General features: G+C 44.9%; 1 protein-coding gene across 1 annotated transcript; it reads right to left on the bottom strand.

Moving 5' to 3' along the window:
- Positions 1-362: 362 nt before the first annotated feature.
- On the bottom strand, positions 363-100,416 carry ATP11C (ATPase phospholipid transporting 11C). The gene is made up of 29 exons (XM_056859255.1): positions 100,382-100,416; positions 54,462-54,581; positions 52,065-52,154; positions 49,277-49,357; positions 49,015-49,122; positions 47,071-47,199; positions 41,748-41,851; positions 40,435-40,485; positions 37,812-37,876; positions 37,065-37,146; positions 36,009-36,159; positions 35,204-35,401; positions 31,835-31,975; positions 30,097-30,254; positions 25,225-25,296; positions 24,491-24,564; positions 24,266-24,369; positions 22,502-22,683; positions 20,524-20,770; positions 20,241-20,450; positions 19,876-19,978; positions 18,698-18,843; positions 17,765-17,824; positions 16,385-16,512; positions 12,634-12,769; positions 11,421-11,486; positions 11,121-11,224; positions 10,123-10,276; positions 363-591 (listed from the first exon to the last, which is right to left on the bottom strand). The coding sequence occupies exons 1-29, from the start codon at positions 100,406-100,408 to the stop codon at positions 526-528; spliced, it is 3,357 nt and encodes a 1,118-aa protein (XP_056715233.1). The 5' UTR covers positions 100,409-100,416; the 3' UTR covers positions 363-525.
- Between the last annotated feature and the right edge of the window lie 21,480 nt (positions 100,417-121,896).

Genomic DNA, 121,896 nt, shown 5'->3' with positions numbered 1-121,896 from the left:
CTGCACTAGCGTTGTCCATGGAAAATTGGAACGCGGCCCTCAGAACATAAACTTGTGCTATTTCTTTGGTCAGGATGGGAAAGAAACGAAAGAGAAAATTTTAGCAGCACGTCACCTTTCTTGGATGAATCTGAATCGCAGAAGAGCGGGACACACGTCTTCCAAGTGCCACAGCCTCTCGTAGTTTTCTCCAACATTTTCTTTGCAGAATAGCAAGAGTTAGTTTCTTAAAGAAGGGGATTAAAGAAGGGAAACAAGAGATGCCTTTCCCTACTTTCCCCCATTATTTTAAAAATGCAAAGCAAAAAAAAAGTCCTTATTAAAAAAAAAAAACACAAAAAGGAACAACTCTCTTGGCTTCCTTTTTGATTGCTTCTGATACTCAGTTTGTAACGAAGAGAGCAAGACAGAGCGAGAGAGAGCACTGTTAATTTAAGCCCACATGCTGGGGTTATATCTTTGCATCCGAAGAATCCTGAGAGGGCATCATTCTGTAAAAGGAGTCATGGTGTTTCTGGCCTTCGCTTAGAGGGTGTAGCCGTTCTCCCTGTGTTTGTAGGACACCAATATCGGCAGCTCCAAAGTAGCAGGCTGTAAAAATCACAAGGGGGAAAGAAAGAAGACAATTTAAGTTAACACTGACAGCTGTCACAAGATGGAGGGAGGAGTGTGGGAAGAAACACTCGCCATTCCTGGTAGTGTATCAGAAACAGAGAATTAGAATATGCTAGGCAAAGAGAAAAAAGACCAACGATGAAACTGAAGGGAGAATAAATGCCAAACCACACAACAAAACAGCCCTGTTGGCTTCCCCTCCCCCAGATGGGGAACTCCTTCCCACTGGAAGATAGATTTGGGTATACCTTTATAGGCCTTCAGGAAAAATGTGAAGATGTAACTATTCTGGAAGGTCTTTGATAGCATTTAAAAGTGTTTTCTCTCCACCTGGGGTTTTAAATCAGATTTCGTTTTACTGTGCTTTGACAGGTGCTCTTACATTACTGTTTTATTTTGTTGTTTACTTCTCATAGCAGCATTCGAACATAAAATCCAGAAGGCTAAGCAGAGAAAGACAAGGCAATTTGAGTTTCTGCAGTCTTACAAAAGGGCTGATTTAATGCATTTTAAAACTCGCTCCCCTAAGGAGACCCCTTTCCACATGCACTTCTTTGCTAAGGAATCACATGCCTGCCATGGAAACAACATGCAAAGGATTCTTGGGGGTGTTGTAAGGCACACATACCTCTTTCATATTGGACGACAATCAGGCCTGCTGGCGTCCCATGGAGAGCTGAATCTACACGCCAAATGCTCCCTTGGGGCTGTGTGTTGCAGGCAAAGACCAAATGAAGAGGGCAAGATGGTGTTTGTCCATTAGGACCAATATTCTCGTAACACACACACACGCGGTTAGCTTCTGAGGAGCCTCTCACCATGCTTTCAGGAACACCTCAGTGGGAGTCATGGCAAATTTTTACCTCACAGAAAGGTTTATTTTTTTTAAAAAAAAAGTGTCATGTGAAAAACCTTGTTTTTGCATGCTAAAGTGATCCCCTTCTTTTGTCCGTTGAATAAGGAGCTGGGAAAAGAAGGAGCAGGCAACAGGCTGTAAAATGGAAGCTGTCGGGAAAGTTAAAGAGCCATTAAGCTTCTGTTTGATGGAAGGAGTTGGAAATGGGGAGGATTTTGGGGGGTGGACGGATGGGGGAGCGGTGTTAGCAATGATCTGTGGAAGACTTTGTAGGGCTTTCTGCACCAAAGCTGGCAGCTCGAAACAAGTCCAATGCACAGCTTTCTGCACTAACTTGGCGCCAAACATAATACAGAAATACAGGCTCAAGCAATGTGTTGTCAGGGCGGCCTCTGAAAAACCCTCCTTCGCCAAGGTCAGCTCCCTTGCATCTCCCTGGTAACCCATCTGTCTCTTCTATCCATTCCGTCATGTAGGAAGGTGACAATTCCTTTTGCCCAGGCACAGATGGACCTGCACTGGGCCCCCAGTGTGGAATAAACTTCTTGAGGCAGTGAGGAACGCACCCAGCATCAGCTTTCAGGAATCTATGCAAAGTAGAAATATTCAAAGTCTGTGTGTAAATGTTTTTTTTTTTTTTTGCAGCTTTGTCTTTGCTGTGGGTTGTGTTTACTGTTATTACTTTAGTCTTGCGTTTGTGTTTTGTTAGAAGCAGCCTTAGCTCCCATTCAGGTACACCTATCATGTTGTCCCTTTCCACACTGCAATGCCACCCTCCCTGGCACTGGAAAGACGATCCCATGCAGACAGAAGCTCAAAGTTTAATGAGGTAACGTGGGAAACTTCTCCCCCCCCCAACATCTGAACTTGAAAAAACAGAGTATATGCCACTGTTCCATCTTAAAAGGCATTCATGGTTCCCAATAAAAAGCAAATTATAAAAATCGATATCCATCAACCAAAAAAACGGGGACAATCTTCTCACCTTGAATATTTGCATTGTCTGAGGTTCAATTTTAGCATCTTCCCAGCTCTGGGCAAGATATGTGAGCTCCCAATGCAGGGAGAATTCAAGTGTCTGACAGACAGGGAAGATGTGAAGGGGGAAAAATAAAGATGTAGGAAGAATACGTAGTGGAGTCATGTGCACTTCCTCCCCACCCTCACACACACCAATACACAGTAATGTAATAGCTGAAATGTTCAAAATCAACCTATCTGATCAATGGGTCTCTTCACATACATGGGGCAAGATTTGAACTGAGAATGGGGATGTGACTGGTTTGGCATTGTTCTCTTTTCAGCACATTTAGTAATTATCACACATGCAGAATCAAACATGTAGAAAAGTATGCATAATATGAAAAACGTACAACGTAAATTCACCTGTGTGCGCCCAGATATGCACACGCATGCGCTAGGTTGTACAATAGTAACAGGTAAATTCAGATTCTCTCATATTCATCCTAAATTTACACGTTTAATTCAGACAAAAGAGCATGTGATTATGAGAAAACACAAAATTGCTAACACCTCTCAGGTGCAATGCCAGAATACTTGGGAGTAAATTGGAGCCAATTTCTGAACACCTCCACTTCTGTAGTCCAATTCAGCTCAGATTTATTAATGGAAACCCCTGTCTCTTACGCAGCTGGAGATACCCAGCACAAAGTAACTCACCTTGAGTATTGTATGAAATGTGTTGGATTCAACAAACAAAACTCACACAAAAAAACATCGTTTTTTGGGGGGAAATTGCAGTATTTTTTTTAAAATGGACTACTTTAGAAAGAACCTGGTTTTCCTGCATCTTGGGGAGAGAGAAGCTGTAAACTTGGAGGAGCAGGAAAATCTGTGTGGCAGGAAGCAAAGAGAGAATTTCTGCTGGCGAGGAACTATGCATGGAAAAGAAAGCCCTCTTCGCTTCCAAACCTTCAGCAGAAGACTCCAAACTCATTTTTTAAACCTCTAGCAAGATGGCGATAAAGTTTTTATTACAAATAAAAACTTTGATTCTCTACACAACCAAACCTGGCCAAAAGTGCAGATGAAGGGGGGGGCACATTTCTGGACATATCAGCTTGGACCTTATGGTGCCATCCCACTGGTGCAGCAGTAACTCCTCCAGTGGAAGAGCTGTAGATTTCCAGCTCCCCACAACTGTCTTCCTTCCAGTAACAGAGGAAGATGCCTTCTCTTCTCATACTGCTTGGAATCCAAGCCAGTGCTCTTATCAAACAGCTCCAATTTAGAAGTATGGCAGGCATTGTACCTGTTTTAATTTGGATACCAACAGCTGAGATTACAAGACCCTGATTTTAATCGATTTCAAGAATCACTTGGTTAATCCGTGACTTCCAAGGCCCTGCTTCTTGACATCAGGATACCTGTTACAGTTTATTAGATTCGTCTGAGAACGTTCGTAAAAGAAGAGGTCTGACCGATGGTCTGGCCGGCACTGAATTGGATGCAATCCTACTGCTCACTCTTTTCTGGAAACAGTCACAAATATACTATGAAGCATGTAAAAATGCATTTATCTATGCTGTGATGTAACAATGCAACAAATCAACCTCAACATAAAAAACAGCATTTAAAAAACAACAACACTATAGCAGCAGACAAATATTTGAAGTGGTTTAAAACTGCCAACCTGTCAGCTAAGTCAAACCGGATATGTTTATCATCTATTTGCATAGCTTCATCTACCTCTGGCTTTAGTTTGCATTCGGTGCTACAGTTGTGGAGTCAGATAGATGGAGCTTGAAATGAGAAACAGCCAACTAAGAATCAGTGCCCTTTCTCAGGAACACCCTTGGTAGCATATCGCAAAACACTGAAAATCAGATTGAATGCAACAACCTGTGTAAGGCAACGGAGAAGGATCCAAGATATTTACCGTGGAGAAAAGATAGCTTGCATCAAAGTCAAATGATTGGGAAAAAGTAGAGGTCTTCTGAGAAACCTGCACTGGAAGATGGCTAACTGTTCCCCTCTCAGTCGATATTAATATATACCAACCTGACTTCCTCCTCTCTCACCAGGCACCTTGCGGTCTGAGTCTGGAGCCTAACGCAGTCACTACCTGTGTTTGAACCTTAGAGCCCTCTACAAGCACAAAAAAGGAGCAGTGGAGTACAATACTGATGCATGCAGTTGATAGGCAGTATGTTGCCTCTGGATTGGCTGGAAATTTTAGAAGCAGGACTTCTCACACAGTGGAGAGAGCTGTCAGTCCTTCTGCTTACCGTGTAACCAACCTCAAGAGCCTGGAGTTGCAGAACGTACTTGCCAACTCTGGATTTGGGGACATCCCCCAGCCGTGCCCTAACAGACACCTTGGTATTTGATGGAAAAACTTGCTGGCTGGCAGATGGCTGGCATTATGCTTTCTATTGGCCAGCATCCAGAGTGATGTACCACTTATCCTGTAGATTGGCTGGTCATGACAGGGAAAGCAAATTCTGTCTGAAATTTCTTATTTGGGTGTTATAGAAGCAGCACAGGAGTAATAAACTCAGTAACCTGTGCTGTTTTCTGAATTTACTTTGTGCTTGCTTTTAAATTAATTATTATATCTATATTATTATATGTGCAAAAGCAATACTGCTGATATAGGCATTCTCTCTCAGACATATTTAATCCTTAATTTCCAAAAGGTTTGCAGCTGATAACACCTACATGATACTCTGTAATTGCATAATAAAGGATCATCTTCATGTCAAGTTGCTTGGTTCATAAGTTAAAGAAGATAAGGCCTGCATGGAACCATAAGGGGGAACAATTGGGAAATCTTTAACCCTGCAAAAAATCCTAAACCTCCCCTTTTCTCATTGAACTCTCAGTTGCCCTCACCATTCTGTTTCTTCCGCAGTACATTCAGTGCTCACCAGGGTCATTTTTTAAAGGGTCTCTTTTTCTTTTGGCTGATTTACGAAGTCCTGTCTTTCTGCATATTTGGGGAGTCCCCCAAGTACATAAAAACTCCTACTTTTGTCTGTGGGCGGACCTTGTTTTGCTGGCAAGAGCATTTGTTTTTCAATGTGATACATTTCTTGAATAGTACGGAAGTTGCAGCTATAATATTCATTGATAGGCTTCAATACGAAGGTTACTACAAACACTATGGAAACAATTGGCCCAATAGAAGAGCCTGGCTGATTTTTGAATTGTAATTTCAATTGCACTGCTTGTTGGGATCCATTTTCGGAGACTTTTCTTTGGGGGGGGAGGTGATGAACAAGTATTAAAAATAAGCAAACACTACAGAAGACAATTTTATTCTAAGCTCTGTGGTTGATCATTACTCAAGATAGACGTGGGTTTTTCTGTTGTTTTTTGGTGTTGTGAAGAACTGCACTGAAAAGTATAATAAGAGAACACTGATGTTTCAGATCAGTTCAGAGCAACATTCTCTGATCCACAGGGTATGAGGAAATGTGAGTGAGACCAATACGGCGCATGATTCACAATGGCTCAACACTGGGTGCTGCAGTCATTGAGCAGCATCAGAGGAGCATATGTGACTGAGCCTCACAGCATGGCTGGTTAGAAAGGAGCTGGCGACACAGAGCAAATTGGACCGCCTTCAACAACGGAGTGGAGCACAACGGAAAGGAAAAGCAATTAAAGGTCCTTTGAAATATTGTGAATTTATCAGCAGGCTTTTTTGTGTGTGTGTGTGACAGAGACAGACACACATCATCAGACACACACATCATCAAAGGTTATGCCCATCAAAAGAAAGGAAAAGCAGCTCAGCCACGAACAGTTTTATTTTTAAAGAGAAGAAATCACCTTATTGTTCATTCAGAGAAGCTGTGATTGCTGGAGGTTTGAGAGAGCATGAAGACAGTGGAGGTTCCTGAGGATGGGAGGCGCCTCGTTACCTGGTTCACAATAACACAAAAGAAAAAGGGAGATTGCACATGCAGAAAAAGGAAGGCAGAAAAGCAGAGAGAAAAAAATACCGCTGAGCTTTCCCCAGTGCAAAATGTCCTTCAAACCGAAACACTGATAAGGAAAAGCGTAGAGCACCGGAGGCGGTATGAGAGGATGCCGGGGGCACAGAGAAACAGGAGCAGAATCATAGAGATAGGAAAGTGTTGATGAAGCAGGACCAATTCTGGCTCTTTTTACCCTGAAGTTAAGAAACCTCACAATGAGTTTATCCCAAGTGTGTGTGTGGGGGGGGGGGGAGGGATAAAGGATATTTCATAAAAATTCCAGGAGGACCGAGTATTTCCCTGCAATTAAATAAAACCTCTGGCATCCTTCCAGAGAAAAAAAAAAAGCACTAAAACTGCTCTGCTGGGTCAGACTAAGGACCCCTGAGTCGGGCATCCTGCTTCCAGTAATTGCCAGATAGATGCCTTCAGGGCCCCACAAACTTGGAATTAAGGCCACAGCTGTCCTTATGTGCTGGCATGGAGGCTCCATTTGGCTGATTTAGCTAATAGCTCTTGATTCCTCCAATCCCCTTCCCTTTTTAAAATCAGATAAGCTAGTGGCCTTCACCACATTTTGTGGCAGTACATTCCACAAGCCAGTGTATGGTGTACAAAGGTAGTTTGTGCCTGTCCAGCTACCACACCCAAATGCAGCCACACTGCAGATTGATATATAATGCCAGCCACTTTGTTTTCAGACTTTTCCCTCATTGAGATTTTATAGTCAAACTTTCACCACTGCCCCCAAATGTACCAGCCATCTCTCTTGAAAAGGCTGTGTACCAATCAGCTTCCATTTTTAAGTGATTCAAGATCCCCCAGAGGGTGTGCCTATCACACCAAATGCTGATTGCCAACGTTTGGGTTTAGGTGAACAGGAAGCTGCTTATCTAGCCCTAAGCATCTTGCCTACAGTGTATTTCCCTTGTGCTGCGTGGGGAAAATGCCTGCCTCACATCCTGTATGATACTCTGAGATATTACGAGCCTCAGAAGTGAGGCAGATGGCTAAGTGTGTGCAAAGCGCCGTCAAGTCACAGCCGACTTATGGCGACCTCGTAGGGTTTTCAAGGCAAGAGATGTTCGGAGGTGGTTTGCCATTGCCTGCCTCCGTGTCATGACCCTGGTATTCCTTGGAGATCTCCCATCCAAATGCTAGCAAGGGTTGTGGTCCTAGTTTGCTGTCCTGACAGATACTCTCCTATCATTGTTTGCCTCCTAGACAACAGGCTTACCTCCTGGAGTGGTGAGAGTAATTCCTCAGTTTCTACCAGGGTTGCCAATAGCCTAGGGGGGGGGGGAGAAAGCTCTGTCCCTTTAATAGAGTCTTCATGTGTGGAAATGGGCAGGTGAAGCTTTCCATGGCATGTGGAGGTAAATATCACCTGGCAAATAACATCCCATTAAGCCGCTATTAAAGGGTCCAGATCTTTTTTCCCCTCTAAGTTTTTGGCAATCCTAGTTCTCACAAGGATTTTGGCTTTCCATCCTCAAATGAGATACACAATTTCCTTCCTTCCATCTCTCCCAGAATGTATTTTCGTATTTATTTCTAGAGGGTAAAATCTCTACAATTACTCTTATTTGTCCTTTTTCCCGTCATCAATTTTTGCTTAACAAGGTGGGGGTCCGTGAAGAATAAGGGTAGTAATGGGGAACAACCTAGAAATCCTCCACATCCTAAACCATAGCTGCCTCCAAGATTGTTTAAGTTCTCAGGGGGGCTTTAGGTGGCTGATCTTTTCTCAGCTGCTCTCAATAGGCTGTGTCAACCAGAAGACAATCAGTGTTCATTATGCAATTTTACTCCCCACCCCACACTTGTCAGTTAGCTAACAAAGACATTGTTTTCTGCATACCTGGGGGATCCTTTGAATAGGCAGAGACCCCTATTTTTCCGCCAGTGTCCCTGAGCTGTTGTTATCCATGCAGGGGGCCAGCCACTATCTGGTATTAGCAGATTATCAAGAATATCAGTTGGGGAAATGTTTTATTTTTTTTAATTAGATGAGGGAAGAGATCCTCAGAACGACACAGCTAGTTCTTAACAGCTTTGCCTCACATCCCTTAACAAGCAGTCTCTTTTGCCACATGACAAATAATTTGGGAACAGGAAGCAGTTTGTGATGCAAGGTGGAGGGGAGAACCTTTTAAAAAGGTTCAGGAATCCCTCAAAGTGTATAGTCGTTTTGGGGGCCTCTCTAAAGCAACCCTAAAGTAGCTCTGTCATAACTTTGGGAAGGATGAAGTGTCTATATTTTCCACAATATATTCACTGTGCTATATCTATCATTCTACTGTAGCAAAGAGAACTCTTCAACATATAAATTGTGCACAGAGTTTACTGTAAAGCCACATAAGGTACAGACAAGGTACACTTGCATTTTTAATGTTCAGGTATTTTTAAAAAATCCCTTAAATAATTCACTTAAGCCTATCTAGTCCCTGTTAGCACCGTGAACACCAAAATACAAATGAAGCAGATTCATGTTCACAGAATGGCTTGTGACTCAGATCTTAGTGTTAACTAGCACACAAACACTGCATGTAGGACTGAAGCAGACATAATGTTGAACTGTGGCTGAGAGACCAGCTGGCAGGTTGTGCATTCCCTGCTACCTCCTCTTCCCAGTGTGAACTCCCCACTCTCTTCCCAGCCTAATCATTGTCTGTGGTTACCCATGCACTGGAACGAACCACGGTTAATGCTAACCATGACTGCCTCCAGATTTGCAATCAGCTTTTTAACCCTGGTTACGATGGGAACTGAGGTTGGCATCAGTAGATACACACTGTCCTAAACCATAAGGCAGGAAAGGGCAGTTTGTGCTGGAGAGGAGAGGGAAAGGGGCACACACTAGCCCATGTCCTGCAACTGATTTTGTAACCACACAATAGACCTTGAATGGCACATTTCCACCAGCCTGTCATTTCTGGACCATTCATTGAAAACAGATTTTTTAAAAGAGAAGCAAACAACAATCTGATCAGCTGTAGAAAATATCGACAGAACAGACTAGCAGACTCTTTTGGTTCTGGTACACCCTTCAATCAGGATGAGGGCACAGTACTACATCTCTCTCCTGACCCATGCCTACGCAGCTGGCACGTAATGTGCATAGTTCTTTGGAAAATCTTCCCCTGCAATCCAGCCATAGCATGAACCCAGCCTTCTCTTCAAGTCCATGCTCCATGTACCTATTTTAAAAACTAATAACCCTAATTACCCTAATCGACTGGCTAAATTTTTCGGAATATTTCAGTTGTAGATGTCAAGTTGAGGCTTTAGAAACTCCTTTGTGAACTCTCAATGATCTTGATCCAGAGTCCATTCCCCGCAGGCTCATGACTTGACAGGCAAGATGGATGCAGCCATTCCGAGCTCTGCCACATACATTCAGCAGCCATTCTATGTTCCTGTGGCAAAAAATTATTCTTGCTGCCTGTCTCTACAAGGAGAAGCTGGTGTCCGCTGCTCAAGACTCATCAATGCTGACTACACTGAACTGCTAGCTGTTCTGCAGCTTGGCTGATCTGAATAGGACTTCTCAAATTCTTTGCACAGCAAAGGAACAGCACGATGAAACTGCAGAGATGCCTGTTGCATCAATTCCACTTCAAAAAGGTGTCAGTTAAAAGCTTAGAAGAGAGGGACCCATTCCTCCACAAATGAAGTCACAGAACCACTATTATTTTTCCTTACCTGGCGGCTTTTGCTTTTCGTATTTTTAAAGATTATCAGAATGATTTCTGGGAAAAGGCTGACGAAGATGAACAAAAATATTGCCAGCCAGGTGGACACTGAAGATAGGAGTTGGGCAAATACAAAATACATTCTTTGGTGCTTCAAGAAAGGCCTGGATAGAAAGATACAGAAGATATATTATGTTGGGACAAAAATATATCTGCCTTGACTTCATTTACGTACAACACACCAATATTTAATAAGATAGCAATAACACACCCTGTGGCACACAGTGGTAAGCTGCAGAACTGCAGTCAAAGCTCTGCTCATGACCTGAGTTCGATCCCGACGGAAGTCAGTCTTAGGTAGCCGGTTCAAGGATGACTCAGCCTTCCATCCTTCTAAGGTCAGTAAAATGAGTACCCAGCTTGCTAGGGGTAAAGTGTAGATGACTGGGGAAGGCAATGGCAAACCACCCCGTAAACAAATCTGCCTAGTAAATGTTGTGATGTGATGTCACCCCATGGGTCAGTAATGACCTGGTGCTTGCACAGGGGGACTACCTTTAATAACATGCCCCAGATAGTTAATTACACAAGGGGCTCAAACTGGTTTACATGCTGCCCCTCCCCATCTTATCTTCAAAACAACCCTACGAGGCAATTTAGGCCGAGAGACTGGCCCACAGTCACCCGCTGAGTTCCGTGCATAAGCAGGGATTTCAGCCCAGTCAATCCACTATACTACACCAGCTCCGTAAAGTTTTAATCCTGATTCTAGCATGCGGCTTCAAAAGGAGATGTTAAAATTAAAAAAAGAGATGGCCTTTCTAACGTAACAGTGATGTGGTAGTTTTTGAAACCCAAAACGCAAGCTCTCGTTCTTTATTTACTATCTTCAATAAAGTTATCTAAACAGAAGTTTTGATAACATGCAAGTGTATATGAATTTAGGGTGTGATGCACACAATGCCCTGCACATAGCCAGATGCATTAAATTAAAAAAAAAAAACTCACCAAAGGATTCCTCCCCAGAAGAATGAGAAAAACACATAGAAGGCCAACGAACCCCAAATGACGAAGTGGTTTAGCCATGTCCAAAAACGAGTGTCTAATGCCAGCTAGAATAATTGTAAAACAATCACAGATTGTAAAAAAAAAAAAAAAAAAGGAGAATTACAACATAGTGTAAACAGGCTGTTGCATTATAGTGGTCTAGTAACTCTGGCCGCATCTCAAACAAACGTTGCCAAGATCAAGAAATGAAACAGTTGAATCAAAGATGGCTTCATTTAGAACAAAAGAAAGAGCTCTAACCTTCAGGGTGACAGTGAACACGAGTACTGTAAAAATCAGGGTTCCAAAAGCCCAGTTTCCAGACATCTGAAAAACAGTCAGTTGAAACATTTGTCTCAGCAAGGTTTTTACTGGGGCAGGAGAGGATGGCAAATAAAGAAATCATAGCGTCAGAATGGGGTAATATTCAGCACTTGTTACAGTTACAAATAAATCTGTACTAGTGAGAACCCGCAGGGGCTTGTGGGATACATCTCATTTGCCCCCTCCTACTATTTCCTTTCTCTTCCTCGGAAGCCCCCATCGCCTCTCCCCTTCTCCTGCTTTCTTCTCTGCTTCCCACCCAACAGCAAATCTACATTTATCTACCCCTTTGTCTTCAGCTTTCCTTCTCCCCCACAGCATACTCTACTTATGAAAACTATGGCCCAGTTGTGTGGTGCTGGGCCAGGCCCTCTTCCATGGTAGGAAACCTTCAAGTACTTGTGGGGGGGGGGGACGACAACCTCACTTTCCCCTGTATCCCTTTCCCTGAACTTTTTCCTCTTTCCCTCCTCCTGGCAACTCCCAGTGCTGTCAGCTTATTGTTTCTAATGCAGCTCCTATGTTCACAAACTAGCATCTTGACTGGTCTTGTAGACATATCAACGTGCATAGACATTACATATATTATACCAATGGAATGACAATTGGCAATGTCTCAACAGACAATTTTTCTTTTTTAAAGAAAAGAGAAACATTTTGGATTTGGGCTGTAAAAATTGCTTCATCTGTTGATTTATGTGTATGTGTGCATAATATGTTTTTACTAGACCACTGATGAAGGCCGGGGGACCTGAAATATGTTTGGCATGTGGTTTTAGATTATCAACCTAATCTGCTTGGCTGAAAAACTGAAACCCTTTGTGGCAGTGTACCAAACAGCACAAAAGCAATCCATAGGCAATTCTCAATCAAACATTGTACCCAAGTGAGTGGCTGTACTGGTATGGTGATCCAGAAGCCCATTTAGACCCACCGAAAAGGTTCGACGTGTCCACACCTTTTTCCTCTTTCAAGCAGCAGACTTTCTTTTCAAACTCTGCTTGAAAAGTGGTCCTGGCAGGTGGTACTGGGGAGGGGAGGGCCGCTCTTCAAGAAACGGGGATCTCAAGAGCCATCCTGCATCCAAACTAGCTGCAAATTTCTGTGGCTCCTGGACTGGGTTTGGTTTAGGAGCTAATTTTCCTCTTACCTTTCCATTGTCCTCTAAAGAAGCATCCCAGAAAAGCAAATAACCCCCAAAGAAAAACACAAGGCCATCAAAAAGGCCCAGGAAGGTCCAGTACAAGAAGGGCTTCAACTGCAGCATTGCATTGCCGGAAACATTCCTGCCAAGAGAACAAAAGGAGAAAAGTTTTAAAACTTGGGTATGGGAGAAGGAATGGGAGATGAAGAAGAAGAGTTGGTTTTTATACCCCACTTTTCTCTACCTTTAAGGAGTCTCAAAGTGGCTTATAATTGACTTCCCTTCCTCTCCCCCCAACAGGCACCCTGTGAGGTAGGTGGGGCTGAGAGAGTTCAGAGAGAACTGTGACTAGCCCAAGGTCACCCAGCAGGCTTCATGTGGAGGAGCGGGGAAACCAACCCGGTTCACCAGATTAGAGTCCACCACTCATGTGGAGGAGTGGGGAATCAAACCCGGTTCTCCAGATCAGAGTCCACCGCTCTTAACCACCACACCAGGCTGGCGGAGAGGCCAAAAATGCAGTTTTGCTGGCTCTTAAAGACCACTGAGACCAACTAGAATCTGCCTGCGCATTTGCAGGAGCCGCCAAACCAGCAACACAAGCCACCTGGGCGCCTGCCTCCATTTCTGGCAAGCACCATCACAGATCTCCGTGCAGAAGACAGCTATGAACTCCACCCCCCGTGATATGATGCAATCGGAAAAAGAAACAGCAATGTGACATTTGGGACATCCCCAACGGAGAGAAGGGAGCAGTGCTAGTTTTCAAACACAGAAATCATAACGCCCACACACAGTTTCATAGACACCCATTGTTCTTTCGTCAAACACTCTGTTTCAGTGATTCCTCTCTGCCCAGTAGTACTGCTGCCACGGCTTCCATCGGCCCTGTCCTTAGGACAGCCATATGTTCCCAACAATGCCAGAACTCAACTGTACAATAGGAGGATAGTCAAGCTATTCTGGCTATGTTACTTAGCAGCGATACTTGACACTCGGGTGTCCCTGTTTTATAAAGCAGATGCTCTCTGTTGGCTCCAGGGTGTTTTCTGCAGAAGCCAGGCTGGCCAAGTGTGGAATGTTAGACCCGAGCTCCCTCTGCTGGGCTTGAAACGGGATTCCTTGCAAATATAGCCTCTCTTTGAGAACAGGTTTCAAGAAAACGAACTGAAGTCCAGAGAAGAGCGACAGGGCTTTGTCTGCTATTAAGATGCAGGTCACAGGAATCTATGGGAACCTGGCGACCCAGAACGCAGAAGGCCGTTCTGTCCGAAAGCTGGTCCTGCCGAATTTTGAAGAGGGGCATGCAAGGGAGGAGCCGCCCATTCAGTGGGTCCCATCAGAGCTGCCACAATTAGTTGGCTACTTGCCTCCTCTGGCCTCATTCTGTTTCTGAAGCAAGGCATTGAGGCTCCTTCTTACTGAGTAACCTGGCTCACAATAGTTCAACTTGCTATTTAGGCCCCTGCGCTCCTCGGAGCTTACTCAGAACTCTTGAGGTGGTTTACAGGACGTTAACAAAGCAAAACAGTTTATGGTCAACAAAGCACATCAGCAGAAACATGACACTTGCAATCCAGCTGGCCTTGAAATTTAAACATTTGTGATTTTGGGCAATCATTGCAACGGTTTGCAGGAGCAGCAAGAAGCACAGAGGGACTGCAATGGCCGTGCCTCCAGCAGGAGGGAGACAATTGTTTCAGGAGAAGTTAAGAAGAGCTATTGTTTTTTGGTGTTTTTTTAAAGTGTTAGCAAGTTCAAAAAGACTGGGTTTTATTCCACAAATGACATTCCAGGTATATTCTAGCACCAGCTGCATACTTATACTCCCTGGAAAGGAACACACATAGGAGGGCCTATACACTGGCCAGATGTGCAGCCCTACCATCTGCCATATTAGAAGGGAGATTTAAGAAGATCCCCAGGGTGGAGAGACTTTGCCCGTGTAACACGGGGGAGCTGGAAACCATTGAACATGTATTTTTTAGATGTCCCCTCTACGAGTCAGCCCGCTTCAATATTATTGACCCTTTGATTAGGGAAATGGGCTCTGTTGATGAGGGTGAATGGGCCAAAAGGTTTCTGCTGGGAGACAGCTCATCAATCACCACCCAGGTTGCAAAATATTGTGCCGTAGCAATGAAGCTACGTTGCCACAATGTTCCCTAATTGGTGGAAGTGTAAAATTGGGTGATTCCTAATTTTGTTGGCCTTGGTTGTAAACATCTACGCTGTATGGACATTTTCTGTTTTCTCTGGCATATTAGCTGCAAATAAAATGTATTTATTTATTCCACAAATGGGACTAATTATTCTTTTTGGGGAAGGGGACAGTTCGAGATCACTCCTCAAGATGAATGCCAGAAGGACTAAAATCATCCTTAAAAGAGGGGCATTTCAGGACAGGCAAAGCCATTGCAGGACTAACTATGTTTGTTACGAAAACATATGGAACTCCCTGCGTATCACCTATTGTTTAAGCCCTTGCCTACTGCTGCTTTAACAGAAGTTTAAACTGAACCACTGCAGTGCGGCAAGCGGGGCAGGTGAAACAGCAGATATGTGTTAACTTGTGAATATTAAAAACAGAATATTGCACAAAGTGCCCCATTTCTCTTATTCTGTTCACATAACAAACTTTATCCAGGCAAGTAAGTGGAGCACACTAACTTACCAGAGTCACAAATATAATCAATAGGTATGCCACCATATCTGGCAGAGAGAGGGAGGAGGAGAGGGAGGGGAGAGGGAGGGAGAGAACTAAGAAAGAGATGGCAGAGAAGCAGCAATGGGCAGCCTGATACTATAACAGCCCCATTTCCTTTTGCTACAAGCATAAATCCTTCTTGATGCAGACGGGAGGATGTTTACACCACAGTAAGTGTGTGATACAGACAACAGCAGCTGGCTTGCTGGAACAGGGCCAGAGGAACATTTTCATCACTGGAGCAAGTTCCTGGCTCACGGAACAGATGCTTGGCTAAGCCTCTTCTTGATATAGTCAATGGAGATGTGGTGAATGTCACCACAATGGGGCTTTGGACAGTGCCAACCTACACTAGTTTCCATCAGCCAAGAACTGCCACACAGATTAACACAGACTGAAAGAAGCCAAAGGTTCAGACTGCTGAAATTGCATGTTCTAATTGTGTGGATGGAAGTGCCACCTGGAAACACGCGATGTAGGGGCGCTCAAAAATCAGAAGCTAAAGCATTTTGAGATTCCCAAGTTCACAGTGTGTGGTTCAGCAGTGGCACAAGCAATGATTTGTGAAACTACAGAAATAAAGCAATAGTAGGGGTAAGAGCAATAAAAGATAACCAGAGCAATCAGGCACCAAAAACAGCTGATACTCTGCAGGTGGCTCTGGATTTATTCCTGGGACCTCCAACTGCTGATCACTAATACAGTGCTTTAGACTATTCAAAGCACGAATGCATTTGAGCCTGGCTTTGGCCGGGGAGGGCTACAAATCGCAAAATAAAAATAAATAAAATTTCCCAGTAACTCTTATGAACAATCCTGTAAGGTAGGCTAGGATCATTATTGGGGGTGGGGGGGAGATGAGGCCAAGAAAAGGTAGATTGCCTAATGGCAACTAATGATTTCACTGCAGGAAAGGTGCAAGCCAGGGGTTTCTTGAATTGTGGCTTAGGCCCTCGGCCAACATAATACATCCAGCTTGCCTTCCAAGCCCTGAATTACTGTCATCAGCACTGAAGACAAAGAAAAGGGCAAACACATTTTATCACTTACATATATAGCTTTGGAACGGACATCAAGGTGTCAATGGGGATATGTTGCTCCAGCAGACTGTAGGCCACAATAGGCAGGGATGTAAAACAGATGTTGAACATGGTAAGGTAAGCTGCATCGTAGAGAGGCTTAAAAACAAAAGGAGGGTGGGGACAGAGAACAAATGTCATCTAAAATCATGCAAGCAGGGGCTCACTCACACCCCAGCCAAAATGCTCATTACACTGTCTGCCATCCCCTCCTAAGCACAATCAAATAAATAGTCCCTAGACCCAGAAACAACAATCAGTTCTAATGAGCTGGATCCGATGGATCCATTCAGCTGACAGCATTGTTTTTCTCACCCACCAGCAGAATGCTCCTTGAATTAGAGCAAAGTGTTATTAGAAGACTGGATCTGCAGGATCCAACCCATAGTTTCCAAAACACAACTGTCAAAAGAGGGCAGAACTTTATGGCCAATACAGCTGGGAGAAAAAAGCCCAAACATTCCTGCAGTTGGTGTACAATGCCAAGCTCAATGATAAGATTCAGCTTCTTAAAATCAGACAAACAAACCATAGCTTTGCTCTAAAGCTTTTGTAGGGGGATACAGAACCAGACCATAAAAGGAACTGTACATTTCAGAACCCCCTGAAGGGAAATTAGCTTGCAAGGGGAAAAACCCCCACTGCATCCTAGCCAGGAAAAATCCAGGTAATTAGCACAACTCGACGCAAACCACCAATGAACGGAATGGGAATACTTGGAACCGCACATCATGTTCACCCAATTAAGAGCCCACAAATCGGGTTTCATGGAACACTGGAAAGTTTGTGAGCCACTGCTGATAAACTGGGTCACTTGAGGCTCTGCCATATGAAGGTGATTCAGGGCAGAGGAGGAAAGTAGGTTTAAGTGCAATGCGAAGCACCACTTTTGGATGGAAAGAAAAGTGACCGGGTGGCTTACAGACAGTTCGCATGGCTGCAACAGCCCAGAGTCAGCTTTCCTCGGCATTTATTTTTAAACGCTGCAGCCACGCACCCCACCCGGCCGGGTCAAGAGCTGCCTGTGCAGATCGTGACTCACCGTTCACATCTGCCCTCCTGCAATAGTCCCTGCAGGTGATTCTGGCTGAAGGATGATTTTAATGCGACTTGCTTGTGAGCCCATGTGGCTGGCAAGGACAACATTAAAAGGCGCCCTGTCCTTTGTGTTATAGGCCAGTGACGCCATTGTTTAGGTTAAGGGAAGGATGCACCAAAGCATCCCAGCAAGATTATATTCCAGAGTTACACTGCACTGCTCTTTAAAGACAGCAAGACTAGAACATCAGCCCAAAGTGAAACTGAGATCTCCAACCTTCCTCTAGAGGCACAATAAAGAGTAATCACATACCTGTTGTGAGAAGCCACAGAAGAACTGGTATAAAAATTGTGGGAAAATGAAGCAAAGGTTCTGAAGAGGCAAACACATAAAGAAGAGTGTGTTATTGGGGAAAACCATCACTGCTGTTTTTCTCTGTTGTCACAACTAAAAGCAATGAGGCCACCCATATAAAAGGAGTGCATCTCCCCCTATGATCCTTTCTGAGTTCGGCTTGAAAAGCTCTGCTTTGAATTCTCACTTCAAAACATGACCACTTTTATTTCTCATATTGTCATTTGTGAGAGTTCAAGGTGACATACAGTTTTGGGAGGTGGGGGAAAGAGAACAGACAACAACTCTGGGTGGCAGATTAGAGCTGGGGAGTATGAATGTACCAAGCTCATTTTTGTGGCTAAACTAGAACAAAAACCCCAGATATTCCCAGTCTAAATCCAACCCTGTAAGTACTAGACTACACTGTCTTTCCCCACATGCACACAACATGCAGGTCCAGCGTATGCATGCAACAGAATCAAAGCTTTTACTGAACTGCAACAGTTCAAGTTGTAGGGGAGAAGTTGCATGTCAAATGCTGTTCCATGGGGGGGGGATCCTTGCATGTAGAAAAATAGCAGGGAGAAGTTGAGGCTGACTCTCCATGATATACGTGTTCTCTACATGCATGGGGAGTTTTTTTTGGGGGGGGGCATTAAAACGCATAACGGCTTGTCTTCTGCCTGAAGCGATATATTTCTGGAGAGCAGACACTGCAGGCAGGACGGGAGCTGGCAGAGACAGGCAAGGGAGAGAAAAAACACTGGGCCAGTGGCAGAACACAAGGGGCCACTCATTTGATATTCGGGATGTCTGATTTCCCACTTTTGCCAGCCCCATAAACATTCTGCTTGAGATTAACAGTTCTTAGCCAGCCAGACGGCCAGCTGACCATCCAAAACCCATTACCTTGTAGAAGAAATACTGCACAAGGTGCGATATTCTAACATAGTACAAATGCCCGTGCGCCAACAGCAATCTTTTCAAGTCTTTAAACTTGGGGATGGCATAGTCACTGTTCCTTGCTGCCTGGCGGCCCTCTTTGCCTTTAATACCTAGGCGAAAAACAGCAAAGGAGTTTGATTCTCTTGGATCTGGCGCTTGTTGATACAGCAGAAAAATCTCATTGGTGAGGAAATATACAGATGTGTGAGGTGATGGTTTGCTATGGTCTTGCCAGAGAGCTACACCGCACCAGCAGGAACGCAGTCCATGGGAAGCCAGCCATCTTTTTCAAACTCATATTATCACCGTGAACATATTGGGAAAGCTTGAGGCTGCCTAATACAGAGTCAAGCCATCTAGTTCAGAACCATCTACCATGACTGGCTGGGTTTCCAGCAGGAACAAGGTCTTTCCCCAATACCTTCTACCTGAAAGCCTTTAACTGGAGATGGTGGGAATTGATTTTGGGACCTGAACACATGAAGCTGCCTTATACTGAATCAGACCCCTGGTCCATCAAAGTCAATATTGTTTACTTAGACCGGCAGCGGCTCTCCAGGGTCTCAGGCAGGGGTCTTTCACATCACCTACTTGCCCAGTCCCTTTAACTGGAGATGCCAGGGATTGAACCTGGGACCTTCTGCATGCCAAGCAGATGCTCTGCCACTGAGGCACAGCAAATCATTTGTTCTAGTGCTCAGCCACAGCTCCTCCCCAGGGCTGTGCATATGCCACACAGGAAAAGTGTGGAGTGCAGCACCGGAAGCAGAATTTAGCTTCCCGGTAATCTAAGGTCTCATACAGCCCTCCAGCACAATTAACACATGCAGAAATCTGCTTGGCCTTTGCCTGATGAAATCTCAGGTGCTAGAAGGATGGCAGAATAAGATTTCTGGTTGCTGGAAGGGTACAGTGGCCTTCATTGGCCTATGAGGGTCCTAAGTGAAGCTGAATTGGTTATGTCAATATAGCTAGAGACTACTAAACAAATAATCACTGTGCAAATTCTGCAGAAGTTGCATAACCAATCGTTCCTTTAGTGCAGACCTTGGCTCACCGTGGCCAACTGATGGGCACCGCAAAGCAGCAACTGGAAGTATTTATTGTACAGCCTATTAACAGTGGCACATCACATTTATTACCTATGCCAACGTGAGCCTCCAAGATCATGCTTACATCATTGGCACCATCTCCTACCGCAAGAGTTATCGGTTTGCCTTTTGAATTCTTCACCATTCGAACAATCTACACGAGAGAAAACAGAAAAGCCGGACAGTGCAGAAAACACAGGATATGGGCGTCTCTCCTCCCCCTCCCACATCACTCATGCTTACTGGGGCCAATTTCCATCTTTGGTAGCAGGGAAGGGGGAACTCAGGATGTGAACATGACTAACTCATTAGGCAAAAAAAAATGTGACAAATGCTACCTGGGAGTCACTATGCCATGACACATTCGATCAGCACACTGGGAACGACACGCTCCTAAATTGGCATGCGCCACGCACCTGTGCTTTCTGCAGAGGGGCCATTCGGCAACACAGTACTGCAGTGCATTTGAGGCAAATCTGTTCGAAGATGTTTTTGTAGTGGCCGGAACATGAGTCTTGAGAAGGGTTCAAGATCAGGGACAGGGTTGCGCCGTCGATCACCAGCCCGTATTCCTGACTGAGTGTCCAGCTCCTTAAAACAGAAGATGTGGTTTTAAAAACAAAACACTGCCAATCTAACCAAGAGCCTCAGCCGATCAGGGCTATGGCAAAAACGCACATCTCAGCCGCACCTTTTCACATTCTCGGGCATCTCATTCACCAGCTTTTTGTGATATTCCATCAACAGCGTGTACAGCTGCTCTTCTTTGTGGCGGTCCTCTCCCACGGTTTTTGTTGTCAGCAGCAGCAGCTCGGTGTTGGCCTGGAAGAGCCTGCAGGCGTAGCAGGTTGCCTTGGCAGTTTCCATCTTGTCCCCCGTCAGCACCCAGATCTTCATGCCGGCAGAATGCAGGGCCTCAATGGTTTCAGCGGCATTCTCCTGGAGTCTACCGCGAGACAGATATTAAATTTATCTAAAAAGTTCCCATCCATTCCCTCTATTAGAGGGACAGCCTGATCAGTTAGCCAGCATGATGTAGTGGTTAAGTGTGGTGGTTTGGAGCGGCGGAGTCTGATCTGGAGAACTGGGTTTGATTCCCCACTCCTCCACAGGAGCAGCGGAGGCTAATCTGGTGAACTGGATTTGTTTCCCCCACTCCTGCACACGAAGCCAGCTGGGTGACCTTGGGCTAGTCACACTCTCTCAGCTTCACCTACCTCACAGGGTGTCTGTTGTGGGGAGGGAAGATGATTTTAAGCCGATTTGAATCCCCCTTAAATGGTAGAGGAAGTCGGCATATAAAAACCAACTCTTCTTTTCTTCTTAGCCCCCTGCAGAGTGAAGCAACAGGAACAAGACCTCCTAGATGCCGAAGCTATAAACAGATTCATGGAGGATGGGTCCATTGATGGCTGCTTAAGCCATGGTGACTAAAAAGCTGAGTATCAGTTCTATGAGGCAGCACCAGAGGAATGCACTGTTCTCTATGCCTGGTTTGTTGGCCCTCTAGTGCAACTGGCTGGCCACTGTGTGAAGCAGGATGCTGGGTGAGATGGTCTGATCCAACAGGGCTCTTTTAACATTCTTGCTAAAAAAAACTGGACTCAGAAACCCAGTGCAAGCGTTACAAGATCACCAGATTCACCCTGCTGAAAAGGAGCTTTCTTGCCAGTGTAGCTAGTCCTCCTGAAATACTCTCCCTTGGGCAGAGCTAGGTGGTGACAGGTAGACTGGATCCCTGATATATCCCATTCAAGACCCGCTGCCAGATTGAGTTCTGACAGGTTCCTGCCTGGAAAAGGTGGCATTGTTTTTTTGTCGGGTAGTGCCATCGGCTGGCACAAAGCAGTGCATTTCTTTGTGTCAGTGCTCCAAAGAAATCAATAAAACACTGCACTTAAATATAGCTTTTAAAAAAAAGAAAGAAAACACCACCATAGACACAGATCTTTGGCAACAAAGTTCAATTCAAAGATTTTTTTAAAACTCTGCCTTCCTGCTGCAGACCTTTCAATGCAGCTTACAAACTTCATCACACAGAACACAACAAATGAGTAACAGAAAAAATATTTAGCACCTTGGTCTGCCCTCAAAGGGGTATCTCCTTTTAGAGTTACCCCTTTGGGAGTGACCGGTTTACCTAAGACCGGCACGGAGTAAATATCCTGCAAAACCAGCAACCGAGTTTACATTCAGCAGCTGGATAATGCCATCTCTCTATGGGGCTTCTTTCCCCTGTGCTGCTGTCAATCTGTAGCAGAAACCTGGCATTCCTTTTCTCCGTACTAATGCAGTCGAAAGAGGGGGAGGCAGAAATCGTTTCAAACCTCGAAAAAGGCTCGCTAGCACTGCTCCTCCTCCTGTGCGCTGCAGCAACCATGGAATAATCCCCTGCACTCCCCATGAACAGGCTGCCAAGTTTACACTCGCAGACGTTTGGAAGCTGAATTAACAGGGCATCAGCTATGCACAAGAGATGTTGGAGAAAGACTACCCTTCCCCTTCTACAAGGAGGCCCCCTCAAGGTGAATCTGGATGTTTGCCCAGCTTGTATCATCTGCATCCCCTCCCCAAACAATTAGGGGGAACAATTCCACAAGTGGGGCCTATTTTTGAAAGGAGTTTAGCACAGACCGATAGCGTTGAAGCTGAATTCATTTTCCTCCCATTGCTTTACCTGTCTTCCACAGCAGTGGACCCCATCAAATGCATGTCTCTCTCGATCTCATCGAAAACCGCTTCCATCTTTGCTTCTCTGTCCTGCAGTGCCATTGCAGCTTCATTAATGCTGACATCTATGTTCAGGTAGTCGCTTTCAGATATTTCTTTGAAGGCTACACAAAGGGTCCGATACCCATCCTGGAAGGAAAGAGGCACATGCATTCTTTAAAGCCTATTTTTGGTCTTTCCATTTCAGGTGGTGTCATTTTTGGGTACACGGCCGTGCTCCAGAAGTGTATCCAAGAGGTCAAATGAAAGGCTAACTTCTAGGCATTCCGAAAGTAACTGGTTGGGAACAAAGTAGTTTTCAGGCCATGATTCAGAGAAACAACCATGCCAGAGCCACAAAGGAGCTTTAAAAAAAGGCAAAGGTCCCCTGTGCAAGCACCGGGTCATTCCTGACCCTTGGGGTGATGTCACATCCTGATGTTTCCTAGGCAGACTTTGTTTGCGGGGTGGTTTGTCAGTGCCTTCCCCAGTCATCTTCCTTTTACCCCCAGCAAGCTGGGTCCTCATTTGACCGACCTCGGAAGGATGGAAGGCTGAGTCATTCTTGAGCCGGCTACTTGAAACCGACCTCCGTTGGGATCGAACTCAGGTCGTGAGCAGAGCTTAGACTGCAGTACTTCAGCTTACCACTCTGCGCCACAGGGGTCTTACACGAAGGAGCTTGTTCTATAAAACAGCTCCCTGAAGCTGCTTCAGGAACTTGGAGTGGGGGAGAAGGTGGTGAAGCAAATACAGCCTCACTGAGCACATGCATTTCCTCTCAAGCACTGAGATGGAACTTGCTAGATCACGGCCAACTGCTAAAGCCCTTGAAAAAGAGCCAACTCACAGTAGACTTTTCTGGCTGTGATAAGGACAGGACACAGAAAGCTGCTCGAGTGCCATTAGTGGACAAAGTCAAATTTAAATGACTGAAGTAAAAAAGGGCTCAAAGGTGGCTTGTGTTCAAAAGATGCTGCCAAGGCACACAATGGAACAGTTAAAAGCAAGAACAAAACCAAATATTCAGTCGATGAAACCGGGGGAGTAGGAATAAGAAATCTGGTCCCTGCATAACTCTGGGCCGAAGGACGCAGTCTTACTATGGAGAGAGGCCTTCCCAGAGTGCACAGCAACAGTGCCCCAGAGTTCAACCCCAGAGGCGGTGCTGGAAAAAAACAATAAGGGCCATCCTTAAAGACTAGGAGTTACACAGGCTCCATCACAAAGAGCCAGGCGAAAGCCTCGGTCACTGTTCACAATTTTGATTTCTGCATGGAAGGGACTCACTGAGTGGACTCCACTCTGCAGGTCCCTCAATCTTTGCTTGAGACAAAATGCAGCCCCTAGTTTACAATGTAGTTGCTGACCAGGTGAGACATCAGGTGTAGCCTACACTGCAGTGAGAGTCACTCGGTGGTTCAGGAGCCACGTGTGGCTCTTTGATATGCCCACCTGTGGCTCTTCTGTGTTCTCCAATATGACTCCAGAAACGGGGGCAGGTGAGTGGGCAAGGCCCTTCCCCAGTGGGGCTGTGGTTGTCAGGCGGTCCCCCACCCTGAAAGAACCATCGCCAGAAGAACCGGTCAACTGTGAGCCTCCCTGAGGCGCAGGCCTCATGCCAGGGTTGGAAGTACATGTGACTAGGGGTTGATGGTAACTGCAAATGTGGCTCTCCACAAACTGTTTTGAACAATCACGCTTTTGGGGCTCTCCTTAACGGCGTACTCACCATCGCGTTGCGTTCTACGTGTACTTTTGTTTTCATTATTTCAGATTCCGGCACCCTTGAAAACACAGAAGAGTCTGCTCCTTTGCAGAACAGGAATATCTTCCCTAAAAGAGCATTTTGAAAAGGGATGGGTGGATATAAGAGTCTTTTGTGAAGAAGTTAATTAAGAATCACTGGAAATGCTGGAAAAAAATATATCTTTCACGGAAAATAACTCTGACTAACCTGACGGCATCCTCACAATAACACTCATTCGGCGACGGACACAATCGAAATCCAACACGTGAAGCAGTTCATAGCTTTTAAAGACAAGAGGGAAGGAAGGTATGAGTTTGTGGAGGGCTGGGGGCAATCGCTTGCCAACCCAGCCCCAAATCTAACGCTGAATGTTAGTTTGAAGGATGTTCTTGTCGATCACTGCTCCTGGAACAAATACAAAAGCTGTATTTTCTCTTGCTAAGAAGTTCAGGGTTGCCATTTGTTTCAGTAAGGGTTCCAACATATAGATCGGCAACCTGAAGCCTGAACGCCAAGTCTAGCACAGAACCCTGACTCACCAGACAATCTAGTTGCGGACCACATGTGGGCAAGGTTGCAACCAAGTTAAAAATCTACTTGAATTAGCACTTTGGGAATTTAACAAGCAGCCAGGGACTATCTACAAGATATGCAGAGGACACATGCCCATACTTGGATTAACCCATATAAAAACAAAAATACCCCCCCAATGGCATACAAAAAAATTCAGCAACCTTGAAAGAGACCTGACTTTAACATCCAGTCTCCTGCAACAATAAAGTATACAGAGAAGGGGCAGCAGGCAAACTGGCACTGTACCCCAAAAACATGGGCAAGAAATGGCATGAAGAAGCCGACCATTTCAATCTTCCATCATTTCCAACAGTGACCTGTCCTAAAGTTTCCCTATATGCTAGATGACTAGTTAAAATTGGTCCTACCTCTCGATTTCTTTATTGCTGTTCCGTATCTTCATGAAACCATTTGCTTGTCCTAGAAAAGTGAAACCATACCTGTCAATGAACAAAAAGGACAGAAGGGCGTTGAAAAAAAACCAATTTGTTTTTAAATTTAAACTAGACCAGATTTTTGGGGGGGGGGTGTCTTTTGTTTTGTTTTTAAACGACAACAGGAAGGTTGAGTGAAAAATGTGGTACAAGCAGGGCTGGGTGTATGTTGTGATCTTGTGAAAGTGCAGAAAACCTTCAGAATTTAATATTTAGCACCAACTTAGCTTTCTAAGAATCCCAGCTTTTGTTGAAAAAAAGAAAAATAAAGTTCCTAGGCCTTATTGAAAAGACAATTCTTGAAAAAAAAAATGGGAGTCAGAACATAAGAACATAACAAAAGCCATGCTGGATCAGATCGAGGTCCATCAAGTCCAGCAGTCTGTTCCTACAGTGACCAACCAGGTGCCTCTAGGAAGCCCCCAAACAAGACGACTGCAGCAGCATAATCTTGCCTGTGTTCCATAGCATCTAATATAATAGGCATGCCCCTCTGAACCTGGAGAGAATAGGTATGCATCATAACTAGTATCCATTTCTATTAGTACCCATGGATCGGCCTGCTCTCCATGAACATGTCCACTCCCCTCTTAAAGCCTTCCCAGTTGGCAGCCACCACCACATCCTGGTGCAGGGAGTTCCACAATTTAACTAGAGCAGCTTTCCAGTAACTGGGGGTGTTGAATCTTCGGAAGCTTGCATTGCTCCAGGTCCCTCACCAGAGACACCAGAAAAAATTGGTCAAAAACTGCAGGACAAATTATGCAAGACAGAACTAAAATCTACTCAATTTGCATTATTTATGCAGGTCATGGAACTGTCCTTTTTCTAGGTGCAGAACTTTGCCTGTGCACAGAATATTTTGTTGGGGGGGAGGATTCTTAGATGCTGAAAAGTTGGTGATGGATTGGTATGTATCTTATTTAGGGGGGAAAATCTGATTCTTTAGCAATCCTACAAAGGAAAAAAATGGAGGGAGGTGTTCAATGTCTTAATACATAGTTGTATTATTATACAACTAAACTAAGAATGATATTCAAATGACTACAATCAGATAGATCTAGACCATGGTATCAACGAGAACAAGATAGAGTTCTGATGAAGGGAGCTTTGACTCTTGAAACCTTATACCCCCAAAATCATGTTGGTCTCTAAGGTGAGAATAGACTCAAATCTAGCTGTTCGGTTATAGACCAACATGGCTACCCTCTGAAAAGATGCCATACGAAACCCACTGGAGTATTTACCCTGGTACTTTACTGAGGCTATATAAACCAAGAATTTATAATTGCATGGCCTATGATACATTTCTTGTCAGTGAGACCTTAGAAGTTTGCGTAAAATTTAGAAAACATACTGATTCTAAGATAGCCTTATTAACCTCCTTCATACACAATTTCAAATTTAAGATCTCGGGTTTGCTCACTGCAAATGGAAGGGTACCACCACCATGGTGTATAGAGGTTCTATGTAAAAGGCACTGTATAACTTTGTGGAAGTTACAGTCTACAATATCAGCGATAGGATGGTTTCAGTACTCCCAATTATGTTCCTATATTTGGGATGAAATGAGAAGCCAATATATTAGTACTTCTCTCACTCAGAAGTCCTTTTCAACATTAAAGAATCTAAAAGATTACTTAAAATATTTTATTTCGGGTTAATTAATTCATTAAATAAAGAAAAATTCAATCATTGTAAAAGTAAAGGTAAAGGTCCCCTGTGCAAGCACCGGGTCATTTCTGACCCATGGGGTGACGTCACATCCCGACGTTTTCTAGGCAGACTTTGTTTATGGGGTGGTTTGCCAGTGCCTTCCCCAGTCGTCTTTCCTTTAGCCCCAGCAAGCTGGGTACTCATTTTACCGACTTCAGAAGGATGGAAGGCTGAGTCAACCTTGAGCCGGCTACCTGAAACCAACTTCTGTTGGGATCGAACTCAGGTCGTGAGCAGAGCTTGGACTGCAATACTGCAGCTTACCACTCTGTCCCACGGGGCTCTTATTGTAGGCACTGGGAAATAGTACTGGAACAAACCATTTTCAGTACAGAATGGAAGTAATTGTTCACTTCATGTCAGCAAGAGCAATCTGTACCAACATGAAAGAAACGTTGTACATGTTAACTTATCTTTGGTATTTCATTCCTTCAGGAGAGAAGCCAGCAAGGTACGGCCTGATCTCATCGGATTTCGGAAGCTAATCAGGGTCAGTACTTGGAAGGGAGACCACCAAGAAAGACTCTGCAGAGGAGGGCAATGGCAAACCGCCTCTGCATCTCACCTGCCACAAAAGCCCATTGCTCGGGTCACCATAAGTCAGCTGCGACTTGACAGCACTTTACACACCCACATTTCATTCCTCGAAGGTTGAGTAAGCTTTTCAAGTCAAATTCTCACACATTCCGGAAATGTGGTTTCAGATCAGCAGATTATTTACATATTCAAATGTTTGGGGATAAAGTTTATAGAACTAAATATTTCAAGACTTCCGATACCTAAAAATCTGTAGGCAATTCTTTTAGGCCTTTCATCTGAGTGCTGTGGTAAGCATAATTTGTCTATGATCCTTAACCTTACTTTAGCGCCAAAAATGTTAACTGCTAGAAACTGGGTACAGATTTGAATATAAGGAATTGGAATATAAAGAAACCTTCCTCCATTGTATCTTGGTAATCATCCCTGTTTTAATGGCAGCGTAGGAGCCCCATGGCGCAGAGTGTTGACTCAGCCTTCCTTCCATCCTTCCGAGGTCGGTGAAATGAGTACCCAGCTTGCTGAGGGTAAAGGGAAGATGACCAGGGAAGGCACTGGCAAACCACCCTGCAAAGTCTGCCTTGGAAACATCAGGATGTGACGTCACCCCATGGGTCAGGAATGACCCGGTGCTTGCACAGGGGACCTTTACCTTTATTAACCTTAACTTCAATATGCTTAACTGTTATGCTTTGTAGCACTGAGAAATGTGATCAGCATATACAGTACGATCTCAAGTTTTTTTCCATAAACACATATTTCTTACAGTTTCTCTGAATGCGAGTTTTTCCCATTTCTTTGATACTATAAACACCACACACCCTATAAAGAAGCTTTCTTTGCTGGTATGTGCACCAATTTGCTTACCAACAGCTTACAACACAAAACATGTGCATTTTAGGAAGAATCCATAGTTAAAAGTGATGGGAAGGGCCATCAGTGCTTACTGCTCCTGTCTAGAAGAATCTCGCTTTTCTTACAGCTGCAGCACATGGGAAAAGGTTGCTTGTATAAGCTCCAAAACAATTTAAACAAAACAATACTCTGGTGCCATAAATGACAGACCCAAACTGCTTGCTGGAATAATCACCAGGGTGTAATTGGGAGCGGACGACAGTGCCATTCTGAAAAGCTGGCCCAAGCCTCACTTATTGAGAAGCTATCCAAAATCATGCAATTGGTGGCTAATGGACTGCATGGGACCCTGGCCCGGATCATGCCCTGCCCATTCTCACCCCAGTTTGGAATCCAATTTCTCTGTTAGTCAGCATCCTTCCCAGCATTAAGTGACAATGTGCACAGGCGTTTCCGTGATTCAGAGGTCTCTGGGGTGCCCTCTTGTTTTGCACTAGGAGAACCCCTGTCAGGTTCTTTAGGTTGTGAGGCTGAAGCTAAGATATACAGGTTCCACAGTGGTGTTGGGTCAGAGGAAGAGGTCAACCCCTCATCCTGGGGAAGTATGCAATCCCCAACATTAAGGTTCCCTTCTAAAGGAAACTTTCCAGAAGCAATTACAATTGCCCCTATGGTTCCCCCCTCATAAATCCACACAAACACTTATGCTCAAATGGCTCAGCTTCCACGCCTATTTACAAATTTCGTATGCAGTCGTTTCCATAGTGGATAGCATGAGGAGGAGGAGGAGTTGGTTTTTATATGCCGTCTTTCTCTACCACTTAAGGGAGACTCAAACGGGCTTATAATCACCTTCTCTTCCCCTCCCAAATAGAAGCCAAAGAGCTTGGGTAGAAATCTTCATGCATACTTGGGAGTAGTGTTACTTGCCTGGGAATGGTGGATCCATGGCTGAAGGGAGGACAGAGTAGAGTAGGGTGCACTCAAAAAACACCCCAGAAATGGGACTGTGCATACACTATATTTAACCCAACCAAGCATGTATCTAGTGCAGGGGTCCCCAACATGGTGCCTGTAGGCACCAATGCACCTGCCAACACCTTTTTGGCATTCACCAAGTGTTTTTATGAAGTGGGTGGGGCCAGGTAGGGCTTCTGCCAAGCAGCACTTGTGATTGGCTGTGCTGATTTTTTACAATGTTGCTCTGGCAGCACAGCACAAGGATCTGCACGGTGCAACTGAAGTGAAGCTGTTGAAATCATTTTGTGGCTAGCTCCACCTCCTGTGGCAGCCATTTCGTGGGTGTGCCCACTATGCCATGTCAGGATTCCAAATGTGCTCTCAGTGCTCAAAAAGGTTGGAGACCGCTGATCTAGTGAGACTCAAGATGGTGGCACTTCCTGGGGGCAGTTGGCCACTTAAATGCTTGGGGCCCAAACACCAGTCTGATACTGGTGCAAGTCATGAGTTCAAAAAAAGATAGTAAGACAACCCTCAGTCAAAAGCTACTGAATCAATAACCATACCACCCAGCTGACATTTTTGATTTTACTAGGCAGTATTGCTATATTTTCTCTACCATCCCCACCATCCAATTCAAAGATCGTCCATTTGCCAGCACTGCAGCAACTTTTACATGCAACCAATACAACTAAGAGGAAAAACAGAAAGAGAACAACTTCTGAAAATTGTTCTTACTTGTTAGCTCCTGTCAGCAAAGCTATTTCATCCGGGGAAGAAGACACATAGCTCTGAGAGGAGGTCTCCAGATGAGATTTTCCATCAACTTTATCTCTATGCCGAATCTGAACTGTGTGGCAGAGACACAAAGCACGCAGGAACAGATCTTCTCGGCTCTGAGAAAGGAAAATTAAAACGGGAAAGGAGGCCTTTAGCAAGGAGAACCTTCCTGTTCCTGGGACTAAAATGATGACCGCAAGAAATTCAGGCCAATGAATACAAAGCGCTGCTGCTAGTGTGACAGGAAGTAAGCTTGTGGAAATGGCTGAATTTACTATTTCAATCGTTTTGGAAGCCTGTGTGATAAAGTGGATAGTGCTGAACTAGGGAGAATCGGGTTCAAATCCCCACTCAGCCCTGAAGCTCACCAAGTGATCCTAGACCAGTCACACACACTCAGCCTATCAACCACCTACTTCACATAGTTGTGAGGGGAACCTCACCATGTACACCACTCTGAGTTCCTTGGAAGAAGGATGGGATGAAAATGAGAGGGATGAATGAATGTTACCATGACATAATTAAATCACTTTTAGCCACTGTTTAGTGGGTTGGTGACTTGGCTCCCATATCTACACTAAAAAAACACCTGAATGGCCAAACACTCAAGGATTAAGAACAGGGTTAAGGCACAAGATCATTACTGGTTACTTGTGTAATCTGCTTTTCCTTCAGGAGTACCCATCTGTCTAGAACATTTTTTATCCCATCCTTCCTCCAAAGAGAAGAAGAGTTGGTTTTTATATGCCGCCTTTCTCAACCAGTTAAGGGAGACTCAAAGCAGCTTACAATCACCTTCCCTTCCCCACAACAGACACCCTGTGAGGTAGGTGGGGCTGAGAGAGCTCTAACAGAGCTGTAACTTGCCCAAGGTCACCCAGCTGGCTTCGTGTGTAGGAGTGGGGAAACAAATCCAGTTCACCAGATTAGCCTCCACCGCTCATGTGGAGGAGCGGGGAATCAAACCCGGTTCTCCAGATCAGAGTCCACCGCTCCAAACCACTGCTCTTAACCACTGCACCATGATGGCTCTCATAGTTCTATCTTCCCCATTTCATCTTCACAACTCCATGAGCCAGTTTAGGCCCAGAGTAAGCAACTGGGTCAAAATCACTCAGCAAGCTTCACGGCAGATCACCATTTGAACCCAGGTCTTCCAGGTCCTGGGAGCATCTGGCATACTAATCATTACACCAGTCTGGCTTTCTATGCCAGGAGGCATTCTTTTTCCAAGACTGCTGCAGAGTTTCAGATCCTAATGTTCTCTCATCCTTTTCATCGCCTAGAGCAAGGGTACGCAACATTTTGGGCCGAAGTGCCAAAACACATCTGTGAGTTGGTTTGCTGGCAAATCAAGAGAGGAAGGGAAAGAGGAGGACTGTACTTGGCCAGGCACACCGAGAGCAAGCCAAATCCCAATGATGCTGCCGATGCTGCAAGGGCATGCCTCGGCCCCAAGTGGTGGCCACATGGGGCTGGAAGGTAATCATGGGCATAAATCATGCCCATCCCTTTCTCCCATGTGCCTGCCTGAGTTGCTGGGGCAGAGGACCATGCCAATACACTAGGCAAAATGGTCTGGCATGCCCCCATTCAGCACTTAGGGCTTGCCTACCCCTGCCTAAGAGCTAAAGCCAATCCACGCAATCACTGATTGACTTATGGAAGCAATCAACCCAGCCAGAGCCAATTTTACCTTCTGTGCTTTCTCATAATATTCGAGCCCATCAACCTCTGACATGGAACCGTCATACTTGTATCCGTCAATGCTGCACTCAATGAACTCCATGGTGTTTTCTGTCAGTGTCCCGGTTTTATCAGAGAAAACATATTCAACCTAAAAAATGAAGGGAGCATACCAAATTGTCTAAACAGAAAGAGACTGACTTCTTATCTATTATTCCCCTTTTGTGCATGCACTGAAGATTAAAAAAACCTTTCCCCTTTACCCCCAATTTGGGAACCGGCACGTGACTTTTAAGTGGCTGGTTAACGTCAAACTCCTGAACGAATTGGATTGTTTGGACGCATTCCAATCTGGTTTAAGTCCTGGTTATGAGACTGAAATGGCCTTGGCCAATCTGGGTGGATGGACAGGGGGACTGCGACCCTGTTAATCCTTCTGGACCTCTCTCTAGCTTTTGATACATTTGATCATGGTATCCTTCTGGACCGCCTTTTAGGGTTGGGACTGGAAGGCACAGCTACAGCCCTTCCTGTGCAGTAAAGACCTTGCCGCTGTGGGGCACACCCTGGTAACACCTACATTACATTACTGTAATGTGCTGTACGTGGAGCTATCCTTGAAGACTGTCCAGAAGCTACAGTTGGTACAAAATGCTGCGGCCAGAATGCTGACTGGAGTGGTCCGTAGGGACCGTACCAGTCCAGTCTCGTGCAAGCGAAAAGTTGTTTCTGGGCTCAATTCAAGGTGGTGGAGTTGGCCATTAAAGCCCTAACTGGCTTGAGGCCAGCGTACCTTCAGGACTGCCTACTCCAACAGGAACCCACCCGTCCCGTCCACTCCAGCCATTTTTGGATGACCCGTTTCCTTTGCTGGTATAATGACTCATGAGGTTTTCAATTTAGGGGAAAATGACTGAAGAGGAAATGAAACAGAGGTTTATAAAATTATGAACAGTGAGGAGAACATGGAGACAGAGAGAGAGAGGGAGAGAACTTTTTCCCTGTACCAAAATGTTAGAATGCAGGGACCCCCGTTGAAGAGCACCGGCAAGGTACTTCTTCACACATGAGAAACTCACCGCCATTCAACATGAGAAACTCACTGCCACAGAATGCAGAGATGGATGCAAATTTAGATTTAGGAGATTAGACAAATTCATGGAGGATTGGTCTGTTAGGCCTGTTGTCTAAATTGAACCTCATGCTGTACACCTGAACACATGACACTGTCTTATACTGAATCAGACCCTTGGTCCATCAAAGTAAGTATTGTCTACTCAGACAGAGGTCTTTCACATCACCTACTTTCCTATTCCCTTGAACTGGTTATGCCTGGGATTGAACCTGGGACCTTCTGCATGCCAAGCGGATGCTCTACCACTGAGCCACTAGCACCTCAATGCTAGTTGCCAGGGATCAACAACAGAGGCAGGCACTGGAATCTCTGTTCCTTCTCGTGGACTCTCTGGAGCACATGGTTGGCTACAGCGAGCAACAAGCTACTGGATTACAAGCACCATGGATTATAACCTTGCAGGGGCTCTTAGAATCATAGAGTTGGAAGGGACCACCAGGGTCATCTAGTCCAACCCCCTGCCCAATGCAGGAATTGCACAACTACCCCACACACACCCAGTGACCCCTACTCCATGCCCAGAAGATGGCCAAGATGCCTCCCTCTCATGAACTGCCTAAGGTCATAGAATCAGCATTGATGACAGATGGCCATCTAGTCTCTGCTTAAAAACCTCCAGGGAAGGAGAGCTTACCACCTCCTGAGGAAGCCTATTCCACTGAGGAACTGCTCTGTTAGAAATTTCTTCCTAATGTCTAGATGGAAACTCTTTTGATTTAATTTCAACCTGTTCGTTCTGGTCCAACCTTCTTATTATGTTCTAAGTTGTGCCTCTCAGGTGGATGTGACCAAAGAGCCTCCCATTGCTCATTCCTATACTATATAGAGACCGGTAAATCCCAACAGCATATTAGAGAAAAATCAAATATATGTTCACAGGAGAGACAGACAGCTTTGTGCATCACTCCCTTTTCCACTGTGCTTCCTCCCCCACTCCCCAGCTAAATCCTGCAAGGCAACCTTTGCAGAAAAGAGATTTTAAAATTAAAACCACGTGACCAGAAGGATGCACACAGCATGGTTTCGAAGCCTGACATTTCCCCGCATAGTAACAAGCATGCAAAGCCTGCTTAGTGAGGGATAATTATAGCATCAGCGCTCAGGGGACCAAAGGATCAATCTTCAGCACTAATATACATTTAAATAGTTGAAGCTGTATGTTGAAAGGAACATGAGAACCGGGAAGACTCAGGTAATATAGTCGAGGCCAGAAAATCGGCTCCTATGAGGCTTGATAGCTAATTCCTCTTTTCAAGCTGCACTGCTGGCAGAAATGCAGGGATCCATTTTCAACCCCTTTTGTCTGGCAGCCAAGCGATGCTTCCTTTTATTTAGAGTTAAACGTGCATTTATAGTTGCATTGTTCTCGTTAAGGAAAGCAGAAATGAATGGGCCCACGAGAGAAAAGTATGTGATTAATCAGGTCTAATGAACTAATGAAGGTGATCTTTGTTTGGGGTTGATGAGCAGAGATTTTGAGCCTTCATTAGAGAGAAGCTGTAACACAATCCTTAACAAATGGATCTATGTTCATATGTGTACAAACTGCCACAAGGTGCAACCACAGAAATACAAGGAGGCTCATTTGTTGCTGTTCAACAGAAACATCCAAAAAGGGCAAGAGTCCAGTAGCACCTTAAAGACTAACAAAAATATTTTCTGGTAGGGTATGAGCTTTCGTGAGCCACAGCTCACTTCTTCAGAACTTCTTCAGAACTTCTTCATCTGAAGAAGTGAGCTGTGGCTCACGAAAGCTCATACCCTACCAGAAAATATTTTTGTTAGTCTTTAAGGTGCTACTGGACTCTTGCCCTTTTTGACTACTGCAAACAGACTAACACGGCTACCCACTGTGAATTAGAAACATCCAAGTCATTGAAGGGCATTCACCTGCAGAAAGGTTGTAGTTTGTAAACTGGCCCTCACGACCATCCACTTCCACAGCTGACTCAGTAGGAGATGCTAACTCACCATGTCTGGATTAGAAATTTTCTACTTACTGGCAGTTTGAGAGATAGAGGCCCTGAGCTTGTTTATGCTAGATAAATGCACGAAAATAGCATTTTTCCTTATAGCATCCAGACACTTTTCCTTATAGCATCCAGATTCTGCATCAAATGATTTGAAAGCCATACGTTAGGCACTGAAATTCTGAGATGGACTTCCACACATTTTGCCTGGAATGGCCCGCCATCCACTTAAGGAAGGACTAAGAAAAGGAGGAAAATGGGGGAAGTTTCTGACCTGGCCAAGCTCCTCATTGAGGTCAGAGGTATTCACCAAGGCCCCTTCTTTGGTTGTCTCATCATACATCTCTTTGTCCCAAGAAATGAAGAAAGAGCCCAAGAATTTCTGCATTTCTACTGTCACGTACATGGAGACCGGGATAATGAAATTGAACAAGACCATGAAGGACAGGAAATCTGTGAACATTTTTAAGAGCTGAAAAGAGAACAAAGGCGGTGAGATCCCTTATAAAGAAGCATAAAAGGATACAAATGTTAGGGGGGAAAGAATCTATGACTACAAAATAGACTGTCAGTGCTACTATCCATCTGGTATATTAGAAATTGGGAACATGGCCAAGATTGCACCTCATATATGCCAGGCAAAAGAGGACCAGAAAAAACATTCTTTTTGTTCTTTGAATTTTAAAAAATGTCTCAATTGCCAAGGAACTCAGGGCAGGTTATATGGTATTCCCAGGAGGTCTCCCAGTCAGGCATAAATAAAACCAAAATCTACTTGGCTGCTGCACCTTATGCTGACCAGCTATAACTTAGGACAACGCTAAGTATCCATTTCTAGTCTTTGGGGACACCCCGTTATAGGAACATACTTGCATTATGATTGCCATTCCTAGGTAATATTAGAACATATCTTAACCAGTACTCTCAAAGGCAAATTACCAAAAAGAGCAATTTTATTCCTATTCCAACTTCCGTCACCTAATGTATTAATTTTACATGCTGTTATTCTCATTTATACACTTTTCTTTTTTGTAAACATGCAACTCTTTTTCTTTTTTTTACGACAAAACATAAGCTACCTTGAAGGTCTCTCTTTCTCTTTGGGTCTTTTGGTTGTACCAAGGTTCATCAACTGACCGATCATTTATCCAGAAATACTTCATAGTAGTGCATACCATGGCCTTGCCCACAAGAATGCATAAATAAACAACCAAGAAAATGTTGATTGATCTGGAAAGGTGGAGCATTCAAAAGCAATCAAGAAAAAAGTTAATAAGACCAAACAGTACACAAACAGGCACAAAAAACGTTTCACTGCTAAGGAAGCACAAAAGAGGAAGCCAAGATAAGCCACTGGTCCACCCAGCTCAGTATTCTCTGCTCTGACTGTCAATGGTCCTCCAGGGTCTCTGGCCATCTTTCCCTGGAGGATGCCAGGGGCTAAGCTGGCATCTGCTGCATGCAAAGCAGGGGTGTACCGCTGAGCGCCCCCCCCCCAGGTAGCAATGAATATATGAAGCTGTCTTGTAGTGAGCCTTGTGCCGAGGCCAGGAAGGTGGTTGAAGTACACACCTTCCTCCTATCTCCTGGGACCATCAATGCATGCTAAATTATACAAGACTTTAAATTAAAAAAACAAACACATATTTGCAAAGCAAATAAGCAGCAGCATTGTGCCACTCCTGAGTGTTCAAATCGCCTTACGTTTCTCAATGATCCTTACAACAGCCTGTAAAGAAGGAGGGTGTTGTTATCTCTACATTGAAGATAACTGAAGAAGTGAGCTGTGGCTCACGAAAGCTCATACCCTGCCAGAAAATATTTTTGTTAGTCTTTAAGGTGCTACTGGACTCTTGCTCTTTTCTACTATTGCAGAGATAACATAAGAAATAACACTGAGGGGCTGAGGCTGACAGACACTGCCTGGAGACTTTCCAGTTCACAAACCTCTCTACTCACCCGCCTCACTGTTGGCTACGATGGTTTCCCCATCTTCAAATATGAGCCAACTTTGCCAAGGCCCTTGTAAGGGCACGTGAAGGAAAGCCCTTGGGAGCATTTCTCCTCAACACCAAAATAATGACCAGAACCAAAGCAATGATGCGTAACAAAAAATAAAATCCTGGCACACTTACTTTTCCACCGCAGAGCGCTTCTGAGATTTTCCTTGGTAGTTCAAAGCCATTTTTGTTTCCATCCCAGTATAGACAGCAACACCTAGAGAATAAATTCTATTTTTAAGTGCAGCATAAGACCAAGCCAAACGGTTCCTTTTTAGGAAGACAATTTAGTAAGCCAGCAGCCACACGTGGGCAATAGCCTCTGTTCAAATGCATGATGTTTGAAGATACTGGAAGAGGTGGGGAAAGCTTTGCATGTGGGTGAAAGTTATCGTAACAGCCCCCATACCTGGCAGGACCCTTCCCCTTCTTCCAACTTGGAAGGCTTTAAGAGGGGATAGGTTCATGGAGGAGAGGGCTATCCATGGCTACTAGTCAAAATGGATACTAGTCATGATGCATACCTATTCTCCAGGATCAAAGGAGCATGCCTATTATATGAGGTGCTTTGGAACACAGGCAGGGCAATGCTGCTGCAGTCATCTTGTTTGTGGGCTTCCTAGAGGCACGTGGTTGGCCACTGTGTGAACAGACTGCTGGACCTAATGGGCCTTGGTCTGATACAGCATGGTTTTTCTTATGTACTGTAGTGCAGTTCATGGTAACGGAAGTCTGGCGGTGGAACAGATTGCAATGCAGCAGGGCAAAGAAAGAAAGAGGGGACTGCATGAACTCCTAACTGATAATTATGCAGAAGAAAAAGGAATAACACACATATTTGAGATGTCAGGCTTTCATGATGATGGTAAGAAAATTGCTCACCATAGATTTTGTGGGTCGTTTTTAACGTTGCTCCCTTCAGCAAGAGGTTGTCAGGACCCAGTGCCCTACAATAAGGGTAAGAATATTAGAGCATTAAATCAGAAAAACATTCTGGATACGTTTCCTAGATATTTATTACCATATTTATGTCCTGCCCAAAATGTCCAACAATCAAAATTGCTACAGAAACCAGTGAGTCCAAACACACAGATTTTTTTAGGCTCATGGAGGTCCACCACGCACCTATGAAGCTGTTTAAACTGAAGGCCCTTTGGAATGGATAGGCCATGTGTGTGCATAAAGGAAGTGATGGAGGCCTCTGGATTACCTCCAGCAAACCATTCCATATGATTGGTTCAATGACAAAAAAGCAAAAATAAAGAAAGGAAAAAAGGCTTTGGACAGAACAGAGGAAAAGCGCATGGATATTATACAGAAGGGCACTGAAAGAAACATAACTGGGCAGAGCAGCTTAGCTGGCACATGCCCAGCCTGGTGTTGTGGTTGAGTTTTGGACTAGGATCTGGGAGACCCAGAATTGAAACCCCACTCTACCATGGAAGCCTGCTAGGGGACCTTGGGCCAGTCACAGTCTCTTAGCCTAACCTACCTCACAGGGTTGTGAGGATAAAATTGAGAAGATGTAAATGATGTAAGTTGCTGTGGGCCCCCACTGGGGAGAAACCTGAGGTGTAAGTGAAGTTAATAAATAAATACCTTCATAAAGGGAGATGTAAAAAGGTAAAGGTCCCCTGTGCAAGCACAGGGTCATTCTTGACCCATGGGGTGATGTCACATCCCGACGTTTCCAAGGCAGACTTTGTTTGCGGGTTGGTTTGCCAGTGCCTTCCCCAGTAGTCTTTCCTTTACCCCCAGCAAGCTGGGTACTCATTTTACAGACCTCAGAAGGATGGAAGGCTGAGTCAACCTTGAGCCAGCTACCTGAAACCGACTTCCAGCGGGATCGAACTTAGGTCGTGAGCAGAGCTTTTGACTGCAGTACTGCAGCTTAACACTCTGCGCCACGGGGCTCGTGCAAGGGAGATGTACTAATACCTTAAATGGAGTGTGGGACCAAATGATCAGGTGTTGAAGGCACTTCAGAACAGGGGCAGTCATGACCTGCAAGTTGGCCACTGGCGATTGGCAGTTTTACAACTTTAATGTGTTGGGTGATTTACAGAAGCCCAGTGGAGGCAGCAGTGAAGCTGTCTCTCCTTTCCCTGATGGGGTTTGCCTCTAAGGCACCAAGGGCCAATTTGTTCAACACCAGATTTGGAGGACAGGACAAGTCTTGACCCGCACGTACTTCTTGTGGGGGCTCACTCCTAGATAACTGTGCGCAGGATTTCAGAGGGGTAACTCTGTTCGTCTGACTAGCAAAATAAAACAAAAAGTCCAGTGGCACCTTAAAGCCTAACAATACTAATTTCAATATGAAAATTCATGAGACAAAGCTCACCCCCCAGTTTATTGTCTCACACACATTTAGCATAACCCCACTGGAAAATATGGCTCTGGTATGAGGGGGAAAAGTGCTCTTTGGTATGCGTAAGCAGCATCCCTCTGAAGCAGAGGTTTCTGCAAGATCAGGCAGCCACCCTGTTCTTAAGAAAATGTGTGTTGGTCTCTTTGCTGTTACTGGTTTTAATGTGGGGAAGGCAAATTGTATTGCATGCATTTGAGCAAACAATTGCACTGTTTTAGGAATAATTAGTTGGGGGGGGGGAATCCTGCACAACCCCTTTTGGTAGCTGCTTCCCCCAAATGAGAAAAGCACTTTCTTCATTAGTATTCTCTGATATGAGGGATCACGCATGGAAAATAAAAATTGTTTTCAGATTTTTCTTTGGACCAGTGTGGTTACCTGGAACTTCTATTTCTCGTTTCTTGGATCTGAGCTAATACTTGCTTGGTGATTCTTTGCTGGAAATAGTAATTTCCTGCCTAGTTAGCTGGTCTGGGGGATAGAGTGCTTTGTTGTTTGATTCAATTAGGATAAACAAGTGGGTTATCTTGAAAACTATATTTGTTGGTCTGAAATAATACTGGCTCAGCATTTCAAAAAACAAACAAACCCTTTTACCTCCAAGCATGTATAATGAACTACTTCTCCTTAACCAGTGGTATGAACTCAAAGTGCTTGGAAAGGAAAAGAAACTGCTCAAGGTAACCCACATGATGATAGCCATATTGCATTTGTTCCAGAGAAAAGTCTGGCTCCTGAAATTTTGGGATGGCTCCTCAGTTCAAATAAAATTTATCGAGGCCTGGGAGGTGGGTAAGAAATTTGAAAAATTTGAAAAATAAATAAATATGTGACCTACCCTAGTAAAAAGACAGGCTGCTCCATTCTGAACCAACTGTAACTTCCCAATTGTCTGTAAAGGCAGCCCTATTGCACATTATTATAGTCCATCTAGTTGAGTGATGGCTAAAAAAATAAAAGCTTCTTGAAATAACATGAACCAGCAGCAATAACCAATGTGTACAGAAAATTACAGTAGATCAAACATCAGGCAGACCGATGTCAACAATACCCTTTTGACCACAAGAGTCAAGCTCATTATTTACAAGCACAGATCCTGCTGATGATCAAAAACAAATGCAACGGCTGACCAACCTGGCTACAGGCTCTTGGTCTTCCTTGTAGATGTTAATTCTCCCAACAAACCTGCAACACAAGAGGACATTTGTTCTATGCTGTTTGGATTTGCACGGGAGCCCTTGCAAGTACAATGAACAGAGGAAAACAAACAAATGAGTCAGTGAATAATGAGAACAGAGATGAGAATAGCAACTTTTACATTTAACAGGTGTGATCCAGAAAGACAATTGCCAACAGGCAACTTTCACTTAAAAAGCAGCAGCATCACATGTCACATAAGTGAGAGAGGTTGATCCAGGACAGGAGTACAGAGGGCAGAACTTGTGGGAAATGAATTTATTTCACAGAATCTTAGATGGGGCTGTACTAGCCATCTAGTTTAGCCACCAGTTCAATGCATGAATTCTGAAGTTAAAGCATTCCTGACAGACTGCTTGAAGACTTCCAGTGAAGTCCCCCTAAACTGGTTGCATTGGTGAACTGCTCTTATTAGGAAACTGCTCCTAACGTGCTCCTGAAATCCACCTTCCTTTAGCTTAACCTCATTACCTCTAATCTTGGCCTCTGGAACAGTAAAGTATGTCATTGCCCTCTTCTCTATGACAGCCCTTCAAGTATCTGAAGAAAGCAGCCATGTCTCACATCCCTCAGTCTTTTCTTCCAGCTCCTTCAAACTTTCCTCATAGTACTTGTTTTTCAGACCATTCCTTTCCATCTTCACTGCCTTTATCTGAATCCATTCTAAATTGTCTCTCTTCATTAAAGTAGGAGGCCCAGAAATGGATACAGTAGTTCAAAACAGACAGACTAGTGTGGAATAGAGTGAAACTATTACTTCTAATGTCTTTGATTCTATGCTTGTCTTAATGCAGCTTAAAGATCACATGTATTTTTAATTCTACATTTACCTGTCAGCAAGCCATACATCACTAAATCAGCCAAAGGCTAATGGATCCTGGATCAATTTCAGAATGTACCAAAGCATAACTGTCTTCTGATTCAGGTTCCTGGGGCGAAGATGAGTGACTCTAGATTTATGAACAGCTAGCCCCACATCCCCTTAACGAGAAGGTAACCCTGCCAGAAAAAGGCCCAGGTATTACCTGGGTGGCTGATCTCTAGGATGGGGCATAAATCCTCTGTTTCCACTTGGTCCCTCACATCCTTCCAAGTACTCTCTTTTCATCAGATGACAAAACCACTTGAAGCTGATCCATACAGATGCAACACAGCATCCTACATCCTAACTCAAGTGTCAAACCTTTACTAGTGCCAAGGTGAGATAAGCGCCCCAAATCAGCACGAAAGAAGCTCATCCCAAGACTTACTTGTAGAGGTCTGGCTGAGGCTGTTCACATTCAATTGTGGCAATAAGGCAATCTATGGCTTGGCATGTAGAGAGTTTGGCAGTATCCTGCACAGTGTAGTGAGTCTAGATGGAGGCAACAGTACAAATCAGTAAGTAATGGCCCTTTGAGAATTTCAGACGTTTTCACACGATGTTTAGCAAGCTGTTAATTCAAAATTACAGAAGCACCAGTTGGTCAACCATAAGGTAACCATGAGAACTTTCATTTTACAGGTGATGCGTGGGAATGTTAAAAGACGTTCCACTTGCTTAGGAGGACACTAAAAGCAAAGCCTGAATGAAACCCTACAAGACTCTCTTTTCCAGCACAGACAAAACATTATAGCTGAGCCCAACAATCTTGCTAGAATCCTGGGAAGGTAAGGGCCAAATCAAGCTATGGGGACCCAGTCTGCCATCAAACATGATAAATGGTGATATAAAGGACTGGGGGGAGAGGGAGTCCAACAGAAAACCTAAATATTTTGGAGAACACTGAAAAAAAATCTAAATACTTTTTTACTCAAAATATATATTAAGAAGAAGTTTCCACAAAACAATCTACAGTATTAGATAATGGTACATTATTTTCATGGATATAGTTTTGCTAAAATGGGACTGATTTTGTCCAAAGTTAATACGCTATGTATGTAATACACTGATGAACAGTCAAATGTTTCAAATGCTATGAAGTATAATTAGATATGATGTTAGTCCTATTGTTACTGTATGAGAATGTTTCTGTCCAAATACCAACCTCTCTTTTGTTTACTACAAAATTTGTGTTATCTACTGATGTTTGTTTTTCCCCTACCTCTCAAATGGCAAAAACAAAGATACAAGTGCTGAGGCAACACAAGGCATAGCAGTTTGCTGCTCTTTCTCTAGCATGCAGTGTATTTGCTCTTTTGCTTGTAAGGCATTGATACTTTTAAATTTCATAATATATACCAAATACTATAAATTTTATCCTGACCTAGATCGCCCGCACTAGCCCAATCTCCTCAGATCTCGAAAGCAAAGCAAGGTTGGCCCGGGTCAATGTTTGGATGGGAGACCCCCCAAGAAAATCCAGAGTCACGACGCAGAGGCAGGCAACGGCAAACCACCTCTGCATGTCTTTTGCTTTGAAAACCGTTTGAGGTTGCTGATACTTGATGGCCCTTTCCACCACCACTAATTTTATATGCTAAGTTAAAAACAACATGATTTGGAATCATAGAATCAGGGAGCTGGAAGGGGCCATACGGGCCATCTAGAGCATCCCTGACAGTCTTTGTCCAGCCTCTGCTATTTATGTTGTTAAAGCACCAAGTAAGTTTAGAATTGATATGAAAATGAGTATTTCATATATTTAAACCTAATCCAAAATTTGCATGTTATCCTGGGGTATGAAGAACTCAGACATTTCCCTCATTTTGTTAATCAGGGAAAACGTGCAGCAGTTTATCTGAGGACAGGAGGTACTTAAACTTCCCCAGGCTTGTGAACTCTCCTGCCTCTCCCACATAACTTCTGGTCTGTTCCACTGCCCTTTGGCGTCTTTAAGCAAACACAGCTGGAGAGGGGGAAAAGGGTTTGAAGAGCACTTGCAGGGACTACTGACTAATGGGGGGGAAGAACCCCAACCAACTGGAGATAGTTCCCTCCGAGCGCCCTCCTTGACAAATAGGGTCTAGATAGACACACTTGCAGAGATAAAGTACAGTTTCAGTGGTGGCCCTGGTAGACAGGGGGTGGAGGTGGGGACACAGTTCGGAGATCAGAAGCAGCAGAAGGTGACTTAACCTGGCCACTACCATTTAACATTCCTCCATGTTGAGAAAAGTTCAGGCTCTGCTCAAAGTGCCTCTGTCTTCTGAAGCAATAGGATCAGCTATGGGAGACAGGCTGTCCTGGAAAGCTTGCTTCCTATTTTTCAAAACCGTTGCTGAAGACACGGCTGTTTCAAGCAGACATTTACTGCCTAGGATGTGCTGCTGATTATGCTGGAGGAAACTTGTTTGAATTAATCTATGTTCCAGCTGCCTGGGACATTTCGTTTAACAGTATTGACTGTCATTTTATTACTCAAGTCATTATATTGCTCAAGTTTTCAACTAAGCCCCCTGGTGAGGCTTTTGACTATATACCAATATTTAATGTCTCTCTTCACAAGGCATAGCAGAACCATTGTGCTTATTACTTAAATTGATTGTAGTAAGTTTTGCAGCTACAATACCAAAGTCAGTCTGACTATCAGGACACCAAGCTCTCTTGGGGTCTCGGTGCTAGGAAAGGCGTTTGTCCTCCGATTGCAAGAGTGATCTTTAAGTATCTCAAGCTGCAGTCCTACTTGGAAGTAAGCCCCATTGAACTCAGATGCCTACTTCTGAGTTGATGTTGATAAAGTTTATTGTTTGTGGCCAAAGGCCATCACAATCTGTCATACAAAACATTAAAATAACTTTAAAACAGTCAGACCCCCCAAGACGCTAGTAATTAAATATGTTAAACACCCTGATTAAAACATCTTTAGCTCGGATTTTCTTGGCTGAACTTCTGAGTGAATGTGCTTAGAATTGTGGTAGTTATCTATCATGTTCTGCAAATCACAACAACATTCCTTATGGAAACCTGAAATCTGTTGGACAAGAATGACAAAGCAGCTTGTTATTCTACCTTGTCTTTTTGGGGAGTATCATCTCTACATGAAAATGGCAAACTGGCAGACATCAAAGCTAGTGTCTCTCTTGCTGGATTCACCATGAGGGTGGCACGGTGGTAGAGAACATGCTTTGGCTGCCAAAGGTCCCAGACTCAATCCCAGTTTTTTTTTTTTTAAAGACCCTGGAGAACCGCTGCCAGTCAAAACAGACTTGTTGGACCATATTAGCAGCCTCATGCTTTCAGTTTTTCATGAAAAGCTGCAGATGTTGCAACAGGCATTTGGGTTTCTAAGCAGCTGGCTCAGGTAATCAGGTGATAGCATTAAGTACTGACGGAGAAGTCTGTGTATCTCTGGGCTACGCAGATTGGATTTTTCTTTTAATTAATTTTAAAGCTGCCAAGGAATCTAAAACCTGCCATTTTAACAGGTTCTATTTCGAGAAGCGACCTGGGGGTTGTAAATCACTTCTGTCCCCGAGATATGTTGCCGCAATCCATCTTCATAAACAATACTTGCCGGAATGCTTCCTGAGCTCATTATCTCTACATTTCCCTCATTTCAGGCCGGGTGAGAAACAGCTCTATTGGATCAACGGTGGGAGATGATTAATGGAGTTTGAATTACCAACATTTTGCAACTGGGGGGTAGGGCTCCAGGACCTGACGCAGTTAAAATAACTGCTAGGCTAATAAAAAAAGAGCTTGTGGACATTTATGCACACCTTCTCGCACACATCCTGTTCCTGTAAAACATGAAGCCTAAGGGCATGTTTGGAAGCAAGCACCAGTATAAACAAAACTTGTTTCCAAATACTGATTGCATTTTTTATTATCGCGCCCTTCCTCCAAGGAGCTCAGGAATCCTCCTTCCTGCATTCTATCTTCACATCAACCCTATGAGTTGAGTTAGGCAGACAAGGAGAGAGACACTAGCACATGGGCACCCAGTGAGCAGGTATCTGAACACGGGTCTCTTCCAGTCCTAAGAACATAAGAAAAGCCATGCTGAATCAGACGAAGGCCCATCAAGTCCAGCAGTCTGTTCACATAGTGGCCAACCAGGTGCCTCTAGGAAGCCCCCAAACAAGACAATTTGACACTCTAGGCATCACATCTCCTGAATAAAAAAAAACATACCCAAACAAATGTCTGGGTGTCAATGCTCGTTAATTTGGTCACTCTTTCCCCCAATGAATTTTCATGCAAGTATCAAGGGGTAGTAACAAACCGTCCATTATGATGAAATGTTTATAGACTACTTTTCTTCAGACCAGCCAAATGCAAGGAGGTTTACAGCATAAAAACCTACTGCAAAGCATGGCATAATCATATCACAGCAGCCCAGATACGACCTTCTTATTATGAAGTCAAGAAGCTAACAGCATCCTCCATAAGCAATCCCAGCAGATTAAATTCCAATAAAAGCTGTGCTAAATGGGCAGTGAGGGCGCCACGCTATTGGAAGCCCAATTCAAGGCCATCTGCTAAAAAAACCAACAACAAACCCATGAAGATCCTCAAAGCAGTCCTGCCCCCAAGCATATGTGTGTGGACACAGTCCCCCATGGACACCACATCCAATAGGACAACCTTCTCTGACATGAGCTTACCCAGATGCTTAGGTCACCCACCAAAGACCCTGCTGTGCATGCCATGGCAAATCACAGGTTCCTCAATCGCATATCATGGGGTCTTTTTGGTGGAAGCACCAAGCCTGTGGAGTTTCCTCCCCTATGAGGAATGCCTGGCCTCTCCCTTCACATCTTCAGGTTCAAATCTTCTTCTTTCCACAGGTCTGAGATTTAGCTGTGAATCTGGGAGGATGGTTCTATTTCTTCCCTGGTCTGATGAAGCTCTGTTTGTGGGTTATGTTGCAGCTTGTCTTTCTTCCCTGACTGCTAGGCTGTTTTTCTGAAACTAGATTTGTACTGTATTTTGTAAGGCTTTTAATAGGGCTTAAGCTCCATTGGCATTATTTAAAAATAAGAGAGAACATTTTAAGGAATAAAATGAATGCACTGAAACAAATAAGCCTGGTATGGTTTACTACACCTGGTAGAAGCTTTCCGCCAGAGGTTCTTCCCAGCCCTGCCACCTAAAATCCTTTAACTGGCGATGACAGGGATTTAACCTGGAATTTGCTGCATTGAAACGGGACCTCTACCAATGAGTTATATTACCTTCCAACTTTAGAGAGCTATCTTTTGATCTTTCATTCCTTTTCAACCTGCATATGTCAGAGGACTGACTCACACATTTTGCCTAACGAAAAATGGCTGCTTTCACACATTTTGGATAATGCACTTTAGCCATCGTTTGTAAGTGGCTTTTCTTGTTTCACCCAGGAAAATCCACTTGCAAATGAATGCTAAAGTGAATTACCCAACATGGGTGAGAGCAACTATGATGAGGGAGAAACAGAGCTGTGCAAACCTCTGAAGCTGCATACACTCTCCAATGGCACACCTCCTGTGACCCACTTGCTAACAAACATCCGCCAGATGATGCCCTGCCTTTCCACGGAGGCTCATCGGAGAGCCGTGGTGTTCTTGGCAGTGTGCCCTCATCGCTGTATTTCTTCCTCAGAAAAAATCTGACAGACCCATTTGGCTTTTATTTGTAGGAGGTCAGTTAAGATCACATAATACAGTTACCTTGAAGTTTGATTCTCCATCCAGACTAGCTGTAGTGACATAGCAGGTTCCATCTTTGCTACTTGATGCGAGAAATACAAGGTCACAGGGAAAGGTTTCATCCGTTGTCACTTCCACTATGTCGCCAACCTACAAAAGAAAAATCAAACCAATTGCGTTTCTTCAGAATACACTACATTGTAATATAGCTACTTGTGTTCTTCCCCCATGCCTTGGAAAGAAGAGAAGCAGCTTTGTCCTGATATCTCTTTGTTGAAAGAGATACAATCAAGTGCAGCCTAGCACAGCTCTTTCTACACGGTGGCCTTTCCTCTCTCCCTGCACAGGAAGACTCAGCTGGCCACAGCCTGGCCTCTCTCTGGCAAATAAATCCGAAAGCCAGTGGCAGCTCACCAAGGGGTGCCCTCAGAGGCCACCACCTCCTTGCTGCCAACACTGGAGGTTTGGGAAGTCCCCCTTGGCATGCGGAGAACTCACACTGCCCTCAAAGATTCATATGGAAGGTGGTGTTTGTATGTGTGTATGTGGTGGGGGGAGTAAAATATACTACAGGGTATGACTGCGGTGGAGGGGAGGCAGCAGCAGAAAGTGCCACCCACCAAAAACGGAGGCCGCTGCCAGCGTGGTATAGTGGTTAAGAGCGGTGGTTTGGACAGGTGGTTTGGACAGGTGGACTCTGATCTGGAGATCCGGGTTTGATTCCCCACTCCTCCATATGAGTGGTGGATGCTAATCTGGTGAACCAGGTCTGTTTCGCTACTCCTCCATATGAAGCCAGCTGGGTGACCTTGGGCTAATCACAGTTCTCTGAACTCTCTCAGCCCCACCTATCTCACAGGGTGTCTGTTGTGGGGAAGGGAAGGTGATTGTATGCCGGTTTCTACTATGCTGGTAGAGAAAGTCAGTATATAAAAACCAACTCTTTTTCTTCTGCCTCCCCTCATTCTAGAGCCAGCCGAGCCAAAAGCATTCCCTGGGACCCAACTGTGGGCTGGCTGAATGAACATGTGGGCACTGATTTCAGTCTTTATGAGGGTCTTCCACAGAAAAATGGCTTCAGCTGTATAGTCTTTACTGACTATGCTTGGATATGAGGGGGTTTCTTGGTCATGATTACAGAAAACTAAAAAAAAAAAACCTTATGGCAGCTTACGAACAAAAACATTTATTGAGGCAGATGTTTTCGTAAACCAGCCCACTTTACTAGACAAATGCTCTAGGCTGAAAGTGCAAAAGCAAATTGAAAGTTCATGTTATTCTGTTTGAAAATTCTCACTATACCTCAACAATAAAAATGGACAAATATTTCAATTTATTTAACTGCAGAACCTCTGAATAGTCTAGAAGGTAACCAAGTGCAAATGCGTATTTTAACACCTCTCAGCTCCTATCTTGTTTGTTACAGGCTCTCAAGGGTTCAGATCCGGTACTTGAGCCAACTAAATCCTGCCCATTCAAGTTCTGCCCGCTCTTGATGGCAATCTGCACAAGAGGTCTCCCTGACCTTGCATGTGCATTTATATGCATACCCCCCCCCCCAAAAAAAAACACTTCCTTGTTGCTTTGGAAGAGTTAGTACTGATTTTGTCCAAATATCTAGAAACGAGGAAAGGTTTTAAACCAAGTTTTATTATGGTGGCACCGATGGTCAAGCAGCTCTTCTTCAGACTTAAGGAGTTCCACACCATTTAAAAGCTTCAGTTGCTCTAGTTCAGAAATATTTTGTGCCATTATGGTGTTTGGTGGTGTGATTATGTATCACTCACGTTTGTTTTTACCTTTAGTTTTATTTCTGATTTAGGCATTTGTGAAGTAATTTGCAATGTTGGCTTATGTCTGTTTTAGTGGTAACTAATAAAATATATTTTTTTGGGGGGGGGGGTTTGCCAAACACCCTCCACAGGAAGCAATCAAGGCTCCCAGACAGTTCCCCACCTCCATTACCTCGATTGCATCACAGTCTTTCTTCACACGCTTTCCATCCTCAATCACAACGACCTTGCTTTCGTTGACTTCCTGGTCCGCCCTGTGTCGTAGCCAGTCCTCATAACCCTGAAAGAAGAAATGGAGAAAAATGCAACCAGGAAGCAAATAAATTACAGGGTGGTGGCTATATTTGCTACAAATGCAATTTAGAGATCTTATAACCCTCTTGTTCCATAATTTTCTTTTGGGGGGGGGAGAAGCGGAAAGAAGCATGGTATACCTGTTTAATAGCTGTAACGATAATAACGAAGAAAAGAGGAAGTCCACTGGTGACTGGGCTTGTTGGTGTATCTACTATGACCTACAGAGAGGGAAGGGAAAAGGGCCATGTTACCTAATCTTCCAGTTAAACTAATAAGTATTGAGAAAATCATTCATTTGACAACAATCAAACACAGACAAGAAGTCAACCAAAGCTGATATAGGGCGAAAAAAGAAACCTTCCAATTGGTCTCAGTGCAAAAGATTTTATACGGTTTATATGGTAGAGATGCATTTTTCAGGCACTGATCCATTGTGTATTCCCTGCTGCCACTTCCTTGCTCAAAGCCTGTCTTCAAATAGTTTGTGAAGGAATCTCTCTAGGCTGTCTGAAAGCATCATTTGAGCAGCAACTTCCAAATGCATGTGCAACCAATTGGGGCAAAGGTATTCTTTTCATACAGGTAAGTTTCCCCTGGCCCATATTTAATTATTGCCAAATGCCAATAATGTACCACAGCTGGTGCTGCCAATGGAAACTTGTGGACTACCCCAGGAGAAGTTCTTGGTTCTGGATTCCAGGTTGCAGACTGAATGCATGTGGCAATAGGAGACCACCTGGGAGTTCTGTGTTCATATATATATAAAAAAAGCAAGATATCAAGGGAAAACAAAATCCATCCTCCCAATGAGTAGATGCCCACCTCAGGTGGTCAGCATGTGTTCCATAGAATTACTTCACTGGAGTTCAGTTAGACCAAGTTCTTACTGAAGCCATTCTAGTGCTAAAACAGTTGGAGAATCACTTACTGGAAGATGATGCAGCCAAATATGACGCAATGCAGTGGCTATGAATTATGAAGTCCCCAGATCAAATCTCATCTCTCTCTTAGCCTCAGGCTACTCTTCCTCTGCAGTACAGGGTTAATAATACTGGTCTCTGTCTCTCTCTCTCTCTGTCTCTCTCTCTGTCTGTCTCTCTCTCTGCAGAACTTACGGTGTGTATTTTTTTTTTAAAAAACAACACTAACACCTGTTTTGGCAGATCTAGGTCATAATTTGCCAGGTTTTGCTGCCACTTAACACATGCATCCATGCAAGGTGGATATGCTGTGCCAAAAGGTTTTATTAAATACATAATTACTAGGTTCTTTGTGATAGCCAAGGAAAATTAAAAGATAGAGAATGGCACAATAAAGCTTTTTATCTTTTGCTTACTGTGACCAAGAGTTTGGGAGTTTCCACATGGCTCTCACACACCCCTTCTTTTCTTGTGACCCAACGCTAGACATTACTGTTATTTTTATTAATTTGCAAGAAATCATATGAAGCCACAAAACAGCAAAAAGGAGAAGAGCATCATATTACTGAATTAGCAGCAAAAAAAAAAGACACTTCTTCCAGCTCTGGTTGCAGCCAACAGTGAAACAGTCAAACAGCATCTGGGGTATGAAGCGTTATTTTAGTTTGGCTCTAGTTCAACATAACACTCGTTCCAAGTTACGATTTCATGAGCATTTTGGAAGATTCCTGTTCATTGTAGCAAACCAATGAACAACAGGAAGCAGCGGCCCAGTATCTTTGCCCATGGAAAGCTTATTCATAACTCTGAGGTTCTGCAATTAGCCTTGATGGCTCACTGCAGGATTTACGATACCTGGAAGAGAAGACTACGGAGGCCATCTTCGAGTCATTGTTTTAATTAGCTAGAGCTACTTCTGTAGAGATCATTAATGTCTAATCTCTGAAGCAAGGAGGACATGCCAATTCATGAAGTGCTCCGTTTTCAGAGCGGGTGGGATTCAGCTATTGTGAGGGCAGCAGCCGCAGGCTCAGCATGCACCCTTTAGTGATGCCTGATAATACTCAGCTTATGGGGAAAGTGCCAAGTGGTTCCTGATTGGCTAAAATACCAAGGGCTTTAAGTTGAGAAACCCCAAATCCAGCAACAAATGCCACCATAGAGAGATTTCCAAATGGAGACATCATAGCAACACTTAACATAGAGCTTGCCGCGTTCAAAACATTCATTGTGATCCTTACAGCAGCAGCTTTGTAAAGTCAGCATGTGTACTGCAGACGGGGGCAGGGGGAAAGGCCAAAGACAAGAGAGCGGCTGGACTAAGGCCAATGAAAAAATTTGTGACCAAAATGAGATTTGAGCTGACTACCTCCACAATTAGCTCATCATCTTAGAAAACCTGTTGTCCTTGTGTCTGTTCTCTCACCCAACAGACAGTTCCCAGGACCACCCAGAGCTGTGCTGCTGTGAAGCTCGCAGAAAGTTGAAACCCGACAGTCAGCTGCTTGGCATTGGATCCAGATCCCTCCTTCTCCTTCCAAATGGGAATAAGCCCACAGAAGCTTTGTCTTATAAAAACAGCAGTATTTCACATTTTTTAAAAAAGGATTCACTTGCACAGGCCTGGCTGTTGGGCTAGGAAGGGAATATATACATGCAGTATTCATTTGGGTCTTCTATGTGTATTTTCCATTCACCTACAAGCACATACAGCCTCTGGCTAGATCAGGGCAATATCCGAGCTCCTCATTTCAACAACAACCCCCCTATATCCCAAGTAATTATGAATTACTGTAACTGGATCATTTGAATTTCAACATTAAGTCACATCACTAATCACAGGAACCAATATAGCTATAGCTTGAGTTAGTACAACACTCATGTAATAAGTATTAAGAATGACCATCTAATAATCATTTTGCAAGACAATGGTGGAAGCTTCCATAGCTCAGTTCCTAAAATAAATTACTGCTGACTTTTACTTCACCTGCAAAAGAAGCCTTACCTGCACAAGGAAGATGATAAGGAAGTAGAAGTTGGCAATTCTTCGGAACTGTTCAAAGAGATTCTTTGGGAGAAAATTCCAGATCGTGTACTGCAAGATGAAAGCAGTGGTTAGATCAGAAACATGAATGCAAACAATCTGGAGACACCACATCTACTGGCAGTTCACATTCATCCAAGTAATGAAGTCAACAATACATTTCCAAAATGTGCTTTATAAAGAGGGGGTAGATATTAAAGTGCCCTGACCTGGATGGCCCAGGCTAGCCTGATCTCGTCAGATCTCAGAAGCTAAGCAGGGTCACCCCTGGCTAGTATTTGGATGGGAGATCACCAAGGAATACCAGGGTTGCTGTGCAGAGGAAGGCACTGGCAAAACACCTCTGTTAGTCTCTTGCCATGAAAACCCCCCAAAAAGGGGTCGCCATAAGTCGGCTGCGACTTGATGGCACTTTACACACAGACAGATATTAAAGCCATCCCCACTGAGGGAGAATGATGCATCACACTTTACACACACACCATCACTAGGAATATGCCCTGTTTATTTTTATTCCAGCATTTGCAAAGTGGTGAAGTCAAACCCACAAATCCCACATACAGACCCAGCATGCCTGACACATCTCAAAAAGTCACCTCTGCTGGCTACATAGTGGCAGGGCAGTTCAGCTTCCATTCAACTCTCTCACAAGACCAGGCCTTCCGGTCCTGAGCCAATGCTTCGGTGTAAAATGGTCATGTGAGTGAAGCAGAAGAGACTGGGTGAAGGAGAAGAGACTGGAGATATGGGTGAAGGAGAAGAGACTGGAGATGTATCTAGCCGACCTGACTCACGCTTGAAAGATTCACAGAAGGCCTTTCTCTACCCCACCCCTCCCCCACTCCGTGAATTTGGTTATAAAATCTCAGAAGAAAAGAAGGGGGCCGCACCAAGGCAAAATGAAGGCACGGAAGCAACTGGGGCAGAGGGAAATTAATTCTTTCATAATTTTTGTAAGCTCTACGTGAAATGCTGCATGTGAAATGCACAGGGATTACAAAAATTAAAGAATTTGTTTCCCTCTGCACCATTTATAAAAATCTCTGCAAGATTTTCTACTCCATATGCATCTGGTGAAATGAGCCCTGACTAACAACGTTTACTCCAGCCCAAGCTTTTGTGAATCTTTTAAGGTGTTGCTGCACTTCGGTTTACAACAGCTGGGACTGTCACTAGTGACTGCTCACTCCACCATCCTTATGTCAAACTAGAATGGAAACAAAAGCAGGGCTTTTACCATGATGGCTCCAATCCCTGGAATGTGCCACAGGAGGAATTCTGGTAGTCCATGTCCTCAGAATAGTTTCAGAAAGGTATAAAAAAGCTCTCAGCATGGGTCCCGCAAACACACACTTTAGCAGAGCACAGGAAGTAGATGCGCGACTCAGACCTTTTCCTGGCACACATGAGAAGTATGGGAAACCTATGGTAGCCTCTGGTCACTGGCCCACAGAGGCGGCTGTCCTGTTTTGTGGCATTCCTCTCTTCTCTTCTGACGGCAGCATCTTGCTTACCTAGGTGCCTGTCTTGGGAAACTAAAGCCCTTTGTCCAGCATTCTTTGCATGATACAATGAGACACGGTGCTTCCCAGCCACAACAACCACCAGAATAAAATTCAAGAGGGACAACACAAACTGCTGCTTGCCTGGCATATATTCATTTTTAAAGAAAAACAAATAAATACCCAGAGAGGTCTGCTCTCAATCTAACCCCTCCCCATTTTTAAAAAAAATAAAGAACATGGTGGTGACGCTACACGCGAACTCTACCAACACTCCACCACAATAGAGCTGCAGGGAAAGACTGCAGACAAACTTCCCTGAAAGCGTATTGATGACCAACAGGGCTCCCATTATGACTGAGAAACTGTGGGGTTTCTACTGAGACGGGGTGGATCCTACGTTCCGTAAGAAGAACAGCAAACGTGGACCTTTCCCACCTACCCTCTCCTCATTGCAGCCTGTCCTGCTCCCCGAAAAGCAGCTCTTAAGGGTCAAGAACAGCAAGAGTTGAAACATGTAGATCTTTAACACGGCAGATGAATGGGTGAAAATCTCTTACATGCATGAGTGGAACAGTGTTTATGATCCACTAGGCCGGAGATGTAAAACGCTGTCCCATTCGGAAGAGCCTTTTAAAAAGAAACCAGCTCAAAGTATACAGTTCCAGCCGCCATATGTCAAAATTTTGACAACAGCAAATACAGACACCGGTAGGGCACTATGAGTACTTTTTGCAGCTCCCTCTTTAAGCTAGCAAAGATGGTTAAAGGGGATTTAAGCTTAGGAACGCATTCATATTATTGATCAAGAACCTCCACACATCCATTGATGCACAGTTTAACAGGGCAAGCATACCTTGGAAGAGATTATCTTGTTGTCACAGAATTGCTGCATAACATAAACCTCTGTTTCAGAAACCGGGCGGTGGCCAACCAGGATGGTCCGTGTCCCAACGCGTTTCTCATCCGCAAAAAACTGCAGAAAAGAAAAAAGAACCCAAAGGTCAACTTGTTGAAGGGTGGGGGGGAGAGAGACATGAAGTTTTCCTATGTTGGGAACAGTGCTGATCGGTGCTTCCTCTGCATTTACTGGAGCTGCCCCTAACATTATAGTGCATAAGGAAAACTGCTCTCTGGAAGTTCCATACGTGGATGGAGCAGCACCGGAGCTCTGTATTTTTTGTTGCTGTTTTGTGGAAGAAATGATGACAACACACTCCAGGCTTTCTCCATTTACAACATTCAGTGGGGGGAAATGCACTTTGCAAATTATATCCGTGTATCACAAGAAGCAATTACTTTCCAGAAGAATAGGACAACTCTATGGAGAGTTGGCAGCTCAGAGCTTAAATGTTATCTTACTTCTATTTTTAAACAAATCCCAGCTGTCTAAAAGTGTTTTCTAACATATTTTAGGAAAGGTGGGGAAACCTCAAAAACCTATCAGAGATTCTTTAATGAGAAGATCAGTAATGAAAGGCATGCATTTCCTTGCAAGGAAGAAAGCTTGATCTATCGATTATGCCCCACTATATGCAGCTGCAAAGGTATGCCAGCTACATTCTAAACCTCAGTCTCCGATGACAAGACCCAGCCATACACACTAAAATATGTCCCCAAATCCTGTAGAACATGTAGGAATTCTGTACCAGACAATCAGGGGTGCCTTGGTAGTCCAGCTTCCCTGAAAGCAGTAAAATTGAAAGACACCAATTTGTATTCTATAAATAATTTTTAAAAGGTCAAGTAGGCATGAACATACAGGCTGTGACTTGCAGTCCATCCTATCCACTACCCCATCTCCATCAACAGCAAGGCAGCTTCAGAAGGAGGCACAAGAACTTTAAGGAGATGAGCGTGAAATCATTTGAACCAGAAGTCCAAGGCAGGCTAATGCTCCAAAGCACTTTTATACCCTTTCCCCCAACAACCTCCTGGTCATGCAAACTATTTTGCCTGCAATTCCTACATCTCTGACATGGAAAACATTCCTCACAACCAATAACCTTTTCCGCCCAATGCTGGGCTTGGGGTCAGTTAAAAATAGTAATTCATGCATCTGGAGGGACATATCTATCACTGCCTGGGCCTTTGTCCTGGAAATTCTCAGGAACATCCACAGTGTCAGATCTGTGGTGTCACACAAAGTCCTTGAAATGGTGAGTGATGTGGGGCCAAAATTCCTTCTTACTTCCTCACAACCCAGTGTCAATTACACAAATAAAAAATAAAAGTCTAATGAGTGGGTATGTCTAAGGGAGGGGGGATCTTTCCTTGATATCTCCATTAGGAATTCATACTCCCCTCGACATTTTTTCAGCCTACACACTATTCAGTTTTGCTCTGCTCCCTTTGAAGTGCTTTCAACTCTTTTAACAAAAATACCAGAAGCTCTTTAGCAGTATATTTCACATTCCAGCAACAACCTTGGCCCTTTGTTTCAACACAGCCAAAAGGAGGGTTACAATTTGGTTTTCAATCTGACCCAAAGATCCCTCACTGCATCAATGGTCTACTGTATTTATCCTCTCTCTTTTGCCCCTTTTCTATTTTCTAAAGGTACTTTACAAACTACTAGAAGTTTACACACCAGAGTTCCATGCCAGGTAACAGCAGTACGACAACATAACCTAAATTCAAATATCTGCCACTTTCTTTAAAATACAAAACTTAAAGCGTGCAAAGGCTGGGACTGAGGAGCCAGGTGAGTTTCTGGGGCTGGAAAATGTCTACACCCTGGATGTAGCAGCTGAAAAACCTGTCCTCCATGCCCATTAATCCCAAATCCTGTCAGTACTGCAAGGGACAAGCTACTTAGACCCAAGCTTTGAGGAAGCTCTAGTACTGAGTGGTGAGAAAGAAAATAAATACTTAACCCCTTTCCTGCCGGCCATTTTTTGCTCACAATCCCTGTTCAAATCCCCATGCAGTCCAAAATGTCCTTCCAAATAGTAGCCAAGCCACACCATACCTTGGGTCAGCCCACAAATCCACAGGCTGTGGCACTTCACTAAGGAGCAAGTGGTCAGTTCCCCAGCAAACACATGGCATAACCCAACCAATATTGATTTCAGTGACAAGCATCAAGCCCTTTGTTCTAGAGCCATACAACCTAACAGAGGAACAAATTAAATTTCTTTTTTAAAACAACAGGAAAACGTGTATTTATAGTGCGTAAAATACACAAATCACACCTGGAAAAACTGTGTGTATTCCAAGTTCAAAGGGTCCAATTTTCACATGAACAGGCCTTCTGCCAAAATTTATTCAAGGAAGGGGGGAAAGACTTCAGAGAAAGGTCCCCCAGCAGGGTTTTTTTTTTTTTTTTTAAGAGCGGAAGGGCAGTAGATCCTATTTACAAGAGAGCACCTTACACCAAATCCCCTGATGATCTCTCTCTACAATCTCATCTAGATGTTGGACAAAATGGGGGTGAAAATGGACCCCTTCAAGACCCTACAGCATAAATGCTACGGGGATGAGCAGCAGTTTTGCTGCAGTATCATCTGAATTCAGCATGTCAAATAAGAGATCTACCAAAGCATGGTACACGTACTCCCAACCCAGCCAGCCTCTCAAGAAAGTTCAATATACCATGGCTGGTGGTGTCAACAACCGCTGAGAGGTGCAGGAGAATCAACAGGGATGTACTCTCCCAGTGAAGGTTATCAGTCAGGACAACCAACAGTGACTCCATCCAAAACCCAGGCTTTAACCTAGATTGAAATGGATCTAGATAATCCATCTCCTCTAAGACCACCCAAAACTGTGAAGCTACCACCTGCCAGTGAAGTTCGTTTTCTGGGGAAATTTGAACTGGAAAATTTTCCTATTCAAATTTGAATAGTTTTTGCAAAATTTCAATAATGTTGGCAAAAGGAGGCAAAGACAGCATGTAAAAGCCTGGACAATGTAAAAGCACTGCGGGTTGGTCCATGCTTCATATCCCACATTTAGCCCATGACTGATTTGCAGCACAAGAGTCCTGACAACTGTAGATAAACAGACTATAGCAGTGGGGAACTGCAAGAAACTTCCAGGAGTGGCTATTCCATTCCCCTCACCTCTGCCCCCAACCCTCTTCCCCCACTTCTCTCAGTCTCTTACTCCTTATCCCTCCTGCCACCCGAACTTACACTATCTCTTCCCCCCACACCTGTCACTTTGTCTCCTGCCTCCTACCCTTCTTTCTCTCTCTTCCTGCCCCTCATCACACTTTCTCTTGCTGCCCCCACCTCATCACTCTCTCTTCCTGCCCCCCACCCCATCATTCTCTTTGCCCCCTACCCCATCCCTCTCCCGGCCGCCTGTCTGCTTCCTCTCCCCACAGCAGCAGCGGCACTTCCAGCCACCCCCCACTTCCTCCCACCCCCCACAGCAGCAGCGATGCTCCCGTTCACTTCCCCCCAGCAACCATGGTGCCGTTTCTGTGAAGGCACTGAGAAGTGAGTTTGTGGAGGGGGGGATTAACCCCCCCATCCTTTTTTGGTAAGTTTTTAGATTTTTCAACAAACCTGGGGGGGGGGGGTCCCCTCAAATTTGCAGATAAATCTCCTTACTCTCCACCTGGCCCTGATCTGTGGATTTATGTATCTGCAGATCAGGGCAGCGTTGGCTATTAGATGTACAGATTCACGTATGTGGGGCAGAAAATTTTCCACGGAAAAGTTTGCGCCCTAGATCATTGCTCGTGATTCTTCCACTCTTACTGCAGTTAATGCAGACATACAGTGCAAAACACTGTTTAAAGATTAATATCAGCATCTTGAATTGGACCAGGAAATGTACCGGCAACAAGAAATCTTGAGGTCCAGTGTGGTGTAGTCATTAGAGCACCTCACTATGATCTGAAAAATCCAGGTTCAAACTCTGCCACAAAGTTTACTAGGTGACCTTGGGCCAGTCATCCTTTTTCAGCCCAACTTCCCTCTCAAGATTAATTTAAGGATAAAATGGTAGAGGGACAATCACATATACCAGTGATGGCGAACCTTTTAGAGACCGAGTGCCCAAACTGCAACCCAAAACCCACTTATTTATCGCAAAGTGCCAACACGGCAATTTAACCTGAATACTGAGGTTTTAGTTTAGAAAAAACAACACATACATTATTAACATTTTTTGCCTTAAAAGAAAAACACAACAGAGCTTTCAATGATACAAACAACTTTTTATTGAAAGGTAAAAGTTTGCATTTGGCATGCTTTTGAACAATTAATATTTGTTCAAAGCCCCAAAGCTGGGCGGCGGGGAGTCCAGGGAAGGGGGGGCTTTGAACTGCTCCGCGCTGGGAGTCCAGGGAAGGCAGATGCGATGGCTGCTCAACTTACCCACGCGTGCCCACAGAGAGGGCTCGACGTGCCAAGTCCTGCACGCGTGCCATAGGTTCGCCAACACGGACATATACTGTCCCAAGCATTCTGGAGGAAGGATCGCCTAAAGCCTTGCTAGGTATATAGCGGGCTTCTAAAAATGAATTTCTGCTTGAAAGCGTATTAAGTAACTGAAGAACGTATCAGTGTCTCCAGGATAGCTAGTACTCTGAAATACTTTCAAGGCATTTACACCAGTTTTAGGGGTTCAGAGTATCGCATGCTTTTGAAGGGGTCAGTTCCAAAACTGAAATAGTACTGCCTTTCAGAAACAGCTGAAAACACTGTTAAAGAGGGGGGGAAGCCTTGCCATTAGCATACGGTGAAAGAAAAGCAGAACCATGAAGCTCTCTGGGTAACCTTAGGCTTAGAAACAGATAATTAGTCTAACCTACCTCACAGTGTGGTTGTGAGGATAAAACAAAGGAGGGAAGCACTATATACACTGCCCTGAGCACCTTAGAAAAAGGCAAATGCTTCCTTCCACCCAGAGACAACTTCCAAAGACCCTGGAAAGGAGGTCGTATCCTGAAATATAATGCAAGCTACTCCCACTGTTTTAATCAGACACTCCCCAGAGACCAAAACAAGGGACAAAATAGGGCTTTCCCCGAGTACAGCAATCATAATATCCTTGGTGAAACAGGGACATTTGGTGCCTATGAAACATTTCTGGCAGATAAAAAAAGACTGGATTCTACTTACTGAATAAATGCTGACACTGACATCTTCCTCTGCTGGCCAGGGGACCGAGGCCCTTCTACCGTCCATGCGTCGGGGTAAGAGGTGAGGCTTGTCCCTTTGGGGTAAGGGTCGGTAGGGGTTAAGAATCAAAGCAACCCGGTTCCTCAGTTTCTACACGGTTGATCTAGCGGCCCCCAAAAGAGCAAAGGCCCAGGCCACCATGGTGTGTCCATGGCAACTGCTGGACCTGGGGAATGGGAGGCAGTTGGCTCTGGAACTCCAGGATGCAAAGGGGGGGGGGAAGCTGTAGAATATATGCCAGGATTTAGGGACAGTAAATAAAAATAGGTTGCCTACTGACCAGGAGAAGAAAAAAAAAACAAGGGGGGGGAGAAACTGCCTTGGCTCTTGTGCCATTTTTAAACAGTGCTTGATCTGCAGAAAGAAGCAAAGGGGATTTTCTTTCTTTTCTTTTTTCTTTTTTTTGTAAAAAGGGAGATAAGCATTATATCACCTGCCACGTCTGCACATCAGCTTGCTGCAAAAGTCATAAGCTGTGGGGCCCTGTTGAAAATGTAACAGCCCGGAAGAGGGAAAGAAAGGCTTTTTTTTTCTGAGCGGAGGGTACAGGACGGCAGTGCTTTCGCCAAGAAGGCATTCTGAAAACCTCCTTATAACCAGAAGTTAAACTCTAACATTTAAAGTGCCAGCTGTGAACCCTGACTGGAATCCACATGAGCTTAACCCTGAAGATGTTGGGCCACAGGAAAACATTGGTTTGTATGTAATCAGAGGCCTGCCTTATTTTATTAGTTCTCGGAAAACTTCAGACCCTACAACAGATTTCAGGAACCTAGCCATCTACATGAAGCTAACTCCTCTGGCAGCAAAAACAGATCTTTTCTGGAGCATTCATAGCAAAATTTTACCATCTTTTTTTCCCAAGGCATTGCTTCTATTGTACTGTTTTGCTTGCTGTTTGCCGAAGTGAATAGAATTTAGAAAGGCAAATGCTAAATCTACATGTTATAATATAGTAAGTCAACCTAGGTACACAGTCAAGTTTTGACTTTCAACACAGAAATTCAACAGATGCAGCTCAGCCCACCGGGCTATCTCAGTTGAATTTCAGCTTATTGCTGTTTGCCGAACTGAACATGAATTTAGAAAGGCAAATGCTAAATCTACATGTTATGATATAGTAAGTCAACCTAGGTGCACAGTCAAGTTTTGACTTTCAACACAGAAATTCAACAGATGCAGCTCAGCCCACCGGGCTATCTCAGTTGAATTTCAGCTTATTGCTGTTTGCCGAACTGAACATGAATTTAGAAAGGCAAATGCTAAATCTACATGTTATAATATAGTAAATCAACCTAGGTACACAGTCAAGTTTTGACTTTCAACACAGAAATTTAACAGATGCAGCTCAGCCCACTGGGCTATCTCAGTTGAATTTCAGCTTATCTCTTAAAGGCCCAACAGCCTGCCATAAAAAGCTGGCGGCTTTAACAAGGCAGATACAAAATATAGTAACAATTCCTTCCCACAATCCTGGTGTGTGTTATAACTCTGAAGAAAAATAAACACGAAGTCAGGTTAAAGATGCAGTGCTTTACAACACCCCACAAGCAAGTTCTACCTCCTAGCCTTACAGGACCACCTTTAAAATAAAAAGAGAACAGAAAAATATTTCCAACCCAAACCACATTGTATGAGATCTCAGCCAAAAGACCTGGTAATCTTAGGTGAAACATAATTTTGTAGAAACGTTGATATAAAGCCCATCCCTGTATCCCAAAGTAAGCTAAACAACAACAACAACAACAAAAACCCCAAACAAACATGCTCCATATTAACTACAAACAGAAGCTACATTTACATGCATCAACAGACCACAACATATACATAAAACATTCCTAAATCACCTATCGACAAAAGCCAGGAAAGGTCCAACATACTGATTATCTTTAATGCTCCATTATTTTTATTCTCATCCTCAGAAACCTCTCCCCCCCCACACTTTTTAAAGTAGCTGGTTTCAACTGCTTATTTTCCAAGTAACAAACATACCAATTTTTTTCTCAATACACCAGCCAACAGAGAAATTAGCAAACATGGCTTACCCATGTCGTAGACCACAGTTTCAGCAATGCGTCTGGGCTTAAAGAGAACTCCATTTCTCCAAAGCTCACCAACAATCTTCCGCATTGAGAAAGTAGTTAAAAATTAAGAACTTAAAAAACTGAAGCAGCGTTAGAAAGTAGATGAGACAGAAATGAAAAACTGGCTTTGCATAGAAGTTGGACAAAGATCAGATTGCCTTCATTTGGAATGCATTCAATTTAAACAAGCACCTTGTAAGAGGAGGGACCTTCTGCCTACAAAACGATCTGGAGCCAACTCAGATGATTCAGGATTGCAATCCCATGCCCACTTACTGTGGAGTAAATCCTACTGAACTGTTGGATTTACTTCCAAGTAAACACTCAGAGGATCAAACAACACAGGTACAACCCAAAATACACTTAGTGGAAGGTGTGTGCTGTTCAGAAGTATCCAAGATACAGACCACCAGTAGGGTTGCCAACCTCCAGGCAAAAGCTGGAGATCTCCTGCTATTACAACTGATCTACAGCCGATAGAGATCAGTTCAACTGGAGAAAATGGCCGCTTTGGCACTCTATGGCATTGAAGTCCCTCCCCAAACCCCGCCCTCCTCAGGCTCCTGCCCAAAAACCTCCCACCAGTGGCGAAGAAGGCCCTGGCAACCCTAGGTATTCGAAGTGTGGTGTAATGGTTAGAGTGTCAATCTAGGATCTGGGAGACCCAAGTTTGAACCCCCACTTTGCCATGGAAGAGTAACCTTGGGTAAGTCAGACACTCTCAGCGAACCTACCTTTGCAGGGTTGTTGTGAGGATAAAAAGGAGAATGATGTAAGCCATTTGGGGTCCCCTCTGGAGAGTAAGATGGGTTATAAATGAAGCAATTTTTAAAAAGTAAACAAAGTTTAGATTCTAGATCAGCCTCCCAAAAACATTTAAGCCTCCAGATTGCACACTTTGAAAATTCTCCAAGCTGGCAACACTGCATATTCCTTCCAACGTGACCCTGCCTTCATAACAGATCAAGAGCTATGGTATTTTGTGTATTTGGAAAGCTGCTCTAATCTACTGTATTTGTCTTGCTGCTGTTTAATAAATGCTTCTTGGGTTTCAGTACTGAAGATAAGATGAATGTCCTGCTAGGTAAATATTCACAGATGTTACAACCCTAAGTGCAACAGAACTCAAAGGATTTCCTACAGACAGGCCATGATAGCCACCCACTCATCTCCAGCTTTATAAACACCAGCAAATTGTCCAACACCTATAACTATACAGTATCTACACAGATTTTGGGCATGTACTGAAGCTAAGCAGGGTCAGCCCTGGTTAGTATTTGGATGGGAGACCACCAAGGAATACCAGGGTTGCTGTGCAGAGGAAGGCACTGGCAAACCACTTCTGTTAGTCTCTTGCCATGAAAATCCCAAAAAGGGGTCACCATAAGTCGGCTGCAACTTGAAGGCACTTTACACACACACACTGAGTTATATCTGTTGATAGGAACCAGAGAGTCTACAGTATGAAACACATACTAGGACAAGATGAACATGATAGGATAGTTGCTGGGTTCTGTGTACAGAAGATAATACTCAAAGACACAAAAGGCATACTTTTTCAGCATTTTGCAGCAGCCTGCAGGTTTTTGTATTTTCAATCTGACACCAGCACCACCTTTCCCCCCATCCCCCTTCCTTTTTGAAAACACCTACCCTGATGGAGAGTTATGGAGAACCCAAAAGTATACACATTCGTGCAGACAATAGCAGGTTACAATGTTCATCTCCGTACTTCAAAAACTGTCATCTGCTGATTTCTGCATGACAAAGAAGAGGCCAGGTTGAGTTCTGTTGTGTGAATTAAAAGCACCTCTCCACAGAGATGCTGATTTTGACTGTTCTCGTTCTAGTATGTGGTCATGAGTTTTTATTGGACCAGATGACAGCCAGCCAGTTGGTGAGTTCTTTCTTCAATCATGAGATCAATGCATCTTCTCCTGCCCTGATGCAATCTCATGGGGCTAATTTTAGTGGCTATTTTACTTTCCTGGGCTCACCTCTCTTGGATTCCTTTCCTCACGGCTCCAAGTGGCTTCCAAGAAGTTATTAAAACATTACAGATTAAATCCAAATACTACGTAGGTGGGCCACCGTGAGTGATGAAACAGACAGCAGGTGGCAGCCTGACAACCATAACTGGCACATGGCAACATATGAGATGTGTGGGGCTTAGGCTGTGAAGGGTTTTAGAGGCACCTTAAATTAAATTTGGAAACAAAGTGGCACTGGCAACCAATGAGGCTGCTTCAAATAGGGTAGCAAATGTTCCCATTGGCTAATAATTGGGCTGTCACATTCTGGACCAGCTGCAGTTTCCAGGTTGTCTTCAAGGGCAGACCAACAGTGAGCACGTAACCCAGCCGTGAGTCCACAAACGCACAGATCAGCGTAACTAGACTGGCCGAGTCTAAGAAAGGAGAGAGTTGGTGAACCAGATGCAGCTGACAAAAGATGCTATTGGCCACGCACCACTGTGCTTTTCAAACAGCACGGCTGGTTCAATGAGCACCCTCAAGCTCTTAACGTGCTCTGCAAAAGCCAACGTACCATCTGGAACAAGTTGTCCAAATCTTTCCGTATGTCCCTGTGTGTCAGCTGTGATCCTCAGGTTTCCATCGCCTAGTCTCCCCCACCCCCACTTAGGGCAGCCTGCCTGACACCAACTAGAGCCCATGCCTGTTCTGTTCTAATTCCCACTCCGGAAGTAATGAGGGGGCCACCAAATCTAGAAACTTTTTAAAAGCACTGCAAGGCTATTGTATGTTCCAGGGCTTTCAGTGGAGTACAGATTTCAGGGTTTTCTTGGGGAGGGGGGATTATTTGAGGTTTTATTGGATTGTTATTTGCTTACAAAATTTATATCCTGCTTTACTAGGTTGATACCTGCACACATAGTATTTGAGAGACTTCTACTAACCAGTATAACAACAAGAACCTATTATACCAGATGAGTAATTGAGAATAGAATTTACAACATATACACATGCCTGGGTTTGAACTGTTTGTATTTGTATCCATTAATGTATTTCTGTAAATGTGTGCAGATTTACAAAGGGTTTTAGTTAACCACTGATGAAGGCCCCATAGGCCGAACGCGTTTGGTATGTGGTTATAGTTATCAGCCTCAGGAAATGCCATTGTGCTATTTTAATGCTTTTAAATAATTTTAATTTTTATATGGCGCTTCTAATAAATTATACTTTCAGTATTTATACATAGACTTATATATATTTTCCTTTCACCCAACCTTGGGTACCCAGCTTACATGTTTTGAACTGCAGTCTGTAAGCTGCTCTGAGCCACAAGGATGTAAATATTTTACCATATAAATAAGCAGGAGGTCGTGTTCACTCCTATGCCCTCAAGGGCTTGAGCTTTGACGGTTACGGCTCAAAGGAGACCAACCCCTGCATTGAGCGATCTTCGGAGTCTACAAGCTGGTTGGAGGAGGAGGAGATGTATAATTGCTGGGGACAACACATTCTGCTTGATCAGGAGCATCTGAATGACCCAATGCACAGAATGCAGAAACACAGCAGATAGTCAGCAATGGCTGATAGGAAGGAAGGCCAGAGCAATAAATCATGCAGAGATGGTGCATGCAGCCTTCTCTGCAGGTGGGTGCTCAGAACCACAGGAGCCTTTAATTATTCAATTAACTTCTTGCAGCACACCATTTGGCAAAGACTGGCATGAACCCAACGTGGCTTCTGTCAATGTGCTTCCTGGCATCAATTTGCCTCTTGAATCTTGAGAATAAAATCTCAAGGGTCTTGAATAGAAGGGGGGTCCCTCCCTATGAGCTGAATGACTGCTGAACTCACCCCAGAGGGGCCAATCATAGCTATGAGCCCTTGACACAGACAGATTTAGGAGAGTCATGATAGAAGGCAACTTTCTGGCCTTGCCCCTCTCACTGTAACCTCCTGTGCTGATCCCTTGCAAGTGAGCAGAATGGTGCGGGGAACGAACTGGAAGTCTGCAGCAGGGGATAGCAGATGGAGAAAACATTTGAGGGGGAGGAGAAGAGAAAGGAGCTGCTGCAGTGTGAGAAAATGGCACTCTAAGATTCAAGCTATGTCTCTAGAGCGGCCATGCAGGGAGCAAACCCTCCCCGTGTTTGAAAACTATGGGCACTCAGTTCAAGGCAAAAAAGGGTTTGGAAATCTAAAAACAAAGCCTCTCCTCTGTCCAAGGGAAGGTATTTCTCTAGGCTCTGGCCAACACCTTATAAAGCAAATATATGTCAGCAGCTAGTAGGATACAAGCAGCCTCAAGATAACAAGAGCAAGTCTAATTGTTCAAACAGGGCGCATGAGCAATGAGACAGAGATGCTTGCCAAACCATTGTGCTTTAGATGCACAGCTCCAGCCTTACTACTGGCTTAAAGAGGACTATAAGGTTTTAACTTTGACAACAGAGCTTTTCTAGTTAATGCCACAAGTTAAAAAGTCAGCAATTTGCTGGATTTTGAGGCTGCAGCAAAAGCAGGAAACGTATATTTCTTTGCCTTCTGACTGAAGCAAGTGCTAAGCACAGTAGCACCAAAAATAATGAAGACATGGCAATCATTGGACTTCAAAGCCCCAGAAGTCATCTACTGTACCCACATTCTTGAGTAAGATCCTACAAACAACTCCCATAGACCGTAAGCCTCTCTTGTTTTTCTTGTGTATGTCTTGTGAGCTGCAGCCAAATAGGTCAAGCACGAGTTTCACCTATGTGCTTTGCTAGAGGGCCCATTTGGAATTCTGAGAACAGGAGGTCAGCCAGTCCAGTTGCAAAATGTCTGCCATACGGGCTGGGTCCAACAGCAAAACATTGGGAGGCTCCACAAAAGTTGGGCGCTTCTATGCCAAGCATGATCCTGTGAAGGAGGCAGCTGTTTCCAAACGGGTGCTCCCTGTAAACACAAAGGTGATGCTTCCTGGGTGCTTCGGAAGCAACTCCTGCTCCAATGAGGCAGAAGAAGAAAGCAAAAACTTGCTGTTTACTTTGGGGAAGCAGCAGCTGCATACTAGGGAACACATCAACAGGCACCAAGTTGGGAAGCGTTCTGAAGCTTTGTGGATCTGGTCTGTCCAGTGGCTGGGAGATTACTAGAAACCCCCCATCATAGGATAAAGGATTTTTTCTTTAACGAAGGAAGGCATTAAAGAATGGCAGAACCACAGCTCAATGGTGGAGCTCTGAATGCACAAAGTTCTAGGCTGAAGCCCCAGGCCTTCGACTTTATTTTACATACTTTTATCTTACAATTCAATTAGTATATTGGTTCTTGAAGCTGCTAACAAACACCAAAGCAATTAAAAGCACATAACACAGTGATTATAAATTAAGTTTACAGGTAACTGAAGACAGAAAGATAAGATTAATGAAAACAGAAAGATAAGATTAATGAAAACAGAAAGATAAGATTAATAGCAGCATCTTAAAATCAGCCCACAGTTATAAAATGAGCAAACAGGCAGCAGAAATTCAAATCTAATCTTAAAACACAAATGACAACAAGGAAATAAAATAGTCAATTTATGGTTATCGAGAGATCTTAACAGCAAGAAAAAGTCTCGGTTAAAAGCCTTGGACAATAAATAGTTCTTCAGCTGTCGCAGGAAAGGCAGCTAATCTGGTGCTCCATGAGCATTGAAGGAGAGGCTATTCCAGAGTCTGGGCACCACAAGCAAATAGGCTCTTGCACCCAATTGCGCCATTCTTTCCTTCCAAAAACAGAGGATGGCACAGCAAGGCCTCAGATGATGATCTCAGAGTTAGGAGGGGCAGAAGAAGACCCTTCTGTGCCCGTGAACCTGCAGGCCTGCTCATCAGGTAATACTGACCTAGACAGACCAAGGGCATGACTCAAGTTATAAGGCATGTCCAGATCCAGATGGCTTCAAGCCGTAACTCTCCCTCCTGTGAGCTGCGGTGCTGCATGGGTTATGGGGAAGCCGTCCCATTAGATTCCCTCTCCCCGCTTGGTCGGCTCAGTTTCTTGTACGTGCAACATGGCAGCTGCATCTTCTCTTTTGCAAGAGAGATGCCTTCTGAGGTACCTGGAGTGACAAGGAGGACCAACAAAACACAGAAGCCTATTTGAGACATTATGTGATGGCAGAAGAGAACAAGCAGGGCCAATGGTTCCTGTTTCCCCCCCCCCCTATTTTGTCACTATGTCTACAAGTCTAGCCCTCATCCCCACCCCAAGACATACATCTCATCACAGTAAAAGGGAACTGGGGTTTCCCTTTGGAAGCTGAAGAGAACGGCCAGTTCCCGCCTCTATTCCACACTGCTACAATAACACTATACTATAGACGGCACCCTGCAAGTGTGAGATTATATGGAAGGAAACCACCAGCACCTGATGATAGTGGGCCTGTTCCCATACAATCTGCCCCTTTCTACACTTCTGTGTTACCAGAGCAGCTTAGAATAGAGATACATGGAGGGGGGGCAGTCCTTACAAGTTCGTCCCAGGCACTCATGCTCAAGTGTAAAAAAGAAGAGCCACTTGCACATTTTAACATAAAAATACCCCCCCCCCCGAATCAAACCTAACAGCTCATCTAGTCCAGTGAGAGGCTCTTTGGGCCACAATTCAGTCCCTGGCCTCTCCAGTTAAAAAAATTGTGAAAGACCTTGCCCTGAGATCCTTGAGAGATGCTGCCTGCCAAAGCAGGCAATACTGACCTCAGTGGACTCTGTAACAAGGCAACTTATGTTTAGTTCAGCTGCAGAATCGTCCTTCCCACCATGGCCAACCAAATTTGCCATGTCACGTGCTCATCCCCAACAACAGGAATGTCATCTGCTCATCATCAATAACTAGAATTCCAAGGTACACCAGCTTATATCCTACCTCTTTTCTACTCAGCAAAGTCTGAAGCCTTCCTCTAGCCCAAGAAGCTTTCCTCCAATGGAAGATGCTCTTCTGCCATGAAAGAGCCACATCCATTGGAGGAAAGCTCCTTAGGCTGGAAGAAGACTTAAAACTTTCCAGAGAAGTGTGATAAGGCACAAGGCACTGTTTCAGAACAGAGAAGTGCCACTGAGTTGTTCTGGATAACAGGAGAGATCAGTCACTGGCTAGTACTTTGTCAAATTCTTTTTTTAAAGCCACCTCACCTAACAACCAACGCTATATTTTGTAGCAGTGTATTACACATACTGGAAAATTATTTTGCCTGTCCCAAATTTGCTTCCCAACAACTTCATGGGCTGCTTCCTGGGTTCTAATATTTTTGACTCTTTCTTCCTGCATCCCCTGCACCCTTCTTCCCCATCTTCTCCTAAAATAGTTGAAGCCACACTTTTCTATGAGAAGTAGGAATTTAAAATTTTTGAGCAAAGTGCTGAAATGTGCATCTGAACCGTAGGGAAGACTAGCAACTTCAGGACCAATGGAACAGGGGAGGGGTATCAGGAGGAAATCCTAAGGGGCAGGGTTTGGGGAAGGGGAGAAGTGAAAATATTAATGTTCTGCTGGCAAACTTCACTTCATCTCAACCCCAGCCTTGCTGCTAAACAGCCCTTGCTTATGGCCATTTTCACAAAAAGGCAAATTTGCAAACCAAGAAGGAAGGATATATGAACAGCAATTCCAACTGGCTATGTCCTTTGGACACATTGCAAAATCCTTTTAGTGGACACAAGAGTCCAAAGAATTTCACAATCTCAAGGTTATCTAAAGCTATTTGCAGACTTTTTGGCACCGACAGCTTCCTCTTTCGGCAAGGCCATCAAGCTAATGGAACTGAGAAACCCCATCCTCCTTAGAGCACGGATCCTTTTGGGATCGGACTCCCCACCCCCCATTCCCCTGAAACAGTCTCTAATGCTTACCCTTAAATTGCAACCTAAATAGCTTTACAGAAGTTCATGTACTCTTCCGGAGGCCAGTGAAGGCTCAGGACTTCTTCATTTAGAGAAAGATTGTTTGGCAAAGGTCACAGAGATTAGTTTGGCTCTAAACTGGTACCCTTTCCCTTGCGAGTTGAGCTCGTTCCCAGTAATCTCTTGAGGTTTTTTTAAAAAAAGAAGGCCCCGTATAGCTCACACACAAATGAATGATACTGGCCCACCATGAATACCACGGAACATATGAAACTGCCTAATACTTAGTTCAGAACTGACTGGCAGCAGCTATTGGGAAAAGATGGGTCATTCCCAGTACGATGCTGTCCAGGGGTCTTAAGAGATGCTTGGGATTCAAATCTGGACCTTCTGTTGACCTCAGAAATACTCTGTCACAGGGTCACCAAGTCATTATGCTTCACAGCAGTGCTAGTGTTAGCTGATTCCGCTCTTTTCCTGAGAAGTCAAAACCTCAAAGGCCTGATAAGAAACAGACAGAGGCTGCAGTACTACTTGGGCTTACTGTGAAATTAGTAATCCTTGCTCCAGCTAGGAGCTCTGCTTGTGAGGCACACGTCCCATTTCATGAGAACCAGTGTATGGTAACCATTAACAGAACACCGCAGATCAAAAAGTTTGCCTCTTCAGTGAATTCATTTCAGGCCAAACTGCATACAATGGTGGGGACCCGTGACTGGTTCTGTCCACCAACATGAAATTTAGCCACAAAAACAGCCACAGAGAGGAAAGCAATCAAGATTTGGACCACTGGCACTAGGGAAAAGGGGGATTAATTCCTGCCCCATGCTATCATGTTTACTGAACCCACCCCGCAGGGGAAAATAGAGATAGGTAGCTATAAAAGGTAAAGGTCCCCTGTGCAAGCACCGGGTCATTCCTGACCCATGGGGTGACGTCACATCCTGACGTTTCCTAGGCAGACATTGTTTACGGGGTGGTTTGCCAGTGCCTTCCCCAATTATCTTCCCTTTACCCCCAGCAAGCTGGGTACTCATTTGACCGACCTCGGAAGGATGGAAGGCTGAGTCAACCTTGAGCCGGCTACCTGAAACCGACTTCCGTTGGGATCGAACTCAGGTCATGAGCAGAGCTTGGACTGCAGTACTGCAGTTTACCACTCTGTGCCCAAAAGCACTCCAAAAGGGAAGGGATTTTTATTGGGTGAAACAGGGGGAAAGGACTAACCGGCTGGCACTAAATTACCTATACATTTTCAGAACCTTGTCCAATAAATAGATATTACTTACAAACAGCAGAGGACATTCTATGATTTATTCTCCTATTTTAAACCTCTAGCAACTTACCCGGACAATCATATGCAGGCTGCTGTGGTGCTAAAAGCTGAACAACTTGCTCAACAGGTTTCTCTGTATGCACAGCTACCTTTCAAGGCAGCCTGAAGCGAACATTTCCAGTCTCTTGAGTCAGGAAAAGGAAACCACTCACACGCTTTGAAAGACACCACACTTCCTAAAGTAAAACTGCCCAAATCTGGGAGCTTAAATTAGGAAGCCAGGAGCAAAAATCATTCATCAACTGCAATCCCAAATGAGCCTTGGTTACTCACCGTGAAGGCTTCTTCTGCTCAGAGGGACGAAGGGCATCTTCAGAGTGGGTGTTTCCGTTTCCTCTTAACTCGGGAGGCAGGAATCGATCATTCAATTTTTTCCCCTTCCCAGCCTACTGTGGTAAACGCCCCCTATAGCCATTTCAAAACTTTCCAAGCCTTATATCGTTAGAAAGGACATTGAAAAAAGAAGTCAACTGTAACTGCAATTGGTACCCAAACCTGGCACACTAACCATAATTAAAACTAGAACTAGGACTAGATCTACCTGAACTACAGACGGCTGGGAGGGCAAGATGCCCTTCGTCCCTCTGAGCAGAAGCCTTCACGGTGAGTAACCAAGGCTCATTCTCGCTCAGAGGACCAGAAGGGCACCTTCAGAGTGGAACATATAAGAGCAGTCCCGTGACAGGGAGGGTTAGACGTCCTGGACTACACACTGCAGAACCCTTCGGCTGAAGGCTGCATCTGCCGAGGAATAAAGATCAAGCTTATAGTGTCTAACGAAGGTGGAAACTGAGGACCAGGTTGCCGCCTTACAGATTTCCTCTATAGCAGCCTGCCTGTCAAATGCCGTGGACGTGGCTGCGCTTCGGACTGAATGCGCAGTGACGCCACCTGATACAGGAAGCTTGCTTTCCTGATACGCCGATTTTATGCAGGAGGCGATATTGCGACTGATAGAGGCCCTAGACATGGGTTTACCTTTGTTTGGTGGCGAAATGTTAATGAATAGAGAATCGGATCTTCTGATAGATTGCAGGTTAAGGGTGTGCCATGACCTTTCTTTGGGAGTTTTTGGATTGGGGCAGAAGGAAGGTAACACTATGTCCTGCTGCTTGTGGAATCTTGTGTTGCATTTTGGAATAAAGGAATGGTCATGTCTTAGAACAACTTTGTCCTTGTGAAAGGTAAGGAGTCCTGGTCTAATTGAAAGAGCGCCTAATTCAGAAACCCTGCGAGCCGAAGTGACTGCCGTTAAAAACAGGGTTTTCATTCTGAGCCATTTGAGACTTATTTGCGAAGGCTCGAAGGGTGGCCTAGTGAGAGCAGTGAGAACTGTGTGAAGACTCCATGTGGGAAATCGGTATCTGACCGGAGGGGAGATAATGCTTAAGCCTTTAAGGAAGGCCTTAATGTGGGGATGTTTAGTTATTCTATATCCTGCTACTCTAGGAACTATTGTGGCTATTGAAGCCAGTTGCCTGCGAAGTGTGGAAGGAGACAGGCCTAGTTTTTGCCCTTCGTGAAGAAAGGATAACACGCCTGCTGTTCTAGGTTTAAGTGGGTTGATTGCTTTACGCCTGCACCATCTAGTAAACGCTTTCCAGGATGAATTATGTATCCTCTAAGTAGAAGGCCTACGAGCTGCCTGAATGGTGTGATGTCAGCCGTATAACCTAAGGCTGAGAGTCTGCTCCGTTCAATTCCCATACGGTCATTTTGAACCATCCTGGATTGGGATGGCAGACCGGCCCCTGTACCAGAAGGTCTTTCCTGACTGGGAGTCTCCAGAGATGGTTGTTTGCCATCTGAACTAGGGTGGCAAACCAAGGGCGCCTGGGCCAAAATGGGGCTATCAATAGAATGTGTGCTTTCAGTTGTCGAATCCTTCTCAGTACTCTAGGGATGAGAGGGAGCGGAGGGAATGCATAGAGAAGGCCCCTGGGCGACTAGAGCATCTACCTGTTCTGCTCCGGTCTGGGAATACCTGGAGAAGAACCTCTTTATTTGGTGGTTGCTGCTGGAGGAAAACAGGTCCACCAGAGGGGTGCCGAATGTCTGAGTTATCGAGCGGAACACCTCTGGGTGAGGGGACCATTCCGCCTCTCTGATTGTCTCCCTGCTGAGCCAATCCTGAACATTTACAGACCCCTGAATATGCTCCGCTGCAATCGATGACAAGTTGCGCTCGGCCCACATCAGAATTGTTAGAGTTTCTTTGTGCAGGGCCGACGATCTCGATCCCCCGTTTGTTCAAATGCGCCTTTGCGGCGACGTTGTCGGTTCTGATTAACACATCCTTGCCCTGCAGAAGATGTTGGAAGCTCTGAATGTAGCCCTCAGTTCTAGACTGTTTATATGTAGGTGTTGTTCCTGGGAGGACTAGTGACCCTGAGCTAGTTGTCCCTGAACTGTGGCTCCCCACCCGGTGTTGCATGCATCTGTGAAAACCTGAGTGGGGATGGGAAGGATGTACCGACGCCCTTTGGCAAGGTTGTTTCTGGAGGACCACCATTTTAAGATTATTCTGGTTTTGGCGGGAATGAAAATGTTTTTGTCTCTTTTCCTTTGTATGTCTCCTTGGAAGGGTCTGAGGAGCCACTGCAAGGGTCTCGCATGGAGACGCGCCCATTGTATGGTCGGAATGCAAGACACCATGTGCCCTTGAAGTTTGGCTAATGACCTGAGTTTTGCCCCCTGGGCGGTGAGCCTTTCTGGCTAAGGAAGCTATCAGATCTACCTTGTCCTGTGGAAGAGGGAGTTTCTTTGTGTGTCTATGTCTACTCCGAGGTATTTTAGCCTCTGAGAGGGCAAGAGCTGGCTCTTTTTGTAGTTGATTAAGAAACCGTGGTTTGATAGGACCTCTATAACCTTCTGAGTGTGTTCTGCGCTTTGAAGTTCTGAGTCTGCGCATATGAGAATGCCGTTTAGGTATGGCAAAATTCTGATTCCCTCCCTGCGTAGGTGCGCCACTAGAGTGATTAACACTTTAGAAAATACCCTCGGAGCTGAGGTAAGCCCGAACGGGAGGGCCCTGAACTGATAATGCCTTCCTAGGTAGAGGAATCTCAGGAAGCGTCTGTGAGCAGGAGAAATTAGTATGTGAAGATAGGCTTCTGTGAGGTCTATGGACGTCATGAAGTCCATAGGCCCGTGTTGGTGAACCTATGGCACGCGTGCCAGACTTGGCACGCGGAGCCCTGTCTGTGGGCATGCGTGGGTAAGTCGAGAAGCCCCCCCCCCTTCCCTGGACTCCCAGGAACGCCGCGCCACATGCGCCCACCAACCCTCGAGGCCTCCTCCAGAGACAACGGACAGCCGGCCCCAGGAGCTCGCCGCAGTTTGGGCTTGCAGAGCTTTGGAGGGAGCTGCCAACCCAACCCCACACCACCCCACACTCCCACAAAAGAGCCCCTCGCACCTCTCCAATGAGAGGAGCTCCATGAGGTCTTGAAAAAGCAGGGAGAAGAGTCCGGAGCAGGGAGCTGAGCAGTCCCTTCCCTGGACTCCAAGCACACCCCCCTTCCCTGGACTCCCCGCCACCCGGCGGGAGCAAATTGCCGAGTTGGCACTTTGTGATAAATAAGTGGGTTTTGGGTTGCAGTTTGGGCACTCGGTCTCTAAAAGGTTCGCCATCACTGCCATAGGCCTTAGAGCCTCTGAGACTGACCTCAGAGTTTCCATACGGAAGCGTTTTAGTGGTATAAATTTGTTGAGAAAGTTGAGGTCTAGTATTGGTCGGCAACCTCCATCTCTTTTGGGAACTGTAAAGAAATGTGAATAAATTCCAGATGAGCGTTCCAATAGAGGGACGGACTCTACGGCTTTGATGTCCAGTAAGTGTCGGATGGCCTGAGTTGTTCTTTGAACTTTTAATTTGTTTTTTGAACCTGGAGAGACGACCAACCTGTCGGGCGGAATGTGAGAGAATTCTAGACTGTATCCCTGTGTGATGATGTTTTCTACCCACTGGTCTGGATGGGAGGCTAACCACTGAGGTATGAAAAGACTGAGTCTTCCCCCCACAGGCTGAGACCTGGCGTCATTGTTTAGATTGGCGACTGGGTTTATCCCCTTTGTTGCCTTGAAAGGAAGGAAACTTGGGAGACCTGTTGAATCTGCCTCCTCTATGAAAGGAGCTACACTTTTGGCTCCACTGAGCTCTGCGCTGCTCTGGTCTGAACCTTTGGAGAGTGTGATACGATCTAAAGGTAGTAGATTGTGAAAAAACCCTAGACTCCTTAGGGAGGTTCTTGGGTAAGGCTTTTTTCTTATCCTTAGTTTCAATGAGTATTGGGTCCGATTTATCCCCAAATAACCTCTTCCCTTGGTAAGGGAATCCCATGAGTACCAATTTTGAGTGGTGTTCTATCTGCCATGGGCACAGCCAGAGAGCTCTTCTGGCCGCAGAAGCAGTAGCTAGAGGTCTGGCTGCGAAGGACATAGTATCTAGAGTAGAATCCGCTAGGAATGATACAGCTCTCAATATCCTTGATACCCCTTCACAAGCCTGTTTCTCTTCCTGTGGGATAATTTGAGCAAGTTTTCTGGCCCAAATAATAGCCGCTCTGGAAACTAGAGCAGAGGTGATTGAAGCGCTGACTGCTAAGGCAGAAGCCTCGTGCGCACTTTTACATGCTAGCTCTGCTTTTCTATCAGCCAGATCCTTAATCATAGTCATAGGTTAGGATCCTGAGGCGAGGCTGGGGTCTAAATAACTCTGCGCAATAAACGCGTCGTCGTCATGCCTGGCCGCCATCTTGTGGAGCAGCGCAAAACGAGCCTTGGATACTCACTGTGAAGGCTCCTTCTGCTCTGGAATACGGAGGTCATCTGTAAAGTGGGTGTTTCCGTTCCTCTTGCTTCTGGGAGGCAGGACTAAAACTTTGACTTCCTGTCTCTGAGGAAACGCCCCCTCATTTCCAGTTTGAAACTTTACGAGCTATAGGGCACAAGAACGCCTAAATTCCTTTTTTTTTTTTTTTTTAAGGACAGGAAGGTTTAAATAGAAGGAACAACAGTAACTGTGAGAAGAAAACAATAAGTGTTAGTAACAGCAACTCAACTAAGAGCCGTGGCTCCATTGTGGAAAAGGCAGGAAGTTGCTAGATCCCCAAACGAACTAGCTAATCCTGAACAAAATGCTAAATTCCTGAGAGGTGGGCCAGATGACCTCCGTATTCCAGAGCAGAAGGAGCCTTCACAGTGAGTATCCAAGGCTCGTTCTCGCTCTGGAATACGGAGGTCATCTGTAAAGTGGGACTTACAAGAGCTGTCCCTGGCCCGGGTGGGTTAAGAATTTTGCAAAACTCTCTGAAGGACTCTGCGGCCGAAGGCCGCGTCCGCAGAAGCGAACAGATTCAATTTACAATGACGGACAAAAGTGGAGACGGACGACCAGGTCGATGGAGGGCAGCTGTGGTAGCGGCACTCCTGACAGAATGGGCCGTGATGCCTTGTGGCACGGCCAACTTGTTGGAGCTATAGGCCTGGGAAATGCAAGATCTGATGGTGCGGCTTATTGCCGTGCGAGACATGGGTTTACCTTTATTTGGGGCTGACAAATTGATAAACAAAGATTCTGAGGTCCTGATGCCCTCAGTGCGTGAGATGTAGATCTTGAGTGCCCTCCTAAGGTCTAAAGTGTGCCATTCTCTCTCTTTGGGATGTTGGGGGTTGGGGCAGAAGGAGGGCAGCACTAATTCCTGGTCCCTATGGAATTTGGTGTTAACCTTAGGGAGGAAGGACGGGTCTGGGCGAAGGACCACCTTATCCCTGTGAAAGGTACATAACTCTGGTCTAACCGAAAGAGCCCCCAACTCTGAGACCCTTCGAGCCGAGGTAACGGCCGTTAGGAACAAAACCTTCATTCTCAGGTGTCTTAGGTCGGTAGAACGTAAAGGTTCGAAAGGTGCCTTGGAGAGGGCGGATAAAACCGTATGGAGACTCCATGTGGGAAATCTATGGGCCACTGCTGGGGAGGAGAGACTGACCCCTCTAAGGAAGGCCCTTACATGAGGATGTTTAGTTATCTGGATGCCTGAGATCTTGGGAACTAAGGTGGCTATTGCGGCAAGTTGTCGGCGAAGGGTGGCTGGCTTGAGACCCTTGATTCGTCCATCTTTGAAAAAGGACAGCAGGTGAGAAACTCGGGGTTTTAAGGGGTTCGCGTGCTTGCGGGTGCACCACCTAACGAAGGTCTTCCAGGTCGTGCCATAGATGCGACGTGTGGATGGACGCCGGGACGCAACGATGGTGTCCGCAATTTCTGGATTGTAGCCTAAGGCTAAAAGCCGGTCCCTTTCAACAGCCATGCGGTCAAGCGGTACCACCCCAGGTCCGGGTGGCATATGGGACCCTGTTTGAGTAGATCGTGTCGCACTGGGAGTCTCCAGGGATCGCAGATTGACATCTCCACAAGGTTTGGAAACCAGGGATGTCTCGGCCAAAATGGTGCGATTAGAATGATTGACGCTTTCAGAATCCTTACCCGTCGCAGGAGTCTGGGGATAAGTGGAAGAGGAGGGAAGGCGTAGAGAAGAACTTTCGGCCACGGAGACAGCAAGGCATCCGTCATTTCTGCCCGAGGATGATAGTAGCGGGTAAAGAATCTTGGGAGCAGGTGGTTTGTAGCTGATGCGAAAAGGTCTACCTGAGGGAAGCCCAGGCGCTGGGAGAGGAGAAGGAAGGTTTTCGGATGTAGGGACCACTCTGACTCGTCCAGATTCCGTCTGCTCAGCCAGTCCGCTTGTGTGTTGACTGTCCACTGGATATGTTCCGCTGAAATGGAGGTGAGATGGATCTCTGCCCAGGATAGGATGAGCTTGGCCTCTCTGTGCAGGTTTAAGGACCGAGAGCCCCCCTGTTTGTTTATGTGCGCTTTCACTGCCACATTGTCGGTCCTGATGAGAACGTGTTGGTTTTAGACCTGAGCATGAAAGTGTTGTAGGGCCATCCGGATGGCTCTGATTTCCAGGGCGTTGATGTTCATAAGTCGTTCCTTCGAGTTCCAGAGGCCCTGTGCCGGTTGGTTGAGAAGGGAGGCTCCCCAACCCGAGAGGGATGCGTTGGTGAACAACTGGATAGGAGGAGGAGTGATATATTGAAGACCCTGAGAGAGGTTGCTGGGACAGGCCCACCATTGGAGGCTCGACTTGACAGCTTTGGGTATAATCAAGCGTTTGCGAGACCTGAGGGAGATCTCCCTCTGATACGGGTGAAGGAACCACTGCAAGGTCCTGGCATGAAGTCTGGCCCACTGTACTGCTGGAATGGTGGAGATCATAAGGCCCTGGAGTTTTGCTAGGTTGATGATCTGAGCTGACTTGGAGAGAAGAGTGAACTTGGCTAAGGAGGAGATCTTGGTTACCTTGTCCTCTGGCAGTGACAGAGTGTTGAAGACTGTGTCTATGTGGACGCCCAAGTGAAGCAGATGCTGGGAAGGGGAAAGATGACTCTTTTCCTTGTTTATCAGGAAACCATGGACTTCCAAAAGCTCCATGACTATCCTGGTGTGGTTGAGGCACAGATCCCTTGATGATGCACAGATTAGAATGTCGTCTAAGTAGGGGTGCAGTCGGATCCCCTTCTCCCGTGCCCGGGCTATCAAGGTTACAAGCACCTTCGTGAAGACCCAGGGGGCGGATGACAAGCCGAAGGGGAGCGCCTGGAACTGGTAGTGTCTGAGATGAAAGTGGAAACGGAGGAATTTTCGATGGAGGGAATGGATCATGACGTGTAGGTAGGCTTCCTTTAAGTCGATGGATGTGAGGAAGTCCTGTGGTTGTAGAGCCTCTGTGATTGAACGCAGTTTGCATCCTGAAGCGTCTTCTGAGGATGTGTCTGTTGAGGAACTTGAGCTCGAGGATAGCCCTCCAATCTCCGTTTCTCTTTAGCACTGTGAAGAAATAGGAGTAGACTCCCGATGAGTGCTCCTGTGGATTGACTGGTTCGATGGCTTGGATGTCGAGTAGATGACGGACGGCTTCTGATGTTCTGAGTTGCTTTTCTCTGTTTGAGGTGCGAGTCGATGCTACCAGACGGTCTGGAGGAGTGGAAACCAGTTCCAGCTGGTAGCCCTGATGGATGACGTTGAATACCCAGGCATCTGGGTGGGAGGTTTTCCACCGGTGACGGAATTGGGTCACCCTGCCCCCCACAGGCTGAATGGGAGCGTCATTGTTTTGATGGACGAAAGAATTTGTCGTTCCTTTCTCCCTGGAAGTTGGTAAAGCGTGAGGGTTTGGAAAAGCGGCCCCCCCTCCGAAAGGAACCCCTGGAGGAGCTCCACTGACTTCTTCTTTGTTCTGGTCTGTACCTAGACAGGGTGTGGGAGGTACGAAAGGAACCCTGGGAGGAAAAGCTTTTTTGTTCTTTACTGAAGACCTTGGGTAAGGCCTTCTTCTTATCCTTGGTTTCGACCAATATCTCTTCCTGCTTTTCCCCGAAAAGCTTCTTTCCCTGAAAGGGGAACCCCATTAATACTGTTTTGGATCTGTGTTGTACTTGCCAAGGGCGGTTCCATAATGCCCTTCTAGCCGCCGCCGTGGTTGCCATGACTCTAGCCGCGAAGGCCATCGTGTCTAAGGAGGAGTCTGCTAAAAAGGACACGGCTTTTAGAATCCTAGAGGCCCCCTCCAAGGCATTCCTGTCATCCTCTGGGATAAGTTGACTCAGTTTTCTGGTCCAGACTATTGCCGCACGAGAGACAAGGGCTGAAGTGATGGAAGCTTGGATGGCCTAGGCTGCTGCATCGTGGGACTTTTTGCAAGCCAAGTCGGCTTTTCGGTCGACGGGGTCCCTAATAAGGCCCTGGCCCTCCTCTGTGACTAGGTCAGAGGTATGGAGAGCACTGACTGCGGGTTCCACTAGGGGGACCTTGAATAAATCAGCAGAGTTACTGGCTATGTTATAAAGCTTCTTAACCACTGCTGGAGGTTGGCGAGAAGCCAGGGGTTTATCCCACTCTGCATTGATAAGGGTTAAGAAATAATCAGGGACAGGGGCTACATGTGGAGTAGCGTGGTGCATATGGAAGAACTCTTTGGCCCCTAACTGCTTCTCTTGAGGCTGGGAGTCAGAAGCTGCATTTAAGTCAAGGGGCTAAATAATCTGAGTTGCTTTTCCTCGGTAGCGAGGTCCTCTCCTTCGGAGGAGAACTCGCCTTCTTCCCTCTCATCGTCAGAAGAGGCAGGGGAAAAAGTGACTGTGGTGGTGGCTGATTTGGTCGGAGGAGACTTAAGGGCTGCTTTGGTAAGCCACTGGCTCCCTCCCTCCCTTTGGGGTGGTTGGGCACTGGGGCCCTCCCCCGGGTCGCTAACAGAGAGTTCGGAGGAGACACGGACGGAGGAGGTGAGCTGCACCGCTCTGATGCCTTCTGCAAAGGCCTCCTTAATTAGGGCCGAGAGTTCCGCCTTAAGGGCCAGCAGTCCCGTTGCCTCTATGGCGGCTAGGAGAGGGAGCGCGTTACCCTCCGAGGAGGGAGTCGGCGCCTTACCGGCTGGAGGGTTCTCCGAGGTTGCGCCGTGTGGCGCAGCTGGAGCCATCGGGTTCTCCGGCCTCATCACCATGGAGGAGAGCGTGCGCGGCGCGGCCGCAGCAAGAGAGCGGGGGACAGTAGTTGCGCAAGCTCTTTTGTTACTTTTAACATGAGCCGCATCGGTTCCTTTCCTTTTAATGGAACCGTCTCCCCACTTCTTCTTGCTCTTCCCCTTAGAACCACCGGAGTGGCTGCCAGGGGGTTTTTTTGTTGGACTTGCTGGGCTGGGACAAGCAAGCTGGGGTCCAAATCTTCCTGTGCGATAAAGGCGTCAGGAGGAGCGTCTGCCATTTTGATTTGGCGGGAAAGCCAAAAACCTGACTAAAAAGGCCTATACTGTGCAGCAGGAAGACAGAAAAAGAAACAGTACAGATTAGAAAATAGACCTCTAAGAGGAAGAAGAAAGAAAATTTTAGAAAAGTAGACTTCTAAGAAGAATTAGTAGAGAGCTGCTGATAGAGCCTGCTCTCCCGATGCGAGGCAGGAAAGAACTGGAAATGAGGGGGCGTTTCCTCAGAGACAGGAAGTCAAAGTTTTAGTCCTGCCTCCCAGAAGCAAGAGGAACGGAAACACCCACTTTACAGATGACCTCCGTATTCCAGAGCGAGAAGGCTCACTTCTCCCTCCTTTCACTTTCCCAGAAAGAAGAAAACTAGAAAATAGAACAATAGAGCAGAAGGACAGTGATCGAAGAAAACAGAAGTAGATCCAGGAGAAAAAGGAATAAGAACAGTAAGGCTGGTTATCTATCCCTATAGAGAACTGGTTCCCAACCGGGGGTCCGTGGACCCCCAGGGGTCTGCAAGAACTAAATTAAGGTCCGCGAAACAAAGTTATAAACCCATAATAAATATTTTCAATTAAAAGTTCTCTATTATAAAAATATATATTCAAATATTAGTCTAAGTTTAATGTTTAACTAACAGTTATGATTAAAGTTTATTTTCAAATTCTCGCAATTTTCATTTTGAACCTTGGGGTCCCTGCACCGAACAAAAAAGTCCTAGTGGTCCCTGGTCAAAAAAAGGTTGGGAACCACTACTATAGAGCTAAGAGCTGCGAGAAAGCTGCTCTCCCGATAAAGGCAGGAAATAGAATGGCTACAGGGGGTGTTTGCCACAGTAGGCTGGGAAGGAAACAAATTTGAATAATTGATTCCTGCCTCCCGAGTTAAGAGGAAAGGGAAACACCCACTCTGAAGATGCCCTTCTGCCCCTCTGAGCGAGAATGTACTTTTTTTTAAATAATTTTTTTAAATTTTTATAACATAAAACAAAACAAACAAATACAATAATAATAATATAAAGAAAATTAAAAAAAGAAAATACAAAAGAGCATCTATATATACTTATTAATACCTTCCTGGTTACAAAATTATAAAGTTCAAAAAGATACCCCTTCGACCCTCCACCCACCTTAAAAAGTGACCCATCACCCGACTTCCGAAGAAGTGTCTAAGCAGTTTTAAAAATATCTATTAACAGTAAAATATAAAAGTATTAAAACTAGTTTCTGTAACTCACTGATTAAAATAGTAAAATCCATTTTTGCCAGTTTATTCCGCGAGAATGTACTTAACTAGGAAGCTCCTGCTGAACTCAGTGGGACTTACTCCAAAACAGTTATACGGAGGATCAGAACGTTAACTTCCTGACAAAAATAGCATCAAGTACAACCAGAAAAGTCAGTAATTCTATGCCTGCAATGAATCATATGATGGGGGAGGAAGAGACAAAGGACGGGGAATTTGCACTCCTGACATCCAGCTGTCGACCTGTGACGCTAGCCCTGAACTTCAGTAGTAAAGCCTAAGAATTTGGGGGGGGGGGGGGAGGCAATTCAGGACAGACATGACAAGAGTTTATAAAATCATGAATGTTGGCGAAAGTGAACCGAGTGAACCTCCTTCTCCCAAAGTCCTTAAACTCCTGGTCACCCCACAAAACTGATGGGCAGTAGATTCGGGTCAGGCAATAGAACGTATACAAGGCACAGTACATATGTGGAACTCCCTGCCGCAGGAGTGACACTAGCTTAGATTACCTTAAAAGGGGGGATATGATCAACTCATGAAGGAGAGTTCTATCAACAGATGGTTAAATAAAACCTTCATGTTCAGAGGAGGTGTATCTCTTAATGCCAGTTGCCAGAAGGCAACAACAGGGAGAGGCTTTAGCCTCTGTAGCCCTGCTTCTGAGCCTTTAGGAGCATCTGATTGGTCCCTGTGGAAAACAGGATAGTGGATTAGGTGGATCTCAAGTCTCACTCTGCAGAGCTGTCCAAATAGCCCAACTGCAGAGCAAGAACCTGCTCCATGAAACTGCATGGGGGATATTTTTATGCCTCCTCTCATTCTGCCGGGGGGGGGGGGCGGAGAACTGGCCACACACCCCTAAGCGTTAATTTCACAGTTTTCAGGATACTGTACTGTAAGTCGGTCAGGGCTTTTGCGCCTTCTCAAACTGTGAGCATGCAAGTAATTAGGACTGGAAGAAATGCTATATTGCCAATCCTAATTAATCCTCACCAGGACATTTTTCAGCCTGAAAGTAATAAGAGTGCTTTTAAAAGCATCCTCAACTGGTGAGGGAGGGTAAATTAGAAGCGGGGGATAAAATTCTCACTACCCAGATTCTAATTCCCTTGGCGATCACTGCTCCAAGGTACCTACATGACACTAGGAACTCAACAGAGCCAATTTCACTCTCCACGTCATTTTTCCTCCCCACCCTTAATACTCAGCTCCCCTTTGTATCTTGGGGGACAAGAATCTTGCTCGGTGCTTGCTGGTCCATTAATAGGTGGTTTCCCTTTTTAAAAATTAAAAAGATACAGATACCCCCTACCTGATTTGTTGGTGACCCAACCTCCCTGCCCTACTGATAGGAACAGTCATCAAATTTGCTATTACAATCGCCAGCATCAGATACCCAATATCCATCTTCCACTTCTGAGAGATCTGAACGTGTGCATGCAAGCCTGTTATCTAATCCTCATGGTTATGGAGAAGCCATTCCAAACACAGACGGTGTCTTGCATGAATCTGCTCCTGTCTTTCAGGGTCTCCACTTGCTCTACTTTCAAGATCTCCTTCCACCGTTCTTGCCCAAATACTATGTATTTTAAAAGATGTGTGGCTTGGAATAAAGCGCATAAGATTTGAGACCCTGGGGGGTGGGGAATACAAACACCTCCAGCAGGTTTCCTTGGTACAGATTTTAAACCGTGCCTGCAAGCTGTGAGCATCCCTTTCGAACTGTTTAATTAGTACACAGCTTAAATGTTTTCAAGTTTCTATCAGTGCACGCTATGCAAACCTGGATCGCATGCCACTGCGGTCCTCCTTCAGAGTCCAAATTCTATCCTTCTGAGAGTTTGCAAGATCAAGCTGCAATTGCCACAATTTGGCGTGAACATTTGTTAGTAACAGATTTCTCTTGACATGCTTGCCTGTGAAGATTCTGAAGTGTGAAGAGCAGTACCATTAAGATGAAGATTTAAAACAGCGCTTCATCATACTCACCCGATGAAATCCAGTGTAGAACAGACACTTCACTCAGAACAGAATTAGTTGCCGGTGGCTCATGCAGAGATGTGGGGCAGATCATTTTACATTTCTAAAGACCCACTGTTTCATAAAATTACTGATTTCATACATTACTAACAATGAACGGCTGCCACTGCCAACACAATATTAGGGAAGCTTGGCAGCTTCAAAGTTGTAATTAGTGTTTCTGCCCCCCTTGGGTGAGAATGAACATGCATGGTTTATTGATTTGAAAACTGGGTGGAGGAGTGAAACCACAAATATATATAATCATCAAATTGTAGAAAGGTTTGCATTCAGTTGATTAACTTTGGTTTTGATTTTACCTCCAGCAACATCCTTTTTATATATGTCTCCTTCAGCACAATAGGAGGGATATTGTAATCACTGACCTGATGTGGGACTTACAAGTAATGTAGACCAACACAGAAACTGACATGCCCCAGTGACCTTTATGGAAGAGAGATTAATTCTGTTGAAACGGATGGCTGAACAACCATGCCCACAACGTGTCACATCTAGTTCTTTGGGTGTGCTAAAAATTAGCATATCTCCAGCTTTCAGGGCTTTTCAAACTCCCCCCCCCTCCGTTTAAACAACATACAGAATATGTATACTACGTTGTCTTTAAATTTTATAGGCATTATCCCAATAAAATAATTTCCACCTAAAGCTTTGAACTGATTGGAATCTAACATTTAAACCACACGTTATTTATTTATTTATTTTTCCTAATCAAATATTTCAGTTCAAGTATTGCTACTGGGACGTAAAAGCAGGGTACTTTTAAACATTCTGTTTTCTAAAGTCAACGTGTTAAGTCAGATCATACTTTATGAGGGCGCTGGAAAATTCTCTGATTCATCTGTTTCTGGAAAATTCACTTCACTGGGCCCATGCTGAAACACAGAGAGAGCTAAGAGTCCCTCTGAATCCTCTAAAGCAGTGGTTCCCAACCTTTTTTTGACCAGGGACGACTAGGACTTTTTTGTTCGGTGCAGGGACCCCAAGGTTCAAAATAAAAATTCAGAGAATTTGAAAATAAACTTTAACCATAACTGTTAGTTAAACATTAAACTTAGAATAATATTTGAATATATATTTTTATAATAGAGAACTTTTTAATTGAAAATGTTAATTTATTATGGGTTTATAACTTTGTTTCGCGGACCTTAATTTAGTTCCCGGGGACCCCTGGGGGTCCATGGACTCCTGGTTGGGAACCAGTGCTCTAAAGTTAAGGAGGCAGACATGCAGGCCCCTAGAGCAAACTTATCAATAGCCACTGGCCTGTCTCCATCAAAGACCCTGCAGGCAATTGGGAAGGGAAGCTTTACAAAAATCTGGCTTTTTCCCCTCCACCCTCCTTTCAAGCCACAAATGAGAAACACAGAGAAACACGGCATTCAAACATTCTCATAATCTTTATGCACTTAGCAAATTTAAACCCATGCCGTTTAAATAATGAGTTATAAATCACCAAGAAACGAGCAATTTAAATGACTGATTATATATAATATATATAGGTTATTCATATACGATTTAGTAGAGTACATTTTTATCCTCCCTTATCTAGGGAAGTCAGGGTAGCTGGCATACACGGTTGTCCCTTCCTCCTTTTATTCTCAAAACATCAACACCATGAAGGAGGGCAGGCTGAGAATGGACTGGCCCACGGTCACCTTGTGCGTTTTATGGCAAGCAGGAATTCGTATCTAGTCCAACATTCTAGCCCTTGTGTCGCACAGGTCCATCTCTAACCACTGCAGCATGAACCAGAGTCTGGTGGGACCTTAAAGAATACCAACTTTATTCCAGCAGAGGCTTTCAGAGATTAGAGCTCACTTTTTAGAAAGAGCGAGGGGATCCCTAGTCTTTTAAGCCAATGTATTTTATGATTAAATAAGATTGTTAGTCCTTCAGGTGTCACATGACCCCTTTTTAATTTTCGGCGCAAAAGACTAACACTGCTACCCCCCTAGGATCACTGGAGCAATACCGGCTCACATCAAGGAAGAGCAGAAACTCATTTAAGCACTAACCATGTCATCCTAAACTGAGTTACACCCTTTTAAACCCACTGACTTCAATGGATTTAGAAGCATGTAACTCTGCTTAGGATAGCACAGGCTACTGAACAGAGCATTAATACTACCTAGAGCAGAAAGCTTGTATAATTACAAGTAATTTAATTTTGTTTACTAGCTGTTGAAAAGCGACACATTAGACAGTTAATGTTAACTGATCATTTTGCTTCCTGTTTGTGTCAGATTAAACGCCTACTCATTATCTGAATTACTGGGCAGTTCACCTTATTTTCATAAGATGAAAAAGAAACAAGGAAATGTTCTTGTTTATTTATAGAAAGCAAACTTTCCTAATTTGAAAACTAAACAGACTGTAGCTGAAAGAGCACAAAAGCAGGAGCGTGTAAGTCACTCAGGTAGACATGGCGGATGGCATCTCCTAGCCAGATGACTTGCCAGTCCCAGGTCCCCAGTATCCATCCCATAATAACAATGTAGCATATGGTCTATTGTGGCCCGTTTATGATGTGTGACCTCAAAATAGGGTCCCCCCCCCTTAGGGGGTTTATTTTTATTTAAGCAGAAAAGCAGGCTTTTAAGGTAATGCATTTGGGAGAAGACATACGATTCAGTCACGTTTAACCCATTTTTAGCCCGCAAACTTCCAGACTAAAACAGTTTGAGGCAGATTTTTTATGCTTATATTGGAAGCCATCTGAAAAACATAAAAACACTGATAACTAATAGATCATAAACAAACTAGTGTAAAAAGGAGCTTGAACAGCAGTATTAAAAATTTTAAGAATTAAAATGAGGACAAGAATGATAATATAAAATAAGCGAAGTCTGGAAGCAAAACTTAAAAAAAAAAAAAACCCTCATCTACTGAGATATTTTTTTTTACCTGGAGTTTACAACCAAGTATACTGAGTACCAGGCAGGTTTTTTTTTGGGGGGGGGGGTGGAGGGTCCAGAGGTAGGGTGCCACCAAAAAGAAAGCCCTGCCTCTGGTAGCCACCCACTTCAATTCTGAATGTGAGGACGTATATACAGAATCTATCCAGAGTGATGGACAGCTGCCTGTATTAGCACCTTTAAACATTCTAGCCCTACACAGTTCAGGGCTTTAAAGGGTAATTAGAACTTTGAATTGCTTCCAAAAAATATAAGTAGCCAATGAAGCGCTTTTTGGACTGAGATAACCCTACTTTCTGCACAAGCAGTCTTGTTGCAGCATTTTTAACTAACTAAAGGTCCTGAACAGCCTTCAAGGGCAGGCACACATAAGTGCACTGCAGTAGCTCAATCTGAATATGATCAGAACATGGATAACCATGGCCAGACTTCTTTTATCAAGGTAAGGCTATGGTTGACGCAGTCAAAGATGGATGAAAGTACTATCCATAGGAGTTTTATGACCCTACAAGTTAGAGCCTAACAGAAAAGGGGAAATTAATATTTAGAAAGCTTCCCCTCAAACCATGTCCTCCCCTCCAGGATACCATGAGCCCTTTGGTACCTGAGCAGACCAATGTTATCTTCCTCTTTTTCTTTTGTTCTCCATTTAACTGATGCTCAATTGCTCCTGACATTCAATCAGTCACATTTTTTATCTCGCCCTTCCTCCCAGGAGCTCAGAACAGCGCACATGGGTCTCTCTTACCTATTCAATCCTCGCAACCACCCTGCGAGGTGCGTTAGGCCAAGAAAGTATGACTGGCCAAGTCACCCAATGAAATTCATGGCTAAGTGGGGATATTGAACCACAGCCTTCAGGCTGTAGGCTAACACTCTAACCACACTGCCTCTCAGTGCCTTCCGGAATGTAATGGGTTCCATGCTTCAGAGAGAGGAATGAATGCGCTCAGTGCTCAGACCACTGGGTGGGTGCATTTCATGTGTGTGTTAAGTTTATGCTCATATTTTTCTGCCTACCCAGGATGCAAACACCCCTGCCTTGTTCATGAGTAATCTTGTTTGCCGCTCTACTGCCACCGGTTTTGCTTTTGGGGGGAACAAGCCAGTGGGCAATAAGGGGGAGAAAAGTAACTACAGAACCACATCTTCCTCTCCAATATTCTATAAGCTCTCAGAGGGTTAGACCAATTATACACACACACATTACCATTTAGCAGACATGCAACTGCTCTTCAATATTCTGTGCCTTGTGAGCACGCTTGGCCTCATCAAGTTGTGGGAGTGAGCTTCCTTTTGGTTAATTTTCTGCACACCCGTGGAGCCTCCTGAGTATGTAGAGCCAGCGTGGTATAGTGGTTAAGAATAGTGGTTTGGAGCGGTGGACTCTAGAGAACCGGGTTTGATTCCCCACTCCTCCACATGAGTGGCGGAGGCAAATCTGGTGAACCGGATTTGTTTCCCCACTCCTACACAAGAAGCCAGCTGGGTGACCTTGGGCAAGTTACGGCTCTATTAGAGCTCTCTCAGCCTCACCTACCTCACAGGGTGTCTGTTGTGGGGAGGAGAAGGGAAGGTGATTGTAAGCCGGTTTGAGTCTCCCTTAAGTGGTAGAGAAAGTCAGCATATAAAAACCAACTCTTCTTCTTCTTCTAACTGATCCAAGGGAGACCTAGCCTTGCTGCTTTCGTAGTTACTGTGAGATACCAATTTTGTGATTAGAGGTGAAATATCAACATATTTACATTCATATTTTATTTTAATCAGACTATTTTAAGGGGGGAAAGCAATTTAGGGTATTTTTCTTTTACAAGCTGTAGTAACTCACACTCACTTTAAAATGTCAATGATACTCTTCCACCCTATGCTAAGGGTTCATTGGCCAGGAAAACGACAAAATCCCTAAATGAGCCTCCTTCTGCAAATCGCTATTCCCTATACACAATGCCCTCAAAAGCTCCCTCTACAGAACCAAAACACTTCAAATCCCACCCCAATGTTTCAGAGGCTGCAAACTACAATAGTCCATTACAAGATGTTATTTCAACTTCAGCATTTTCTACCCTTTTAAATGAAGAGGTAGGGAGTAAATAGCTTGTGCCTCTTCTGATCCAGGGGATAAAGTGCTTTGTGGATCCAATTTTCTCTCCCGCTCTGCCCGAAGGAAGTCAATGGATTCCCGCCAACTCTGCAGCAACAGCCTCTGGCCTGCTGTTTTCATTCGGCTCTGAATATTCAAGGTTAACTTCAAAGGGAAGCTAAGACAACAGGGGAGAAGGCAAAGGGACTGCAATGAAATTGCATGGCAAAGGAGGGGGGAGAAAAAGATTTCCTCTTTCTACTACCAGGCGAATCACCCTAATGGTCCTAGTTCCCAAGCTATCACACAACATTGCTCCATATCGCTCCAACACACTCGGTCCCAAGAGGCAGCACGGAACTGCTCACCTTCAGGCTTCTACCAGAGATGCATTACAGTCTAATCCTGCCTAATGGAAGCAGACTCCTAATATCATACTGGGATCAGATCCAGAAACTTGACTAATCTTAGTGCATTAGCAGGGACTATCTGGAGATCAGCTCTAGCATTTCGCTAGGAAAAGAGATTCCCTTGCGAGGTAACAAATCCACAGCTGCTCGAGGCCCTTAACGGCGTTTGCAAAGGATCGAGATAAATGGATTCTCACACTGCCCGCATTTGGGCCATCTTCGCTTACTGGTTGTGCTCAGAGGTCCAGGCATTAAAAAATCCACTTGCAGAGAAAAGGAGATTTTTTCTGAATACTAGAATACCTTGACAACTGTTTCAGATGAACCTATAAAGCTGCCCTCGGTCCACCTAGCTCAGCATCATCTAGTGTGACTGGCACATGCTCTCCAGGGTGTCAGACAGAGAGGTGTATTTTTTTTCCTCAGATGGTACCCGCTTGGAGATGCCAAGGATTGAACCAGGAACCTTCAGCATGTAAAGCAAATGTTCTTCCAACAAGCCACAGCCCCTTCCCCATGATATAAATCTCCTTACACCAACCATTGGTCTGTATAGCATCGTCCTTTTTTTTTCTGAGTGGCAGTAGCTCTTCAGGGTCTCAGGCAACTTCTGCATACAAAGCAGGTGTGCCATTACTCAGCTGCACACAGGCCCTACTTAGATTCTAGCAAGGAGAACGACAGTATTCATCCATTGACATTTTTTCATTGACTGAAATAAATCTAGTATTGCCCAAGAAAAGTGGATTACAGTTTACAATAAAAAATGGACTCCAGTTTCAGAGAAACTACCCCTGCAATGCAGGTCAGTCTTAGAGCTCTGTCTGGATTCACCTCTGGCATCGGGCAGCGTAGGAACATTTTGAATATTTTTTTCTTTTTGCATGTTTGTTTTTCTGTTTTCTTTAAAGCCCTTAGCAGAAAGCAGGAATCAAAGTGACTTCAAAAATTTATTGGGGGGGGGGATTGTTAGCATTTGTTTTAAGGTTTTTTTACAACACCATGTATTCCTTTACCATAATGAGGTCAACTGCCGTGTAGTGTTTCATGCCTCCCCCCCCCCCCTGGTATTTTTTTAAATATTTCCTTGCAGGTACAGAAAGCATTGGGTCATTTTTACCTCCCCCCCGCACCTGCACTGAATGGGAACGTAAAATGACCATTTAATGTGAAATTGACTAAAATTTTATTTGTACATTTTCTCCCAGGAGACTGTGCTGCTGTTCTATTCTTGTACTGCCAAAGGGAAATACATAATGAAGTATAGATTTTTTATCCTTTGCAGCTGGTGTCGTGTGAAATAAAACCATCGAAGTTATTTATTTCTATTACTTAGTCTGGGATTTATCTGACTCCCCCCACACACTAGATTAGTAAAGAACACTTTCTGGTTCTTTGGAGTTAATGCCAGCCTGTCCCAAAAGACTGCAGACGGCTAACATTAAACAATTTCATAAAAACAATCAAATAACATTGAAAATAATAAAAGGCCGACCTAAAGCCCACCGAAAAGTCTTAACAGCAGCAGCCATTTCAATAACTACACAATCAGCAATAGGAAAATTAAATTTCCTTCGACCTAACTAAAAGCCATTTGAAAAAGAAGTCCTAGAAAGCCTTCTAAAGGAAAGCAAAGAAGACGCTTGCCCCACATTCTCAGGCTCTTTCTGGACTGCGCAGGGCTGGGCCACAAGAGAAAAAAAACGCAATTTCAGGCACAAGACAAGTGAGCACAATGAGAAAAAAACACTGTAAGAACCATGATTCACACCCTGCCTTCCTACCTATATGAAGACCCACCTAGTCATGCTGTCAAAAGGAGCAATCCTAAGGAGGTCTTCTCAGAACTAAGTCCCATTTTCCTCAAAGGGGTTGACTCCAAGAAAAGTGTTCTTAGGATTGTAGCCATAGGCGGTTTCCTTTTTATACTGCAGTCTCCTTTGTGCCTTATACAGGATTAGAATAGTCAGCTAAGAGCGGCATTTTTAAAAGGGGTTTGGGCAAGGAAAGGCATCCCATTTAGCAATGCAGGTGCTGGAGAGGGAGGACGCTCTGCACATTCCCAGAAGCTTGGGGCCATTTCTGCCAGAAGACTGAAGCAGGCCATTGGTCCCATTTTTCTACTCCGATGGGCAGCACCTCTCTAAGGTCTCAGGTACAGTAGGGTCCTCCCCAACCCAACAGCGGAGATGCCAAGGACTGAATGTGGAACCTTCAGCAGGCAAAGGAAGTGCTCCACCACGGAGCCATAGCCTGCCTTCTTGTAGGGCAGAGGTCCCCAACATTTTTGAGCCTGCGGGCACATTTGGCATTCTGACACGGCATGGTGGGCGCAGCAACAAAATGGCTGCCACAGAATGGCTGCACCAGGAGGTGGAGCCAGCCACAAAATGATTGCCACAGCGGCAGATCCTTGTGCTATGGTGGCAGCTGCCGCCAAAGCGACATTAAAAAAAAAAAAAACTGCACAGCCAATCAAATCTACAATAGTGTATCAGAAGCCTTGCAGGGCAAAAGCCCTACCTGGCCCTGCCCTCTTAAGAACATAAGAAAGGCCATGCTGGATCAGACCCAGGCCCATCAAGTCCAGCAGTCTGCTCACACAGGGGCCAACCAGGTGCCTCCAGGAAGCCCACCAGCAAGACCACCGCAGCAACATTATCCTGCCTGAGTTCCACAGCACCTAATATATCAGGCATGCTCCTCTGACCCTGAAGGATAAAAACACTTGGCTGGCACCAGAAAAGGTGTTGGTGGGCACCCATGGGCACCTCACTGGGGACCCCTGCTGTAGGGTTTTCAAGGCAAGAGATGAATAAGAGGTGGTTTGCCATTCCCTGTCTCCATAGTGACCCTGGACTTCCTGGCGGCTTACCATCCAAGTACTAACCAGGGCCAATCTTGCTTTAGCTTCTGAGATTTGACAAGATTGGGTTGTCCCTGTGTGGGAAAACATCCTAGTATAACAAGGAGCCTGGGGATAGGGTAGACACAATAGAACATAAGATTTAAAATAAAGGGGGGGGGGGGAAGAACCTTTGTGCATAAGAGGAGAAACATGGGCATCACCCCTGTGACAATATACACATGCAGAAATGCCTCCAACCAGCATACCGACCTTGCTGTTAGGGCTGTAGGCATTCTCCAATCCTGCTCTCCTCTCTGCTAGCCTGCAGGGTTTCTAAAGGCACAGGCAAGAACTCAAACACTCCAGATCCGCAAATCTCTCCTTACTGATTCTTCAAGATGCTGTTTGCAGCACATTAACGTTTACGAACTTGTTTAGGAGCATGCAAAAATTCCATATGCTTGGACTCGAGCCACGCTCCTAGCCGCTATGCTGCAGTAGCTCGCTCTATGCCGGGAACCTCTAACAGGTAGCTGCCAGCTGCTACGGAGTGGCTCATGTGTCCCTAGAAGACCCAGGAAAAGATCTCGAAAAGATCCGCTCTTGGCTTTCACAGCCCTTTTTTCCCTCCACGCTGCTTAGCATTTCTGGTGCACTTCCTAGTCTGCGTTGTTTCTAGGACGGAAGAAAACTTGGTAATGTGCAGTGTGCGGGGGAGATCAACTCGAGTTCTTTTTCATTATGCAAAAGCAACTCTTGTTAAAGAAAAGGTGAGCAAGCCTTGCTTTTATAGCCTCTCAGGTGCCCTGTCGCTTTAAAAAGATCCCTTCCCCCCCCCCAAAAAAATACACACAGTTTTTGATTTCCACCACGGAAGCTGCAGCACGGGGGCTGGCAGCGGCAGGCCCTGTTATCCAAACCAAGCTTCCAGGAAGCTTCCATCTGCTGAGTATTTATGCAACTAGAGGGAGTGGGACTGAATTGCCAGGGTGAGGAATTAAAAAATGAGTGGAAGCCGAAGGGGGTGGGGATTAAAACCATCAGCCCACTCAGGATTGCCAATAGTGAAATGCAAGCCATTATCTTTGTTGTTGTTGTTTGCCTATGAGTGATTATTTTCAAGCAGAAGCTGCAGTCCCCTTGGCACTATGCAAGGCAGGAAGGGCTCTTGGCTGGGAGATAAGCCATACCAAACTCAAGCTTTGCTACTTGTGGGGGGTGTCCACAAATTAGCTCACCATAGGAGAGCACATTCTTTTTATTCCAATAAGAGCTCCAGTCCAGGTTCCCAGCTATGGGTTGAGAAATGCCTGGAGATTTGGGGGGTGCAGCCTGAAGAGGGTGGGGTTTGGGGAGAGAGGACTTCAGTGGGGTATAATGTCATGGATCTCTGTCACCTGGAGATCAGGTGTAATAGCAGGAGATCTCCAGGAGGTTGGCCAGCCGAGCTCCAGTCTTTCTTGGGAACTGGCCCTCCCTGGCTTTGTACAGAGCCTTGGTAAGGAGGTTATTTCACTGTCTTTAAGTCTCTGCAAGGGCTGGAGATTCAGGAAAAAAGCCCCTGCTGTGGGAGGTGAGGTGCTCCTATAGTTGTGCCCTGAATGCCTCTGAAGCTCAGCATAACATGACAGTGAAAATCCCACCCCTCCATCTCAAGGGGAGACTCACAGGCCATGGGAGCACAAGTGTTGGCTGCCTACCAAGGCCAGGAAAGATTTGTAGACTCCTGCAATGCACCACAAAAAAAAGAGAGGAGCTGCAGCCCAAGGCCAAAACAAAAAGGCAATGCAATGAGTTCATGCTATTGAGCAATTATAAAATCATAGAGGCCCATCCAGGCCATCTAGTCCAACCCCCTGCTGTAAGAACTTTCTCAATAACACTCTTGTTTCAAGAGCTAACCGCAAGCAGTTACATTCTGTCTCTCTCTCACACACACACCTTTAAATCCTGATTTCTGTTGAATATTGTGTATCTAAAATGTTGGGAGTTGAAAGCTTTAAAGAGCAATGGCTCAGAATATTCACAGACATCCCAACATTACAGGGGGGAAAGCAGCCAGAAGGTTTACAGGCAAATTATTAGGGGGGGGGGGAGATAGTCAGTTTGGCCGTGATAAAAGCCCTAAGGACAGAAGCAGTTTTGTGGGGTAGGGTGAGCAGCAGCTTCAAAAGCAGCAATTTGAAGAAGCAGAGAGGGGCAAAGACAAGACCCGGAACAAGAAAGAGCCAAGGCAGAAGTAGGGCTGGGGCAAACCTATATATGGAGCCCAAGACAGGAAGGACTGGGGTAGACAAAGATCACTTGGGGGCAGAGAATTGGGGGGACCTAGGGTTGCTGAGTCTAGCTAGGGGAAGAGACAGGCCAATGGTCTCACTTAGTAGAAAGCAGCTTTCTGTGTCTACATATGAATACCATTTAACTGAATTTCCATGGAATATATATCCAGTTTGTTTTTGTTTTCATTTCAGAATTCATGTCGAGGCTGATCTCAAACTAAAGCATTAAAAACCACTTTGCTGACTAGTTCTCTACTTAAAGAGAGGAAATTTAACACAAAGTAGTAATTAAAAACACACTATAAGCCATTTACATTCTTTCAGGCTTAGTAACAAAGGAGTTAGTATTCCAGGAAGATTGCCTTCACAGAAGAGCTATTTCCATTGGGAAGATTTTATTTTAGTTAAGAGATGTACTTGCAAAAATGCACCAATGATCCAGCTACTAAATGCCAGAATTCCCACCCACCCATTCCCAAAACATCCTTGGACAGGAAGTTTTATTGATATGTGCAAGAATTCATGTTTACTGCACTCTGGAAACAGCTGGATCAATCTAAGATTAGTGAGTGTAGAGAAGAGCAAGCCAGAGGCATTTATTTTAAGGTTTTTTTTGGTAGGCCTTTTGGTAAATTAGGAAGCAGTGGTTTGAATTTCTTGTTTTCACTCTACTATTGATTATTCTTGTTTCTTTTCTTGGATAAACATTTGATCTTGCATTTTGTTTTGTCTGCTGTCCTAAAACGGTGAGAAAGAAGCGGGGCAGAGAAAAGGCTGCGAGGAGACTGTGAATGAGGTTAGGCTGAGAGAGGCTTGCTCAAGGTCACCAGCTACACTTCATGACTCAGAGAATCGCATCCAGGTCTCCTCAGTATTAGTTCACCATTCTAACCACTATATTGTCACAATCCCACCCTGGGTCTCTGTGTTTTCACATGCGTGTTGCATGTTTGCCTGAAAGTCAAAGCATGTTTCCTCTTGGTTGCCACTACCAAGGTATAAAACCTAGCCTCTCACATAACCAGCGCCCTGGGGAACCCAAGTAAGGCTGCCTCTGGGCAAGTACAAAGGGTAGAGCTAGGGTTGCCAGGTCCCTCTTCGCCACCGGCAAGAGGTTTTTTGGGCAGAGCCTGAGGAGGGCGGGGTTTGAAAAGGGGAGGGACGTCAATACCATAGAGTCCAATTGCCAAAGCAGCCATGTTCTCCAGGTGTGCTGATCTCTATCTGCTGGAGATCGGTTGTAATAGCAGGAGATCTCCAGCTAGTACCTGGCAGTTGGCAACCCTAGGTAGAGCATCCAATTACTTTAGCACCCCCTCCTGCACACATGCATGTCCTTAGCATGTATGAGTGGTCTTCAGAATGTGGGTAGGATTTGAGTCACAGTCTGTTTTCTTAAACGAGAAAGAGGCTTCATTACTAAATATTAAACTAGAACACACACACACAGGAAAAACAGCGATCATAGTTAGGAGATACAGATCAAGGGAAAATGACAATAAAACATGAGTCTAGCTAAGTGACAAGACAGTTACCTCAAATGCAGCAAACACACCCCAAAATCCCTACTGCCCCCCCTCCCGACAGAGAAGGATGGGTCCCACAGATCACAGCACCTGGGCAAAGTGTCTGAAAACAGAACAAAGGAAGATCCCACCTTTTAAAACTTCCGCCTGCTTTGGTGAAAACCTCCCCCCCCCCGCAATTCAGTGTTAGGAATCCTGCCCCTCATGGGAGATACTCTAAGCTCTGCCAATGAGGTCCTTTGGCACGTAGCCCACATCTCTCTCCCCCACCCCAATTGGGTTTTCATGATGCCCATTCATCTCCTCTTTTGGCAGGTAGGCCAAATGGTTTGTTTCCCCACCAAAACCCAATCCCTGTTTTCCCTGACTCCCCTCTCTTATGGAAATAGTTGCCACAGTTTCAGGGACCCCAATCATAGCATATACCATTGTGGCTCTCTCTCAACTATGGTATATAAGGCATACATCTACATCAGTGGTTCCCAACCTTTTTTTGACCAGGGACCACTAGGACTTTTTTGTTCGGTGCAGGGACCCCAAGGTTCAAAATAAAAATTCCGAGAATTTGAAAATAAACTTTAATCATAACTGTTAGTTAAACATTAAACTTAGAATAATATTTGAATATATATATTTTTATAATAGAGAACTTTTAATTGAAAATATTAATTTATTATGGGTTTATAACTTTGTTTCACGGTTCTTAATTTAGTTCTCGCGGACCCCTGGGGGTCCACGGATCCCTGGTTGGGAACCAGTGAACTACATGAAACCACTGGGAGGGGTCATCCAGGGATTTGAAGTGAGGAGCCACCGGTGTACGGATGACCCCCAGTTCTATATATCTTTAACTGCGGAGCCGGCTGGGTCTGTGGAAGTCCTGAATAGGAGCCTGAAGGTGGTAATCTGATGGAAAAGGACAGATAAAATGAAGCTCAATTCGGACAAGACTGAGGTCCTATTGGTCAACGGAGAAGCTGCTCAAGGACAGAGGAGTCAGCCTGTGCTGTTGGGAGTTACACTTCTCCAGAAGGATTGGTAGCTAACAGATTAGATGTACAGCTAACAGATGCTACTGGATCCTGGCCTACAGTTGGAGGCACAGATCTCCTCCGTGGCACACAGTGCCTTTTATCAACTTTGGCCTTATACACCAGCTATGGCCATTCCTCAAAATATGAGATCTGGCCACAGTGAGCCATGCTGTGATCACACCCATGCTAGATGACTATAATTCCCTTTACATGGGGCTACCATTCAGAACTGCACAGAAACAAACTAGTCCAAAATGCAGCAACTGGGCCGTTATTTGGGAGGTGGGGTAAATACTGGGATATTAATACTGTGCAGCAAGATCCACACTGGCTGCCTGTTTGTTCCTAGGCACAATAAGAACATAAGGAAAGTCCTGCTGGATCAGACCAAGGCCCATCCAATCCAGCAGTCTGTTCACACAGTGGCCAACCACGTGCCTCTAGGAAGCCCCCAAACAAGACGACTGCAGCAGTCCAGCATTCCCTTCCTTACCTTTGGGGACCTAAATGGGGAGGGGCTAGCCTGATCTCATCAGATCTCAGAAGCTAAGCAGGGTCAGCCCTGGTTAGTATTTGGATGGGAGACCACCAAGGAATACCAGGGTTGCTGTGCAGAGGAAGGCACTGGCAAACCACCTCTGTTAAGTCTCTTGCTTTGAAAACCCCAGAAGGGGTCGCCATAAGTCGGCTGCGACTTGACGGCACTTTACACACACAATTGAAGAATGGCCTCCTCCCATACAATGAAGCCCACTTGTTAAAATCCTTCTCACAAGCACTGCTTTCCGTGTCCCTCCCCCTGCCTGCAGAGGTGAGGCAGGTAGTGACCAGAAAGCACTTTTTCAGCAGTGACACACCGTGCTTTGGGAATGCCTCCTCTCTTTTAGGCCCCAGGCTGAAACATCTCTCTTAATCCAGGATTTTTAACTGGAGAGCCAGCGTGGTGTAGTGGTTAAGAGCGGTGGACTCTAACCTGGTGAACCGGGTTTGTTTCCCCACTCCTCCACATGAAGCCTACTGGGTGATTTTGGGCTAGTCACAGTTCTCTCCGAACTCTCTCAGCCCCATCTACCTCACAAGGTGGCTGTTATGGGGAGAGGAAGGGGAGGAGATTGTAAACTGGTTTGATTCTCCTTAAAAGATGAAGTCGGCATATAAAAACCAACTCTTCCTCTTCTTTAAGGCCACTTCTAGGATCAGTTTCTAGCCTGAGTGCTGTTTTATGTCTTCTCACTTTATCGCTTGTTTTAATAGGGGTAAATTCATGTTTGTTTTTAGTGATTTTTTTAAACCTCGTGAGCTGCCTTGAACAGGTCCCTGGAGAGGGAGCATGTAAGCTTTCTAAATAAATAATCAAAAAGAAACCCCATGGGCCAAAGAAGTCTATCTCTAAATACTAAAGATGATACAGCCCTCACTGTCATGCACTTCTTGCGGATTTAGGAGAAACTGGAAATGCTAGCACCGGAAATTAACTAGCCAGACCTGCTTGCCCTTACCGTTACATCAATCGGTGGCACAGCAGCACGTCTTGGCAGGTTACTCAACTATACGAAACTGTTAACATGCTCCAACTAAGTGGACCAACCACAAAACTTTTAAGAAAACCGAACTAGCAAAAGCTTTGAGACAATGCCAGAAACCTCAACCAGGTAAACAAGTCCAGATTAAACCGTAACCTCCAGTTGCTCTCTTCATGATACCAAGGAAGGTAAAGAAGGAGCTGCAGCAAGAAACCTGCAGAAAGTCAATGCTGCTTCAACGATCCAGCCAGCGACAGACAGCACTGCAGCATCCCCGGCCAGAGAGTAAAGCCTGCGCCAAACAAGTCCTTGCAAGAAACAAAATTGCCTGTTGGGGGAGGGGAAAAAGCAACACAAGGCAATGCCTGGAACTTCCAGGGCTGCTCAATCTGGCCCTAAATCATTATCCTTTCTTAAGTAACTGACTGTCTCTTTCTCTTTTTTTTTTAAGCTTGGTTTATTCTCCCCCTCCAGCCTAAATGAGCTGACAAGGTGTTCAGCCCTGTTTACACACCACAACGCAATTGCAAAATGCACTCCCCCGCCCCCCCCCCCAAACACACACACCCTTAATATGTGAAAGGATATTTTGGAGAGCAGACAAAAAGGTCAACTACCAGAAGAATTTTGCTGGGTCAGATGGAGATACAACTAAGCCCACCACCCTGCTTCCGACAGTGGTCGGATCCTAAGCGAGGCAAGAGAGCAACAGGCCACGGCTGCACAGGAGATGAGATTCCAGGAGGGACAAAACCACTGCACCAGAACAGCTCTTGGCCATGACAGCAAAAGGAAAGCCCCATGCCCAAAGGTTGTCTACCTTTGCTAACCAGATGCTAAAGACGCGGGAGGAGGGTCATCGCTTGATCCACCGGGCCAGCCGCTCTCAGAAATAAGCTACCTAGCCCTTGGCCCAATCCTGCCAGGCAAGTCTTAATTTGCCAGCACCCAGGTGTGTCTCTCTCTCTTTTTTTTTTTTAAAGCTTGGTTTATTCTCCCCCTCCTGCCCGAATTGGCTTTGATGACCACTCGGCACGTGCAACCACTTGCAGGATCGCTTCCACGGTCTCTCTCTCACACACACAAAGGCTGCAGAAGCCTCCTCGCCAGTCAGCTGCGGGTCCCCACGTACCCCTGCCTGGGCAGGAGGAACAAAAGACAGCCAACCCGCGGCCAAGCCAACGCCATCTTCCGCCAGCCCTTTCCGCAGCCCCGGGGACCAGCGGCTCACCTGCCGTAACAGCCCGAGTCAAATGCCATTTCTGCCCGGGGGGGTTTGAGATGCACATTTTCTCCATCCACATTCTCGGAATTCTCCATCCTCGGAATTCTGCAAATCCTCCATCCAAAATCTCTGCACGGGGGCTCATTTTTTTGGGAGTTCTGAGAATTTGGATGGAGAAAAGGAGCCTCTCGAGAGGGGCAAAAGCCTCCCGTGCACGAACGGCCACGGGCAGGCAGCGCGCAAGGCGGAGGGGGGCGCGTTTGCGCCTTAGGGCGCGCGATGGCGTTTGGGCGCACTTGGGGAGGTGGGCAGGGAGAGAGGGAGGGGACCCGCAGCCAGCGCCCCCCCCCCCGGACAAGCCTGCCGGCCTCTGCCCGCGCGCGGCAGCCGGACTCGGGCGGACGCCTCCCCGTGGGCGGGGGGCCGGGTGACTTACAAAGCGGTGCATCGTCCGGCGAAGCATCGTGGGGCCGCCGCCGCGTCGGGCGGGACGGGGCGGGCGGGGGGGCTCGCCGCTTCCCTCCGCGCCGACGGCACGATCCGGAGCCCCCCTCCTCCGGGGCCGGCTCCTCCGGGGCCCCTCCGCCGGTCACCGGCGCGCCGCCCCCGGCCGCATGGCGCCTCCCCTCCCCGTGACGCCGCAGCCCAGCTCAGCCCCTTCCCATCGCCCAAGGCGCGCGGGGCTCCCGGCCTCTCCTCGCCAAGGCGCACGTGGCGCGGGGCCCCACGGCCCTGCCCTGCCCCACCGCTGCTGCCCCCTCTCCCTCCCGCCCTTCTCGCAGGCGCTCCGGGGGCGGACCCGCCGCTTCTCTCCACCCCGTCCGGAGAGCAGCCTGGGAGGTGTAGTTGGAGGCTGCCTGTTGCTGCCGCCGCCGCTTCCCCCTGCCCCGGCTCTCCCCGGCCTGCTTGGGGAGTGGCCGCCGTCGGGCTTGAACGAGGCAACCTCGACAGGGAAACCCTGGCTCGCCCTTCGCCCCTGGTTTTGCCGCGGGCCCGATGCGAAAGATCCCCTTTTCAGCCTGGCTGCGTCCCTCCCTGCCTTCTTGAGTCGTCGAATCCTGGAGTTAGGCGGGACCGCCGGGGTCACACGCACACGTGAAACGCACGCAGCTGCCTTCTGCTGAATCAGAGCCTTGGTCCGTCCAAGTCAGGAGTGTCCACTCAGACCGGCAGGGGCTCTCCAGGGTCTCAGGCGGAGGTCTTTCCCAGCACCTCTTTGCTGGTCCCTTTAACTCACTGGTTCCCAACCAGGGGTCCCTGGACCCCCAGGGGTCCGCGAGAACTAAATTCAGGTCTGCGAAACAAAGCGATAAACCCATAATAAATTAATATTTTCAATTAAAAGTTCTCTATTATAAAATATATATATTCAAATATAATTCTAAGTTTAATGTTTAACGAACAGTTATGATTAAAGTTTATTTTCAAGTTCCCGGAATTTTTATTTTGAACCTTGGGGTCCCTGCACCGAACAAAAAAGTCCTAGTGGTCCCTGGTCAAAAAAAGGTTGGGAACCACTGCTTTAACTGGCGATACCGGGGATTGAGCCTGGAACCTTCTGCATGTCAACCTGGGACTTTCTGCATGCCCAGCAGATGCTCTACCACTGAGACACCGCCCCTTCCCATTTTGGAGATCTTGTCCAAAATTGGCCGAAAATCCTGGGGGCCAATCCGCCTGGGGGCTGCCTGCCTCCTCTCCCTCCTCCCAGCTCCCTTGCCCGGTCGGAGCCCCCCCGTGTGGCGGACAGCCCTGCCTGTCCCCATCTGGGGACTGCCCCGCCTTCCTCCTCTCCCTTGCAGGGTCATCTAGTCCAACCTCTGGCACAATGCAGGAATTTCACAACGACCACACACACACACACAGTGACTCCTACTCAATTACCAGAAGATGGCCAAGGTGCCCTCCCTTTCATGAACTGCCTAAAGTCACAGAATCAGCATTGCTGACAGATGGCCATCTAGCCTCTGCTTAAAAACCTCCAGGGAAGGAGCACTTACCATCTCCCGAGGAAGCCTGTTCCACCGAGGAACCTCTCTAGCTGTTAGAAAATCCTTCGTAATGTCCAGATGGAAACTCTTTTGATTTAATTTCAACCCGTGGGATCTGGTCCGACCTTCTGGGGCAACAGAAAACAACTGGGCACCCTCCTCTATATGACAGCCCTTCAAGTACGTGAAGATGGTTATCATATCCCCTCGCAGTCTTCTCCTCTTCAAGCTAAACATACCCAGCTCCTTCAACCTTTCCTCTTAGGACTTGGTCTCCAGACCCCTCACCATCTTTGTTGCCCTCCTCTGGACATGTTCCAGCTTGTCTACATCTTTCTGAAATTGTGGTGCCCAAGGAGTCAGTGGACTCCTTAATACATATCCTTTTGCATTGTCCTTACATATACCAACTTAGGCTAAAATAGATTATACCATGTTTTAACAAATGGTCCACATCTTCTCCAGCAACTTTGGAGCAAAAGGTTCAGTTCCATTTAGAGGACTTTGACCCTCAGTGTACTTATTTTGTTGCTCGTTTTTTGGAAGCTGCAGAAAAGAGACGAAGGGAGGTGTTCTTAGAGAATGATCTTATTTAGGTTTTATTGGTCAAGGCCTTGGTCTAAGAACGGGGAAAGAAAGAAAAGAAAGGGAAACCCTGGTCTGAAACTGGGGGATGAGAATCTGCTAAGAGGGTCAAGGAGCCAGCATGGTGCAGTGGTTAAGTGTGGCAGGGTCTAATCTGGAGAACTGGGTTTGATACCCCGCTCTTCCACATGAGCGGCGGATGCTAAATCTAGTGAACCAGGTTTGTTTCCCTACTCCTCCATATGAAGCCTGCTGGGTGACCTTGGGCTAGTCACAGTTCTCTCCGAACTCTCTCAGCCCTACCTACCTCACAAGGTGCCTGTTGCGGGGAAGGGAAGGAGATTGTTTTTGTTGGCATCTCTGCCCCTGAGAGCTGCAAACTGGACGTTCCTCCATTTGTGGTTTGGAAAGGTGTCATAACCTTTGAGAGATTGAAATTAATTTGGGATTTTTTTTGCTGTGATGAAAGGGATTGATCTCTTTCCAGGATTCTTAGGATGACTGAGAGACAAACTAGACACTTTATTTTTTAAAGAACTGGGTTCTGGGTTCCCTGCAACCTTGCGCCAATTGCCGAGAATGGCTGGTAAAAAATAAAGCAGCTCCCTTTTGGGCTCAGAATGCTGCTATAGGGGGAGGAAAAGCTTCTGCCTCCCCCCCCCACTATTTTCCATGCTAAAACAGCACTGGGGGAGGAATTATTTCACGAATCAGCAAAAACTGGGAAATAACTCCCTGTTTTGGCCCAGAAAATGGCTGGGGGAGGAGGTAGGAGCCCTTCCTTCCCCCTGCGGCAGTGGTGCAAATCCATTTGGGATCGGCTTTGGTTTTTTTTTAAAGCCATTCTCTGCAGCAGCTACGTGGCTGAGGGGAACCTGGACCCATCTCCTCAAAAAAGAAAATGTCTTGTTTGGCCCTGAATCAAGGCACCATGCAATTTATGACTGACTCACATCTGACTTTGGTGCACTGTCAACAAATCAGGCCAGCCTTAGCTGGAGGCTGATGACTTGTGTTGCAAGCAGAGTCACAACTTTCTACTTCCATGGAAGTCAATGGGCTTAGGAGGACTGTGCAGTTAAGAAATTTGACCAAAAGTGCTCCAGCCGCCAGTGGTCAACTAGTAGCCCTCCCCGTTGTGCATGGAAGTTCCTCTTAGCCTATCCTGGCTAATACCCATTGATAGATATATGAGACCTCCTCTCTCCTTGTGAGATTTTTTGGGAACAACATTTTGCAAGGATGGGGATGCTCCCTCCCCTGTTCGCATCCAGATCATATGTGATTCTCAGAAGCATCTCTGTTTTGCGCCAGCTCCTGGTTCATTTAGACTGCCAGAGTAAGCCTCTGCAACCAGTTGGGTTCACTGGCTGAGTGCAGACTGCCTGTCTGTCATTGGAAACAATTCAGGTGACCCGTCAATTCTGTACGAACCCCTTTGCTTCAAGGTTTTTTTGATCTCTCATTAATAACACTGCAGCACTCATTGGCTTGGATCCTGCCTAGAATTTCTGTGTGCACAAGAGGAGGATGGAGTTTTACCTATTCCCGCTCCCTGCGGACATCTCTAATTCCACACCAAGATATTCCTTGGGGGTCCCCCTTTTCTCTAGGATGAGTATTTTGGGGGCATTTGGGGCAGCTGCAGGAGGAAGGGTTTGACAAAAATTGTGGGTCCTCCTTTCTCCTGTGGAAATTCCAGGTAGGATCCAAGCCATTGTGACGGATGAAATAAATCAACATCACATATACAACTGAAGAATATTGTGGTACATTAACACGAACATTTTTCTACTTAGTGTCTTAGTATATTTTTATCCTGTCCTTCCAAGGAGCTTGGGACAGGATATGTAGTTCTCTCCCCCTTTCCTTTTATTCTCACAACAACCTTGCAAGGTAGGTGAGGCTGAGAAAGTACAACTGGCTCATAGTCACCCATAGTGTAGTCCTTTGCATAGGTATTCCAGACCAAGCCCATCAAAAGCAATAACTGCACAGGACTACATTACCAGTGAGTTTTGTGCAACAGAGGCTATTTGAACTCAGATCCTAGTCCAACCCAGTGCATCACACTGGGTTAAGCTTTTGTGCCAGACCTGGTCTCAGTAGGAATGGGGAGGGCCTAGCTAAAGGAAGTGATTGTCCCTCTTGGGCTTTGTACACTATCTGTCTGCTCCTGTGATCAAAGGACTACTGAGGATCTATCCCACATCACATTCCAGTGTCCAAGATATGAGGATGAGCGTAACCGATTTTTGTAGACCATATTATCCCGCTTCCCAGGCAGGTCAGATCAAGAGAAATTAATCATTTTATTGAAAGACAGAGACAAATTCATTACTTTCCAAATGGCAAGATTTGCTGCCGCCATCACGAAGCATTAAAAGACAATGGGGCATGCTGACCATAATATCTCTGACCCATAATTGCTCTACTCTGGGTCACTTGTCATTTATCTCTGGATTGTATGATCTTTCCTTCCAATTATTAGATATATTTTTAATGATGAATTTGTGTTTGCATTTTAATATTTTATTGAAAATGTTTAATTTTTTAACTTATGTTAAATTATGTTACTATTTTTATGTTATTTATTTTATTTTGGTGGAATTTCTACCTTATTCTGTATTATTGCTATGGCTTGATGATGACAATACACTATCTGTCTTCTGAAGATGCCATCCTGTAAATGGGTAAGATAGATAGCTGCCTATATGCTCAAATTCTCTGTTGTGGCCCCCACCTCGTGGAATGGACTGCCTGAGAGGTCAGGAGGGCTCCCAGACTTTAGTTATTTGCAAACTATGTAAAACAGAATTGTTCAGGGAGGGCATTTTTACAAAGGGAATAAGAGCTATAATATAACAGAGAATTTCAGGAGGTTTATAAAAGCAATGTAATCTATGCCATTGTGTATGGTATGTAGTATCTATATGTTGTATGGATTATCTTGCTTTTGCTGCATTGTTTTCTACTGGTAATTCCATTTTCTGCATCATTTGACATATCAAGTCTGATACTTTTTGCACTGTCTCTAATTTTGAAATCCTAATCCTATTGCATTGCTTATTAGATCTCTCATACTACATGATTGCATAGTCTTACGCTGGGAAATCTGCCTTGAGTCTCAGTGAGAAAGGCAGACTATGAATAAATAAATATATCTTGCTTTGGCTGGTCATGTCCATTTGGGAGCAGCTCATACCTACTCTGACAGGATCTTTCCCTTTTAACTAAATCATTTAGGGTCTGTGTAGCAATGCAACACAACTACCTTCTGGATAGCTTCACTTTAAAATAACACCCTTTACACACTTGAACTTCTGCTCTTTCTTAAATGTTTTTATCCTGGTTTACTCGTTCTGATTTAATTGCTGACAGGGGGTTATTGTTTTTGCTTTCACTTCTTCTTTTTCTTCTTTTTTCCCTTTGTTGTTGGCTGTGTGCCCTTCCTGGTTTTCTGCTGCATAATTTTTTAAAACTCTTCAGTCTGAGTTTGTAGCTTTTTTTGGATCAGACTGACTGAAATGGCTATTTTAGCCGACTGCTTAGATTTTCTTTGAGGAATGCTGTTCTTAGTGAAGGTTTTCTTTTAATTTTTTCCTTCACTAGTCTTGAGCATTATTTTTGTTAACCAAAAGACAAGACACACATTTTCTAAACAAATACCTCTCTATAGAAAATTGCGCTGCCACCTGTGCAGACAACCTGCTTGAGATAGCTTACAAAGTGTTACCCAAAACATAATGAATGCACCCAACAAATGCCCAGAACTGCTGTTTGGAAGAAAAGCCTCCCTGATGGGATCTTTCTTCCTGCCTTCAAAGCCCTGTTTAAAATCCACCCTCTGGAGCCATTGATACAGCTATGGAATCCTCTCCCCCGCCCCCCGCCAAATCTAAGTACATCTAGCTGAATGAACACAAATTCTTCCCATTTCTCCCCATCCCTTCCTTTCACCCCACTGCTGTCTCTCAGCAAATTTTAGATCATAAACCCACTATGGACCAGTGCCAAGCTGTGCATAAACAGTCATCAAAACAATGGTAATTGAATAATGGTAAGTTAAAACAATAAATAACAATTAAATGATACCAGTCCTGAAATAAAGGTCTTTTCACCCCACATTGTTATTATTTACAAATACCTTCCACCGATACACCAAGATCTTCAGAAAAGTGGGTTAGTCTTAAAACAGCCCTGTGAGGTGGGCTAGGCCAAAGGTATCCAATAAGCCTTTTACCTAAGCAGTGGTCTGTGTTTCCCATTCTATTTGTATGTGTAGTGGTTAAGAGCAGTGGACTCTAATCTGGAGAACTGGGTTTGGTTCCCCATTCCTACACAAGAGCGGCGGACTCTAATCTGGTGAACCGGTTTGATTCCCCACTCTTCCACATGAAGCCAGCTGGGTGGCCTTGGGCTCGTCACAGTTCTCTCAGAACTCTTTCAGCCTCTCCTACCTCACAAGGTGTCTGTTGTGGGGAGAGGAAGGAGATTGTAAACTGGTTTGATTCTCCTTAAAAGGGAGAGAAAGGCGGCATATAAAAATCAACTATTCTCCTCCTCGCTGGTGGGGTAGTTATACCTTTCTTGTACTGAAAACATGACCGTAGGCATACTTATTAGCAAGTAACACCCCCCACCCATGAGACTTAGGGCCAAATAATACATGTTGATGGGGATCCAAAATTAGATCCCTCAGATCCCCCAACATAGTAATTTGCACTAAAAACAGCCACCTGGAGGTGTTTGATATGAATAGATGCTGGCACTCTGGGAAAGAGACAGGAGAGGGATTATTTTTTTGCCCCTGTTGTTCTCTACAGCTGAAAATGGTTCCTGCATCCGGTTGCTTTAAGTCCCACTAGGAAAACAAGACAGACACAGCTTGGATACTTATCTTTTTCTCTTCTGAGTCTAAAGTAGTAGGGGGAGGGATTTCCTACAAGGGAAATTGTGTATGGGGACGGATAGTTAAAGCCCCTTGTCCTGATCCAGCTCAGTCTTTTCTTCCTACTTGTTTTTAAGGTCCAGATAACACATCCGGGGTTTCAGCTGTGTGCTATGGCCAAACTTATTTCTGCTTAAAAACTTGTTTAGTACAGAAGTGATTTTTTTTTTAAAGCAACTTTAGACATTAAAGGGATGTTCGCTCCATCTAGTGGCAGCCTGTGGCATAGGCTTACAAACGTTAGGCATGTTCTGAGGGTGGAGCTACTGACTGGTTCTTTATTCTAATCCTGCCTTTCCTTTGGGACAGGACGGTTCCCTGATCTGGCTTTCATCCTCACGGCAACCCCATGAGAGGGTTACAGCTAAGAAAGCAAGACTGGCCTGAGATTAATTTTGCAAACCGTGGTAATCTAGCCCATCACTCCAACCACGACACCACCTGGGCTTTTAGTCTATTGAATATTGACGTGTAAATTTTGTTTTGCAGTTGCTTGACAACCCCTTCTTTTGTGTCATTTTGCATGTGCTCTGAACCCCGAAAAGACTCGTAATAACAGCACTTGTATAACATTTTCAGTACGCGAAGTGTTTCATATGCAAATTACAATATGTCTTTTTTTTTGGTACACCAGCCCTGTAATATAGGCCAGTTTGGTTATCCCCTTGCTGCAGTTTGGAGGCTGAGACTTCCAGAAGGTCACCTCAATGGGTGCATGGCAGAAGAGAGATTTGAACTGCCAATCTGGAGCTCAGCTCATTCTCATAGCATTTATTTATTTAGGGTGTTTCGGTGCTGCCTCTTCAACCTGCTAGAGGAGGCTTACAATTAAAACAACATCAACAATATAAAAGCAACCCATTCAAAACAAGCTGTTGGACATAAACAATATAAAAACTAGCCATAAAACAAAAACAGAGTATTTAAAAAAAAACTGGTAAGATGAACCCCCCAGTTAAATGCCTGGGTAAAAAGACATGTTCTGGCCTGGTGCCTAAAAGAAAGCAAAGGAGGTGTCAGGTGAGCCTCAAGGGGGGCATTCCGAAGGCAAGGTGCCACCACAGAAAGTGTCCTGTCTCTATCACTTGCCTTGCCTCTGAAGGTGGAGGCATAGATAGCTGGGAATGAGAGGCAGATCTTAACTGGTGGGCTGGATAGCACTGGATGAGACGGTCATTTAGGTACCCTGATCCAAAGCCATTTAGGACTTAAGGGATCAGAATCAGCACATTGAATTGGACCTGGAAACAGATGGGTAGCCAGTGTAGGTATTTCAGTACAGGGGTAATGTGAATGTTAAATGCTATCAAGTTGCTTCCGACCCTGTAACCGACCCTTGACAATAGCCACATTCTGGACCAATTGGAGTTTGCAGGCCATTTTCAAAGGCAGCCTCACATAAGGCACCCTTTACATGATGCCAGCAATCCATTAAATGGTTCATGCCATCCTCGCCAATTAAGAGAATGTCTCCAATGGCAGGGCTGGGTAAATCTGAGAGTCTTGAGAGCCAGAACAGACCACACTGAACTGGATTAATAGGGTTGCCAACCTCCAGGTAGTGTCTGGAGAACTCCCGCTATTACAACTTATCTCCAGGAGAAAATGGTCGCTTTCGCAATTGAACTCTATGGAATTGAAGTCCCTCGCTTTTCCAAACTCTGCCCTTCTCAGGCTCCACCCCCAAAATCTCCAGGTGTTTCCCAACTCGGAGCTGGCAACCTTGTGTCCCTCCCAGTAAAGGCACCTTCATGTGTGTGTGATGAAGCTGCAATTTATTTAAAATACATTTATTTACATGAAGTTGAATTACTGCCTAGTGAGTTCTTATTAGAAACATCAGCTTGAATCTTACAGGGTTTTTTTAAGAGAGAAAAAATTAGCGAGATTTCAGAAAACAGGTGATCATCCTTCATGCACTCCCATCCAAGAAAATAAGAAGAATCTTGCTGGACCAGACTAATGGTCTATGCTGGCCAGAATTCTGTTTCCCATGAGGCTATCCAGTTTCACCCTGAGAAACCCACAAACGGGGAACAGGGGCCAAAGTTTAACCCTGTTCTTCAACCTCTAGAAACTGGTATTCGGAGACAGTCTACCTCTTAACATAAAGGTTCTGTTTAGCATCTTGGCTGACAGGCTATCCATTGAAATGAATGGGCTTAGACTGGAGTAACCCTCCTTAGGATTGCGCTGTAATTCACCTAAGCGTCTTTTAAAGGCATCTAAGATATTGACCATTGTTATATCCTATGCCAGGGTGTACCCCAAGTTTATTATTTGAGCGAAGTATCTTTTTGTCTGTTCTGAACCTACTGCCCGTCCACTTCATTAAGCGACCCTAAGTATTAGTATTTTGGGAGCGGAGGAAAAGTTCTCTCTGCACACGTGCATTGTTTTGTTCCGATCTGTTTTCTCGTCAGCTGAAAGTATCCTAATACTTTCCAGTTCTGGCTGCCCCATCTCAAAAGACAAGAGCCAGGAAAGGAACAGAGAGGGGCAACAACGATTAGACCAAGCGGCTTCCATACTCCAACCGAAAGGATTAAAGCCTTTTTTGTTTTGAAAAGGAGATGATGAGGCTGGGTTAAGTAGAATGGAGAAAGTGGTAGGAAACTTTCTCATTATACGAGACCAGGGGTGGGGGGCATCCCTTGCAAATTCACAGGTGCAAACAAAAGCAGGCCTCCCCTCCCCTCCGTTCTTTTATTTTTAAGCACAGCACACAATTAGCCAGTGGTTGGAATGTGGTGAAGGTCAAAAGTTTAATTGGGTTTTAAACAGGAGTACCCACAATAATCTGACCCATTATCCTTAGGAGGGACATTACTAATCACTGTGTGAATTGCCAAATGGAGCTTCCCGGAGCATCTGCTAAATTCCTGAGAGCCAGAGCTTTCATGCTTTTTAAACAGAATTAGATTTCAGTTAATGTAGCTGTATAACTGTGCTTTATTATGACCAATTTTCCCCCCACCAAGGCTTTGAAGAGAAGCAATATAACAATCCGAAATCTCAAACACTCCAATCTTCCTTGTTTAATGGGGAGAGTCCCAATTTTCTATTTACTTCTCTCTAGAAAGTCACTGTCCCAAGTCTTCACCGGTTGTCCCAGCCTCTCGATAGGGCTTGGAGATCTCCCAAAATTACAACTTGCCTCTGGACTATAGAGATCCATTCCCCTGGAGAATCTGGCTTCTTTGGAGTGTGGAGTCTATGCCATCACATCCCTCTCTGAAGTCTACCATGCATAATTTTATACACCTCTATCATATCATGTGTCACTGGCCACCAAGATTAGGTTAATTCATGCCATCGTATTCCCTATTACTATGTATGGGTGTGAAAGCTGGGCAATGAAGAAAGCTGACAGGAAGAAAGTAGACTCCTTTGAAATGTGGTGTAGGAGGAGAGTGTTAGGGATACCATGGACTGCCAAAAAAAAACAAAAACAAATCAGTGAACTGACCCTAGAAGCTAAAACGACTAAACTGAGGCTATCGTACTTTGGTCACATCATGAGAAGACAAGAGTCACTGGAAAAGACAGTCATGCTAGGAAAAGTTGAGGGCAGCAGGAAAAGAGGAAGACCCAACAAGAGATGGATTGACTCAATAAAGGAAGCTACAGCCCTCAATTTGCAAGACCTGAGCAAGGCTGTCAAAGATAGGACATTTTGGAGGACTTTGATTCATAGGATCGCCATGAGTCGGAAGCGACTTGACGGCACTTAACGCACACACATCATATCTCCCCTTAACTGCCTTTTTTCTAAGCTAAACAGCCCTATTCCTTGTGCTGTGGTAGCAGCTCCTCCCAAAGCAATATTTGGTACACACATGCAGTAAGGACTCAACTACACATTACAATGGGAGTTCCAGGAATGGAGCACATTGTTGTTTTCCCTTTTAATTTAAAAATCACACAGTGGCCTGCATCCAACTGGGACTGTGGCACAAGGGGAGGTTGGGTTTAAATGGGGTAATGTTCAATATGGAAAAGAGTATAGGTAGGGAAGGTGTCAGATAAGGATGTATTTTATCTCCCTGGCTCTTCAATCAATATGTAGAACATATCATAAGGAAAGTTGGATTCAATTTAGTTGGAGGATGAATGATAATTGATGTAAGGAATATTAACAATTTAAGACATGCTGATGATACCACATCATTGGCAGAAAATAGTGAAGACTTGAAATGACCACTGATTAAGGTTAAAACAGAAAGTGCCAAAGCAGGATTACAGCTAAATGTCAAGAAGACAAAAGTAATGACTACTGGGGAATTACACAACTTTAAGATTGACAATGATGAAATTGAAATTGTTCAAGATTTTCTATTCCTTGGCTTCATCATCAACCAAATGGAAGACTGCAACCAAGAAATCAGAAGGAGACTGAGACTAGGAAGGGCAGCCATGAAGGAGCTAGAAAAGATTCTTGAGCGTAAGACTGTGTCGCTGGTGACCAAGATCAAGTTAATTTATGCCATCGTATTCCCCATTACTATGTATGGGGATGAAAGTTGGACACGAAGCTGAGAGGAAAAAAGTAGATTCCTTTGAAATGTGGTGTTGGAACTTGGAAGAGAGTATTACGGATACTGTGGACTGCCAAAAAGACAAATCAGTGGGTTGTAGATCAAATCAAGCCTGAACTGTCCCTAGAAACTAAAATTACTAAACTGAGGCTGTTGTACTTTGGGCACATCATGAAAAGACCAGACTCACTGGAAAAGACAATAATTATAGGAAAAGTTGAAAGCAGCTGGAAAAGAAGACCCAATATGAGATTAACTGGATGGCACTTTACACACACACACACACACACACACACACACACACACACACACACACACACAGGGAAGGCTTGACACCTCCTCCCCATACAGTGAAGTCCCAATCAGAATAGGACCCCACACATACGTGATTTTTTTTTAAAGGAGAAAAAGAAGGCTGGAAGCTCTGTTCATAGAACCCCTGGCATGTAATTGAGCCCTGCAGTTGCTGAGCTGTATTTGGAATTTCAAGATGATTACAATTTCCTCCTAATGTGTCTTTAACCAACAGAGTGGATACGTCCTTGTTTTTAAATCCGTTCAAATCAGACTGTGGACAACAACTACAGCACTGCCAAGAGGACCCTTTTGCAATGTATAAAGGGTGTTCGAGCTGCAGGCCTATGAAGAATTCGGGGTGGGGTGGCGGGACATCCCAAGAAATTCCCCTCCAGGATTCTGTAAGATTTCCAGTTATTGAGTAGGCCTATTTGCCCAGCCTCCCTATTTTCCTCTGTTGACATTCTGGGCCACTTGGAACATGCTCAGTTCTCATCAGGTTTCTTTCTAATGCACACATTCTTTTAAAAGTTTTGTTTAATTTACAAAGCCATATATCTGAGGAATCCCCTAAGCATGTTGAAACCCTCCCTGGTCTGTGAGTGTGCTTTCATCTTTGGCCCAGGGTAGGGTTGCCAGGTGTCTCTTCACCACCAGCAGGAAGTTTTTGGGGTGGAGCTAGGGTTGCCAACCTCTAGGTATTATCTGGAGATCTCCTGCTATTACAACTGATCTCCAGCTGATACAGATCAATTCACCTGGAGAAAATGGCCGCTTTGGCAACTGAACTCTATGGCATTGAAGTCCCTCCCCTCCCCAAACCCCGCCCTCCAGTTGAATAGCTACTTAGCACACACCTGCTTCTCATTAAGGATGCTCAAGGAGAAGCCAGGAAGGAACAGACAGCCGTTTAGGCGCTTTAAGATCCTTAAACATTCACTTTTGAAAAATTCAATTTTGAACAATTAAGCTTGAAGGTATGTTCACTACTTGATACATTGACATATTGAATTATATTCGATTGAATTAAATGCTGAAATAATGACACCAACCATTGTGATAGAACTGAAAAAGTTTATTATTATAATATTTTTTTATATAGTTTTGAAAAACCAAGCTTGAACCATTGGCTGAAGAAGCCACTGTATAGTGGTGAAAGCGAGTTTGTTAATCTGGAGCGTTTCCATGCAATAGAGTCCTTCTGGACAATTGACATTGTAGTCTACTTATAAATACCTGCAACAAGAAGAAACAACAATATATATTGCAGTAAAATATTTACAGTGAAAAAAATACTTATAGTGACTTTTGTATACTTAACAGGACTTCATGCGTTCGTCTTACCTGTTTTGTAGAATGTACATATTGTGTCTACTTCTTGCACTACTTACTTGTTTTGTTGGTTGTTGTTATGCTTATTAAAATTTTGTGTTTCACATTTGCACTCATATATTATTGTTTTGTATTAATTTAGAGCTAAGTACTGTTACTTTGCCTAATTGACTTTGCAGTATTGGTGATACTTTGCTTGAGTACCTGGAGGTTGGCAACCCTATCTTTGGCCCAGGGGGAAGGTAGCCCCTTTAGTATTAGATACGGTGACACATTGCTGGGTGGTAGGGAAACCGTAGGGATCCTTATTATGAGAACTGGGACATTAAATGCCTATCTTGAGTTTGTTTTATTTTCTGTTAAGGCCATTGTTGCCTCACTTTTCTGATCAAGAAGTGCCAGAAGCTGCTTACATGAAAAGCAGGAAACAATGTATTAAACTAAAACAAAATTTCAAAACAAATAGTAAAAGTGACAGATTTATATTAAACAGCAGCAAAAGCTGTTAGCGCTCCATGAAGAATCACAATTAAAAGCAGCCCACTCAAACGAAACAGCACAGGGATGGTCTTTCCAATAGCAACTCTTATGCCCTCCTAAAATCATGGTGGAATACAACATTGGATCCAGCCGGCTGCTTCCCTACGTCTCCCCCCAATTCCCCTTCTTACTACAGCCCCCACCCCAACTCCATGTGGCTTTTGTGAATGCAGATGCCAGGATTCTTAGCCTTTTTGGGTGGCCAAAGAGGATCCCTCCTTCCTTTTTCACCAGCAGAAAAGCTGGTTCGATTCAACCCCACGGTTAATTCTAAAGGCTCACCAGGAGGGGGAAAAATGCTATCTTATACCAGAAGGCCTGTAGAGATAAGAACAACTGCACTTCCCAAAGCAGGGAGATCCACAACTTAGAGGATGTCATATTCCTTGGGCCATTGATAAGACTGCTAGAATTAAGAACTGCTTAACGCAGCTTTCCCATGAACAGCCACTAAAACACCTTTTACAGCAGTCTCTAAGCCTTGCTAGAGAACAAACTAAGGGTGTGTAATCTTAGGGAAAGTCCATAAATCGCCAGCTCCTTAACGCTGTCAAATATAAGAGGATGTCTCTAACTGGGAAATGCTATTGCCAGAGGGGCTGCTGCTACAAAGACCCTCTCATCAGTGCCCACTAACCTCACCTCTGAAAAGGCAAGTTCCCATAAAAGAGCACTGCCAGCTGAGCTCAAATAGGTGCATAGAATCATAGAATCATAGAGTTGGAAGGGACCACCAGGGTCATCAAGTCCAATGGTCAGTTCTCCCAATGGCGGGATGTGAGCAGCAGGGTGCTTCAGGGATCTGTGTTGGGACCGGTGCTTTTCAACCTGTTCATCAATGACCTGGAGCAGGGGTTAAACAGTGAAATAGCCAAGTTTGCAGATGACACCAAATTATTTAGGGTGGTTAAAACAAAATCGGTCTGTGAAGAGCTCCAGAAGGATCTCTGCATACTGAAAGAATGGGCATTAAAATGGCAAATGAGATTCAATGTGAGTAAGTGTAAAGTGATGCATACTGGGACAAAAAATCCCAACTTCACATATACACTGATGGGATCTGTGCTGGCAGCGACAGACCAAGAAAGGGATCTTGGGGTGGTAGTGGATAGCTCAACGAAGATGTCAACCCAGGTGCGGCTGCTGTAAAAAAGGCAAATTCCATGCTGGCCATAATTAGACGAGGAATAGAGAATAAAACTGCTGATATCATACTGCCCTTGTACAAATCTATGGTGAGACCACACTTGGAATACTGTGTACAGTTCTGGTCACCACACCTAAAAAAGGATATTACAGAGCTTGAGATGGTGCAGAAAAGAGCAACCAAAATGATTAGGGGACTAGAGCAACTGTCCTATGGAGAGCGGTTAAGACGCTTAGGGCTGTTTAGCTTGGAAAGAAGGCGGCTGAGGGGAGACATGATAGAGGTCTATAAAAGTATGCAAGGTTTGGAGAGAGTGGACAGGGAGAAGTTTTTCTCCCTCTTCCATAATACTAGAACACGGGGTCATCTGCTAAAGCTGGAGGGTGACAGATTCAAAACAGATAAAAGGAAGTTTTTTTTCCACACAACACATAGTTAAATTGTGGAACTCCCTGCCCCAGGATGTGGTGATGGCTGCCAGCTTGGAGGGCTTGACGAGGGGAGTGGACATATTCATGGAAGAGAGGGGTGTTCATGGCTGTTAGTTAGAATGGATACTAGTCATGCTGCATACCTATTCTCTCTAGTATCAGAGGAGCATGCCTATTATTTTGGGTGCGGTGGAACACAGGCAGGATGGTTCTGCTGCAGTCGTCTTGTTTGTGGGCTTCCTAGAGGCACCTGGTTGGCCACTGTGTGAACAGACTGCTGGACTTGATGGGCTTGGTCTGATCCAGCAGGGCCATTCTTATGTTCTTATGTTCTTAACCCCCTGCACAATGCAGGACATTCACAACTACCTCCCGCCCCTCACATCCCTAGTGACCAGAAGATGGCCAAGATGCCCTCCCTCTCATCATCTGCCTAAGGTCACAGAATCAGCATTGCTGACAGATGGCCATCTAACCTCTTCTTAACAACCTCCATGGAAGGAGAGCTTACCACCTCCCGAGGAAGCCTGTTCCACTGAGGGACCACTCTAACTGTTAGAAAATTCTTCCTAATGTCTAGACGGAAACTCTTTTGATTTAATTTCAACCCATTGGTTCTGGTCCGGCCTTCTTGGGCAACAGAAATGTTCATCTGTGAAATGTCGAGAGGGTTCGCTGAAACGTCGAGAGGCAACACATGCATGCATATGAAGCATTCGGTGTTGTCAGCAAAGCACTGAATCAAAAAGAAACACTTTATTCCTTTGAGGTGATGAAGGAGTCCCATTCCAAAGGGATTTGTCCCCCCGTACGCCTGCAACCTTGGTGTCATCCCCCCATCCCAGGAATAGATTATGCTGTCAGAATGTTGTTTAGAACCCTGTGGGTGTCACAGGGCATCATCTGTGGCAGGCCACTATGTGGTCAGCATGGGGACAGCCAAAGGCCAAAGAAATAATGACTGGCTTCTCTAATACCTTCTTGCTGATCTCCATCTTTATAAGGCCAAGTTTATGTGAAGGTATGTTGTTGGAAATACAAATAGGATCTGTGATATTATGAGGATGGGCCACAGCTTAGTGATGTAGAGCGCATGCTTTCCATGCTGAAGGTTCCAGATTTCTTGGCCTTCTCCAATGAAGAGATCTCTGTACTGAGATCCCATCAGTCCTTGCCTAAGAGCCACTGCCAGTCACTATAGACAACAATGAACTAGAGACGGACCAACAGTTTAACTCTGCTGATGTTCATCTAGCCTGAGAACACAAGATATGCTTGGGTTCATCCACGTTCAATAAAGCAGCCGTTCAGGAAAGCTGGAGTACCCCTCAGTTTTAAAAAAGGGACCCTCTAAAGGTAACATAGGGACAAAAATAATGATTTATAAGGAGAAGGAACCAGAAAATAAGGACAAGTCCTAAGAAATGGGAACAGTTAAGGGTTATAGCGGAAGACCCATGTGAGGAGAGCTTTTTCGGCTCTGGTTCCAGCCTGGTGGAACTCTCTGTCTAATGCACTGCTTCCCAACCAGGGGTCCGTGGACCCCCAGGGGTCCGCGAGAACTAAATTAAGGTCCGTGAAACAGAGTTATAAACCCATAATAAATTAATATTTTCAATTAAAAGTTCTCTATTATAAATATATATATATTCAAATATTATTCTAAGTTTAATGTTTAACTAACAGTTATGATTAAAGTTTATTTTCAAATTCTCAGAATTTTTATTTTGAACCTTGGGGTCCCTGCACCGAACAAAAAAGTCCTAGTGGTCCCTGGTCAAAAAAAGGTTGGGAACCACTGGTCTAATGAGACCCGGGCCGGTAATTCTGCAGGGCCTGTAAGACAGAGATGTTCCTACAGAACTACGGTTCAGGGCAACGATGGTTTCATATCTGGCCTCCGGCTCCATCCTTACTTGGCCTTCCTCGCCTTCTCCCCTGACAGCTTCGCTATCAGCACTGGCATGAAGAACGCCATCTGGACCCTTTGGTTTTAATTGTAAAATTTGGGGGATATTATAGGTTTTAATGTGTAATTTGTTTACCATTATCCTTTTGATGTATCATATTTTATCTGGGCTATGGATGATATTATTTGAATGTGAGCCATCCTGAGCCTGACCTCGGTTGGGAAGGGGCGGGATAAAAACCTAATAAATAAATAAATAAATAACCATTTTGTCGAAGGCTTTCACGGTCAGAGTTCATCGGTTCTTGTAGGCTATCTGGGCTGTGTGACCGTGGTCTTGGTATTTTCTTTCCTGACGTTTTGCCAGCAGCTGTGGCCGGCATCTGTGAGACCCTGTCCTTCAGTGTTACTCCTCTGAAGATGCTGGCCACAGCTGCTGGCGAAACGTCAGGAAAGAAAATACCAAGACCACGGTCACACAGCCCGGATAGCCTACAAGAACCGAAACAATCATTTGTTTCCCAGGGATCTTGGGAATTGTAGTTTTGTGAGGGTGCTGAGACTTCTCTATTAGAGAGTCTTAGTCCTGCTGACAGAAGAGATTTCGGACTATCACGCATCCATGAGTGACATTGACCACCCCCCCCCCCAGGGCTTTAGGGAATCTTCCTACTCAGCTGATATGACTGCAACATTGCTGAAGGCTGATCAGATGACTATTTGAACAAATGTGTTAAAAGAAACTTTCTTTGTTAAAAGACTCAGTAAAGAAAGACCTGATCATCGCCGTGATAAGTGTGTTTATGCTGATCTCAGCTCTCCTCGTTTTGGGCTGCTGCTTCATTCACTACAAGCTGATGACAAGCACCATGTAAGTGTTACCTTCCTCCCCAAACATGAAATTCAGCCTGCCAACCCAGACTGATGTCAACACTGGGTGCTCATATATCAATGCAATGCTCATGATGACTAGAAAGACAGCATTCTCTAGTGGTTAGAATGGGAGGGTGACTAGAATTGGGAAGCCCGTTTTCAAAGCCGTGCTCTGTCATGAAACTCACTTGGTATCCTTGGTCAGATTCTCTTTTTCAGCCTGACTTACCTCACAGGATTGTTGTGAAGACAAAACAGGGGATGGAAGAACCCTGTACACATTGTAACAACAATCCTGTGTGGTAGATTCACCTGGAGTCCATTGAATGACAGGCGGGATAAAAATTAGATGCAGAAATAATTTCTATATCTAAGGGAAACATTAGATGACCCTCCTGTCAAGGAGCGTGCATGTAATTAGGATTTTATTCAAACTTTTACATAATTTCATGCCAGTATTCAACCTGTGATGCGGGTGAAGCACTTCATCAGTGTTTTGATCCACCAAGGGCCTTTTTGTTTTGTTTTGTGTTTTATATCGTTCTGAGGACTCAGGTTCTTTAATAGTCTGCCTAGCCATTGGCTCCCATCTCTTTTCAGTGCTGGTGTCGCACTGTGGCCTCAACAGTGAATTGTAAACTGGAGATCAGATCTTCAATGTTGTTATTCTCCATATTGCAGACGGGAGGCTGATAGAGATGTCCAAGACCGCTTGTGAGTTAATGACAAAGTCAAGATTTGAACCAAGCACTATCCAGAGTACTGTTCATTCTCTTAGTGGCTATGCTACAACAAACACTGGCATGCAAGTGTTTACTGTCCTTGGATTTGATGTGCTACTGTGGTTATATTTTATTATAACGGGTTGGATCTGGCTAGCTTTGTTGCTATTGCAAAAGGAAGGAGAGGGTCCCCTTTGCTTATCAAAAAGGCTACACTGATGGAGCCTGGCTTCACAAAAGCCGCATGGGACAGGGGCTGTAATAGAGAGGGGAACTGGCTCAGTGGGAGTGAAAAAGCTGGCTGGATCCAACCCAATATTTGTGGTTGGTCACCCTAAAAACTAAATGTAGGGTTGCCATATCCCCCTTCACCACTGGGGGGAGGTTTTTGGGGCGGAGCCTGAGGAGGGCGGGGTTTGGGGAGGGGAGGGACTTCAATGCCATAGAGTCCAATGGCCCAAGCTGCCATTTTCTCCAGGTGAACTGATCTCTATCAGCTGGAGATCAGTTGTAATAGTGGGAGATCTCCAGCTACTACCTGGAGGTTGGCAACCCTAACTAAATGGCATATAAATTCCATACATCAATTGATCATCAATCTAAAGGAACTAATTTGAATAGCCAGAAAAGTCGGTAAAGGTACATACAATCATGATTCAGAGGGTATTAACCTTTAAAGGATAGCCCTTTGCCTACACAAGCAAGGAATTCCAAGGATCACACAGAACTAGAAATGTAACATTTGAGGAAATTTGAACCCATGAGGGGGAATGTCCTCCCCCCCTGTTTTGGGGGGGAGAGACATGGGAATTGAAATATATGCAATACTTACTTTCCTATTAAACTGAAACTTCTTCTACTGATTTAGCACCATGGAATGCATAATTTATAATTTAGGATTTACAATTGTTCTCTTTGGCATATTTATGGAATTTAAAACTATAAATATCTTCCTTTTCAATAAGAAACATTGCAAGTATGCACTGCATCCTATGCTGCCATAGCACGTGGATATTAAATTAAAAAATTAAAGTGGAAATTAGAAAACAAATGCAAACGAAAACTCTATTATCTCTCTCAGGTCTGCCAGCATGTCTGGATATTAAGCTAAACTTTATAACACTGGAAACACTGAACTCTTTAATAATGTCCTATCATTAAACTCAGTATAACCTATTAATTGTTGCCAAAATTAATTACATTTAAATGAAAAATCAGGAAAATATCTACACAATAAGTAGGGTTGCCAACCTGCAGGTGGTTATGATACCTGTTAGTAGGAAATGTCTGTACATCTTTAAATCTAAATTAAGCATCTCCACACCTACAATTGCATCTGGGTTGTTAAGAAGGGTTGGAGGAGTTAGTTCTCCACCCTTGCAACTGTGTATCCCACGGAAGAACGCAGCAAAGAGGGCTGAGATTTAAGAATATAATTATTTCCAAGTAAGATTACCATGGTGAGTTAAATTGATTGTATATATATAATTTTTTTAATTGCGACTTGAAGGCACTTTACACACACACACATTAGTATTGATATGCTATTAATGTACATAAGTTCTTGGGAGAAGAACTGAAGAAGAAACTGTGGATTCAAAACGAGGAGTTCTCGGGAACAGACATCGTCTTCTGGGACATTACTGTGGCTCTCCTGCCCTACATTAGGGGCTATTATAAGGACTTTCATATGATTAGGATTGATTCCAGACTTTTGGATATGATGTTACATTGCATATGAGACATTGTTGGTTGTATAACACTGTATGTTATTTCTGTTCACCTTAATAGAATTGTGTACTATTTAGTGTGTGCCGTTCTGTGCTTTACTTCACCAGCAGCAACCTCCAGGTGGTGGCTAGAGATCTCCTGCTATTACAACTGATCTCCAGCCGAAAGAGATCAGTTCACCTGGAGAAAATGGCCACTTTGGCAATTGGACTCTATGGCACTGAAGTCTTTCCCCTCTCCAAACCCCACCCTCCTCAGGCTCCGCCCCAATAACCTCCCATCGCTGGCAAAGAGGGACCTGGCAACCCTAACAATAAGAGTCCCCCCCCACCCAGTGATCCTAAACATGTCCCAATTTTTTCACTGGAAAAAATTGAGAAAGTCCTCAGACATTTTCATGCTATAAATTTGGAAACAGTAAAATGCTTTGTAAGGCAAGTTTTTTCTCACTGGAAAAGAGAAAATATTTTACAGGAGGTCCCTCCCCCTCAAGTGCTACTCCAAATTGTCCTATTTTTCCATTGGAAAAATGGGAGGAGGTCTCGGGGGAAACACACACACCCTCTGAATTTCTCTCTCCACCGCAGGCCCTCACATCTCTACACAGAGCTGAATGAAACCCAAACCAATCCAGGTTTTTATTATTATGTTTTTAAGGACCCTGGTGAAGGAAACAAAGTCTTTTGCCATCCAGACACGCCACGTGGAAAAGATGGTTCTTCTGACCCGTTCCCAAGCCACGCCACTGACCGCCTCTCCACAGCAGCCACTGCAACTAACAGCAGCACCCACGCCCAGTCCACATAGCACTCCTCCACCAAAACACATCTCGAGTCAATTGTCCATCAGCCACATTTACAACAGCTATTCCTCGGAAAGCTTTCATTCTGTCGAGCAGGGAAGT

The sequence above is a fragment of the Euleptes europaea genome, chromosome 13 (genome assembly GCF_029931775.1).
Source record: "Euleptes europaea isolate rEulEur1 chromosome 13, rEulEur1.hap1, whole genome shotgun sequence".
Taxonomy (NCBI): domain Eukaryota; kingdom Metazoa; phylum Chordata; class Lepidosauria; order Squamata; family Sphaerodactylidae; genus Euleptes; species Euleptes europaea.
The sequence above is the reverse complement of the archived record's forward strand: the minus strand, read 5'-3'. Positions and strand labels throughout refer to the sequence as shown.

Excerpts from the sequence above, each read along its gene's own strand:
- ATP11C (XM_056859255.1), bottom strand. The coding sequence starts at position 100,408 with ATGCTTCGCCGGACGATGCACCGCTTT. Across the intron at positions 47,200-49,014 it reads AAGACTGTGATGCAATCGAG|GTTGGCGACATAGTGGAAGT; the intron begins GTAATGGAGGTG and ends TTTCTTTTGTAG. Across the intron at positions 20,451-20,523 it reads TGAATGAGATGCCCGAGAAT|TGTTTTGTTTTTAAAACCAC; the intron begins GTGAAAAGGTGC and ends TTAGATTGGCAG.